Source organism: Ictalurus punctatus, chromosome 27 (assembly GCF_001660625.3).
Source record: "Ictalurus punctatus breed USDA103 chromosome 27, Coco_2.0, whole genome shotgun sequence".
Lineage (NCBI taxonomy): Eukaryota > Metazoa > Chordata > Actinopteri > Siluriformes > Ictaluridae > Ictalurus > Ictalurus punctatus.
The window spans coordinates 745,714-867,609 of NC_030442.2; the positions used below are offsets into that span (position 1 = coordinate 745,714).

Genomic DNA, 121,896 nt, shown 5'->3' on the forward strand with positions numbered 1-121,896 from the left:
GTGATCATGTTTTTGTGATCTAGAGAAAAACAGTGTGTGTTACTATTTCTGGGTGACTAGTGTTGCTGCGTTCTCTCGGTCTTAAAAATTCAATTCAAACAAGACATTATCGAAAGCAATCTTCAGAAAATTGTCATGGTCATTAATCCAAAGGGAATTAATGCCCATAAACCCCATAAATAATTTCTCTCACATCCACTTTGTTTTGATTGTGGGTACTTGTTTCAGAGTTGGCATAAAATAAGAGAACAAAGATGCTAACAAAACAAAAGATGTTAAATTTTCAGAGAAACTTTGAAACCCAGGGTTGAACGTATTGTGCTAATGTATGAGAGACAGACAAATTCATATCAAAGCGATGCTCTCGGATCTGAATGGCCTGAAGGACAAGTTGGCATGTAGGGCATGAAAACGGCCACAGAACATTAGAATATTGTGAGATAAATGTGAACTTACACAATTGAATTATTTGAAAGAGACCCCCCCTCCTTTTTTTTTTTTTTTTTTTTTCACCATGTATATCAAGGCCAATGTCATGTAAACAGACTTCACAGCCTTCTTTATCCCCTCCCCTACCAAACACACACACACACACACACACACACACACACACACACACACACACACACACACACACACACACACACACACACACACACACACTCACTCTCACTCACTGTTTTGTATCCAACTGAGCTTCTGTTCAAGGTCTTCAAGTCTGACAGGCAAGCATCTCTGGGAAATTAGAATTTTGCCTTTGATTATGTCTCTCAATGGTGTTCTGTAACACTGTGTGCATTCTTCTCTGGGTCATGTTCTCTGGGTGACTTGGAGACTCAACCTTGACGACCAAGGCTCATGTTGTCCTGTCCCTGCTCCCTCTGTAATTTAACTTAAATTGGAATTGACCTAACAACAGTCACACAAAACAGTATAGTATCACAGTCTAAGAATTTTAGCTAGAGTCTAAGGCCCTGTCCACAAACATACCGATATTGTTGATAGCCTCATGACATTCATGGGCCTAGAGAATGCAATCCACGGCATGTTCAAGCATTTCTGCAGCACATTTCTCTTCTCTACCATATTCTCACCATCATTTTATGATCTGTCATGCAACAGCATATTAATTGTTCACCTCATTACTCACTGTAACGTCTCCACCTCAACAAATCTCTACAGAGCCCCCCTGCTCACAACATACAAGCTCCCAGTAACTGCATGGAACATCACGATCATGAGGAGTTAAAGCGATGTCTGGCTGAAGATGTTTGAGAACCCCTGTCACTCTCAGCGATGGTGAACTTAGAACTTCTGAACAGCAGGCATTTCTTTAATTGAATATAATAGAGTTGTATGGGAATGTCTATAATTGACTAATACAGCCAGAATACATGTGCAGTGGTGCTTGGAAGTTTGTGATCCCTTTAGAATTGACGATATATCTACATAAATATGACCTAAAACATCAGATTTTTAACATGAGTTCTAAAAGTAGATAAAGAGAGCCCAATTATACAAATGAGATAAAAATATTATACTTGGTCATTTATTTATTGAGGAAAATATCTGTGAGTGGCAAAAGTATGTGCACCTCTAGGATTGGCAGTTTAATCTGAAGGTGAAATTAGAGTCAGGTGTTTTCAATCGATGGGATGATGATCAGGTGTGAGTGAGTGTCTCTTTTTTTTAAAGAACAGGGATCTATCAGAGTCTGATCTTCACAACACGTGTTTGTGGAAGTGTATCACGGCACGAACAAAGGAGATTTTTGAGGACCTCAGAAAAATAGTTGTAAGAGCTCATGTGGCTGGAAAATGTTAAATAAACATCTCTAAAGAGGTTGGACTCCACCGATCCACAGTCAGACAGACTGTGTACAAATGGAGGAAATTCAACACCATTGTTCCCCTCCTCAGGAGCGGAGACCAACAAAGATCTCTCCAAGAGCAAGACGTGTAATAGTCTACGAGGTCACAGAGGAATCCAGGGTAACTTCTAAACAACTAAAGCCCTCTCTCGCATTGTCTAATGTTGAAAACAACATCCCTGCCGCTCTGCAGTTTACTAAAGATCACGTGGACAAACCAGAAGGCTATTGGAACAATATTTTGTGGACGGATGAGACCAAATACAATTTTTAGTTTAAATGAGAAGGGTTATGTTTGGAGAAAACACTGCATTCCAGCATTAGAACCTTATCCCTTCTGCGACATGTCATATGCTGGTGGTAATATCATTATATCATTGTTTGGCCTGTTCTGCTGCATCTGGGCCTGCACAACTTGCCATCATTGATGGAACAACGAATTCTGAAGTATACCAGCAAATTCTAAAGGAAAATATCAGTCCATGAACTTAATATCCAGAGAAAGTGGGTCATGCAGCAAGAGAATGACCCAAAGCACACAAGTCATTCCACCAAAAATAGTTAAAGAAGAATAAAGTTGATGTTTTGGAATAGCTAAGTCAACGTCATGATTACAATTGTTCCATCAATGATGGAAAGCTATCTTGGGCCAGATGCAGTAAAACAGTCCCAAACTGTGATACTACTACCACCATGTTTCACACATGATTTTTCAAACATGCGTTTGATCAGACTCTGATAGATCCCTGTTCCTTAAATAACACAGGACGCTCACTCACACCTGACTGAGATCACATTGATTGAAAAAACCTGACTCTAATTTCATCTTCAAACTAACTGCTGATCCTCACACACACTTTTACCCCTCACAGATATGTAATATTAGATCATTTTCCTCAGTAAATAAATCACCAAGTATAATATTTTTGTCTCACTTGTTAAATTGGGTTTTATTTGTCTTGTTTTAGGACTCATCATGATGGTTTAGGTCATATTTATGGAGATATATAGACAACTCTAAAGGGTTCACAAACTTTCAAGCACCAGTGTAATATCAGTGATAATAAGCAAGCACTAAATCTTCTGTCAGCTGAGGCATTTGTTTATGGCTTATAGCTATGTGCAGACAGCCCGACCTGTCTTCTGCTTATATGGCGTAATTTCTTTTGTCGTAATTGAATAACAGCATTTGATGACAGAAACACTCTGAGATGAAAAACCCAAAAACAACAGTGAGTGACAGAAGAAGACTTTATTTGTCACATGCTGTATACATTAAAACACAGTGCATATCTCAGCTTGTTAGTAAGTTAGGGTGAGGTGGCATGGTCAGCTATGATAGAGCACCCCTGGAGCAGATAGGATTAAGGGCCTAAATGGGCAGCTTGGCAGTGCCAGTGCTTGAACCACCAACTTTCTGATCAGTAACCTGGAGCTGGAACCATTTTGTCACCTCTGCCTACCAACACGAACAACCTCCACAGGGCAGGTATCACAATCCACCGTTCAAAGAAGAATTCAAGTGAAGAAACATAGAGGTCATACCACACAATTCAAACATCAGCAGTAAGAATCAAAAGGCCAGATTGAAATTCACAAAGAAATACAGAGATGAGCCACAAAAGTTCTGGAACCAAGAATAACCTCTACTAAAGTGATGGAAATGCCAAAGTGTGGAGAAAGACAGGATCTGCTTATCTTGCTCAGGCATGGTGGAGGTAGTGTCATGGCTTGGGCGTGCATGCCTGCTTCTGGAATGGGCTCACTAATCTTTATTGATGATGGAACTCATGATGCTAACAGCAGAATTAATTCAGAAGTCTACAGAAACATCCTGTATGCCAATTTACAGAGAAGTGCATCCAATCTAAGAAGGAAGAAATTCATCATGCAGCAATACAATGACTCAAAACACACTGCAAACTCAACAAAGGACTTCATCAGGGGAAAATCACCCGATCTTAAAGCAATCGCGCATGCATTTCAGAGCATCAGTAAACAAAAACAGTTTGGTGATAATGGGTCACCGGCTTGAGCTTGGTACAGTTACTGCAAGCAAGAAATATGCAACCAAATATTAAGTGTTATTTACTTTATTTTAATATACTTTAAGACTTTAAGTTCCAATATTTTTGCTCACTAAAAATTTGGGGTTTCTGACACCAAAGGGGCTATGTTCAAAGTTGTTTAATACATCCATCCATCTTCTATACGGCTTTATCCTTTTCAGGGTCACGGGGGAACCTGGAGGCTATCCCAGGGAGCATCGGGCACAAGGCGGGGTACACCCTGGACAGGGTGCCAATTGTTTAATACATCTAGATGTAAAACTGAAAATCTGATTGTATCATATTTATTTTTGAGTTCTCTTCAGTGTATTGCAAAAAATGAAAGGATTGGCCTCTCTGTTTGAATATTTTTGGAGGGGATTGTATAAGCTTTATATACTGTGGCTCTGCCTCCTGCTCCTTTATATTTATGTATTAGTGATTTGTTTGCCTAGTGAAAATGTGTAGTGGTTTATAACACTTCTACCTACATTAGGAACTTACTGTATGTAATTACTACTCTGGAATAACAGGAAAGTGTACACGAGGCCCAGTACTTATTCTACCTCATAACAGATTCATTGTACATATAACGTGTTGCATAATATGGGCTATCAGAGACCAGGTACAATGCATATAGCAGTGGTCAGACTCAGACATGTTTTCACTGTAGGTCTATAGCCCTTCCCTTGCTCCGACACACTCAGACATGTCAGCCAGGTTGTCATGAGGTCATGAGAATAAAAAACTGGTGAACATGAACAGCAGCAACCTTGAAGATCTTAAAACATGTAAAGCAGTTGGTTTCATACACATAGAAATGAAGTTAAAACAAAACCAAGATTTTTCCCGAAATTTTCCTGAATTCCTCTAGTTCCCTGTTGTGTTATGAGTCCTGCTGTTACTATAGTAACTAGTTTGGTTTTCTCCTTGCATTCTTCTATAACTTTACCCATAAACCGAGGCGACCTTGTGGCTGAGAGACTTACAAATTGAAAAGTCCTCCTTTCAAGGGCTTCGGTCTTTCTGTCTATAACTCACAGAGCTTTGGGAGAGGAAATTCATTTGATTCTCGTGTTGTGTGTTTGGGGGGGGGGGGTGTCATGCGTGTCAAATTAGTCATTACTGAGAGAAGTACAGAGTTCATTGTAAGGAATCTCATAATTTAAAGTATTGTTTTCTTCTGGTGATTAAATTTTTTATGGATCTGGAGAAAGACGCCCTTATCCAGCCTGAAGTGGTAAAGTCTCTGTCGGAAATCATATCCCCACACCTGTATAAATATAATAATATTAATATTAATCATCATCATCATCATTAGTAGTAGTAATAATAGTAACTAAATGAAACTTTTTGGAGTAAAAGGAATGATAAAAAACCAATAGTTGCATAAGTGTACACACCCCTAAACTAATACTTTGTTGAAGCACCTTTTGATGTTTTTACACCACTCATTCTTTTTGGGTAAGAGTCCATCAGCGTGGCACATCTTGACATGGCAATATTTTCCCGTTCTTCCTTGCAAAACATTCTAGATCCTTTAAATTTCAAGGGCATCTCCTCTATACAGATTCAGCACAGAATCACCCCAAAGACTCAGGTCTGGGCTCTGGCTAGGTCATTCAAAAACATTGGTGTTCTTTTGGTGAAGTCATTCCTTTGTTGATTTGGGTGTATGTTTTGGGTCACTGTCATGCTGAAAGGTGAAATTCCTTTTCATCTTCAGTTTACTAGCAGACACCTGAAGGTTTTCACTAAACTTGACTGGTATGGTAGCTATTCATGATTATATATTATATTTAATAATTATCCCTTTCTGAATTGGTCACATCAGAACATTACATTTTTGCTACATGGTTTGGGGTGACTTATTTGGGCTTGGATGTTTTTTGTGAGTGTTTCCATCTTGCCACCCTACTCCACAGCCCAGGCCTGTGAAAAATATTAGAGATTGTTGTCAGATACAGAGAGGAATCAGTACTTCCTGCAGCTACTTTTAATGTTGCCATTGGTCTCTTGGCAGCCTCCCTGGTAAGTTTTTGTCTTGTCCTTTTATAAGTTATGGAGGGACGTCCTGTTCTTGGTGACGTTCGCGAGGGTTGAAGAACTAGCCAGTCTAGGTCTTGTGAGGCATTATACAACAAAGGCGTGAACACTAACAATAATTACCTTTAAAACACCTTATATCATCACTGGGTGTATAAATTGTGCACCTTATGTGGCCATGATTCAGACTCCAACAGGGTGTTGAGGGCCTTCTACACTGGGCTGTGGAGAGTACACAGGAAGCCTGGTTCAGAGGCACTACAGCCCAGGAATAAAAGGCCCTTTCCAGAGTGGTGAGGCAGTGGAGAAGGACTTCTCTCTACTGCATCACAAACATCTACATCCAGTGATGCAGGACCAGAGCCAGGAGAATTGTCAAAGATTTTCATCACCTCAGATACAGTCTCTTCTCAGCGCTTCCTTCAGGGATGTGCTGCCAGATCCTGAGAAGCAACACAGAGAGACCATCAGGAGTTTCTACCCTCCGGCAATCTGGCTACTGAACGAGGACACTTGAGATTCCTACCTCACACACAGACACTCGTGCAGGAAACAGTTTGCACTATACATTTGCACATTGCACTATTACATTTATAGTCTACTATATGATGTCTTATAAATTTGATTATTCTTTGTTTTAATTATGTGTCTTTGTCCTTATTTTGTTGTTGGTTCTGTTTGTTGTTGCACTGTGGAATGAGGAATTGTGTCAAACAAGGAACGGTGTATCCCACCTGTGTCCACCAACCCATAGTACTTTTCCTACTGTTGTAAGAGTTTATAGACCATCCATCCATTTTTGTACAATTTATCCTACACAGGGTCGCAGGGAGCCTGGAGCCTAGCCCGGGGACTCAGGACACAAGGCAGGAGACACCCTACACCCTGGACAGGCACAAGTACCTGGAGAAAAAGAACATGCAAACTTCCAAAACCTTGGAGGAGGCAAATGTGCGAACCACACATGCCCCAATTCTGACATGTGAAGCTCCCGTATAATACTTTAACCTCTGTCATTCTAGAAGTGGTGTCACGTTTAAGATCCCATTCACTAACAGTCTAATACTGCCAGGTGGACTACAAAATAATAAGAATTGAGACATACAATATGTTAGAATGGCCCTGTCAATGCTCATAATTAATTTGCTAAGAATTAATATTACAGCCAATATTTTTTAGGTTGTAGTAAAAAAAAAAATATATATATATATATATATATATATATATATATATATATATATATATATATATATATATATATAAATATATAGTGTTGTAGGCCGCAATTATAGTGACGTTTAATAATATGTTATGAGAAGTATGTTGGTTGTATACCATATATCTCTTTAGCGTACATCCTGTCCATTTCAAATAACATGTAACTTGAATGAGAGGCACAAATAAGTCTATTAATAACATTTTAAAATATAGTGCGCGTGTGCCTCTAACTAATGGAGGCCATCTGCAGGCCATCAACAGTCAGTGACCAGATAAGTGGCCATTAATCAGCAAAGCAACCAAGGGGCCACTCTGAAGAAGCTGGAGAGATCCAAATGCACTCCACTAAGCACTCCTTTTTTATAATCAGTGATCACGATCTAGCTTATATCGGTATTTGACGAAACTTCAAACACAACCCGGAGATTTCGGATTGCCCTCTGAGGGTGGACATTTAGATTTTTGGGTGGGGCTCCATCTGCTTCTTGTTCACCAACCCATTGTGTTTATATTCCTGGAGTCTTTTGAATCCTACTGGAGTGTTTTGAAGACTTTTCAATTCAATTCAGTGTTATTAGTACAGCGTGTTTAACAGTGGACATTGTCACAAAGCAGCTTTACAGAAATATATAAATTCAGGATAGAGATGTTAAATGTATGAATTTATCTCTAATGAGCAGCCAGAGGCGACGGTGGTGAGGAAAAACCCCTTGAGATGATATGAGGAAGAAACCCTGAGAGGAACCGGACTCAGAAGGGAACCCGTCCTCATCTGGGTGACCCCGGATAGTGCGATTATAAATAATTCCCTTCTATGAATGTGTACTACGTGGTCAAATAGTGCAGTTGTGTAACCAGGAAATTCATTACAAATTCATTGCCCTAGGCAACATGGAGGCTTCCATTCCGCTGTGCCTGGGGTGACAGTATTGCATGATTTCACGTGTTGTGGTCGGTACATGGTGTGATTAGTGGGGAGTGGAATTTGGTTTTGGTGTGCATCTCACAAAAGTGAGTAGATTACTCCTAGCATGTTGCCATTGCACTTGCTCAAGGGCCCAACAGTGGCAGCTTGGCAGTGCAGGGTTTAAACTCATGACCTTCTGATTGTGTTTTATTGTCATGTGTCTTGATATCAATATACTATCAAATGTATGTTGGATGTTTAATGAGTACTGTGCAATGTTTTCTGTGGCTTAAAAAAAAACTGCAAGTGTATACGTGTGTACTGACATTAACAAGTTTATCCTCGCCACTAAATTCAGTGCAAAGAACATTTCTTTGTCTTTTACTTGCATATGTTACTGACATGTTTGAATGATGCTGTAGTCATAAAGTATATACATGGAAGTTTTTTTTAAAAATGTAGGTGGTCAAGGCTTGGGGCTGCAGATATTCATAGTGTCAATTTGGGATCATTTGCCCAAAAAAGTTTGGGAACCTCTGATTAATGTTAAGTAGAGGTGCCACGTTTAAGGTTCCATCAACTACAAGTCTAATACTGCAACTTAGAACACAAAACTTTCAGTTTGAATTCTTCACTCCCGTATTACGCTCTATACACAGTTCCTCACTGTTCAAAGCTTCATGAGTGGATAAAACACCAGTATAATATTCCCTTTAAAATTTCCCCGAAAGGTTTGTTGGACAAACATTTGGAAAGGGGGTTCTAACAGCTTTTTGGCATTGGTATAAAGTGCTATATTTGGCAGATACCCAACACTCTTCCTCACCCTGAGGACATCGTCCCCACAGTGACACATGGTGGTGGTAGCATTATGCTGTGTGGATGCTTTTCGTTAGCCGGGACTGGGAAACTGGTCAGGGTTGAGGGTGATACGGATGGAGTGAAGTGCAGGGCAATCTTAAAATAAAAACAGTTTAATTTTACAAGAGTTTCACCATCCAACAGGACAAACTGTCTGTAGTACAGTGCTAGCATGCACCACATAGCTGATATGTTTACTGTTGCGTGTATGCCTTAATAAAAATGTTTATTTTTGGAAAAACTATAAGAATAGTTACGTATGTTAATTTCCGTAAACATGAAAGTGCGGCTGTAATACATTTATAAATGTAGAGAGAGAGAGGAGTGTACAGAGGAGCAGCGGAGATGCCTGGCTAGTTTCCTAAAGCTAAAATAATCCAATCTGATTAAAGCTCATGATGAAAAAGACCAGTAGCCGTGGGTTCGTGACCATGATGGGAAAGACCGGTAGCACGGTTCCTGGCCATGACCCTGCTGATAAACCCCACTGCATGTGCGTCTGTGAACTGAGCAGGCAACGAATAAGCAAAGACAAGAAACATTACTGCTGGTGAGATAATATTTTGTAAATGAGTTTACGATTAGCAAATTTGGGCCTTGGGGCAGAAATGCCTGTCTTAGGATGAAGTGAAATTACATTGTGGTTCACTTTGTTCTACCCTGAGTTAAATAAATATTTCCTCAGTTGCAATATTATACTACAGACTGAAAATCCTGTCAATGAATATGTTGTTTCTGATTACTTTCCTAATCTGGCTCTTTTTTAACCATTTCTTCACCATCTGTTGCTCGGTTTAAAAAAATAAATAAATAAATAAATAACCTAGAATTTCTCTGTACTTACTCTTGGTTGTTTTTTCTATGCACACACACAAACACACACACACACAAACACAGTTTCAGGGCCATGCAGCAACAGTGGTTGTCTGCCGCTTCAGCTCAGCTCAAGGCCAGCACGCAAGCACACAAACACAAGGTCAGCCCGTTCACAGCACATAAAGGAGTATATGCCAAACACACAGCAACTCCCCCCACCCCTCCACACACACACACACACACACACACACACACACAGAGGCAGTATTACAGCTTCTACTTACTTCTTCAATTGCTTGTGGGGTTTTGAAAGCAAATACATTAACACAAAATTGACGGTGTCTAATGAATGTTCTTTTATTGTGTAGTATAGTCTAATGCACTGCTGTTTAACACACCAGAAACCTTATAAATCACTGACTACTTTCTTCAGTTTAGTTTCTTGTTCTAACCTTGATTTCATTTTGTAAATTCAGTTTCTGGTAATATCTTGAGTCAGGCCTGTAATAACAGTAAAAACACTCGTGTGGGGCACAAACCACTGCATTGAACCGTCTCTGTAAAAGCCTGAGACTTTATCAAGCTGGATACGAGTGGATTTATCTGTAAATCATTATTTTACACAAGAAATCTACTAAATCCCTTAAATTTGGAAAAATGACTTCAAATCATATAATTAGCATGGATTTCTCCACTTTTATATCTTATATATATATATATATATATATATATATATATATATATATATGCATGTCCTGTTGAGTTTAAATGGCTTATTTTTATCGCATTTACAGACTCCAGCAGACGCCCTTATACAGAGCAACTTATAGAAGTGCTTTGGAGCTATTAAAAATAGAGAAACATCCTCATGTTAGTTCAGTAGTTCAGGGAATAAGAGTACCATTGAGACCATTTTGTGAAAAACAGTCATTTTATATTATTGGCATTAAATAAAGATTATGAAAAATAAAGAAAGTGAGCCAACATAAACCCATAAATTAAGACAAATCAAGCTAATTATTCGATTAGGAAAATGAACTGATGCTGTCAGTTGCAGAAGTCTTAACTCATGGCTATGTGAGGGAAAATGTAGCACTTGTGTTTTATGATTTATTATTATGCTTTGTTATATGATATTATATATTATTAAGTATTTCTATTGGCATAGTGGTGAGTGTCTGTGAAATTTATGAAGTTCTACATCCCCTGGCAGAAATGATGGAATCACCACACTTAGAGGATGCTCACACAGCTTTTTTACTTCATAGCAAATAAACAGATCACAGATATGTCAAAAAATAAATAAATAAATTACACATTTTTTGTTTAAAAGCTGAACGTTCTGACTTCGTGAAACACACCTCAAACTAATTTAATTAAACTGTTTTTATTAAAGGCATATTTTTTTCCAGATCAAGTAAAGCAATAAATTATGGAATCTTTCAATGTTGAGGAAAAAATTATGGAATCATCAACAACAACAACAACAACAACAACAACAACAACAGATGACAATTAGTACTTTGTTTCTCCTCTTCAGGCTTTTTTTTTAGTTTTTTCTAATGAAAACAATATTCTCCATCAAGCTGGTTCCAACTTTCGCAAACAGCGGTTGACATTCTGCGTTCTGGTATAATTCAAAATTAATTATTCCATCAACGATGGAAAGTCGTCCTGATCCAGGTGCATCAAAACAGGCCCAAACCATGATACTACCACCACCGTGTTTCACAGATGTTATAAGGTTCTTATGCTGGAATGCAGTGTTTTCCTTTCTCCAAATATAACTCTTCTTGTTTAAACCAAAAAATTCTATTTTATTCTCATCTGTCCACAAAACATTTTTCCATTAGCCTTCTCTCCTGTTCATGTGAGCAAACTGCAGAGGGGCAGCAGCAGTGTTCTTTTTGGAGAGCAGTGGCTTTCTCCTTGTAACCCTGCCATGTACACTGTTGTTGTTCAGTGTTCTCCTGATGGTGGACTCATGAACATTAACATTAAACAATGTGAGAGAGGACTTTAGTTGTTTAGAAGTTCCCCTGGGTTCCTCTGTGACCTCGTGGACTATTACACGTCTCGCTCTTGGAGTGATCTTGGTTTGTTGGTTTCCGCTCCTGAGGAGGGGAACACTGGTCTTGAATTTCCTCCATTTCTACACAATCTGTCTGACTGTGGATGGGTGGAATCCAAACTATTTAGAGATTTTTTTAAAAAAAAAACATTTTCCAGCCTGATGAGCATCAACAACTCTTTTTCTGAGGTCCTCAGAAATCTCCTTTGTTCGTGCCGTGATGCACTTCCACAAACACGTGTTGTGAAGATCAGACTCTGATAGATCCCTGTTCTTTAAATAAAACAGGACACTCACTCATTCACTCACACCTGATCATCATCCCACTGACTGAAAACCCCTGACTCTAATCTCACCTTCAGATTAACTGCTAATCCTAGAGGTGCACATACTTTTACCCCTCACAGATATCTAATACTGGATCATTTTCCTCAATAAATAAATGACCACATATAATATATTTATTTATTTGTTTAATTGTGTTCTCTTTGTCTACTTTTAGTGAAGACCTGATGGTGTTTTAGCTCATATTTATGCAGATATCTAGAAAATTCACAAACTTTCAAGCACCACTCATTTACGTAATCATACACATCATTTTATTTATACTATCCTCTATACTATGGTGGCAGAGATGAAGTGATTTTATCAGTGATTTTGAGTGACATAAAAATAAGAAAGAGTCATCACTGAGATGATGAAACTGCAGTAGATGCACGTCACATCTTCTCAATATTTACGGAACATTTAAAACTCCAAAATACAGCCAGTTTTTTTTTCAATATAGGGCCATTAATGGCACATCAGGGCTAGTACAGGGTTTGTGTGTGTGTGTGTGTGTGTGTGTGTGTGTGTGTGTGTGTGTGTGTGTGTGTGTGTGTGTGTGTGTGTGTGCCTGATGTTGCTGAGTTTATCATGGAAAATTTTGCGGTTTGCTTGTTCTCACAAGGCCCATGCTCTTCTCTGCCTTTTGTGCAGTTCTCTGAAAGGCTAGTCTGTGTGGACCCTCTCTATCTCAGCTTTGACTCACGTATGAGCCATGAATGCTTAGCCTTGGGTCTGTCCTTCTAGATGCAATGAAAAGATAAATCATTAGATGCACAGGAAAGCTAGTTTATAGACATTGCGTCACCTTCAACCAATCGCATATGAACAGAATTCAAACATACACCACATACACTCAGTCTAACCACTAAGACGCCACGGCCACCACCACTGCAGCAGAAAGCCGAATCATAAGCAAGAGCAGTTTAAGAGCTATTCAAGCCTTTGTGATATCCAGGTGAGATGATCTACTGCAGCAGGCAGGTCAATTACAAGCTCCATAGAAAATATGTAACAGATGCAACTGTAAGGTCTTATCACTTCTTAAAGCTGACTTCTAACAACCTCGGAGAATATTCTGACTGTTGGTGTCAAAAGCTGCAATGGATAATACAAGCAAACAGACACAGCTGTGGTCAGAACCCGGTAATGGGTCATTTGCAACTTTAACCAGCGCTGTCTCAGTACTGTTCTCAGATCGAAACCACTTCATGTATATCATTCCTATGTAACTTTGCTGGTGGACCTTTCTACAATCCTGGAGATAAAGGTGGAGGTTTGAAATTAGCCTATAATTTATCCATTCATATGCGTCAGGTGGGTTAGACTTCTTAATCAGTGGTTTGGGGGTACATATTTATGTTCATTACTGTTAACAGAGGTCCATTTGCTTCATTAGAGTGGAGAGATATGCTGATTACGCAGCAACAAGAGCCTTTCTTTAGCTGAAAGCACAATAGATTTAGAAGACTTCCAGTTTAGTTTGATGTCGTACATGTGTGAGTGGGCCATAAAGGTGAGTAGCTACAGTATGCAGTGTGATATACGGAAGTTCGGGGAGAAAATCAAAGCCGTTTCACGTAAAATAGACAGTACTCTTCTCATATATTAGCAGCTATGAAAGAAAGCAGACTCCCACACCTCCTAAATCCCAATTAACCCCCTAATTAAAAGTATCAAATGACACAAAGACCTATGTAAATGCAGATTGAATAAAATAATTCCTAATAATAATAAAAGTCTTGTTTATTTTCAAATCCCTGTGTGAATATTTATCATAGCATGCGATTATTGAAGGCATGTTTATTGCTCATTATATTCAATCATTCATCTTCATTAACCGCTTTATCCTGGTCAGGGTGGATCTGAAGCCAATCCCAGGAAAACTGGGTACAAGGAGGGAGAATTAACTTCGCTATCGCGAGGCACCGTGCCCACACATGTTCATAACCCATGGGAGAACCTGGAGGAAATCCATGCAAGCACAGCGGAACATGCAAAACTCCACACAGTAACACATGCTCCAGATTGAACCAGGGACCCTGTAGCTGTGAGGCAGCAATGCGAGCTGCTACGCCACTGTGATCCCATTAATCCTGATAATACAAGCTAATTTTAATTCATTGCTGTTGAGCTGTGTAACTCTAATATCCACTTCTTCTTGAAATGAAATGGCAAAAGGAAGAAGACAGCTTATATACCATTTTCCCTAGCATGCATACATAGTTATTTATCTTCTGGGTTCACTAACTTCTCTGTTCTTTCTCAGAAATGAGACTGTATCTTCAATTTCTGTACATAAAATTGCCTTTTGTCATACCTTGCTTCATTTAAAGCATTTTAACTCCTATCTATCTCTTTAAATCTCTCTCTCTTTTCCAACTACAGGTGAATCAGGTTAACCACAGTTCATCTCGTTCGCTCCCTCTCCATCATTCTGTTGCTTCCTCAGGTGGAGCATCTGTCAGCACCCCGGCCAAGATTGATGACGGTGGCCTTTACTGTGGTGGCTTCACCAGCATGCTCTGCCAATTTTACATATTAATTTATGGCCCACGGCGCTGTAATTGAGAGGGGAGGTGCCATCACTTTGAGAGAAGGATGAAAGCCACTCCATGGCTGATTTATGCTTCTTTCATCAACTTTTATAGTCTTTTTTATAGGTCAAGGAGGGCATGTATACATTGCCTTCACAGGTGAGTGCAAAGCTTTATATTTTGCATAAAGGCCAAAAATGATGGGTTTAACAGTGATGCCCAAGCAAGCGCAGCCAATGGGAAGCAAGAAAGGCAAACGAGACTGTGCAGGACGTGGCACTGAATGATGAATGTGACTTGTGGAATTGACATGGTAAGTACATACACGCTATGGTTATAGTTAAGACTATGGGTTAACAGCTTTATATACAGATATTGTTATGTGTCCACAGATTGCTGCACAGATTGCTATTTCTTAAGCACCGAAATGTTTACTGTAATAACAAATCAACTAATAAAAAATGACGTGAAATCAAAAATTTAACAAATCACTAGCTTGGGTGCCGAGCAGATTTAACAGTGTCTGAGCTGAGTATATACTGTAGGTTAGCAAAGCTGTCATATAACTATCCTGCTAACACAATACGCAGCAGGCATATACATCTGAGAGAAAATAAGGTTGCTCGCCAGACTTCATATTAGTTGTATTTGCTAGGCGAGGAGAGAACACGACATCTCATCGCTAAAACGTTCACCAATGACTAGGTAACGTTTTAATGAGATCGCAAATATGATTACATTAAAATCAGGAGAGTATAAGGACTATGGCTTCAACTGTTAGCTAATTAGGTTGCCATACTTTATTAAATTGTGATAGCTACTACGTTTTACCTTGATCAGTTAGATTTCCTACGAATGGAGTAAATGTGTAATTTCTCCACCACCAGAAAATGACAGAAAAACCAATAATTATATCTGTAACAACCTGATCTTGATCTGAGGCTTTTATCCAACAGCATCTGTTCACTACTGCTGTTGTTCTGAGATGTTCTACCAGCTCTTCTGACTTTCCTCATCATTAGCCAATTTCAAGCAAATTTTAAATGCCTCTGAAAGACTGAGCACTGCTCGCAAGACCCTCATTACCGCTGTATAATTAGCTGCAACCATGTTGCCTTGAGGATGATTTTTAGAAAGGTTTGATCTCTGACTCTGCCGTGTGCTGTCGCATCGTACTTGTCTGTGAATTTCCAGGTGATCCATGTCGGAAACATCCCCCCTGCAGTTTTGCTCAGAGCAGTCGTTGAAATGGAAAGTGAATGCTTTTTTCTCACAAGTCGGTTGGTGGGATGAGATGCAATGCACTTCACCTGATGTCATTACAAACAAGTGCCTTCCTCAAGGTTATCACAAAGCTTGAAGCCGAGAAGAAAATGACTGATTTAATGAAATGTCAGATGTCTTTGTGTGTGCATGTGCAAGATGTGTTTCTATTTAAATATGTATTTTATATATATATATATATATATATGGACTATTTGAAGTTTGTGAAGAAGCTTTTGTGAAACACCACTGAGAAGAGAATTACAATGATCAATATGGGATATGTCTAGTGCACGTACAAGGACAGCAGTACTATTAGTTGTAAGAGACGGTTGAAGACGATTAATATTTCGCCGATGATGAAATGCTGACCGTATAATGTTATTTACATGTGCCTCAAACGATAAAGTACTGTCAAGGACGACACCCAGACTCTTAACCTGAAGGGAAGAAGAGATCACAGAGTCGTCAATAGTCAGTGTAAACCTTTCACAATTTTTCAGTTTTGATTTAGTGCGTACTAATAGGATCTCAGTTTTCTCACTGTTAACCTTAAGAAAATGGCATGAATTTAATTTCAGATAAACAAGCCAAGAGAGAAGAAGGTGGTAGTGTTGAATTGGGCTTTGAAGACAAATAGAGCTGTATAACAATAACATAACAATGAAAATTTATACCGGGTTTATGGAAAATGTGACCTAAAGACAAAAGAGAAGACGGCCCAAAACCGAGCCCTGAGGCACGCCACTGGTAATCTGAGAGGTCTGTGATCTGAAACTTTTAATTCAAACAATGTCCGACCTGATAAATAGGATCTAAACCAGGCGATGAGAATGCCAGTGATTCCAATGGAAATCAGTCACTCCATGAAAATACATCAGTGTCAAAAGCTGCACTTTCAACAAGAAGAATGAGTATTGATAAAAATCCAGAATCTGCATCCATCAATAAATCATTCGTAACTTTAATAAGCGCAGCCTCCGTGCTGTGAAACAGTCGATAGCAGACTGAAATTGCTCAAACAAGTTATTCTATGTAAGACGGGCATATACCTGTCGAGCAACTGTCTTCCCAATCGTTTAGAAAGAAATTAGAGATGGGTGGAAGGTTTTCTGGGTTATTATGATCCAGGTTTCTTACGTAGAGGGGATGTGGCTGTTGCTTTAAGATGTGAAGGAATAGCAAGAGAGGAATGTATGATTTGAGTTATCAGCGCTAACAAAGAAGGTAGACAAGACTAAACCTGATGCGTAGGAATAGGATCTCATTGACACGTTGTAGACTTAGATTTCTGAACACACTCAATTAGTATTTCGTCAACCGTAGGCACAAAAAATAAATAAATAGACAAAGCTGTTAAGCAAGAATCTTCCTGAAAAGAAAAGCATGTACTACATGCCCCATCAGTGTGAGTTACCAACTTTTGATGAATATTTTCAGTTTTGTCCTTAAAATAAGTCATAAAAAGTTTCACACAGAACACTACAATGCAAATGTAATGAAACAGAAATCAGCTGGTCGCAGAGTACTATTCATTGTAGAGAACAATATTCTTGTATTCCCACCTGCAGAATTTAATATATTGGCATAAGAATTTGATTTAGCCATCGAAAGTGCTTCCTTATAGTGTCTGATGTGATCATCATACATTTACTTGTGTAGAATAAAAGAAAATATATATACACACACACACACACACACACACACACACACGTGTGTGTATATATATATATACATTCACATTCTGTGCTCCACAAATGGGTTTTATTACAGGTGACAGCATACAGATTTATTGTGGCAGAGAGAGAGAGAGACAGAGAGAGAGAAACAGAGAGCGCAACACACACACACACACACACACATATATATATATATATATATATATATATATATATATATATATATATATATATATATATATATATATATATATATGCGTGTGTGTGTGTGTGTGTGTGTGTGTGTGTGTGTGTGTGTGTTGCGCTCTGTTTCTTTATCTTCTCTCTCTCTCTCTCTCTCTGTCTCTCTCTCTCTCTGCCACAATAAATCTGTATGCTGTCACCTGTAATAAAACCCATTTGTGGAGCACAGGATGTGAATAAGGAAGGACAAGGTCAGGGTCAGTTGACTGGTGAAGGGGAGAGAGAGCAGGACAGCACTGTGCAAGACATCCATTTCGTATCTTCACACATACACACACACACACACACACACACACACACACACACACACACACACACACACACACACACACACACACAGTCTTCTCTTTCATGCATGCATAGACATAAAAACTGTATTGCGACAATAATCACAAGTAGACTTTTGATTACTGTCCCTGAAGAAATGCGCTTTCACAAAGACACAGCCTTGAGCATACAAGGCAGTGGACAGAACCATCACTCAGAATATTAACTGTAAAAAATATATACTTTCAAAGGTTTCAAATGTTTTCCAATTCAGCTGTGTGTAATCAAAGCACTCAATATGACAAAGTGAGAGAGAATGAAGTGAAGTGAGAGAGAGAGAGAGAGAGAGAGAGAGAGAGAGAGAGAGAGAGAGAGAGAGAGAGAGAGAGAGAGAGAGAGAGAGAACCGGAGCAGGATATGTGAGTGGATAGAAACATTCATGATTGAGGGGGAAAAGAAAAGGAAGAGAAAAAAAGTGGCCTTCATTTTGATTTGAGGTGTTCTGACCTTGCTCTTACCCAACCCTTGGATTAATGTCATTTTATGTCTTATGAAATTACTTTATGAAGCATTAAAAGACACATTTATTCCACAGTATCTCGTCTGTCATGCTGCACTCAAAGCATGAATTTGTTCCCACTGACTTGCTGCACTTCTCTTTGTGTGTCTGGTACAAGTAAATGTGTTAGCACAAAGGTCCAACCATGAGCCAACAGAACGACCTCAAAACTAGCGCTAAAGGAAACTGTTCAAAGGGAAATTTACAACTGTTGACTAAAAATATTTTGATTAATACTTCAATCAGCAATAAGGAGTGTGTGGTTTGGTTGTGGCATGGATTCCACAAGATATTGGAAATCTCTTGCGAATCTCCCGTTCTACCACATTCCAAAGGTGTTCTATTGGATTCAAACTGGGAAGGCCACTGAATAACACTGAACTCACTGTCATGTTTATGAAACCAGCTTTTGCTTTGTGACATGGTGCATTATCGTGCTGGAATTAGCCATTAGAAGACGGTAAATTGTGGCCATGAAGGAATGCACACGGTCAGCAACAATACTCAAATAGGCTGTGACACTCAAGCAATGACTGATTGGTGTTAACGGGCCAAGAAAACATTCCCCACACCATTACGCCACCTCCACCAGCCTGGACTATTGACACAAGACAGGTTGGGTCCATGGATTCATGCCATTGGTGCCAAATTCTGGCCCTACCGTCCATGTGCCTCAACAGAAATTGACATTCATCAGACCAGGCTACGTTTTCCAGGCTTCAACTGTCTTGTTTTGATGAGCCTGTACCCGCTGCAGCCTCGGATTTCTGCTCTTGACTGACAGGACTGGAACCTGACATGTCGTACTACTGTTGTACCCCAATCCACCTCAAGGTTTGGCATGTTGTGCATTCTGAGATGCATTTCTGCTCAACACAATTATACATGAGTGGTTATCAGAAGGTTATTAGCCTTTCTTTCAGCTCAGACCAGTCTGTCCATTGTCCTCTCTCATCACCAAGGCATTTCCATCTACAAAACTACTGCTCATTGGATGTTTTTTTTCTTTATTGCACCATTCTGACTAAACTCTAGAGTCTGTTGTGTGTGAAAATCCCAGGAGATTATCAGTTATAGAAATATTTAAACCTGGCACAAACAATCATGCCACTGTCAAAATCACTGATGTTCCGATGTTTGGTGTTAACATTCCCTGAAGCTGCTGGCCTGTATCTGCAGGATTTTATGCACTGCACTGCAGCCACATGATTGGCTGATTAGATAACTGCATAAATGAGTAAGTGTACAGTGCTCAGCATGTGTAAATTAAGAACCAGTTACCATTATGTGACCGAGATAAGAGAGTGGGGAGACCGCCCCTGAAGATAACAATGACACAGAGCCTCTTTTTGTAATGTGGCACAAGCTTGGACATCACTTGTGGTAGGATCTTTGACTCTCCTTCATGTACAACATTTTAAGCTCTTTTATATTTTAGACAGATAGATTTTTGTAAGCTCTTTCCCCCTTTTTGGAAGTATTCCAAGTTTGATTGCAGTTTTTCCACAATTCCAATTCTGTTCTCCATATGGCCCACTTCTCAGGTGTTGTTGTTTGCTTGTTTGGGTTTTTTTTTTTTTTTGGAGAACTTGTGCCCCTCCCACCATTTATTTACAGTATAAATATAAATATTTCTTGCCCTCCAATAATATTGGCACCCTTGGTAAATATGAGCAAAGATGGCTATGAAAAATTGATAAATAAAGATATTGTTTAATCTTTTTAATCGTTTGTTGAAATAAATCACAAAAATACTCTGCTCTCATGGATATCAAACAATTGTAAACACAACACAGGTTTATCCAAAAAAAATATCTGTTAAATTCAGGTGTGCCACAACTACTGGCACCCATATTAATCCATATGAGAAAAATATATTTGAAGTATATTCCCATTTATATTTTAAAAAATTTTTAGTTCACCTGGGTGACTAGGAACAGGAAATTGTTCAACCATGACTTCCTGTTTCACAGGGGTATAAATATGAGGTAACACACAGGCCAAATTCCCTTAGTCATTCATAACAATGGGTAAGAGGAAGGAATATCGCTGTGATGTGCAGCAAAAGGTTGTTGAGCTTCACACAACTACAATCTGAAATCACCTACATCACCACAAGTTGTTTGGAAGGGTTTCAAGAAAAAAGCCTCTACTCTCATCCAAAAACAAACTCGAGCGTCTTCAGTGTGCAGACAATACTGGAACTTCAAATGGGATCGGGTTCTACGGTCAGATGAAACCAGAATAGAGCTTTTTGGTAATAAACACAGAGGTGGTTTTGGAGCACACAGAGAGGTAGCCGTATGGAAAAGTACCTCATGTCCACGGTTAAATATGGAGGAGGATCTTTAATGTTTTGGGGCTGGTTTTCTGCCAGAGGATCTGGACATTTTGTTAGGACACATGGCATCATAGACTCTATCAAATATCAACAGATATTAAATGAAACCTGACTGCCTCTGCCAGAAAGATTCAAATGGGCCGTGGTTGGATCTTCCAGCAGGACAGTGATCCAAAACATCATCAGAATCAACACAGAAATGGTTTACTGACCACAAAATCAAGCTCCTGCCATGACCATCCCAGTCCCCTGACCTGAACCCCATAGAACACCTGTGGGGTGAACTGAAGAGGAGAGTCCACCAGCGTGGACCTGAAATGTGAAGGATTTGGAGAGGTTCTGTATGGAGGAACGCTCTCAGATCCCTCGCCATGTATTCTCCAACCTCATCAGCGTTATAGGAGAAGACTCAGAGCAGTTATCTTGGCAAAGGGAGGTAACACAAAGTACTGACTAAAATGGTGCCAGTAACTGTTGCACACCTATATTTAACAAAGATATATTTTAATAAACCTGTGTTGTGTTTGCAATTGTTTGATATCCATCTGAGCAGAGTATTTTTGTGAATTTTTCAACAATAGATCAAAAGATTAAACAATAAAGACAATTTTTTCACAGCCTTCTCTGCTCATATTTACCCAGGGTGCCAATATTAGTGGAGGACACTTTGACAGAAAGCAAAAGTCAAGTGCATCTTTCAAGCATCACGTGTCCCGTCCCTGGTATTAAAAATATGGAGAGAAGGAATTGCAGGGGCGGGGCACAGGGTGCTTGAAACATGCAGTAATGTAAATTAAACGCTTTGGCCTTTGGGGGATTTTGGAGCGACACGCTAGACAGTGCTCTCCACTACTACCATCAAAACACCAGCTGAGGGAATTCCTTTTGAATTGATGGTGCTCATCCCACCTGTACATGTCCAGAGACTTGCAGAATTTCCGCCAAGGCACAATGAAGCTGTTCAGGTGGTTTTTTGGTGTCCCAAATCTAAGGTGATGGCCCTCGAAACAGATGTTTTGTTTCTCCTTTTTGTAAAAACAGAAACACACAAGTTAGTGAAGGGTGGGGTGATCTCAGATTGGATTTTGTGGTCAGTCCACCATAAACAGAGGAAAGATTGTTTACACATTCATTCCTTGCTCTAATTAGATTATATTTGTGTGTAAGAAAGAGTCTGCTATAGGCACAAAAGCCTGAGCCCCAAGGCCTCCATGCAAATGAACAGAGGGACTGCTTTATATCATGAGACCTTGGGCCAACCAAACAAACCCCATGTGGACTGCATTTACAGACCACAGTTTTGTTTAATGATCTGCCATATGCTTCACATCTCCTTGAAATGTGATTTAAATCAGTCCAATTTCATTCCCATGTATGAATCATGGCTATCTAAGCATATGTATAGTAATGAGGTTTGGGATTTTGAGGTTATATCAGCTGAATTACTTTTAATGAGGAATTAATGTAACATCTGTTTGACACTATACGTAATATAGTATATTGCTATTTTGCCTGCAGTGCTGTGGTTGAAAGGCCTGTGTTGTAATCTGTAAGTTTGTATCTATTATTCTTTTGGGACTTTATAAGTACATGATGCAGATATGGCATTAAGTTTAGTATTTGTCCTGTATAAAATGTAAAAATGTTGCAGTGCTTATTTTAAAAAATGCATGATTACTGTGCATTTCTGTATTTATTACTAGAGTTTTATTCCTTTGTGTATCTGAACAATGTATATATATATATATATATATATATATATATATATATATATATATATATATATATATACACACACACACACACACACACCCTTTTTTGTGAGTGACAGTTGAGACAATCACTAAGAAAGTACAGGTAATAGAGTCATTATGTTCAAATAGAGTAAATATACTGTGTGTATTGCCTCACAGCTTCATCCATCATTTGTTGAATTACAATTTATACCAGACACACAGCCCCAGACATGTTTTGTGATTTTCAGAGGACATTAACACTTCTGGAGAATTTACTATTCAGTGTGAGTTTCAGCAGAAACATAAGCAAGGTGCCACATTTGAATCCGTTCTTTATTGCATGTAAAACTACATTATTATTATTATTATTATTATTATTATTATTATTATTATTATTATTATTATTATTATTATTATTTTCTGCAGTCACCTGCATTAAATGTGTTAAAATAAAAAGCAAAAATGAAAGAACCTTGTTTTTGTTTCTTGTTTTTGTACTGAAAAACAACATTTTGCTTTAATATTTAAAGCAAAATTGGTACAGCTCTTTAATTTGAGATTAGAGATAAAACACTGAAATCTAGAATGAAGTATAATTATTTTGCTTTGATGTTTCACATTTTCCTCACGGTTATGCTCACGCGCCCTCTAGTGGCCGATATCACTAGCACTGTGGTGGCCGCATGGATTCATGGGGCCTTATTAAATAATGAACAGATATCCTGTACATATGAAATACCAAAATGAGAATCAAATTTGATCTTTTTTTGTTAGTGTTTTTATAAGAACCAGAGAAATCTGTATTATATCACCGTGAGTGCGACTTAACTCACCACACGGTGAATTCGACCAGTTTGATTGTCTCTAATCAACAGTTTATATTTCATCAAAGCAGCAGAGATGTTATATGCACTGTCCATGTGAAAATATATTACCAGTGTTATTCAGATAGAGGATGGCTGGAAGCTAATACTTATTGTATGGTTTTATGTTATTACCAGGAAAGCAGTTTATTAGACAAATAATTACATTTTAAATGGTGAAAGTTTAACAAATTAATCTGTTTTCCAAATAATACAACCGGCTCTGCTACTAGAAGCACATGGACAGGGTGCCAATCCATCGCAGGGCACAATCACATACACACTCACACACCCATTCATACACTACGGACACTTTAGACACGCCAAACCGCCTACCATGCATGTGTTTGGACTGGGGGAGGAAACCGGAGTACCCGGAGGAAACCCCCGCAGCACGGGGAGAACACGCACACTCCACACACACAGGGCAGCAGCGGGAATCGAACCCCCGACCCTGGAGGTGTGAGACGAACGTGCTTTTACTTCACTCTCAATGGAGTCATTAACAAAAAAATATATTGAAGGATATATAAAATGGGATAGTTCTTCAGCCTTGAAGAAGAGAACTCTACCGATATAAAGATAAATCTCTTTCAAGGCGCTGTTTCAAATTGAATATATTCCCCGTTTTTTTTAAACAAAATAAATAAATAAATAAATAAACAAATCCTACCGGAGTGTCTGCCCGCAAGGTTTTTCATTATATGACCGATCAGGTATTTCACTGGATCCTTTACCAGAATATTTGTTTTCACATCAATGTCATCACAATCATGAACATACTGTTTAAAAAAAAAAAAATCGATTCAAACCTTAAAGAAAGCGTAAGAAAGCTGAATGTGTGATGAGAAACATGAAACTGTGCTGTGGGCTCTTTCACGTTTCTCTCTCCTCACTCTCCCAGCCTTGTGTTCTTTTGGGGACAATGATTCTCAAACAAGCAAAATAAAGCCGAACACACTTAAACATAACAAAAACTTCACTCAAACTTTCTCATTTAAAAGACATTTTTGTTCTATTTAAGTGTTTTCGCCTTAAAGAAATTGATCTATCAACTTATAAATTTTGAGGTAATTAGTTTCCTGGAATGTTCTGAGTTAAATGAACTGATCCGGTTTCGCAGTGTAGCACGAACAAATTAGTTCAAGAGCTTTTTTTTCCCCCCTTTTTTAATGAAGACAGATAAACAGTGGACAAACTTCAACATGCGTGACAAACAGATGTCACTGACTGTAAATTTAATAACTATGTGGATGGACTGAATAAAAGTGTATTGTTGACAGTAACCGTGTTGGGAACACTGACCTGTACGGTGACATACACATTCATTCATCATGTATTTCCAGTTTCTTTCCTTTCCCTCTCTTGTCCACTAGCACGAGGGACATTTTTAGTCTTTCATCACAGCATACAGAGTACAAGAGCAGGTTGTCTACTCTTATCCTCAGGGGAGAAATGCCCGGGTTAGTCGCTGTTTGTTGTTTAGTAGAAACTCGCGTCCCCTGGAGGATTAACAGCCGGTGAGACGTTGGAGAGCAACAGGAAATAAACGCCATCCTTGTGTCGAGATGGTGACGAGTAATATCAGGCTCATTCCGGATTGTGACAGAATCGTGCTGTTGTTATTCTTCTCCATCCTGTAGGATGGATGTCAGAAGGCTGGCTGTGATCTAACCAGCGCGTGTAGACACGTATTCTCTGTTGGTTACAGAAGCGGACACTCTGGTGTGGAGTGTGCTCGTGGTCTGACGCGAGATCACGCAGGACTGTGCCCCTTGAGTGGCTCTCTAATAGCTGAATGTGCTCCTGGTAACCCGTGCTCCATAACGAGCTTCCACAGAGCATCTGTGTGAAGTGGACATGTCCGTATGTTGCTTTGTTAATATACGACGGTGTAAAAGATAGAATATTACTTTTGTAGTAGGAATAAACTGAAGAGAAGAACAGAACACTTAGCTTGTTGTGTTTTTCTGTGTGTGAGTCAGTCAGGAGATGTAAAAGTTATGACCGTCAACACATTCAGCTTTTATACCCAACGTTATAGCAGGGCTATCAGAGGAACGGGACACCTGACACATGACTTTAAAGCCAAAGTGTTCTTCTTTACGGAACACAAGCACGAGTTCTCATCAAATCTGGGAATTTTGTGAGACATAAATTTCCCGTTAGTTTCCAGGTTTTTATTGAATTATTTGTTTGTTTATTTATTAATTTTTTTACAAATTGTAAATATGCGTGCCAGGCAGACTAACACTGATGTGCAGGTAGAAAAACAACACCTTTCACCTTCATGGGGTAGCTGACAAGTGACCGCTGGACCTGTAAGGACTTTCCCTGAAGCAGCGTAAACGGAAAAGTAAAACAAAAAGATTACAAAACCAATATTTTTGGAAAATCTAACCGAGTATAATAATCAAATTACAATATGGCGTAAAGCCCTGGATAAGCACATCCACACAAACATATAGACTGAATACAGAACTCATATGCCTTGGTAAAGGTTTCAGAAATGAAAAGCAAGTGAAAACAGAAGTGAAACGGATGTAGGAATATTATTAATGTGGCAAGAATTTAATCTCTGATGTCCAAACGTTTTGTTGCTCTTTTGTTTACTTGATATGGTGTACTGGTATGCTATTATCACGTGTAAATATTGAGGTACGCCTATATATGTATATATGCCAGGAAGCATCGGGCACAAGGCGGGGTACACCCTGGACAGGGTGCCAATCCATCACAGGGCACAATCACATACACACTCACACACACATTCATACACTACGGACACTTTGGACACGCCAATCCGCCTACCATGCATGTGTTTGGACTGGGGGAGGAAACCGGAGTACCCGGAGGAAACCCCCGCAGCACGGGGAGAACATGCACACTCCGCACACACAGGGCCACGGTGGGAATCGAACCCCCGACCCTGGAGGTGTGAGACAAACGTGCTAAGCCACCGTGCGCCTCTTAAATATTTTATATATATATCAAATTGCATAAAAACATGCATAAAATCATGCTGATACAGGTCAATGGCTTCAGTAAATGTACAAACGAAACATCAAAAATGGAGGGAAAATGCGATCTCAGACTCTTTGTGATTGTTGGTGTCAAGATGTTCTGGTTTAAAACATCAAATGAGTGACAATTCTATGGATGAAAAGTACTTAGAACCTTGAGATGAAAAATATCAGAGAGAGAGAGAGAGTGAGAGAGAGAGAGAGAGAGAGAGAGAGAGTGAGAGAGAGAGAGAATCAAGGGCGTAACTGCAATGTACTGAAGTATTGAAATAATAATAATAATAAATGTTTAATTACACAACTCTCTCTCAATTTCTTCCTCAGAGCAGTAATTAACTACAGTGTGTGTGTGTGTGTGTGTGTGTGTGTGTGTGTGTGTGTGTGTGTGTGTGTGTGTGTGAGTAAGAGCTGGAAGGAGGAGTTTGATTTGTTAATGAAGGGTCCATGTGAGTGAACTTGGCCTGAAAGTAAACCCATCCGCAGACTCCCTCCTTCAGCGCAGTGACAGCAGCAGCAGCAGCTACGTTCACATCAGACCCTCCAGAATGGTAAGAACACACTCACTGGGTTTCTAATTACGGAGTGAAAATACGTTGGTCAGTGTGTTGCCCTGCACTATACCACGATGACTATTGAAATGAATCATACAGTTTATATTTCACTTATTTAACATATGAATACTGGATCAGTTCTGATAAACCAGTTATTTATTTATATCAGGGTTTTTAGATCTGTGTGTCTGTGAAATGATTAATATCTCGTATAGTTAATGTGTGTGTGTGTGTGTGTGTGTGTGTGTGTGTGTGTGTGTGTGTGTGTGATATTCCATGGTCGTATTGCATCCCAATCCGAAGGTGGTACAATGGTACGCGTTCATGCACAATGAGTTATCGTGTTCTTTTGGCCTTCCGTATGTTCTCTGTCCTGACAGTACGGCTTCATTAACACGTGTTTGAGGACGTTAGTGGTCGAGAGGTTTGGAGAAGAGACGTGGGAGCAGCTCAGGTACGTGGGGAAAGACTTTATGAAAGCCGCTTTGGAGTGATTTGTTCTGCTCTTTCTGGCTAAAGTCATATTTCCTCAGGTTACTGGCAGAAGTCCAAGACACCTTTATGACGTATGAAATTTACGATGATATCATCACTATTCGTCTGGTGCAGGAGGCTTGCAAAATGCTGGGTGAGAGAAATTTTAATCATGTACCTAAGCTACTTAGCTTTTTGCAGCAAGGCTGGGGTTTACAATACGATGTAGTGAATGCTTTTCTGCTCTTATCAAAGTTTTGTTTCTTTTTCTCAACTCAAATTCACCTTCTTCCGCTCACCAACATCATGTGTTTCATAAGAGTGCTGAGTTCCTGTTTAGAAATGCTCTGTATGAGTCCAGGGTCACACGCAGCATTGATAAACTCAGACAGGGATAAAGATAATTTTTTTTTAAAAAAACAGGAAACATAAAGGTAGCCAAAGGTTTTCAGCTGTTTGTGGGCAGTCTCTGTATGTGCGCTGGCCTTGGAGACTGGTTTTAGAGACGGTGTTAACAATGTCCCCGTGAAGGCTGTCCGCTGAGACCAGCGTGTCACACAGGACGCCATTCGGGACGCGAGTCTTGTCCCTGGAAGCGTGTGGACAAGGACAGGTGTGAACCTTTGGAGAGGTCAAACTCCTGAGCTCCTGGAACTGATAGACAGTGTAACTGAAATGTTTTGTCCCTTGTGTTTCAACTTCTAGATGTTTCTTCCGAGGTGGTGTTGAAGTTGTTTGGAGAATATTTCTTCAGCTTTTGTAAGATGTCGGGCTATGACGCCATGCTGCGCACACTCGGTGGAAATTTGATTGAATTCATTGAAAACCTTGATGCCCTCCATAGTTACCTGGCGCTATCTTATCAGGTCTGATTTGGTGCTATTGCCTTCTGTTACCTGTCTTCTTCTTCTTCTCCTCCTTCTTCTTCTTCTCCTTCTTCTTCTTCTTCTTCTCCCCCTTCTTCTTCTTCTCCTACTCCTCCTTCTTCTTCTCCTCCTTCTTCTTCTCCTCCTTCTTCTTCTTCTTCTCCCCCTTCTTCTTCTTCTTCTCCTTCTTCTTCTTCTTCTCCCCCTTCTTCTTCTTCTTCTGTCCCTTCTTCTTCTTCTCCCCCTTCTTCTTCTTCTTCTTCTCCTCCTTCTTCTTCTTCTCCTCCTTCTTCTTCTTCTCCTCCTCCTCCTTCTTCTTCTCCTCCTCCTTCTCCTCCTCCTTCTTCTCCTCCTCCTCCTTCTCCTCCTCCTTCTTCTTCTCCTCCTCCTTCTCCTCCTCCTTCTTCTCCTCCTCCTCCTTCTTCTCCTCCTCCTCCTTCTTCTCCTCCTCCTTCTTCTTCTCCTCCTCCTTCTTCTTCTTCTCCTCCTCCTTCTTCTTTGTTTGTTTGTTTGTTCATAGCATGGAGGTGTTTAAACAGTATTCTAACACAACGCTGGTGAATTCTTGAACCCGATTGGACAGAAGGTGTTGATTCGTTTTCTAGAACAGCAGCTCTGATAATAGTGCAGGTTTATATTAACACACAGGTTCTAAAATGTTAGTGTTTCCATAGTAACCGCTAATTCACAGGGACAAGAGAGAAAAAATTTAAAGGATCTTTAAAGAACGACGAATATAACGGAAGTGATGACGTACTTATTTCACAGATGTTCTGAAATGTAAATGTAACTATAAACGGATAAAAAGTACAACATACTGTTATAGGAATGGATCGAGAGTATGAGTATGGCCAGCTGTGTGCTAATGCGTACATGAAACTTAAGAAGCTCCATCGTAGAGCGCTTTTACAGACTATTCTTCTTCCTCAGGAGATGAACGCTCCTTCTTTCCGTGTGGAGCGAACACATGACGGCAGGACTCTTCTCCACTATTATTCAGATAGGAAAGGACTGCACCACATAGTTCCTGGTACAGACCGCACAGACTAAATCAGAATTAATCACCACCAGTGTCTGAGATAACTGCTGTCTGACTTTCCCATTAACCATAGTGGCCAAGTCCAAAAAGCCAAAGAAACATTTATTCTTTCTCTTGGCTGTTTCCATGACTACACCACAGGCATAATTGAAGCAGTGGCGAAGGATTTCTTCGGCAGTAAAGTGACCATGAGCATCCTCGAGCAGCCGGAGGAGGCGGAGCGCACGGGAAAGAGGGAGCATGTCATTTTCCTCATGACACAAACCAGCGAGAGGATAAAGGATGAAACCCAAGCTAAAGAAGATGACGGTCGAGAGCAGAGAGAGGTCGTAGACATGGTTGAGTCAGGTAGGACTACCTGTCGGAGTAGTCAGGTGTGTCACACGGCACAATATTTCCACAACAATTTAAGAGTGAACATCTGACAGACAGTATTATAGCGCGTTACTCTAAATTCTAAACCTGCGCTGTCTTCCCAATATAAAATGATGCATTTTAGTGCCAAATTAAAATAAAGTTTCAAGTCCTGTACATTCTAAACATTGTATTATATTCTGGTTCTGAAGCACATAGAATGTGTGTGTGTGTGTGTGTGTGTGTGGGTGTCATAATTGCATGCATTTGTTTAAACACACCACGTAATACAGATCTTTTATCTTTCCATTCCAGAGAGCATCCTTCACGCGTTCTGCCCCAGCTACCCGAAGAGACTGTGGATTGATGAGAGATCCTTCTGCAATGCTTTCCCCTTTCATATCGTGTTTGACCAAGATGTAGGCCTTTCTTTTTTCTTTCTTTTTTTTTTTTGGTGAATACGCATCATGTCAACGAGTGGGATTTTTTTTTGTTTTTAGATTTCCTTACTAAGATCCACACAAGCACAAAGCGTCACAGACTATAGTTCTGAAATATTCTGACAGGCTGACCCCCCACCCCTGCAACCTCTGCAGCGATGCTGGCAGCACTCGTACGTCTATTTCCCAAACACAACCTCTGGATATGACGCTGAGCACGTGCACTCGACTTCTTTGGTGGACCATGGCGAGGCCTGTTCTGAGTGGAACCTGTCCTGTTAAACCTCTGTATGGTCTTGGCCATCGTGCTGCAGATCAGTGTCAGGGTCTTGGCGATCTTCTTATAGCCTAGGCCATCTTTATGTAGAGCAACAATTCTTTTTTTCAGATCCTCAGAGAGTTCTTTGCCATGAGGTGCCATGTTGAACTTCCAGTGACCAGTATGAGGGAGTGTGAGAGCGATGACACCAAATTTAACACACCTGCTCCCCATTCACACCTGAGACCTTGTAACACTAACAAGTCACATGACACCGGGGAGGGAAAATGGCTAATTGGGCCCAATTTCAACATTTTCACTTAGGGGTGTACTCACTTTTGTTGCCAGCGGTTTAGACATTAACGGCTGTGTGTTGAGTTATTTTGAGGGGACGGCAAATGTACACTGTTACACAAGCTGTACACTCACTACTTTACATTGTAGCACAGTGTCATTTCTTCAGTGTTGTCACATGAAAAGATATCATCATATATTTACACAAATGTGAGGGGTGCACCCACTTGTGTGAGATACTGTACTATATTATATACATATAATATATCAGTATACAGTTTATTAATGTGGAAAAAATAACTTTTAGCTAACACAACACAAGTATTGTAAACAACCTCTCCATAACTCTCAACAACAAATCAGTTCCTCAGGTCCATATGCAAATAGAGTGAAGAGCCACCATGCCATGACATTACTGCTACTGTGTGTGTGTGTGTGTGTGTGTGTGTGTGTGTGTGTGTGTGTGTGTGTGTGTGCAGCTGATTGTAAAACAGACTGGCGTGAACATACAGAAGTTCGTGCCAGGACTGCAACAGGCAGGGATCCGTCTGGACGAATGCTTCAGCGTGGTCCATCCTGAAGTAACACTCAACATCTACAGCATCAAGAAGTTCATCAACAGCCAGTTTGTACTGAAGACTAAAAAGGAGATGCTTCCACAACGAATCCAAAACCAGTCTATGCTCAAATTACGAGGTATTATTGACAAGTATTCATTCATTCATCCTGAGTAAACACTTTATCCAAGGCAGGGACGCATCCTGTATGAGACAGCGGTCGGTCACACTGCACCTCGCACACCTACAGTACATTCACACCCAGCTCAGCAAATCCAGCTATCTGGATGTTTTTGAGAGATACGAGGAAACCCGTACAGCTCTTTACGTTTCAGAGTTGTGTTCGAGAAAGGAAGTCAGTGAACCTCACAGCGTTGTTCCATCAGAGAGCAGGATCAATCTCTTTTGTAATGCATGTATTTGCTGATCATGTGCATTTCAGGTCAGATGGTATGGATGGAGTCTCTGCAGTGTATGGTATATCTCTGCTCTCCTAAGCTGCGCAGTCTGCAGGAACTGGAGGAGCGCGGCCTGCACTTGGCCGACATCGCTCAGCACGACACCACGCGTGACCTCATCCTGCTCAACCAGCAGCGGCTGGCCGAGATCGAGCTCTCCAACCAGCTCGAGCGTAAGAAGGAGGAGCTGCGCATTCTCTCCCGCCACCTGGAAATTGAGAAGAAGAAGACCGAGACACTGTTGTACGCCATGCTGCCACATCATGTCGCTATCCAGCTCAAAGAGGGCAAGAAGGTGGAGGCAGGTAAAGGACAACATTCCCCGTAGCCGTGAGATATACATATATAACTGTCTTGAGTAACTCGTGTATGCAGAACAGATCAGTTAGTGCTCTCCACTTTCACTCTAGTAGATTGGTGAAGTGCCACAGACAGCAGGTGGACGTTGGCTACTGCTAAACTGGGAAAAACTAACTGCATACCTTTAGCAATTACAACCCCGATTCCAAAAATGTTGGGACGCCGTGTGAAATGTAAATAAAAACAGAACGCAATGATTTGCAAATCTGATAAACCCGCGTGTTATTCTCAACAGACCATAGAAAACACATCAAATGTTTAAACTGAGGAAATGGGGCATTTTAAGAAAAAAATATGGTGATTTTGAATTTGATGGCCGCAACACGTCTCAAAAAGTTGAGACAGGGAAACAAAAGGCTGTGAAAGTAAGTGTTAGTAAAAAGAAACAACTGGAGCAACATTTTGCAACTAATTAGGTTATTTGGCAACAGGTCAGTAAGATGAAACGAGGATATTGGAGAGGCGGAGTCTTTCAGAAGTAAAGATGGGATGGATTCTGGATGGAAGCAGGTGTTGCTCTAAAACCTGTATAAACCTTTCAGCACTGATGGTGCCTTTCCAGATGTGCAAGCTCCCCATTCCATAGGCACTAATGCACCCCATACCATCAGAGACACAGGCTTTTGAACCGAGCGCTGATAAAAAGCCGGGCGGTCCCTCTCCTCTTCAGTCCTCTTTAGTTTAGAGGACGCGGCGTCCATGATTTCCAAAAAGAATTTCAGATTTGGATTCATCTGACCACAGAACAGTTTTCCACGTCGCCTCGGCCCATTTTAAATGAGCTTTGTCCCAGACAAGACGGCGGCGTTTCTGGATCATGTTCACATATGGCTTCTTCTTTGCATGATAGAGCTTTAACCAGCATTTGTGGACGGCACGGAGAACTGTGTTCACAGACGATGAGTTCTGGAGGTGTTTCTGAGCCCATGCAGTGATTTCCATTAAGGAATCAGGCCTGATTTTAATGCAGTGGCTCCTGAGGGCCTGAAGATCTGTAAAGATCTGTAAAATCAGTATTGATTTCTCCAGATTCTCGGAATCTTTTGATGACATTACGCGCTGTAGATGATGAGATATTCGTAGTCTTCACCATTTTACGTTGAGGAACATTATTCTGAAATCGTTCCACAAATTGTAGACGCAGTTTTTCTGTAGGAATCATGTAGACTTTAACAACAAAACCAAATCAAACTGATAAATTCATATGGTTTACAGTGCAGGAAGAAACACACTGAAATTTCATACCTAAACAACCTTCAAGATTTAGCACACAACAATGCACTGCCGTGGCAGCTCAGGCTAATTTAATTGCATTAATTACTGCATCTCTTCTTCCTCTGTGGTGTCTCATCAGGTGAGTTTGAGGTGTGCACTATTCTCTTCAGTGATGTGGTCACCTTCACGAACATCTGCGCAGCCTGTGAGCCCATCCAGATCGTCAACATGCTTAACGCCATGTACTCCAAGTTCGACCGCCTCACTAATGTCCACGATGTCTACAAGGTGAGAAGAAGACTCCACCATGTCCGCTGCTCATCCTTCACGCTCTTGCTGTTTAGGAGCAAACGTTATTGTATGTAATTTGAGTGCATTAAGGATCACATCAGAGAAATAGCTAGAAAAATCTTTCAGAACATTTCTTTTTTTCTCAAAGGACGTGTCCTGATCATGATGTGGAGTGATGCTTTTATTAATGTGATAATAATGAACCCCAGCGCACTTTAAAAACATGTACAGTGATTTCTTTCCGCTGATATCATGTGCTCCGTTGCAGGTGGAGACGATTGGCGATGCTTATATGGTGGTCGGTGGCGTGCCCATTCCCAAGGACACACACGCTGAGCGCGTGGCGAACTTCGCCTTGGGCATGAGGATTTCTGCCAGGGAGGTGAAGAACCCTATCACAGGACAGCCAATACAGGTGCTGGAGCTTATCTGTGTTCCACTGTGGTCATGGGGCAGATTTCGCAGCTGTGTTTATCAACGTGTTTTTCACGAATCCGCATGTGCTCTGTGTGTGTGTGTGTGTGTTTCAGATCAGGGTAGGTCTACACACTGGGCCTGTCCTTGCTGGTGTCGTTGGTGAAAAAATGCCTCGCTACTGTTTGTTCGGAGACACGGTCAATACCGCATCCCGAATGGAGAGTCATGGAGTCCCTGACCATATCCACCTGAGTCCTTTCACCTACAGGTACAGTACATGCCGAAATCCACGAGTCGGACATAAGCACTGCAAAATAATGCACAGGAACGTGTGACTATACTGTGACTAATAAGAAATGTACGAGGTCGCAAATTTGTCAGGAGTTAAAAAGGAATCACGTATTAGTGAGTTTATGGCTTTCTTTTTTTGTCCAGAAATATTGTAATAATCACCCAAAAAAAAAAAAAAAAAAAATTCTTACTGGAAAAAGTGACACTCTTTCACCCAAGGACTTGTTTGATTCACTACCTGAAGCACAGACTAATAATTCATTTATAAATTAAGAATTAATTATTTTTTAAATAATGCCTCAATAAACAAAATAGTTTTAGTAATAATAATAATAATAATAATAATAATTGGTATCATAATAATAATAATAATAATAATAATAATAATTAGTATCAGAATAATAATAATAATAATAATAATAATAATAATAATAATAATGTTTTCTTTTTTTTGTCCAGAGCTGAACGAAATTTGGATTCAGCTCTCTCTCTCTCTCTCTCTCTCTCTCACACACACACACACAGGATTTCCATCTAATGTCCTACAGTGTCTCACCTGTAATCTGGATGTGTTTTGTGTAAGTGTTCTGAAGGATAAGCAGTTTGACATTCGTGAAAGAGGTGAAATCCAGGTGAAGGGCAAAGGTCTGATGACCACCTACTTCCTGCTCCAGAACCTCGAGCTGTCTGAGGAGCAGATCATGGGCAAAGGGGAAGATACTTGTGTGTACAGAGATGACCATAAGGAGGTGACACAAGCCACAGACGGTATGTTTGTTTTTCTCTATGAATAGTTAGAGATGTTAAAAAAAATAAAAATAAAAAATTGTTCCAGCCCACGCGTAAAAGTGTGATCGCCTGACCTCGGCAACTACGAGACAAAACCACAAGACTAAACATACACAGTAAATATCTTTCCTGCTTACGGCCATACGACTCTGAGAACATCCGATCTGGTCTGATCTCAGAAGCTAAGCAGGGTCGGGCCTTTTAGTCACTGACCATACACATACATACAGTACGTTATTGTTATGATAAAATCTTCAAATATTACAGTGGTCTTATATTATAAATCTGGAATTATATATATATATATATATATATATATATATATAGGGTGGTCAAGGCTTGGGGTTGCAGAAAATTCAGGGGTCGTTTGGCCAAAAAACATTTTGGAATTCTCGTTCTCACCAGATCAAATAAGAGAAGTGGAAGAAGAGAGGAAATCTGCTACCAAAGAGCAAAACGGAAGCTCCTCCCCCTATCTTTCTTCTGATGACCCTTCACCACTTCCTGTCATGGATTCCTCTGCTGCAGACTCTCCTCATCATGACGTACTTCATTACGTGCCTGATTACTCAGAACCCGTAAAGACAGACCTTCCCGTCATCAACTCCCGTCTCTGCACACTCCTTTAAATGGCACGACACGCACGCCTTACACGTTTCCGTTAGTCACACAGCAGACACAAATCCCATCAACTATTTTATTCACTTTTTTAACACACTAGTATGAGATTGGTCAAATAATACAGTTCTGAAAAGGTTGATAGTACAGATTATTATGCTTTGTTGGGTTCTACGGATGCACGGACCTGATCAGGGCAGATATCTGCCTGAAATCCTCGAGTGACGAAGAACCTGCAGGGAAATTGCAGATTACTGAGAGCTGGTACCAAGAACCAGCGAGATCTTTGACCTTTGACGCTGGTATTGTATCAAAACGCGAGATCGGTCCACCTCTACTGCGTACATTTGCATCAATTATTTTTTATTTATTTAATGGTCTGTTAATGCAGCTTGTTTATAGGTCCAGGTGGCGTTAGCAGGCATCTGTTACTTTTCATAACCTAAATTATAAAGAATTTCTGTCATTTTTCTGCACTCAGATAACGTGTTCAAACCTGCAGAACACTAGACTGCATCATAAGATGACTGCATAGCTACTGTCAATGTTTCAGTCTTTCTTCTCTTTTGATCAAACACGTGCGTTCGCTAGGCCTGTCCTGATACCATTACAAGTGCAAAGAAGGTGAAATCATCATGACTATATAACAGAGATGAAGCCTTCGGTACATAGTGAGAAAAATTAACGAAGTCAGTAGTAGCGAGCTATGTAACATTATCACTGTTCATTTATTTATTAAAATAGACAAATGACCAACATTACACGCTAATTTTCTGCTACCATGGCAAATACGTCTGCTAGCAAAGTGCTAAATGTTGGCCAATGCTGACGGTCAAGAGGAAATCACACGCACGAAAATATTCTTGGGGATTGTGTTCTGTAATGTCTCTGTACCGGATCATCTCTCACTGAAAAGGAAAACAATTGGCTTTTGTGTGAGGAAAAAATAAACCCAGAACGTTCACGCCTACAAAATCTTGGTTCAACAGCAAAAGGGTCAGGAAAACTTTACTATTTACTACTTCAACAGCGCAGGGCGATACTAATTTATAAAAAATATCAGCCCCAAACCCAAAACAACCAATAGTGAACACGCCCAAAGCCAAGCAGATTCCCATTTTAACATAACGTTGTTGTATTTTCGACTAAAATGGCGATTTTTATAGTTAGTTTGGTCATTTGATGAACGAATACAGGCACATAAAAGCGTTATGTGTCTGCTGGGATATCTGTAAAAGCACAACTGTGTCCTGTAAAGACAGTTCTGCACTCTATTTAAAATCTTTGACGTTACACACAGTAAAGAGACTGTAATCTGCACCAAACTGGCGGTAAGATTCTGCAAATGCGTCTCGCAGGGTCAGTTTTCCTCCCGTGCTGTGGGTTCTCATCAGTGAGGTTTACTCTCGCCTGTTTTGTGTGCATTTTTTGATCTCTGACCTTCAACACGTGAACATCTATTCGTTATTCATTCGTGAGATATGACGAAGGGCGTTGGAGAGTTTTTAATCGATAGCTTGTGTCTCTGCGAGTGTGTCTGTACAAGCTGTTGCTCGTTTGATTTATAATTCACACGAGCACAAAATCTTTTGCCGTGCCATTGTTGGATTTCTGAACCATTTGGATGGAGGTAGAACTCAAGAATTCCCAGCTTGGCTACAGCAGCTCTGTGAGCACTGGATCTCCATCTGGGGAAGACACGAGCCCTACGGCCACGCTTCATTGGCACCTGTTTTCTCCCTCCGCGCGGCGCCGTGTGAAAACACAACCCAGCACATGGCACTAATCACTCTCCGGAGAAATCATCCACCTGCCCGAGAGTGTGTTTCTAATGAAAATCAGATGTGGCAAATACAGATGACAGAAGGTAAACATCAGCCAGGTTGGACAGTCATTAGCCTTGCTGTGCTCCAAACACACAGCTGGGACTTCACAGAGGAACGCTCAGATTTTTCAACTTTCATATTTTTGATGCTGATTTCGATGTATTCTAGTATAAGATAAGGTTATCTCTGTAAAAGCTGCCTTGGGCTACTGTGAAAAAAAGTTTTACATCGCAGTGCTGTTAAATCACAATTCTAGCTTCTGATTGGTCCGAAGGGGTCGATTTGATTTTCTATAACAGCGGCTCGGACAATAATTCCAGCTATACAGGTTTATATTACCACGCTCGTTCTAACACCTTATCGCTTCTATAGTATCCACTTACACAGGGACTTATATGGTGAACTCTCCAGATAAATGGTTATAAAAAATGCCTTTAATCATTGAAAAAGTGAAGAAGGGTGTTTATTTAACATTTCTGGACGGGGCCTCCGGTGTCAGAGTGACAGGAAGGTGAGTAAATGATTGTTTATAGCTGCTATAACGTCGGTAGTAACAGGAACGGACTTGCTTTGCAGATGTTCAACAACATTAAATGCATAAAAAGTAAGCTGATTAATGATTAATTAAAGAAAAAGTGCTGGCAAATTTCCCTGGGATAGACTCCAGGTTCCCGTGACCCTGAAAAGGAGTAAGCGGTAGAAGATGGATGGATGGATGGATGGATGGATGGTGCTGGCAAATTACTGTGATAAGAGCAATAAGAGGAATAAAACACTACGGATGTTACTGGAAAGTAAGCTTTATAACAGTAACACGATTTCTGACCATTTCCCACTTTCTGTTTTATTCTTTACTCATTTATCTGCTTTGTTTGACTCATTTTTACCACGTTAATCAGTTTATATATGAGAATGCTAAAAAAAAAAAAAAGAAAGAAAAGATGGAACGAATGGAAAAATCCCGAAATAGTACATTATGCTTCAAAACGACTTTATTCTCTTGAAGCTGTTGTAAGAGTGCTGTACTGGATATTACAAAATCATAAAATAAAGAGATGTTGGAGGAAGGAAGAGCACATCGGGTTGCAGTTTTCTGTTTCTGTTCTGCTTGAGCTGAGCATTACATAAAGTGGCTGATTCCGCTGAAAACAGATTCATTCTGTAATGTTCATTCTTGCAACTATCAACCAGAACTCCTTAAAAAAAAAAACAAAAAAAAAAACCCTCTTCTTTCTGCACCGTCATATAATCAGTTAGATTACAGTTTACCCACAACACCTTTTGGGGAAGCCAGAAATGATCAACCAATAAGTCAATTTGGTAGCAGACTATGTAAAGCAGGGTAATGATAGAGTTAAAGCTAGATTTCCCTATCTGTGGTAAACATGTGCAGGAAGAATGTTCAGCAGTAATGCCATGTACAAGATAGAGAAAAATATTAATAATAATAATTAAAAAAACCTGTATTTTTTCAATGTATTTTTTTTTCTACATGAAATATATTAACACATCAACTTCCTCCATACGAAGAATCGGGTTTAAGGCAAAAAATATATAGGGGAAATATATATATATATATATATATATATATATATATATATATATATATATATATATATATGAAAAAGGGAAAATGACTGGTAAAGTCTGGCAACTTAATAAATTAAAAAAAGTGTGTATTTGCATAATAACTGTGTAAACACTGGAGCATGCCGAGTGCACAATAAAACAAAAGTGAAGCATTAATGTAATGGGAAATTCCATTGATTTTTCAAAATGTCAGTATAATTTGCTCTGTTTTTGCTTAGTTAGGAACATTATCTTAAAATAACACTTATGACGGGGACTAAAGTGCAGTGAAAGCCATTTTGTTTGTAAAAATACACGTGTCATTCTATATGTTTAGATTCATTGTGGCAAATGTTACGAATGATTTCTTTCTTTATTTTTTTTCTCCATACTTTCTGCAGAATGTAATTTAGATATCTATACGCTACATAAACATGGTTTAGGTCTGACCAAAGATTAAACTCTTAGCGTAACTCTTATGTGTAACAGTTTAGAGGTTTTTAGTACATCAGTGTTAACCTCTCACTCAGCTAATTATACAGACATTTCGAAAATAATTTTTAAAAAAAACAAGAAGGTAGAATTACCCTTTACTGTCAGTACACTCACAGTATTGCCTCTCACTTGGCACTGTAACTAGAACCTTACTCATCAAGGTTCTCTTCACGAAAGGCTACATGTCACTTGTGAAATCCACAGTGGATTTCGATACTCTTCACCGAGGGGCTCGTGTATCACAAACCAAACAACATTTACCTGCAAAACAAAGCAAATTAAAATGCTAGGGAAAAAATAAAAATAAAATACGAACGTTCAAACTTTGTTTTCGGCCATTTTCTTATTAAAGTGCAACAGGATTCTTCACCGAGGGAAATAATACTTCCTAAACATCAGTAATGCGGCGCTGCAAACAGTAGCTGCACATCAGCATGTTTCCTCCTGCTCGAGTACCCCGGAAAATCTGTGCTCAAAGTGACAAGTCTGACTCCGGAGTGTCCGTCTCCATTATTAAACACGTCCCCGTGCCGATCTCTTCGGGAATTACCGGTGCGGTGTCACCGTTTACACTGGCTTTGGGCAACAGCACAGGACCTTCGGGGTGAGAAACAGAAATAAGGGAAATTTGGAAAAACACCCGTCTTGAATCTGAATGCATATGAATTATTAAAAACAACATTTACTGTTAGTTTTTAGGATACCCATAATGAAATGTTCTGTAAGCAGGTTTTAGGAAAGTGTACGTTTGCATTTATGGCATTTGGCGGACGCCCTTATCCAGAGCGACTTACAGAAGAGCTTTGAAGTTTCTAGCAATAAAAACATCCTGAGAGTTAATGGTTACCATATCATCTGAAAAAAACTGGCTGGTGAACATATTATATATTATAATATGGTTGTTATTATAAAGCGTTCCCAAAATAGTGATTGCAAATGAGTATGTATTTCCAGTGACATGCAGTTAGCAGTCTCTGTGGTTGTGTGTGTGTGTGTGTGTGTGTGTGTGTGTGTGTGTGTTCATGACTCACGCTCCATCTCCTCTGCACCACCGTCACTGAGAGCCTCTGTATCTGAGCATGTCCGTGTGCGTCTCTGTGATGATCTGTGTTCTATAAGCGCACTTGGCCTAGAAAAAAGGGACAGGATTTTGAGTGTCCAGGGACGTAGCCACACTGAGACACACAAAATAAACTTGTATTGTGTACAATACTGTTACCTGTCATAGCTATACGTGCCTGGATGGCTGATGGAGCGCTTCATCTACAAGATGAGTGGAAAAAACATGAACGTTTACAGTGATTATATAATGTACAGTCCCCTCCGAAAGTATTGGAACAACAAGGCCAATTCTAATGTTTTCGCTATACACTGAAGACAAGTGGATTTGCGATTAAAAGATGAACGCGAGACGATAGATCAGAATTTCAGCCTTCACTTCCTGATATTAACATCTTCCTGGTATTATACAGTCTCTGTAAACTGACAGACAGATTGTTTCTGTAAACTTCTGAATTCATTCTGCTGCTACCATCATGAGTTCCGTCATCAATAACGATTAGTGAGAATGTTCCAGAAGCAGCCATGCAAGTCCAAGCCATGACACTACCTCCACCATGTGTCACAGATGAGCTCGTATGTTTTGGATCATGAGCAGATGGAACGGTGGATTGTGATACCTTCACCCCTGCCCTGTAAAGATTGTTGGTGATGTCCTTGGCTGACCTCTTCCATGTCTGCTTGTTAGTATGCCAGAGGTTTCTTTCTTCTTCAGGACATTACAAATTATTGTATTGGCTGTGCCCAATGCTTGTGCAATGGCTCTATTAAATTTTCCCTCTTTTCTCACCTTCAAAATGGCTTGCTTTACTCCCATAGACAGCTCTCTGGCCGTCATGTTGGTTTATCCTTTTTAACAACAAATGCAGTCTTCACAGCTCAAAGCAGGAGTAGACATTCAGAGCTATTAATTCTTTAAACAATCAGTTTAACAGGGCACGCCTGGGCCGCAAGAAACCCCCGTCAGTCGCGTGTTCCAATATTTTTGATCACTTGAGAAAATGAGTGGGTTCAAAAAAAACATGCCATTTCCCAAGTTGTTTATCACATCTAGATGTAAATATGAGGAAATGAAAGCTGAAATGCGTCTCCATCATCTCACATTCATCTTCTGATATCAAACCCAAATGTCTTCAACGTATAGCGAGAACAATAGAATTGGCCGTGCTGTTCCAATACTTTTGGAGCAGACTGTAATTGCAATACATTGCATACAACTGTATAAAAAACAAATGCTGGTTGTGTTCATACAATGCTGTGAAAAAGTATTTGCCCCCATCCTGACCTCTCCTATTTTTGTGTATACCTCGTACTAAATTGTTCCAGAAAATAAAATAAAATCTAAGATAAAACAAAGGCAACCTGACTTTTTTAAATGATCATGTTATTTACTGAAGCAAAAAAAGTTATCTAATACCAACTGGGTCTGTGTGAAAATGTATTTGCCCCTGTAGTTACATATTAACCAAATCTAGAAAACTGCATTCATATCAACAGCATGAAGTGCCCAGTAACACACGATGCTGAAGTTGAAAGAAATTCCAGAAATGATGAGGAAGAAGGTGATTGAAGTACATCAGTCTGGGAAGGGTTACAAAGCTATTTCAAAGGCTCTGGGACTCCAAAGAACCACAGTGAGAACCATTATCTCCAAATGGAAAAACTCAGCACAGTAGTGAACCTTCCCAGAAGTGTCCGACTTTCTGAAATTCCTCCAAGAGCACAGCGGCGACTCATCCAGGAAGTCACAAAAGAGCCAAGGACAACATCAAACGAACTACAGGCCTCTCTTACATCAATAAAGGTCACTGTTCATGACTCCACTATCAGAAAGACACTGGGGAAATAAGGCATCCATGGAAGAGTGGTGAGATGAAAACCCCTACTAACCCAGAAGAACATTAAGGCTCGTCTGAATTTCACCAAAACACACCTTATTGATCCTCAAACCTTTTGGGAGAATGTTCTGTGGACTGATGAGTGGAAAGTGGAACGGTTTGGAAGACAGGAGTCCCGTTACATCTGGCGTAAACCAAACACAGAATTCCACAAAAGATCATCATACCTACGGTCAAGCATGGTGGAGGCAGTGTGATGGTGTGAGGATGCTCTGCTGCTTCAGGGGATCGGCAACTTGAGATAACCGAGTGAAACATGAGTTCTGCTCTCTAGCAGAAAATCCTGGATTATGCAGGAAGACAATGATCCAAAGCATAGGAGTAAGTCCTAGTTCTAGACGTAAGTGAAAGCCTGATCTCCAGTTATTGCTGCTAAAGGCGGCAACAAACAGATTTTAAGTTCAAGGAGGCAATTCGTTTTTCCACATGGGTGATAGGTGTTCAGGTGCTCACTTTTTTGCTTCAATGTAAAAATAAATAAATGAAAACTGTATTGTGTTTACTCAGATCACCTTTGTTTTATGTTGTATTTCATTTAAAGATCTAAAACTGTTTAGTATGAGGTATACACAAAAGCAGAAGGAATCAGAATAGCAAATACTTTTTCACAGCACTGTATGAACACAGCCAGCATTTTTTTTTTTTTTATAAAACGATGAGAATTATAATGTAATGTAATTACAGTCTCCTCCGAAAGTATTGAAACAGCACGGCCAAAAACACATTTAAGCACTTTACACACTACACACTGACACCTCTAAGCAGGTATTCAGTTTTGTTGTAGTTAATGTTTATAGCAGGTAAAATTAGATCCTCACTCTGGCCATTTGGATGGGAGACGGGGAGACAGGTGACATTAGCGGGTCTGAAGGACTCGACTGCAGCATGTCTGTCTGGAACTTCAAATTAGCAATCTTCATACATTCCTCCAGTGTCTGAATGAAGGTATTACACGTGGCACTCAACAAAGACGATGCCTCATTCCTCGTCTGAAAAAAAAAACAAACCAAATCAACAAGAACTTATAATCATAGCACTTATGAAACAAATTAATTCTGCGAGATTTCATACAGTCTAGTCCATAAGTATTTGGACAGTGACCTTGTTTTTTTTTTGTTGTTGTAATTTTGCCTCTGTACACCACCCCAAACGGATTTCAAATCAAGCAGTCAAGATGTGAGTAAAATGTAGAGTTTCAGCTTTAATTCAAGAGGTTCAACAAAAATATTGCATTAACAGCCCCCCCACCACCCCCAGAGTCCCTCCAATTTCACAGGCTCAAACATGATTGGACAATTGACTCAAAAGCAGTTTCATGGCATGGGCATGTATGGCTGCCAATGGAACTGGGTCACTGGTGTTTATTAATGATGTGACTGCTGATAGAAGTAACAGGATGATTTCTGAAGTGTATATTGCTATACTTTCTGCTCAGATTCATTCAAATCCCGCAAAACTGAAAGGACGGCGCTTCATAGAACAGATGGATAATGACCTAAAACATACCGTGAAGGCAACCCAAGAACTTCTTAAGGCAAACAAATGGAATGTTCTTAAGTGACCTGTCAGTCACCTGACCTCAACCCAACTGAGCATGCTTTTCACTTACTGAAGACAAAACCGAAAGCAGAAAGACCCACAAACTCGCAGCAACTGAAGGCGGCTGCAGTAAAGGTCTGGCAAAGCATCGCAAGGGAGGAAACGCAGCATTTGATGTCCATGGGTTCCGGATTTCAGGCAGTCATTGACTGCAAAGGATTTGCAGCCAAGTATTAAAAATAATCCTTATATGTATAAATTAGTCTGTCCATTTACTTTCCAGCCTGTGAAAATGGAGGGACTCTGTTCCTAAACAGTTAACGCAATATTTTTGTCAAACTCCTTGAATTAAAGCTGAAAGTCTACACTTCAATCCGATTTCAAATCCATCGTGGTGTTGTACGGAGGTAAAATTACGAATTATCCGGATACTTATGGACCCGAGTTTTTAAACAGCAGTATCACAAATATCAATTTTCCATTAAACAAATCAATAGAACGTTAATGTTAGCGTTCAGGTCTTGCTTTAAGTGAAATGCAACAGTATGGTGTGCAGTGACTGACCTCTGCATGGTCTCCCTCCTGCTCCACCGACTCCTGAATGGTGTGAACTTGCTGCATTAGTAAGTCACAGTACAGACGCAGTTCTGACATCTTGGTTTTCAAAGACTCGGTGGTCTCTGTTAATTCTGCAAGAGATGAGTATATACGTCTCGTTTTACAATCCACGCTGGTTTAACCTCATGCACGTAACGGCACCACAGAACAAGCTGAGGCAAATCATACAGAGATGGAGAAGAGCTGGCTTGGCCAGGTGAGAATCTCAGACCTCTCTCTTTTTTGGTTCTTGTGTCTGCAAGCCCAGCCTTCGAGCTTCCTAGAGCGACCAGCCATTTCTGTCTCTCAGCTGCGTTCACGGCCTTCACGTAGAAATGCTGCTCCCCGGGTATGATCAGCTCCAGTCTGGTATTATCAGTGGGGTGAACTGGTTTACAGGAATGAAGAAGTCAAATAAACACGCGAAGCAAAACAGCTTCCTGCTTAACAGGCTACACTTTTAAGATGAACGTAAACGGTTCGTTCTGGTAGGACAGAATAGTTATTAGCCAGAATTGATGAAGTGTCATACCTTTAATTTCACACACAGACATCTTGATGCTGCCCTTGCTGCCTTTGCACACATTATCTTGTGAGTCGTAATATGAAATGATTCCATTGTTCAACACAAACCAACGTGGCTGCCATCCTACAACACAGAATCAAACAACAACAACAACAACAACAATAATAACAATAATAATAATAATAATGCAGTTAAGTTGTGTAATGCAGTGTCGAACCCTGGTGTGTTTCCTCTATGTTTTGATAAGTCGAGGAAGTTGGGTTTTTTTTTTTTAGCTGTTTATAAATATTTGTTTATAAATACTCGAAATGGTATTGAGTGCAGCCCAGCACCTCCTCCACCTGCCATAATAATGAACTTACCTGTCATGTAATTAGTCCACTTGTACAGCACTCCTTCCATTATTGTTATGGCAGATAGATTATAAAATATATAATATATATATATATATTAGGAAGATTATAATGCATCCAAACGCCGTTCTAAAATGTTTAGGTGCTTCTCGTCTTGACAAAACAAGAAAAAAATGCCGTAGGAAATGATAAACGCTTCCATAGTGCTGTTAACCAAAATTAGATTTCTTCATGAAAAAGGTCCTCTTGGAGCCGAGGACGGAACACTAGTGCGTTTACCACAACGACACCGGAAGTGCATGTTTAAAAACGCTCAAATCCAAGAGGCGAACAATACACAACGAATATTATTATTATTATTATTATTAAATAAATATTATTACTACTACAACAACAACAACTAATAACAATAATACGCAGTTGGAATTTTACGGAGACGCAAGTAAACAGGAAATGATGTGACAGGCTTTTGTGAACCGGAAGTGAATTTTAATTTGCGCAACAGTGTAATAAGCTGATTACTGTAGAGATGGCTGGAGACACAGAGGATGAGATACCTGGTAGGTTTGTTTTAATATCGTTACAAATTAACTTGTTTTTTGTTTTGTTTTGTTTTGTTTTGTTTTGTTTTGTTTTGTTTTAGTGTTATTATTACATTACAGTTTCAGAATATCCAGCTAGCAACAGCAAAGTGCCAAAGCTATAAGTCTCTCCATTTTGTATTGGCAGAGTAACGTTAGATAACAAGAATAAGAATTTAGGTAAGAAGAGAATCTAATGGAAGAGGATAGAGAATAAAACGCAAATTATATCGCGAAAACACACATTATAATAACCCGTCCGTTCCAATGCTGTTATTTCAAAGCAGATGAAAAGTAGCTTCTATGCGTTGCTAGACAACCTAGCCACGCCCCCTTCCCAATATCTCTCTCTCTCTCTCTCTCTCTCTCTCTCTCTCTCTCTCTCTCTCTCTCTCTCTCTCTCTCTCTCTCATTGTTTTTAACGTAAAATATGTCAACTTAAAAAATTGTATTAAGGCCTTAACTAGTAAAACTAAATTTTACGCATTGCATTTATATTTAATTTGTATAGATCAATAATATACTGCTTAAAATACTGAACTTTTACACTGGAATAAAGTCAGTTTGAAGTTCGATATTCGCAGATAAACGGAAATTAAGGGACCGTCTCTAAAGTTACATACCACATTGTTAAACACGTTTCTAACTTCAATAGCATTTGAAGGGAATGACTTGCATATAACCAACTGTACACTGTTCATGTAGGTGTCAGCTATAATGCACACCTCGTAGATTTTTCATATTTTAAAAAAATCAATTCTTTAAAAAAAGTCAGGTGTCCACAAACTTTTGGCCATATCGTGTACATTTGTAGTACAGAATGCCATAATGGGAATGCACTATTGGTAATACAACTGTTTGTTTACTGCGTTACTTATGGCAGGGGTTCCCAAACTTTTCCAGGGCAAGGCCCCCCAAATGGCATTAACATTTGACCGAGGCCCCTCTTTTGCAAGATGTCTCTAAAACACATTAAACATACAGACTTCTGAATATATCCCCCTTTTTTATTATTAATAATTACATCTTGCATCTTTACATTACATTACATTAGGAATTGATTGTGTGTGTGTGTGTGTGTGTGTGTGTGTGTGTGTGTGTGGTTGTCTGAGAGTGAGAAAGAAAACCATGTATTTATTTATTTTTCACACCAAATTGTTGAGGCCCCCGGGCGCCCCCTGGCGGCCCCCACTTTGAAAACCACTGACTGATGGTATGTTTTTAGTGATTTAAACTTGAGGAATAGATACGTATCATAATTTCAGATAAAGGTCATTTTAGTGCATTTCTAATATACTACACGTGGATTTGTAATAATTATAAAATGTATTTTCATTTCAATCTATGTACATCATTAAAAGACATGTACTATAGTATAATTCGAGCATTCCAAAGATTCAGAGTAAAAGAGTGAACTTCACTTAAGCCTGATATGGTTTGCTAGAGAAATCACTTTTTTTTCTTTTTTTTGTGGCAGAAACGGGAGCTGTGTTCACTTTTGGCAAGAGTAAATTTGCAGACAATGTTCCCAGCAAGTTCTGGTTGAAGAACGACGTCCCTTTAAAGCTAGCATGTGGAGATGAACACACTGCACTAATTACAGGTATGATGAACATGCTGGGAATCTATTGTGCTCTTAATGGTGGTTTTCTTTCTTTCTTTTAATTGCCATTTATTATACAGGAAGTCCATTGTGTTCCATCCAGTGTCACTGTCTGTTAATCTGTGTTTTCCTGTCCTGATGTAGCGATTGGAAAGTTGTTCATGTTTGGCAGTAATAACTGGGGACAGCTCGGCCTGGGTGAAAAGATCAGTGTGAATAAACCTACTTGTGTTAAAGGTAAATTGCACTCTTTTCCTCTAGCATGAGGAGACAAAACAGTCTGTGTCTGCTAAATGCATTATCACCCACCCACACACAACACACACAATCCAGGCGATGAAGCTGATAACATGCTGTGTGATTACATCTTGAGAACCTACTCACTTGCTTCTGGTCTCACATGGATACTCAAAAGATTCGTATTTCACAAAAACTATTCATACATAACACTCACCTTTCAATGGATAATCTCGCCTGGATACTGTAGATTTGTGCCTAAGAACTAGAGGTTGACCAGTAGTGGCTTTTACCGATAACTACGATGGGCGGTACCTGCTGGTAACCGATTAATCAACCGAGAGTTGTTTTAAATTGATTCTGAATGAAAACACTCAGAGAGAAATATTGCTATTTTTGTAACTTCATTACAGAAATAAACAGTACTGACTGTACCATGAACCTGAGCTGTACTTTTTAAATAAAATAAATATAAAGGTATATTAACTATTAATAAATATTAAAGTAAATAAAAGATACACACCCAGCCTGAACCAAAAAGTAAGACTCCAAATAACAAATAAAAATAGAATGAAATGACTAATAAACAAATGGATAAAAAACACTTCAAATAACACAACAAAATGCATCGGTGATAATTTTATTGTACCTCTAGAGGCCGCTCTCATAATGCATAATGACAGCGGACCCTTCTAATCTCAATCTGAAGTCCTCCATGTTCATTTTAAATCTGAGCACTGCTGATTTTATGTGCTCTGAGTAGGGTTTCAGTCCATCTGAACAGGAGCAGCATATCTCTAAATCCTCTCTTCAGCGTTCTGGCAACTCACATGCACAGTCGTCGTCGTTGTTTTGTTTTGTTTTTTTTTTTCTTTCTCTCAGAATAGTTTTAATGTGCCTATTGAAACTAACATGAAACCGTATCTTTTTTTTCAAGCCTTGAAATCTGAAAAAGTCCAGCTCGTCGCGTGTGGAAGAACTCATACGCTTGTTTACACGTGTAAGTATTTTACACTTCATCCAGTTTAGTACATCAGTAAAGGAGCACATGTTTGTATTGATAAGGCCAAAAAGAAAAACCCCTTGTGTGAGCGCAGGGTCTGCAGGCTGAAACACCTTGTTGATGGGAGAGATCAGAGGAGAATGAGCAGACTGGTCTGAGCTGATGTGAATTCTGTAGTAACTCAAATAATGACTCTGTACATCCGTGGTGTGCAGAAAAGCATCTCAGCATGCACGACACATCAACCCTTGAGGTGGATGGACTTCAACAGCAGAAGACCACATCGGGTTCCACTCCCGTCAGTCAAGAACAGTTATCCGAAGCTCTCATGGGCACAGACTCACCCAAACAGTTTGAGCCCATGATAGCCTCTGATTCCTGTTCTTGACTGACAGGAGTCAAACCCAGCATGGTTTTTTGCTTTTCTTCTACCTCAAAGCATGTTGAGATGCTTTTCTGCTCACCACGGCTATAAAGAGTGATTATATGAGTTACTGTATCCTTCCTGGCAGTTCGATCTGGCCATTTTCCTCTGACAAGGTGTTTCCACCCACAGAACCGTCTCTCACTCAGTGTTTTTGGTTATTCGCACCATGCTGTGTAAAATCTAGAGATTGTTCGGTGAAAATCCCAGGAGATCAGCAGGTTCTGAAATACTTGAACCAGCCCGTAAGCACCAACAACCACGCCACGGATAAAGTCCAGGAGATCACACTTTTTCCCCCTCATCCTGATGTTTAATTAATTGAAGCACTTGACCTGTATCCGCATGATTTTACGCATTGTGCTGCTGCCACATGATTGGCTGATCGTATAACTGCATAAATGAGAAGTTGCATAGGGTTTCCTATTAAAGTGGATGCTGAGTGTATATGGGTCAGATCCTATGTACGTGTAAACAGGCAGGACAGAAAAAATCTCTTTTTTTTGTGTCACAATATCAAGGCCCACCATGTACTGTAAATGCAGCCTTTGTAAACAGATTGCCAAAAACCCTCCACATGTAGTATTATTTCAGACAGAGGGTGTGAGAGTAACCTGCTTTGTGTCTGCAGCATGCGGTAACCTGTACGCAGCAGGTGGGAATAACGAAGGCCAGCTCGGTCTTGGAGACTTTGTGGAAAGAACGTCGTTCCAGCTGGTGGAGTTCTTCACCAAACGCGGCCCAATCAAGATGCTCGCAGCTGGTTCCAACACGTCGGCTGCGATCCTGCGTAAGAAAGTCGACTCCTGAAGTCTCCTGACTCGTGTCGTTTATAACCCACGATATTGAAGTGCGGGGAAATCAAAGCTGTGACCACATTCATCTTTAATAAGTGTATTTCCTATATAAAGTGATACTCCGGTTATTTTCTATTCGAATCATTTAAAGCTTGTGAAATTCCTTCTTCAGTTTATCGAGTTCGGTTCTGTCTGCTTCTAGAAGACGGGAAGCTGTATGTGTGGGGTGATAACTCGGAAGGGCAGATCGGTTTGGGAAGGGAGGAAGGGACTCCCACGCCACGTGAGCTTTATGTAGGGAGACGGGTGACGTGGATTTCCTGTGGTTACTATCACTCTGCTTTCGTAACAGGTAAACTCACCTTAGTGTACTTGACGATGACTAACAAAAATGGATTTACATTTATTATATGCTTGATGCTTATAGAGATGCAGCAGTCAGTCTCCAGCAGTCTTGAACTATTATTTATTAAGAATTATACCACAGTGCTGCTGAATTCTCGAATCTAACTGGTCAGAAGGCATTGATTAATTTCCTGCGACAGCAGCTCTAACAGTAGTTCTAGCTGTAAGTCAAATCACCAGTTGCTCATTCTAATATCTTCTCGTTTCTATAGTAACGGCTCATTCACAGGGGCTCGCTGGATGTGTCACATAATTCAGAACTAATGAATTATGCATTAAAAATGTGTTGTATGACAAAGAAGTGGAAGTTTTCTGTAAGGAGATATTTATTTATGTAGCATTTATTGAAGCAGTCTCCACACCAGCTCTGTGTAACGGTCGCCACAGGAGCACGTTCAGGACCTTTTGAAATGTTGAAATGTATTACATACGGCAGAGTTTCTCATTCATTTAAAAAAAAGTGTAATTGTCAGTAAATTGCTGTGGGAACAATTCCCTAATCACCCAGTCACTGAATATTTTTCTATAAGCACACTGTGTTTTATTTCTTACTTTCACCATTATGTCTGTCTCTGGAACTCATGATCCATTACCACTAACATCATTTCACCGGCCTTCGGTGGCTTATGATGCGGAACATAATGCATCATTAACTTGAAAGAATGAAATGTACAGGTCATACTGCAGCTCGTTGCTAAGTAACAGATGTATTGTGCGTTCCAGAGGATGGGGCGTTATTCACCTTTGGAGAGAGAGACAGTGGGAAGCTGGGACTGTCCACAACACGGGTGCTCAATCACAGAGTGCCTCAGCAAGTAGAGGGCATCTGTGAGCGTGTGCTGCAGGTGGCGTGCGGTGGAGGCCACACGCTGGCACTCGCAGGTACTACAACTCTACTGACGCAAAACGTGTCACTGTGACGAAATGACAATTGCAAGCAGCACTTTTTCTAGAGTTGTGCCTTAAACGTGCTTGATTTCGAGATGTAGCGTGTGTAATCATCCCGAACAGACGGTACACAGATGTAACACTGGTACCTGGAAACCACTGCTGTATTTTAGTGAACGTCAGCCGTTAATAAGCACCTGTCTGACTCACTTTCCGTGTACCGTTATTCATTGTGTTCTGCACTTCTTTGCTGGTCCCTGATGTGTTTGTGTGTTTGTGATTGGACTCAGAGAAACACCTGTATTCCTTTGGCCTGGGACAGTTCGGCCAGCTGGGTCACGGCACCTTCGTCTTTGAGTCCAGTTTGCCGAGAGTGGTGGAACATTTCCGCAAGGGAAGAGTAAAGCACATAGCGTGCGGAGAAAATCACAGTGCCGTTCTCACAGGTACTGCGAAGACTCTGTCATCACACCAACGTACTGTATAACCTCTGCTTGTCTCTGAGCCATGTTCTGCTCTGTACTGTATATGCTACACATATTAGTATTTAGCAATTCTTTTAATTTAGTTTTGCCTTTAGTATTTTTGTGTTTTTACCTTTTTTTTTTTTTCTCAATTTTCTTTTACAACTTATGTCCACAGTGGTGTTGAATTCTTTAATTTGATTGGTTAGAAGGTGTTGATTTTTTTTTTTTTTTTTTTTATAACAGCAGCTCTGACAGTAATGCTGGCGGTATAAACATGTTTATATTAATGCATTCATTCCAATATGTTATTGTTTCTATAGTAACAACTTACACAGACTTACCGTGTCAAAGACTTATAAGACTTTAGTAGCGTCTCTCAGCAGTGTCTATATTTTAACCCTTAGTGGGGCTCTTATATTTACCACATGTGGGAAAGGGCAGGGGAGAGTGAGGAGGGGGTGAGTGCTGGCAGTGGGGGGGTCTTTCTTGAGGGGGGTCTTCAGCTCCTCACTGGCCCACTTTATGGTCAGGATTTTCATTCCATGGCGGCATAGCTCCGCTCTGTGGGTGTCAGACCCAGGCCCGAGTCTGAAGCGTCCACGTGCGTGGTGAAAGGGCAACCAAAGTCTGAGTTTCTTAGTACTGGTGAGCTTGTGAGCACTTGCTTTAGTGTCTGGAATGCTTGCTCTGATGCTTTGGTCCGAATATTCTGTAATACCCCACCAACCCCAAGAAGGCACATGTCTGTCACTTGGACGTGGGTCGTGGGTATTCTTTGACTGCCTTGATTTTCTTTTCCTGAGGTTTCAACAGCCCTCAGATGCGGTAGCCCAGGTACTGTGCCTCTGTCAGCCCCATATGGCACTTTAGTGGGTTCGCCATTAGTCCCACACTTCGGAGTTGGAATAAGTGGTTCGACCATGTGTATGAGTGGATTATGGATTAGTGGATTATGACATCATCCATGTATGGTGCTTTGAATTGTCATTGCCGCAGGACAATGTCCATGAATCTATGCAACGTCCGAGGTGCTCCGTGGAGCCCGAAAGGGAGACCCCGGTACTGTCAGTGGCCACTGCTGTATGTGCTGAATGTGGTTTTGGGCTTTGCTTCTGGGGTTCTTGGCTCTCCCCAGACGCTCCATGAAGTCGTCCGCTCAGGAAAGGGGGTGGCTTTCAAACTCCAATACTTCAGTTTTTGGAGGTCATTTCAGACCCTTAGGCATCCGTCTGGCTTTGGGAACCACTACGATGGGGTCGGAGCAGGGGCTGGCAGACTCTTCAATAATTCCATCCCGTAGTATCTTAGGCAACTTCGTCCTCAGTAGCCTGGCGGCAGGCCTCTGGGACTGTGTATGGCCTCTGCCGAATCACCACTCCAGGTGGGGTCTTGATGTCATGTTGTATCAGCTGTGTGCCCAAGCTCCTTTGAGAACTCGTCTGCAAACTGGTCCACTAGTTCCCCCAATTCTTTGCCTCTTTTGCCAGATCTAACAGTCCCCTTGTTGTCTTTCCAAACAGAAGTTCAAAAGGGGTGAACCCAGTGTAGGCCTGTGGTGTTTTGTATACTAAGAAAAGGACATAGGGCAGGAGGAGGTCCCAGGTCCTCTCGTCCTCATCTACCACCTGACGCAGCATTCTCTTCGATGTCTGGTTGAATCTTTTGACAAGGCCATCTGTCTGTACGTGGTAGACGGACATCCTGATTTGCCTCACCTGCAGCAGCCAACAGAGATCAGACATTAACTTTGAAACAAAGTGTATATACATGATAATATACTCATGTCCCTTGGCCAGTTTTGACAGTGGCCCCGCAAGGTCCATTCTTACCCTTTCAAAGGGCCAATGATGGAGAGTGGGATGAGGGGGGCAGGTACAGGCATCTTAGGGGAGGTGCGCTGACATTGGGGCAGGAATTCCACACTTCTGCGTACGTGCCCAGCCAGTGAAAGTGGTCTTGAAGCTTCTCAATAGTGTTGCAGAGCCCCAGGTGTCCTCCACGTAGGGGGGAGTGCCAATTTTAGACCTACTGTTTTTATAAAAGGAAATACAGTATGTTACTGTTGTAATGTGTCTGTATTTTTTACAGTGTAGGGACTACCAGAAGATCGCAAGCTTGTCCACGCCACTCGGTGTGGTAGTATAGCAGGCCATTTTTGATCAGGAAGTAGGTGGGGGGCTCCCCGCAACCCTGTGTAGGATAAGTGGCACAGAAAATTGATGGATGGATGGAAGTTCTAGGTCCTCTCATTCTCTGAGAGGTTAATTTCACTATTAGCATCTTGGAATTTTTGTAGATAAATAGTGAAGTAGAAGTTTGTTTAGATTTAAAAAATAAATAAATTGGGAAATAGATGTACATTTACCTTATTTCCTTTTAAAAACCATAGTTGCTGCACTATATATTCCTTAGTTGATGCTCTTTACAGTATTTGTAGGAATATAATTATGGAGTGAATAATCTTATTCTAATTGTAACGTGTTCATTTCAGAGAGCGGACTTCTCTACACGTTTGGCGATGGCCGTCACGGGAAATTGGCTCTAGGAGAGGAGTACTTTGCCAACCAGTTCAAACCAACATTGTGTCCACGATTCCTCAAATATAATGTGCAGGATGTGGGTCTCATTATCTATTCCTCTAAATCCTACAAGCTATTCGTAATACATCAAGCATGTCCACTGTACTTGTGTTTTTTTTCTCCGTAGGTTACTTGTGGTGGGTGTCACATGCTAGTGTTGGCTAAACCTCGGCTCAAAAGGTCTGAAGATATGATCGTAGAGGACGATGATGTGACTGAAGACCATCTGGAGAAGTTGCTCAGGGAGGCGGAGTCTCGATGCGGTCTGAACAGAAGTCTCTCAGCCCGGGAGAGACGCAGGGAGAGGGTGACTTAATTGTAGCATATCGAATTATAATGATTATGTTGAGAATTAGTGCTAGTTAGTAGAAGCAGTTAGCATAACCTCATAGAGTTTTCCATGGGAGGGTTGAGGAGTAGTTAGAGGGTGGATGTCAGATTTGAACCCAGACCGAAATATTATATGACTGTTCCAATGCTTATTTATGGATGGTTAACATAACACATATACAGAGCAATTATAATATACTGTCCACTTTATTAGGAACACCTGCACATTCATGCAATTATCTAATCAGCCAATCATGTGGCAGCAGTGCAATGCAAGAAATCATGTAGATACAGGTCAAGATGTTCAGGTGATGTTCACATCAAACATCAGAGTGAACCGGAATCTGAGGCTATCACAAGCACTGGCTCACCCCAAAGCACCAGGCTGGGAAAGGTCTACTCTTCAACTGTATAGTTTGGGTTAGCTGGTGCCCATGAGAGCTTCAGATTCTTGTTCTTGGCTGACAGGAGTGGAACCTGATGTAGTCTTCTGTTGTTGTAGCCCAAGCACCTCAAGGCTTGATGTTTGGTGCATGTGAAGATTATTTTCTGATCACTACGACTGGAAAGAGTGATTATATGAGTTACTGTATCCTTCCTGAGAACTTAAAGCACTCTGGCCATATTCCCCTGACCTCTCTCTTATCAACAAGGCATTTCCACCAACAGGTGGTTTACTGTACAGGGAGAAAAAGAAGATATAGATTTGGGGTGGAATTCTCATCAAGGTATTTTATTAAACTGTTTCAATTAGATGGCAAATATAATAAAGTATAAATATAATCAAATTAATCCTAACCAAAAATGCAATCATGCTTCTTTATGCGTAAACATTTCCAGTTCCAAGAAAATCTTTTCTAATTCCTATTCCAGTCTTCAATCACATGATCAAATTGAATTCTGGGTTGTTGTTGTTTTGGGTTTTGTTTTTTTATGCATCACCCGATTCCGATCCTGGGTGTCAGATAGGTGCCATCTCTATTGAACATCGTGTCTCCTCTTTTTTTTTTTTAGCAGCGCTCTCCAGAGCAGTTTGGGATGATGTTCCGGACTCTTCCACCTCTTAGTTCAGGTCACCTTAATGTGTCTCTACCTGCTTCTGGTCAGACTTTACCCTCACAACTAAACAAGAGAACCATGAACGGCTTCCAGAGGAATGGCCTTCTCAGCCGCACCGGTAACGAACACGTTAGAAAGTACCAATTACTTTAATTAATAGCGATGTGTTTGAAAGCTGTGTGCATTATATATGTATTTTCATAGGCAAGGTCACAGAAGAACATGAAGTAGAAGGGAAGACTCCTGATGAAAACTATGAGGATAATGAAAGTGTGAAAGATTTGGGTGAAACCTCTGATTTATTAAATTTAGTGAGTACAAAAAGGAACATTTTATCTTTATATCTAAAACATTTAAAACTATAGAATAATTTACAGTTGGTCATAATGCACTGTGATGAATATTTCTGCAGTGCATATATATCTATGATATGATGGACATGATTAAACATGACAAGTAGAGTTCAGTCTCTGATTCTCATGGGGTTTTTTTCTGCTTTACAAGACTCATGTAATGAAGATGGATCCTGGTGAGAAGACTATTACTTTATCTCCTGTTCAGAAGGTAAGCAGTGGACTGGATATATATATATATATATATAATACACAGTTTGGGAAATAAGTATTAAACACATGAACATTTTTAAAATATATTTATATTATTATTTACAAGTAAATATATTTCTAATGAGGCTATTCATATGAAATCTTCACCAGACTTTGGTATTAACTCAAGAAATCCACACATTGAAGTCCATAAATAAAGTTATGTGTAATATATTTAATATGTAAGGAACAATGATGCTTGTTCCAGACAGATGTTCTGCATGATGCCATTAAGCAACCCCTCATCACCATACAGTGCAAAAACTCCTCATTACAGAGACACATGCACATTTGCGAGTTCAGTGGTATAAAACCATGGGCATTGGTCTACAGAAATGGAGAAAAGTGATCTAATCAGATGAGTCATCCTTCATATTCTCCACAAGTGGGCGAGTCTGTGTGTAGCACACAACGAGAGAACGATACAGACTCTGAATGCTCGACTCCTACAGCTAGCACACAAACTAGCTTATTTTCACTTGAGCTCCATTGCTGTAGAGGTTTGGACAAAACAAACCCTTGTGTAAAAACAAAAAAAAAAAATAGCTTTGTTATTTCTACCTTCTTTTCTAGTACTGCTGTTGTTTACACTGCCAAGGAGAAGCCACTGCCAATTATTATGGGATGTGACATGGGCATACAGTTCTGTTGAGCTAGAAAATTAAATTTCATATCAATATAATTAAGCTGTAGTTAAGGCTATCAATCAATCTGTCTATCTCTCTAAACATCTAACTAGCATTAGCATTAGCATGTCTTTCTCTGTAACTAACTCTATGGCATTGTGCTTTTTTTATTGTTTATATGTTTTTCATCTTTGTGTTTATTCTGCACTCATTCTTCTTGCGCTGCATGTTCACTCAATTCTCACTCTTTCATTTTCCCTTCTGCTTCCGGGGGCTTGGATAGAAGAAGGTTAAAGCTGGGGGAAAACGCAGTAAGGAGGTGGAGCGACTTATACAAGACTCTGCCCCTGATAATGGGTGGGCGGGGCTTAGTTCAAGCAAGGCCCAGCCCACTGAGTTACTAAGAAGTGCCAGTGGCAAATCACAGTTTGGGGAACATCAACGTCCTAGCATTCCGTACCAAAGTTCCCAGAGCTGGGACAGTGATAAAGGGAATGCTATGAAGGAAAGTAGTCTTATAAGGCATACAGTTAGGAAACGTAGAGCTAAAACAGAGAGCCAGACAAAGTCTAAGTCTAAGCCTGACTCGCAAAGGCAATTAATTGGGTTTAAGCCTAAAGCTAGAGCCCAGCCAGGTCAAGAGGATGTGTGCAAGTCTGAGGTAAAAGCACATCCAAGTAACATAAAAGGAGAGAAGGAGTCAGAGGAAGAAGTTTATGAATCAGAAGAAAAAGCTAATCATTTTAGACAAGGGGATTTAGACAAATCAGGATCCGAAAAAAGGTCCGTGAACAAAAGACATGGACAAGCCATTAAGGAAAGAAGGCAGGAGCTGCCTGGAGAGTTTTCTGCTCAAATCACAGAGGTGAAACGCATACCTGCGGAGTCTGAAAGCAAGGCAGTGAAAGTGAAAAGCAAGCCAATAGTTGTGCAAAGCAAATTACTGGACAGTACCACCGAGCATGATGTAAAAACCTGGGATGGCTGCACTAGCAGTGAACAGTATAAACAAGAACATGTACCAACCAAGAAGACCCAGTCTGCCAAACCTGAGCCCAACATGGACTCACAAAAGAAAACTAATGGGGTTGTGCTGGATTTTAAAGCAGCAGCCAGTGCAACAGACAGCATAAGTTCACAATCGGAGCACACACTGCCTCGCTCTCTCATGGAGGTGTCATCACTAACAGAGGACTTGCCAGTTGAGAGTCCTGTGCGTCTTCTGAAAAAGGGAGCCTCCAGCCAGTTCCTGTCCCAAGCAGCATCTATCAACTCCTCACAATCTAGTGGGCAGAGTCCAAACACCCTGGACAAAGAGACTCTTTCAAATGCTGCGTCTATCAGTGAGGATCCAGAGAAGAATGTAAGCAAAAGGACGGCGGTTACCATTAATGTAATGCCTGTACTTGCAGCTTCAGATGAGGAACCTAAGAAGAGCATGTCTCAGTATCAGTCTGAGGAGAAAGTTGAAGATAAAGGAGGAGAGAGTGCGAGGGACGAGATCGGTCAGTTATCACAGGAAGAAGAAGAGGACAATGAGAGTAGAGGACTGACAGACAGTGAGAGACTGGCGAAAGGAAGGGACAAGAGCAGCAGTGTGGAATATGGCAAAGAAGGAAGTAAAAGTGTTGGGCAGGTAACAAATGATGATGGAGAAGCACAAGATGAGACAAATTGGAGCATGTCGAGTGAAGGAGAGGAGACCGGAGGAGAGGAGAAAGAGGAAAAAAGTAAAACCGCGTCAGAGCAAGGAAAGGATTGTGAGACAGAGCCTGAGGAAGAAACGAGCAGCCATGTGTTGGAGGAAGGAGTGGATGAAGAACTAAGTGAGGCTCAGAATGTGGAGCAAGAAGAGGAAGAAAGCAGAATGAGCTACAGGGAGGAAGAGAGCAGGAGAGAATCGGGTAGAGAGATGGAGAGCCGGGGCAGTGAGACAGAAGAGGAGGAAGGTGAGGAAGAGAGTAAAAGTTCTAAATCTGAAAGTGTCAGTGCTGCTAAGGAGGAACATGGTGAGGGGGACGAGAGTGAAGAGGAGGAAGAAGAGAATAGTTCTGAAGAGGAGAAGGGGTTTATAGGGAAAGAGAAAAATGAGGGAGAGGATGAAGAGGAAAGTGGAAATGAAAGTGAGGCAGAGGGGGACACGGTAGAGGGTGGGAGTGAGAAAGACCAACAGGAGAGTGGGACAGAAGAGCAGGAAAGTGAAGAAGGAGAGAAAGAGAGTGAAAAAGAAGAGGAGAGTGAAGCAGGAAAGGAAGAGCGTGAGGAAGAGCGTGAGGAGGAGAGTAAAGCAGGAAAGAATGAGATTGAGGAAGAGAGTGAAGTTGGAAAGGAGGAGAGTGAGGAAGAAGAGGAGGAGAGTGAGGCAGGAAAGGAAGAGAGTGAGGCGGAGGAGGAGGAAAGTGAGGCAGGAAAGGAAGAGAGTAAGGCAGAAGAAGAGGAGAGTGAGGCAGAAGAAGAGGAGAGTGAGGCAGAAGAAGAGGAGAGTGAGACAGGAAAGGAAGAGAGTGAGGCAGGAAAGGAAGAGAGTGAGGAAGAAGAAGAGGAGAGTGAGGCAGAAGAAGAGGAGAGTGAGGCAGGAAAGGAAGAGAGTGAGGCAGAAGAAGAGGAGAGTGAAGAAGAAGAAGAGGAGAGTGAGGCAGGAAAGGAAGAGAGTGAGGCAGAAGAAGAGGAGAGTGAGGCAGGAAAGGAAGAGAGTGAGGAAGAAGAAGAGGAGAGTGAGGAAGAAGAAGAGGAGAGTGAGGCAGGAAAGGAAGAGAGTGAGGAAGAAGAAGAGGAGAGTGAGGCAGGAAAGGAAGAGAGTGAGGCAGAAGAAGAGGAGAGTGAGGCAGAAGAAGAGGAGAGTGAGGCAGGAAAGGAAGAGAGTGAGGCAGGAGAGGAAGAGAGTGAGGCAGGAGAGGAAGAGAGTGAGGCAGAAGAAGAGGAGAGTGAGGCAGAAGAAGAGGAGAGTGAGGCAGAAGAAGAGGAGAGTGAGGCAGAAGAAGAGGAGAGTGAGGCAGGAAAGGAAGAGAGTGAGGCAGAAGAAGAGGAGAGTGAGGCAGGAAAGGAAGAGAGTGAGGCAGAAGAGGAGGAGAGTGAGGCAGGAAAGGAAGAGAGTGAGGCAGAAGAGGAGGGAATGGAAAGAGAAACAGAAAAAGAAGGGGAGGATAGTGAGGGAGAGGGAAAAGAGAGTGGTGATGGAGAGGAAGAAAGTGGAGAAGAAGAAGGAGGTGAGGATAATGAAGCAGAGGAAGATGTAGCAGAATCCGAGCAGAATGAAGATAACGAGAACGAAGCAGGGAAGTCAAAAGAAGAGAGTGAGGAGGAAAAAGAAGAGGAGGAAGGAGGTGAGCGATCAGGAGAGCACGAGGATAAAGAAGAAGGAGACCAGGAGGATAAAGATGAGGAGGAAAACGAACAGGAAGCGGTGGAGGAAGAAGAAAATAAGAAGAAACGAAAAGGAAATGAAAAACAATCTAAATTCCAGCACGGGAGAAAACGCTCCGAGTCTCAGGAGCCTCGACAGTTCTGGGATGATGTTCTCCCTCAGTACCTCAACTTAAAATAAATCCTCCGCCTCACTCTCACCTGCTTCCACGCTCTCAGTCTGAGGAGTGTTCTCCACACCGTTTCATCTTCCTCAGACATGCCACTCAGAAGCGTGTGTGTGTTTATACTGAGGTTCATGTCAGCACTTTCTCATGATGGGAATATCTCTAACGCCTTACAGATGATTGTGTACGTCATCTGCAGCCGCCGTTTACTCCAGTGTACTGTATACTCATTTCTCTGCTTCCTGGTCGGAGAGGACTTTACTTTATTCACGTAGTTATTCAAATTGTTAAATGTAAATTAAACTACTAATTTTCAGTTTTAGTAATTATTCGACATCTTTTGAATGTCCCTCTTTGGTTAGTCTGAGCTAATCTTTATTCACATGCTTGCATACTAATCATTTGCTTTATTTGCTGAGAATCTACTGTATATCCACGGGGGAGGGGGGGGGGGGGTCATGGTAACACTGCAATATTTTAAACAATGGAAATAATGAATAAATGCACTGAGGATGTGGGTGAGAGATGTGTGTATATATTATATATATATATGTGTATGTTTACCACGACGTACTGAAACTCCCGAATGTTCAGAAACGCGGAGTGAGGAAGTGGAATGAGGGGATTGCAATTTGAGGTGAGAATTTTCAACCCGTGGCAGTAAGCGTAGATCCTCATTCTCTGTCCCCTCGTGTGTTGTTTTTCTGTGTGAGGTGTGTGTGTGTGTGAGAGAGAGAGAGAGAGAGCGAGAGAGAGAAAAGGTGAGCTCTCTGTCATATATCGTGTGTTATGTAACGCTCCACGACATGCTAGCACATTTCCCAACGTCCCTTGCGTCCTTGCTTTGACCCCCGCCACTACTTTTCAACAATGTACTCGTTCATTGCAGTGCTTTAATCCGTAGTGTCTCGATCGTCTTCCTGTTCGGTCCTCTGCAGATCCACGACCACAAGACCGTAGAGTTCAGCGATGATGAGACAACTGGGGAGGAGGAGCAGACAGAAGATGAAGAGGACGATGATGACGATGATTTAGAAGAGGAGCACGATGACAAGAAGGAGCAAGAAGAAAACAAAGAGCCAGTGGAAAAAACAAAGCAGCAAGAGATCACTGTAATCCAGCCAATACCTCAGGTGATCTGAACCCTTAAATATAACCTACAGCGGATATAAAAAAGTTTACACACCCCAGTTAAAATGGCAGGTTTCTGTGATGTGTTAAAAAAACAAAAAAAAAACAATGAATCCAATTTAAACCATGTCTGAACCTTTTGTACCTTTATTGTCAAATTATAATCTTAATTAAAGTGAGAAACTATAAGAATAACCCGGTTGCATAAGTCTGCACGCCCTTTTATAATCGAGAATGTGGCCGTGTTGAGAATCAACCAATCAGGTTCAGTCTCGTGTTAAATAGTAATTAGTGTACACCTGCCATCCATTAAAGTGACTCATTACTCCCAAATTAAGTCCTGTAGGATTTTCCTGACATCTTCTTGGAGACATCCAACTGGAGATGCCCTGGGTCACAAAGAGCCGACAGCAACATTTAAAGAACTGCAGCAATTTCTGACAAGTGCTGCTTACAACCATTACAACTGTGACAGCAAGCTCCAGAATTCTTCATATCACCGGGTTGAGGGGTAGGATGGCAAGACGGAAGCCTTTTTTAACCAAATAAATAAATAAATAAATAAAAATACACCCAATCCCCCAAAACCATGTGGAGTAATGTCCAATAATCTGATGAGTGGAACTTTTTGGCCATAATACCAAGAGACATGTTTGGCACAAAACCCCCACTATCCCCGTGGTGAAGCACGGTGGCGGCAGCATCAGCCTCGGGGGCTGTTTTTCTTCAGCTGGGAACTGGGGGACAGTGAAGAGCTCCAAATCCCAGTCGGTTTTAGTGCAAAACCTTAAGGCTTCTGTTTAAACACTTCAGAGGAGTTTCACCTTTCAGCACGACGACGAGCCGAAGCAGACCTCCAGATCGACAAAGGAACGGCTTCACCAGAACAAGTCCGAGGTTCTGGAACGGCCCCGCCAGAGTCCAGACCTGAATCCAATCATAAACCTGCGGGGTGACCTGACGAGGGCTGTGTACAGGAGACGTCCCGCCCATCTGACAGAGTTAGAACGCCTTTGCAAGGAAGAATGGCAAAACACTGCTACGTCAAGACGTGATGAACTAACGACCTCTTACCCAAAAATGCCGAGATTCAGTCTAAAGCTGCTTCAGCTACGTATTCGTTTAGGGGTGTGCACACTTATGCAACCAGATTATTCTACTTATTAACCCTTTGTTATTTCCCCTAAAATGATGGATTTTTTTTTTTATCACTTTAATTAACAGGTTAAAATTTTACAATAAAGGTAGAAAAGGTTCTGACATGATTTATCTTGGTTTTATTTATTTTGTTTACATCACAAAAGCCTGCCATATTAACAGGGGTGTGTAGACTTTTTTATCTTCACTGTAGCTTCTATATATAAAAAAAAAAGTTTTTGTTTTGTCCCAAACGCAGCCCGTGCAGTAGTAGAATCCTCTGAGATCTCTGTGCTGTCGGATGACACGTACACACCTATGAAAGTGTAAACGTTTCCCTTGATTTGTAATAAGCATAAAAATTGTGGTGGCCAGTTCCTGTTTAAATGACTCCGTCGTTCAGGGTTTGGGTCATAACCTCATAAGCGCTTGGAAATAGTTTAAGATACAACACTAAATCAGTCAGTAGGTGTAAGTGCACATACAGCTTTTCAGTAGTTACTAAATCATAATGACTGGATCTGTTGGATGCAGGTAAAGAGCGCTGTAGAAGAGGCACCTGTACCTGATGGACCCGGTGAACCTGACAAAGGTAAGTATCAGGATTACAGTTTCGTGTCTTCTTTCTCATATTCTGTTTGGGTCAAAATGAGCTACGATGCCTGGGAATGGGTGTTGTGTGCCTGTTACCTTAAATAATGGCATACAGAAATGTCAGATGTATACTGGGTGGGGTGGAGCACAGTGGGCTAGCGGGAGCGTTGCAGGTTCGGGTTACTGTCTATGTTGTCCATATGTGCGTGTGGATTTTCTTCAGGTTCTCCCGTTCCCTCCCACCTCCCAAAATCATGCTCGTAGGTGGACTGGCTACTTGAAATTGCCCCTAGGTGTGAAGGAGTGTGTGAATGTGTGTGTGCCCTGTAGTAGACTGGCATCCCATCCAGGAGATATTACCTCCTCCAGATCCACCGCTTTATACACTGGTTTCACCTCCTACAGGTTTAGAAGCAATTTTCTTGCAGAACTTTTGTCTGTCCTGTTTCTCTGATATATTTTTGTAATGCACAGCTATTCTTCTTTTTCTCTCTACCTCTTATCAAGGCTGTCTGGGTTTTATCTTCAGACAGCAGCGTACCTAGGAGCAATTTTCTTGCATAACTTTTGTCCGAACTGTGCTGTTTCTCTGAAATCTTTTTGTAATATGCAGCAATTCTTTTTTTTTTTTTCTTCCCTCTACGTCTCACCAAGGCTGTCTGGGGTTTTAACTTCAGACAGCAGTGCACCTAAGAGAACTTATGCTGTGTGTTTTTTTTTTTAATTATTATTTGATTCTATTTTAAAAGCAAAGGCTAATTTGATTTCATTTTAGTTTTTTTATTTTTTAAAGAAAGTGGAAGATGTCTGTACTGTTTACCACTTCATATGCAAATGCGATACGTAAATAAACATTTAATTGAATTACGTTTGCTGGCCTGTATGTTTTATTTACTTCAGTGGGCCAGTATTCAACACGTGTCATTTGAATGTTTATAGATTCTGAAGATAAAGACACGTCTAGTCCACTTATCGAGGAGAAGCTAAACCAGAATGAAGCCAAGCAGGAGAGACCAAAGCGCTTATTTGGATCAAACAGCAAGGTATGGGAATCAGGTTAAACTACCCGATTGTGCCACTGTTGTATAGACAAAATATAATGTATTTTCTAAAATAACAGGAGTACGATGATGATGATGATGATGATGATAAGTAATAGTTTCAAGCTCCTGAGTGGCACAGTAGAAAAGCGTTTGTACTGCGAGTTCGAATCCCGTTGGTGCCACAGCCATCCGTGGCCCGAGTAGGATGGATGAAGTACTCTCTCCCCTGTCAATCACAGTGAAACTGGCCAATCGTGGGTGTCTGTGAGCTCATGTATGAGGAAGAGGATGGATCGCATAGAAATGTTGTAGCATCAACAGAAAAAAAAAAAAAAAAAACGCATTAAAGTCTTGTTCTTTCTTGCTGCTATTTTATGCCTTCAGATCTCCCTTTTCAAGCGGAGGTCTTCCAGCAAAAAGGAGAAATCAGAAGCCCCGGTGGAGGAGCGTAGCCCCGCTGAGAAAGCTTCTGGCTCAGACACTAGGGATGTAGAGCAGAGCAGCAGTATTGAAGCCTCTGACTCTCGGCCTCTCCGATCCCACTCAGCCACCTGCACTCTACTCTGACTCCATCCAAATCCAGCAGCTTCTAGTCCTGCTCCTGGAGGATATTCCTAGACGCATTACCCAGAAGTGTTTGCTCAGATCTGGAATGAGAACCTCGTAGAGTCTATCATCTGTATATGGTAGACGTCGAAGCTGGTCACGACACAATTAATAATAACAACAGCCATAACGTGCCTTGTAACGTGAACTCTACACAAACATTTCACTCAACAGATCTGGGACATTTTCCAAAGCACTATGGATAGCCATACGCATGTGGGGATCTGATGACCGTTTTATTGTGTTTACTGTGTTATTTGTGTCGTATGATTCGCATTTTGTGATATTGTGTGCTTCATAGTGGTGTAGCTGTGTGGGAAATATATCAGAAAATGTATTTTTTAAAAATTACAACGACTATTTATTTGTCTTGTTAATATTACCGCACGTTTGCACTTTTGACTGATTGTGAACATTTCACTGTCTTTGTTTGTTTTGTTTTTTTTCTTATTCTGACATATTGTATGAAATGTGTAATAAGTAAAAGGTATTCAGTAAATTCAGCCTGTTTTTCATTTTTATCATTTAAGCTCTGATGATTTCTGGATTTTTTCCCCCCTTCTGTTTAACCTTTAACAAGCAATGCTTCATTATGCTGTTAGTCATGGACACTTACATGTAACATACTGCGTTCTTTCACCCTGGTGTTTTCTGCTGCCATTTTTACAGGCTGGTTGACTGGATCATTGGATATATAGGGCAGCAATGGGTATGTCAACTGGCGAATCACATTCAGCATGCAGACCCGGCATAGCATTTCAGCAGATCAAACCTAACTCTGGAAAAACACTGAAGCAGAACGTTTCGTTCAATGTATGAAAAAACTGGCCGCCGTTCAGTGACTCTATATTTGAAATGAGCTGTCGCTGCTTGCTCTGTCGCTGCTTGTTGTAGCCAATTTTGTAAATTATTTAGCTGAAGGCAGCTCATCAAAAAAGGAGAGAGTTTTGGCAGATTTTCATAGAATTCGATCATTTTTAAAGTCCCCAGGTCCATCCATCCATCCATTTTCTATACCACTTATCCTACACATGGTCACAGGGCAGCTGAGGTCTACCTCATGGAACACCGTGGATGGGGTGCCAACCCATCACAGGGTACAATCACACATGCACTTAGACACTACGGACAGTTTAGAAAAGTCAATCAGCTGCAATGCATGTCTTTGGACTGGTGGAGGAAGCCGGAGGAAGCCGGAGGAAGCCGGAGGAGGCCCCCGAGCACGCACACATGCTCTGTGTACACAGGGCAAACATGCTAACCACTAATCCACCATGCCTCCCAGTCCCCAAGTCATAAATCACCGCTGACAGGTGAAGTGAATAACATTGATTATCACATTACACTGTCGAGGGGTGGGATATATTTATTAATCAGCAAGTGAACAGTCAGTTTTCAAAGTTGATGTGCTGGAAGCAGGAAAAATGGGCAAGCGTAAGGACCTGAGCGACTTTGACAAGGGCCAAATTGTGACGGCTAGACAACTGGGTCAGAGCGTCCCCAGAACGGTAGGTTTTGTAGGGTGTTTCCAGTATGCAGTGGTTAGAACCTACCAAAAGTAGTCCAAGGAAGGACAACCGGTGAACTGGTGAATGGTCACGGGAGCCCAAAGCTCATTGATATGCGTGGGGAGCGAGGTCTAGCTCCCACTGAGAAAGCTTAATGCTGGCTATGGTAGAAAGCTATCAGAACACAGTGCATTAGAGCTTGCTACCAACAGACTGGTCAGAGTGCCCATGCTGACCCCTGTCCACCGCCAAAAACACCTACAATGGGCATGCAAACATCAGAACCGGACCATGGAGCAATAATATGATGAATCGCATCTTCTTTTGCTTCATGTGGAGGCCGGGTGCATGTGCGTCACTTACCTGGGGAAGAGATGGCACCAGGATGCACTATGGGAAGAAGGCAAGCCGGCGGAGGAAACGTGATTTTCTGGACAATGTTCTGCTGGGAGACCTTGGGTTCTGGCATTCACGTGGATGTTACTTTGACACGTAAAACCTACCTAAACATTACTGCAGACCAAGTACACCTCTTCATGGCAGCAGTAATGTTGCGCTAATGTCACTGGCCTCTTCCAGCAGGATAACGCACTCTTCCACAAGAATAGTTGAATGAGGAACAAGTGGTCAAGGTGTTCACTTAGCCTCATGATTTCCCAGATCTCAATCCGATCGAGCGTCTGTGGGATGTGCTGGATAAACAAGTCCGGTCCATCAAGGCCCACCTCAGAACTTACAGTACTTAAAGGATCTGCTGTGAACGTCTTGGTGCCAGATACCACAGCACACCTTCAGAGGTCTTGTGGAGTTCATGCCTAGACGGGTCAGAGCGGGTAAAGCTGTTTTAGCGGCACATGGAGGACTTACACAATATTAGTCAGGTGGTTTTAACTTCTTTGGACCTTTAATACCAATCAAAATAGAGAATCAACAGCGCTGTGCTGTAGTTATGGATGACTGTCGCTAGATGTCGCTGCACCAAAACACTGGACCATACAGTGAAAAGTGACGGAGCTCTGCGCGTGCGCACTAGTTAACGCATGCGCGCTGCGACTGAATCCGGCAGTGACCAACCCTTCTGTTGTCTTCACACATTTTCACTTCTTTTCTACTTTTTTTATTTACAGGGAAATAATGGAGGAGTTCAATTCCGGAGATGAGGTAAACTCGCGTAAATATGATGGTTGATAGGCAGAATATAAGATATATTTGATATACAGATGACGTGACAGTTAAATCACTTAATTAATCAAATAACTCGAGGATTTATGTTTAAGGAGTTAAAATGCAGACATTATTGTAATCTTTAAATGAGCGAAACGGTTTATTGTGAACAGTTCCGGTGCAGTTATGTAGAATCGAGATTTCCGGGTGTGGCTGTATTACGTTTCTATGGAGAATGTTTGTTTGGGTGACTATCAACAAACCTGTCCGAAATAGTTCCTTATCCCCTCGCTCCCTTATCCCCTTATCCCCTCGCTCCCTTACTCCCTTATCCCCTCGCTCCCTTACTCCCTTATCCCCTCGCTCCCTTACTCCCTTATCCCCTCGCTCCCTTACTGCCTTATCCCCTCGCTCCCTTACTGCCTTATCCCCTCGCTCCCTTACTCCCTTATCCCCTCGCTCCCTTACTCCCTTATCCCCTCGCTCCCTTACTCCCTTATCCCCTCGCTCCCTTACTCCCTTATCCCCTCGCTCCCTTATCCCCTCGCTCCCTTATCCCCTCGCTCCCTTATCCCCTTATCCCCTCGCTCCCTTACTCCCTTACTCCCTCACCCCCTCGCTCCCTTACCCCCTCGCTCCCTTACTCCCTTATCCCCTTACTACTTGCCCCCTACACAGTGCATTTGGGGTGTTCAAGATTCCTAACCCGCTGGCTTTTGTTTTTAATCACTTTGCGGTAGTGGTGATGAATAAATCAATCGTATGTTGTTGTGGTTATTATTTGGTTATCATGGCTGTAAAATGGGTTCATCTAAAACAAAAAGAACCCAATTCTAATTAATAGGAACTTGAGTCTAGCTGCCAGAGTTGGGTGATATGACAAATATCATCATCTCGCGTTACCTGTGGACGTTTCTACGATGCGTGATGCGTGTCACGGTATATAATTTAGCTATCAAACTGTCTGCAAAACAGTAGTAAGATAAACACACGCACAGAAACAGCAACGTTAACCTGAGTTTGATGATACTTGTCTTTAATGCCTCCAAATTACGAAAATGACGCCAGATCATCCAGTCGGCGTCCGTTTAATTTGCACTTATTGAAAACGTCTTGTTTTAATTAAAAACTGCAGTGCTATACCAACAATATCTCAGAAAAGTGTATCACGTCTTCATCATGATCTCGATGTTTATCGATTTATCGCCCAGCCCTATTAACATCTCAATAACTCCGGGAAGCGCTGTTACGATGAGTGCGCTTCTGGATGAGTGGAAAGACGCTCTGATGATTCAACTGGATGGATATTTCTAAAATATGGCCGCTTCTAAAAATGTAAACGCTTATTAAGTTTGTGCCGTGATCGTAATTACAGGGATTTTCTTTCACTCGGGAAGTTTCCCTGCGTTTTTTGAACACGAATCTCCTGCATCGCCTCGCGTGCTTTCAGCTTCTCCGCTAAACGCTCAGACGCGGCTTATGAAACGAGCGAGCTAGATAACTAGTGCGTGATGTGGCGAATAGGGACGCGCTTCGAGTTTATCTGAAATATATTCAGGAAGCTCGGAGTCAAGATGCAGAAACGATCGTACGGGAACGTTTGATTGAGTCCGAAACGCGCAGGAGTGATTTCATGTCCTCCCTGTTCTCACTTTTCTTTTCTTTCCTTTGACGTAGGTTGGATTCAGTCCTGACGACGCGAGTAACGCGGTTAAAGAGGTAACTCGCATCAGCAACACAAAGAAAGCGCCATTATCCAGGATAGAAAAGTGTATAGAATGTGTAGCCGTTAGAAGTTGATTGCACCGATTCGTTCTCGGCTGCGTGGGGCCTGGTACCCGCTCTGAACGAACGGAAGAACTGAAGGATCAGCAGTTAGTTTTTAAAAGCGCGCTCTGTTTCCATGTTTGCGTGTGTTGGGCAGTGCATCGAGGGTGTAATCGGAGGTGTGGACTACAGCCAGAACAAGGTGAACCAGTGGACGGCGAGCATCGTCGAGCACTCTCTCACTCAGCTGGTTAAACAGGGGAAAGCTTTTAAATACATCGGTAATAACGTCATCTTTTGCTTACGGACTAAACATCATGTACAAAAATGTCCTGATGTATTGTAAACTGTGTGTGTGTGTGTGTGTGTGTGTGTGTGTGTGTGTGTGTGTGTGTGTGTGTGTCCTTTAGTTAACTGCGCTATCATGCAGAAGAGTGGCGCAGGACTCCACACAGCCAACTCCTGTTACTGGGACACCACCACTGACGGTAAGCCGTGGGGCGCGTGGGTACAGCTGAGCTCAAGTTTACATTCGCCTGGCAGGATCTGCAAAATAATAATAATAATAATAAGAGGGGTCATAAAATTGCATTTATTTATTTTTATTTATTAAGTACTTCCTTGAAGAATCTGTTTCACATAACAGATGTTTACATACAGTCCATAAGACACAATAATAGCTGAATTTACACAAAAGAACCCGTTCAAAAGTTTACACACGCGCTCGATTCGTAACACTGCGTGCCGGGACGCGGACGATCAAACACTGCTTTTATGTTTTAAAGCTGCCCACGGTTCTTCAGAAGCATTATTACTGTGTCTTGTGGACTGTGTGTAAACGTCCGTCATGTGAAAGAGTTTATTCACGGCAAAAGAAAGAAGGAAGTTTTTATAATCCCTGCTGTTTTTGGTCGAATTATTAACATTGCAGGTTCTGCCAGGCGTACGGAAACTTCTGACTGAGTTCTCTACCTTTTATACAATATCACGGTTATTGGTGTCTACAGACTTTTTTTTTAAAGCAGTGTAAGTTAATTGTCCATCAGCTTAACGTCAGTCAGACTGGCCCTAACTGGTTTGCCTGAATTAGTTTTTTAATAGGCTCATTAACAATTGCGAGAGGTGTATAAATATTCCACCGGGTGAATATCTGTTGGCGTGTGCATGGTGAATAAACTCTCGTTGTGTTGTGCTAGCGCGGGATTATCTCCCCGAACACTTTAATTACAGCGTAATGTAACTTGACCTATTATGTTGAAGCTGTGCACCCCCCCCCCCCCCCCCCCCACACACACACACACACATAAAGCAGTAATATTTTTCCATATAAAACGATAATGAAACAATCTCAGGAGTAAAATGTCCACCAATCACTGATGACCTTTTTTTAAATTTTTATTTTTTTTTACACCATTTAGAATACCACTTTGAAGTAATTGTGTTTTAAAACCGCGGCGTTGTTAAATTCTGGGGTCAGAAGTGGATGTTTAACTTTCTATAACAGCAGCCCCGACTGAAGTTCTGGATGCGAGACGAATCACGGGTTCATATGGACGCACTGCTTCGAAGACGTTATCGTTTCTATAGCAACAGCTCATGCACAGGGGCTTGTACGGCACATGTGCACCACATTAATCTTAGACTGTCTAAATTTAAAAAAAACAAAAAAAAAATGTACATCTTTATTTAATAAAGAAAATATGTAATCATTGATATGGTGACGCTTCAGTTAGTACATTTACATTTCCGGCGTTTGGCAGACGCACTTATCCAGAGCGACTTGCAGCTGAGCGGTTGAGGGTTGAGGGCCTCACTCAGGGGCCCAGCAGTGGCAGCTTGGTGGTGCTGGGGTTTGACCTCACGACCTTCTGATCAGAAGTCCAACCTCTTTGGCTATCACCACCATGTTTGTTTCACATTTATGGAAGGAGTCTCCAGTTTTATTTTGCAGCTATATATTATTTTTTTATTTGTTTAATTTGAACATCTAATTAACATCTGGAGGAGAGAAGAGAGGCTAGTGATGGAATAGCTGCTTTAACATGTCATTTAGTGTTTTTTGTTTTAGTTTTTTTTTTTATAGAAAGTAATTTGTTATTTTGGATGTGGCACACCGTTAAATGTAACTATAAACGGATAAAACAAACATGCTGTTTTATAATAAATGAATCTTTTTAATTGTTGAGTAAGTGCTGTGGGATTGTAGGGATAAAACCCTTTGGGACATTCTGCTACAGGAACGCGACCGGGTTCGGGTTAATAACAGTGCCTCTTGTGCTTTTCCTTTCTGTGTAGGAAGCTGCACGGTCAGATGGGAGAATCGCACCATGTACTGCGTCGTTAGTGTGTTTGCCGTTGCTTTGTGAATCAGAGCCGTGCTGAGGCATGCAGTGAGACCCACGCCTGTACACACACACACACACGCCTGTACACACACACACACATGCACATACACACACAGACACCAGGTGGCACCGTGAACTTATTCCAGCCTATTGAAGCAGAGTGTTATTAAAGGCCTGAGTTGCTGGGTTTAGGACCAGGCGGAGGAGTTCTCCTGCCTGCACTACCTTCATATTTTAACCGAACTGCTTGCTTGTGTTTGCCATTCATCTGTTTTTTTGTTTTTTTTTGTTTTTTAAATCCTAACTTCTTGTGTAGAAAGACTTTAAATGCATCATGTAGTTAGCAAATGTGTTTGTTTAAATCGAATTAAATTCAGTGTTGTATAACCCGAGGACGTGATGCTTCTTTACTTCCTTACACAATCCTTACACAGCGTTCAGTAATCTTTAAAAACACGGGAATAGAAATACACACAAGGAAATGACTCTCAAGTACCAACTGGTTTTTATTTTTGTCAAGTTTTGTTTCCATCAGTCCTTGTACAAGGTTTACAGAAAGTCCTAGATGATAATTGTTCAACAATACACCTTGATATTTCTGTTCTGTCAGGAAAGCATGGAGTCACTTCCTGTTCACAACCGTACAGTACGAGTAGCGTGCAGCTCTGATGATGTATTAATTTCTGCACAGATCGAGAATGAAGGTGATTTGTGGTGATTGTGTTTGCGAGGATGTCATGACTTGCTGTCTGTCAGCGTTGTTGAAGAGAAAACGAACGGGAACTTTGCGATTTGTCCACGTGAAGTTCGTTTCTCGTTACCGCAGAGTCGCTTCCTAATTGCCGCGATTCAAGAGGAAATCGACTTTTGCAAGTCCGGTTCATGTTGTGAACACTGAGCAGGTATTTCTTAAAAACACTCGCAACACAATCGTTTCGCAACGTGATTTCTCACCGCTAGAAGAGTTAAACTAGTCCGTCTAATCCGTTGCACGTCTTCTAGCAGGATGTCTGGTTCAGTCTAAACACAAAGATTGCTGGTATGATATAGTATGTAATGTAATGTAATGTAAAGCTTAGGGAAAGAAAGAAAAGCTTACTGAGTAATTCTGCAGCATAAAAAAAATGCGCATAGAAATGTGATCAGCAATTGCGAATTCGATCGCTAACAAAAATCAGTGCAAACAATTCTCTGAGCCGTTTCTATCAACATTGCAGCTTTTCATATACGTTCCCGTAGCAACGGCTTCACTACTGGCATTGCGCCATCCTTTAATCACACCTTTACAGGAATGCAGCCCCCCCCCCCCCCCCCCCCCCCTCCCCCAATAAAAGCTGTTTATAAATGTTGTGTTTTAAAAAAAAACTTGTTCCAGTGCGTCTGTAGTGTGTGTGATTACCACAGGCAGTAATTTCACCACACACAAAAAAAGAAAAGAAATCCGATTTACTCGAAACATACCAATTGGAAGTCTAATGTCGGACGCTGGGACACTGAATGAATGTTCTCTCTAACACCGTGTCGTTTAGTTTTCTGACTCCGGCTCGGACGGCTGGAGTATATACTGTGCTTGTTGTAAGCACGTGATCGATGCTGAGCTACACGGATCGTTAGTATGAAGATTCCTGAGAGGAGATGTTTATTTAGAAGGACGTTTTCCTTTCAGGATGAAGAGCTTTGCAGTTTCTCATCAACACGAAAAGCTGGGATTTGACTTCAGCCGATCGACCGAGCGGGAAAGGGTGGTGAAGGAACGGCTGTTTAAAGCTGTTATAAAGTAAGTGAGAGCAGGAACTAACGACAGTAAGTGTCATTATAAATGGATAAAGACGTAAGACGTGTCACTTTTGTAGATGTTTTGCGTTGCTGAATTGCTGTGGGGTAAGATGAATAAAAACGCTTCAGGAGAAAGATACAGACTCCGGGGTGTAGTAGTAAATCTGGTGTCGAGTGTGATCGTTACGCCGCGTCCTGTTCCGCGCACTCCTTCCTCAGACAGAACTACTGTTAGCGTGTTCGCGCTTACAGCTTCTAGTAAAGATGAACTTGTGCTGTTTTCCAAAATCTTCAGGAGAGTACACGAAGCCGGCGTTACTCATCGCTCCGGTGTTGGAATCCCGGATTTACTTTCCTCACGTATTTTAAACGTACTCATGGCACTGAAGTTCGGCAGACACCCATAAACTTCCATTATAAGTATGTTTTGAGTAAACATTTCTCTTTTTTTTCCTTCTCTGGTAATCACACACACACACACACACACACACACACACACACTACAGAGCAGAGATTAGATGATTTAAATTCTATCCATCTCTAGGATTAGAAGTTTTCCTTGTTGAAGATGAATTCGGCTCCCGCCTGCGACTGGTTCAGACATTGTTTTTCTAAGGCTTTCGCCAGAGGAGTCGGTCCACAGAGAAACACCCCGACTTTACACCTGTGGGAAGGAGATAAAGAGAGAAATTAGCGCTGTGGTATGTGTAAGTGCAGACAAATATATATATATATATATAGTTCATTAGAAGTTGTGCACAACGCAATACGCAGTGTTGTAGTGACTAGAACAGTTTCCAGTGCAGGTTTATTCAACTACAATTAGGCTATATAAAACTGATTACAAATCCAGATAAGTGATTAGTTCACCTTCCGATCAGCTATAAGTGTATTTAATGTGTTTATTACTCTGATTGACTGAAACAAGCAGCAACAGACGATCTGCTACAGCACCTGCGGTGGTTCAGATTGAAAAACCCAGTGTGTTTTTTCCCGTGTTGATCAGCTTTGCTACCGTTTTCCCACGGCTCGCTTCGATTCTACAGAAATCCTTCACTAGCACTCCGGTTCAGCGTCGACCGAACCCCGTTTAATCCCCTGGGGAATCATTTAACACTAATGTTATTAGTCAGGGACTGATGCAGTCTATCACATACCCTGGGTGAGTGGTGGCGATGCTGTTAAACTCGTTTTCCCAGTTGGGTTTTCCGTACAGAGTTTTCTGCTTCAGGCCGGTGATGGGGTCGTTTTCTGCCTCATGGTGAACTCTGAAGTGAGCAGCCTTCACAAACATCATTATTAAAAGGTTAAAACCAATGCAATGCGTTTAACCTGCAAAGCCATTAGCGTTTATATGAAATGTGAAATATTACACCTATAACACCTTTAAGACGCCGCCAAAGTCAAACGCTCAATCCTACAAATACTGGCAGTGAACAAACCCTCTGCAAGAACACATGTTTTCTAATTCCAGTCTAAAAGATCCATTTTAGGGTTACTTCCTTGGTCCAGTTTGTTTTTGTACTGTGGTGGAAGTGGATCTCACCTCGGTCTCCTTCCAGCGAGTGAGGTAGATGTTGTAATTGAGGAAGCCACTCATGCTTTTCTCGCCCATCTGGCGCTCCAGGGACTGCAGCAGGTCTGCAAACCACTCAAACGCCTGTGTCTCTGGACACAGCCAATAGAAGTAGATCTGCCAGGGTCAAAAGTTCAGAGAAACATTTACTGTATAAAGTTAAAGCTAGTAGGCCTTTACATATGGACAGGGACGTCACACTGAGAGAGTGAAGCATTATACAGTTGAGTATTTTCCCTGATCTACCCGTTTACTCGTCAATGTAATTCAATTCATACTGCAGCTTTACAGAGATCTGGATGTACATGTAGATACCTAATAAGCAAGGGTGAGGCGTGAGCGTCGCAAACCCCCCTGAGGAAAAACACCCTAGGGGGAGAAATTCCCTGAGATGACCTGAGGAAAAAACCTGACGAGGAACCGGACTCAACGGGGAACTCGTCCTCTGAAGAGTGACACCTTATAAATCATCACTCTCACAACTGTATACTATAAATCAAATGGAACGCCAAGTGTGTTGAAATAGTCTTTTTTTTTTTTTTGCATTTCCAGAGCATGAGCAATGAAAGCATATTCTTATTTACTTATTTACATCGATACGCATTTTCTAGAAGCAGGAAACCGTACCAAACTGCCACGGTTTTGTAATTCAGTGCAACCGAGGAAGCCTCACCTTCTTGGTGAACACATTGGTGTTTTGCTGGACGGTTTTGTACCACACAGACTTAAGGATGGATGCAAAGGGGGTGACACCGATTCCTGCACCCACCAGCATGACCACCTCGTAGCGGAACACATCCTCACTGGCCGTGCCGAAGGGGCCATCCACTGCCACCCTGCACACACAGACACACACTCTGGCTCAGCTGTCTGATCGTGCAACACACGAATCTTACAATTAAATCTAATAATAATAATAATAAGTGTTCTTTATCGTGTCATGGTGGATCTGGAGATCTGGGGACACTTTGAGATGGGAAGCCAGTCAGTTGCAGGGCACCACACACACACACACACACACACACACACACACACACACACACGCACGCTCCTTTTCTCAAGGGGCGATTTAAAGTAGCTAATCCATGTCCTGGCATGCTTTAGGGAGGTAGGAGGAACCCAGAGGACACCCATATGCACACAGACAGTACCCAAACATACTACACGACCTTTCTGAAGATTTTGTTGTCTGCATGTTGTTGTTTGCATGTCAAAACAGAACATCATTTCTTAAAAGAGGTAGCGGCAAAAGTTTGTGATGATGAAATCAACTGTCCCATGCTCTTACTAAAATCATTGCAAAAGTCTGCGTTAATCTGCTCACTTCTTCTTTCCAACCGTGCCTGCTAACGCCACATCCCCTTTTCACAAGAACGTAGTTTCCCCATCAATTACTGTTCCTGGCTTTAGTGCACACACAGAGACCTACAGATGCATTAATAATCTTATATAAATATAAAGAGCTTTAATTTAGTTGTACTTGCATTAACCCTGACGGTAAAAACAGGACACTCACGAAACAGAGAAACACACCGGCTTCAAGAACCGTTCACATGTCTACATGACCCTCCATCCATCCATCCATCCTTCTTCTATACCGCGTTATCCTTTTCAGGGTCACGGGGGTGTCTACATGTCACGTGTGTATTATTTGATTGTACACGCAGTTTGAGCTTCCATGTGTGAAAAGCTTCTCTCTAAAATAATAATCTTCTTCTTTATAATGGTTAGATTTGCAGTTTGCAGACTGACATTTAGTGTCCAAAGTAACACCATCTTTCTTCGTTTTAGATTCTATTTGCAGATATCCGACTGATGATTTATAGCTTAAAGAATTCTTTTCCGTATTTGTTTTCCTCCAGGTGCTTTCTGGTGCTTTGAGAGGAATTTTAGCTCGTTTTATCGGTCATCTGAACTGTTTTTTTTTAATTCACAGAAAAGTCCTTCAGTGAAATATTCATTCTTACCTGGGAAGTTCCCAGGCATCCTGACCTTCGGTTTTGTCCCCACCGCATGCCTTGTACAGGGCATCCGTCCAGTCTCCAACGATACGGACGTGGATACTGAAGTGGTCTTCCTCGGGAGCAGAGGTCAGGGTGAAAGGATGCCACTCCAGCTGCGAGATGGACGGACACTTCATGAAGACGTACTGACCCACCTCCATCTTAAAGCCTTTCTTCTTCAACTGAAGCTCCAGGGTCTTTGACGGATGCATCACTACCTGATGAGCAAGAAACAAGGGCTAGATCTCAAAACAAAGTTCTTTATTGGCTAAGCAAAGTGGCTTCTACAGAGACGTCAGTCTCAGACATTTTCCTCAGTACGCATTACTAACAATGAAACCAAATGTTTCTGTTGCGGTTCTTGTGCCGAGTCTCATTTCCACTGACCTTGGTGATAACCACCTTCTGCTGCGAGCGGTAGAATCGCACAAGCATCTCAAACACATACAGGATCATCGGCGCAAGGACCCACTTCCACGTCTGTGAATAAAGCATTAGAGTATGCAGTGTTGGACCTAACATAATGCTCACGGTAAAACGACACCACGACCATACAGGGACAATACAAATACAAGGAATGGATTTATATTTATTTTTAAACATGAAAATAATTCTCGTTTTTACATACAGTACAGCTCACAACTTAGTGTAAAGTAAAACTCAGTTAGTTTCCAGTGTCAGAAAAAAAACCTTATTAAAGCCATGTGGTGTGTCACGTGCTCAAAAGGAAGGGGGGGGGGTGTTCTTCAAGAGGAATATAAACTACTGTAGAAAGCAATCACTGGTTATATAGGAATGAAACGTAGAGGATTATTGATCGGGCGGGTCAATCACCAGACGTGGACACGTGTGCGTTTGACTTCCTGAAGTCGAGATCCGAAAGTGAATAAGCCTGAAACGAGCAGGAACTGAAAGTAGAACTGTTTTAGGCCTGGTATTGCAAGTTCAGGGATAATATCTGGTAAAGTTTAGCAAGTTTAAAGCATCTGGTAATGTTTAGAACTTTAGCTAAGCATTAATACTGACATCGTCTACTGGTATTATTATAATTATTATTATTTTAATCTTAATGCGCTGTAATGCAAACTTTGTGCGACAGTACTGATCATTATACAGTCTTTATGTGTGTGTTTCGCTGAATGTTATTGGGGGTGTTTATATGAGGAGGCTTGTGTAATAACTGAAAGTTGGTTTACCGCTGGAGGATTTCCTGCAAAATCCGGTGTAGGGCAATCCGGCACCGTGCCCCAGCTCTCAAACCGACTGCTACAGTTTATCGGGTTATGCTTCTTTAGATTGTCAAAGGTCTGGCCTCGTACAATACGACTGACAAGTGACAACACACACACACACACACACACACACACACACACACACACACACACACACACACACACACACACACACACACACACACACACACACACACACACACACACATACAGAGGAAGGTTACGTGTTTACCAAATCACTGTGTTGCAAATATCAGTGTGATACAAGAATCCAGTTGCTTCATTCCTTTGTTGCTCAACACACGGCTCTGTAGACTTTAACCACTTAACCTCTAGGCTTTTTATTCAGTTCTGTCTATTAACACATATTGTTCAAGTAAGCGCAGTTAAATGAATAAGAAGGAGAATAAAAACCGTAGTGAGAAGAATAAGAAATGTAAGTCTGGAGCTGCTGATCGCTCGTGAGAGTTTAAGGAGTTAAAACATTACGTTTGGTTCAAAATGTCCGACTGTAAAAAAAATTTTGACTCGAAGTTCAGCAAAACTCATGTTTATACATGACATGCAAAGTTTGATGTGTTTGCTTGACTTTCTCCTCTAAATATGCCAATATAAAAATAAATAAATAAATAAATAAATAAATAAATAAATAAATAAATAAATAAATAAAAGGTACATTTGTATGTACTAGGAATTAGATTTGGTATAACACAGATACAAATAATAATACAAAATACACTATATATATATATATATATATATATATATTGTGTATAAAGTAAGTAAAAATGTATTGTTTTATTCCCTGATACACGACTTTAAAGCTATTGTTGCAGAATCTTTCATTATTATTAGAAATTAGTGGGAAAAACATGTTTACTGAGTCAGAATGCAACAATTTCTCATTAATGCAGTTACCCTGAGCTGCTGTGAGTTGCTCTGACAATCCCGTAATAGGAACTCATAATTACTGCAGCTCTGTGTCAGGGGTGTTGGATTTGGTGAGAAATGACATCACATGTCAGCTCGGATGCATCAAATCATCACGGCCCAATTTTAGGCGTAAAAGAAGTCTGACTACTTGGTGACAGGCAACCGATCAGGAGACAGACTGTGAGAACGTCCAGTATAATCAATAAGAGGCAACGAATTCAGGCGTGATTAATGTTTTTAGGTTGTTTTTTTTTTCTTTCTCCGTGTTGACATTTATTTGTTTTCGAATTTGGAAAGCTAGTGAAATAGTGGAATTTGTATTGTTCCCCAGATGCGAAGGAGTTAGAAATAATGCACACAGCTTTAGAGAAATTCACTACGTTCACAGAAAATCGCCCGGTAAAACATCGTAATTACACCAGTAAAACAGAAGAAACTAGAACGGTGCTGAATTCTGAAACGTTTCAAGTATAATTAGCTTCTTACCCAACCCCGTGCAGCACCAGTCCGATGAAGAAGATGATGAAGAGGTGATGCGTGAACCAGAACACTTCAAAATAGGACCTGCGAATGACTTCCATGGAGGAGGTAATGATGAGGATGAGGGAGAGGGTGATGACCACACCCGTCAGTCCTGCGATCGTGGTGAACATCACAATGGTCTGGCTCTGTGGCACGGCAAAGAAAATGGAAGAAGACACATGATTATCAAAACGAAGATTACATTGTTCGTTCATTTTGTTTACCTGAAACTCTGTTAGAGTTAACCGCATGTCCATTTTGTAGGACATATATTAGCTTTGGCTGAATTAGCTTTGGTTTAAATAAATAAATAAATAAATAAATAACCTTGCTGGTTAATCTAATTCCAAATGTAAAAGTACTTCTTTAGTATTAAAGCTGCGATATTTAAAGGTGTTTCTATTCCTGTAATAATCATAAAATTTCAAAGATACCTTAGAAAAATGGATTTGAATATATAATAATAATAATAATAATAATAATAATAATAATAATAATAATTCCTTCAAAATATTATCTCTGGACCCCTTCAGGTCAGTATAAGGTCATAAGGCCAACGTGTACTTTTTTAACACATGGTCACAGTGAAACAACACAGCATGACTGAGTGTGTGTGTGTGTGTGTGTGTGTGTGTGTGTGTGTTTATGAGAGCAGGACCTGAACCTTTGCTTCATCATTGTGACCAGTTCTAACAGAAGTTTCCCTGACCCCAAAGAGGAAATTTCACCCACAGTGTGACCACGTGAAGGACAACCAAACTACTGGGATCACTACACACACTCACGTAATCAACCCTGACGTCCAAACACTCATAACGTGTCTTAATATAGCACAAGATGTACCAAAAGGGCACGTATCAAATACTTTAGAATTCAAGTAAATACTTAAAAGATTCAACTTTTCCCTCAGGATGTTGTCAGTAATGTAATTTGTATTGTATTATATTAGATACACAGTTAACTCCACATTCTTAGCCTGTACTAGAAGTGTTCCCATATCTACAAGAATTTCTCTTTACGATCGCATATGGCATTCACAGAATTTTCTGTATCTCTGCATAAATCTGACCTAAAACATCAACAACTTATCAAAAGTCCTAAAAGTATACAAACTAGAACTTAATTAAACAAACGACATGAAAATATTACACTCGGTCATTTACTTATTGAGGGAAATGATCCAGTATTAGATATCTGTGAGGGGTAAAAGTATGTACACCTCTAGGATTAGCAGTTAATCTGAAGGTGAGATTAGAGTCAGGGGTTTTCAATCGATGGGATGATGATCAGGTTACAACGGCAAAGTCACTGCTCTTCAAAAATAGCATCGATGCTCATCTGCAGTTGGCTAAGGATCACATGGACAAGCCAGAAGGCTATTGGGAAAGGTTTTGTGGACAGATGAGCGCAAAATAGAACTTCTTGGTTCATATTTGGAAGTGTTATATTTGGAGAAAGGAAAACACTGCATTCCAGCATAAGAACCTTATAACATCTGTGAAACATGGTGGTGGTAGTGTCAGGGTTTGGACCCGTTTTGCTGCATCGGGACCAGGACGACTCGCCATCACTGATGGAACAATGAGTTCTGAATGATAGCAGCGAACTCTAAAGGAAAATATCAGGACATCTGTCCATGAACTGAATCTGAAGAGAAAGTGGGTCATGCAGCAAGACAACGATCCTAATCACACGAGTCGTTCTACCAAAGAACGCTTAAAGAAGAATAAAGTGAATGTTCTGGAACGGCCGAGTCAAAGTCCCGACCTTAATCCAGTAGAAATGTTGTGGAAGAACCTGAAGCGAGCAGTTCATGTGAGGAAACCCACCAACATCCCAGAGCTGAAGCTGTTCTGTACTGAGGAACGTCTAAAACTCCTCCGAGCCGATGTGCAGATGATCAACACTTACCCCAAACGCTTATCTGCAGTGATTACTGCACAAGCAGCTCACACCACATACTGAAAGCAAAGGTGCACATACTTTTACCCCTCACACTGTAGGTATGTAATATTGGATCATTTCCCTCAATAAATAAATGACCAAGTATAATATATATATATATATATATATATATATATAATTTGATTTGTTTAATTGGGATCTCTTTGCCTAACTTTAAGACTTTTAGGATGCTTTAGGTCATATTTATGCAAATTCTAAAGTGTTCACAGACTGTACATGTGGGTCACATAAGGGACAGAACTCAGTCATATATATTCCATGTAAGATGTGTGTGTGTGTGTGTGTGTGTGTGTGTGTGTGTGTGTGTGTGTGTGTGTGTGTGTAGTGTTATACCCACCGTCTCAGGGGACCGGATCGGGTTGAGGTAAGACTCATTGTCCTTGTTGCCAATCAAAGACAGAATGTGGGGCAGTGATTTGTTGTTGTCCTCCCGCTGAGCAGACTCAAAGCGCTCGAAATTAAACAGATGAGCGATGGTGTGCACCGCTGAGAGAAACACGAGAGAGACGGTCATAACTCTTTCAGAAAGCAGTTCAGGGTTTAGCTCTGATGTAGGATATAAGCAGATTTAAGTCTGAATGGTACCTGTGTGGAAGGCAATCATGTAGGCCACCAGTTTGTGGAACGTGATGTTTTTGTCTAGTTGACGGGCAGCCGTACGGCTACAGCACTACCCAGACATGCAAACATACAGTGTTACAGTGTTACAGTGCTACAGTGCTACCATGTTACAGTGTTACAGTGCTACAGTGCTACAGTGCTACCATGTTACAGTGTTACAGTGTTACAGTGCTACAGTGCTACAGTGTTACAGTGCTACAGTGCTACAGTGCTACCATGTTACAGTGTTACAGTGTTACAGTGTCACAGTGCTACAGTGTTACAGTGTTACAGTGCTACAGTGCTACCATGTTACAGTGTTACAGTGTTACAGTGCTACAGTGTTACAGTGCTACAGTGTTACAGTTTTCCTTTTTGTATCTGTACTGCTCATGATTCATTCACTGTGACTGAGTTTCAGTCCTGAGGCTCTGTCTGACCTGTATGGAGCCTCGGAGGAAGGACAGAAGGTTGCGGCAGACCGGCAGGAGGATCAACATGCAGTTAAAGTTCAGACATGCAGCTGGAGCTCTCGCCCAGGGCAGAGCATGCTACAGAGACCCACATGGGAAATGAGAATGAGAAGGCCGTGTTGTAAAATTCAGTACGTCTAAAGAAATAGTAACTGAAATAGAGAAGTGATACATTTCGCTATATCTACGTTAAGCTGTACAAAGTGCTTCAGGGCGTATTCTGCGTTCTGTACCGCATGAAAAAAACCCCCAAAACTGATGCCATTTTTATCTTACAGTAAGGTGTGATATTATGAATTAAAAAGCACAGTAATATTGTGATGCATTCTGGGATGTGTTCTACATTCCCAGCTGTTTAGTTTTTCTTGAAGAACTGTGGAATTAAATTGAGAACATTTTGTGAGCTGAAGTATATATATATATATATATATATATATATATATATATATATATATATATATATATATATATATATATATATATATATATATAGACTATAATAGTGGCTTTCCAATACTTTATTTGTAATTAGTGTGTACCTCCCTTAGCGGGGTTGCCAGGTCCAAGTATTTGGGCTACTTGTTGCCAAGGTTTTTTTTTTTGTCTGTTGGTTAAGGTTGGGGGTTTTGCATACATTGGATTAATAATATCAGCATTTTAAAAGCCAAATAAGTAAGCTGGTAGTTATTTTAAGCAAACAGTAAATATTTGGCAAGGGTAGTAATGAGTTTGTCCTTTCTGAATAAATTCAAACTTATTAAACTCATAAATTTGAATTTACTAGTTTAACTGATTCCTATTAAGAGGCATACTAATCTTTTCATTTTTTTCAGTCTACATATAATTTAAAAATGGGAACATTATCAGGATTACAATTTTTTTCATTTAAACCCAAAGAAATGAATCATTTTAGCGTAACACAGTATAGCAGCTGCGTGATTATAGTTCTGATTCCCTCTTGCCAGTCGTAGCTCACACGAGCATCTCCTGGTGCATACGCGAATACATTTTGGTAGAAATGAACACAAAATTTCCCTGAAATGCTTTTGTTAGAGTGACCACACGTCCGCTTTTTCCCCAGACACGTCTGCTTTTTCAGAGCTCAAAAAAGCGCGGGGATTTCTAAATTTGAGAAAATTTCATTTCGTTTCATTTGTGCACGTAGTTGCATCGCTTTAACCCCTCTCTGTAATTCCCGCCTTCTGCCACACTGATTGGTCGATTCTAAAAGACTTGCAGCAACTATTGACCAAATTCCTGCCTCTCAACCGTTATCCTCCTCTCAGTGAACGCGTGGATGTGAAGCGCTGGCGTGTACGGTGTTAAACAGTTGCTTGACAACAGCAGCCAATGACAGCCGTCCTGAGTGGAAACGACGCGACGATGCCCATGTCTGTACACGATCATTTTTAATTTCATCTTATCGCACTGTTTCGTATTACACGGCCATTCAAATGTGTCCATGATGGCAGAAGGTTCACTCATGGCATCTGATATTTTATTTCATTCCATGGACATTGAAAAGAATGTAGAATTTATTTATTTATTTATTCATTTAAAACAGATCCAAACATTGAACATGTTTTTAAGCTCTAAATACAAGTATTTTAGATCATTTTGCTTTTCTCTTGACTTTATTTACATACGTGACCTCGAACTAATCCGAAAACAATCCGATCACATTGCTCTCACATCGTCAGCCTCGGATTACGTTACTGATTATTATCTTCTATGAAGTCATTTGTAACTGTGACGGAATACATTTTTAAAGTAACCCTCCCGACCCTGTCACCTCCTGAATATTTAGGCATTCCGTTAACATCTCTGCTCAGTGAGTGGATATTGTACTGTTCACACTTTAAGCACGAGTTCTCCGCCTTACCCCGAGGATTTCCCTGCTGTAGTAGAACCGATCCACCAGAAACACCATGTAGAAATGGACAAAGAGGTAAGCATTGATCCCAAGCCATACCAGCTAAAGAGAAAACAGCATTACAACACGTTTACAACTCTGAGAGTTCAATAAAACAGAAATCAAATATTAAAACATGTAAACAAACTGTAACATACAATAATAACTATATAACTGTAATATATATAACTATATAAATAACAGGAGTCGTATTCAGAAACAAAAGACTCACAATAACAAAGATGGATAGTCCTTCATTCGCTGCAAAGTTGCCCATGCTGAAAGAACAAATGAATCTGTGTGTGTGTGTGTGTGTGTGTGTGTGTGTGTGTGTGTGTGTGTGTCTGCAGATATAAAAAAGTCAGAGTGAGGTACAGAAGTGAAAGGCGTTGGTATTTAAGGCAGTGAGTCATGGAGGAAGTTGAACAGGCCTGACAATATCAGCCCTACAGAACAGATGAAGCACAGTTCCTCAATCTAAAGTGTGTGTGTGTGTGTGTGTGTGTGTGCGTGTCTTCTGATGTGTAACACTTGAGAATAATTAAGAGATAGAAACAGATAAAAAAAAAACTGCAGTTGTTTTGAATTTTTACTCATTTCTACAAAATATCTAATAATAACCCAAATAATGGCTTCACAGGGACACCTACACTCTGTGTTTCTATGGAGACAAAGACACACAAAGTTCTCTGGTCTTTACATTTTTTTATTCTTGTTATTTTCTCAGACTCCACGTACAGAAGAAAGCTGTGACAAGCAGTCGTTCGTAGATCACATTTTAAAATGACTTTGCCCAGCTGAAAAGTTACCTTCATTTACCCGAACACCAGAGGGCGCCAAAAGCTTAAATACAATCATCCTGCCTGCGTAAAGCCATTTCATTTTCCTCTACAGTGTGCAAACGTGGTCCCTTTCCATTTGTAAAGCAAGAGAACCGCAGAATATACGTGCGGATAATTAAATAGTTAAATGACAGAGTAAATCATACATTAAAAAAAAAAAAGAAAAAAGAAATAGAACACACAGACCTTTTAAAGTATCTTCCCAAAATCTTCCCTTACTCGGCTTTATGATTAAAACCTGTACGATAGAAACACACCATCACAGACGTCATACACTATCCTTCTGAAAGACGGATGCTGGTAAATGATCAATAAACATAATAAGACGAGATAATCGAGGTATAAACCTGAGAAGCTTGTAAATAAAACGGAAACTCTTCGGAACACAGGGGATGAACCAATTATCAAGGACACCAAACGGCATTTCGATATGATTAGAGCTTAACTAACGCCAGTGTAAGCATTTCCATTGGTGTACGCATGAATCATTTGTTTTACATCCATGTGAAATCAGTTAAAACCGTAAATGCGTGTATAGTTAAAGCCAAGAAAAAGGAAAAGTGGAACGCTGACTATCTGGAAATAATGTATCAGTTAAGGTGATAAAACGGTGTTAATACGTGGCAGTGATGAGTGCGTGATTAAGGCTCTAACAGACCCTTAACTGCTTGGACTGTATCTACTGTAATGGTAAGTTGCTTGTCAAAGGAATAAATGTGCATGGAATGTAAAGGTTGCGTTCAGGAGTCTTTTATACGCATACGCTTATATTCTATTTTTTGTCAACGTTAAACAGCAAATGCATTCAGTAATAGAACTTAAATAACCCAAGCCTCAACCATGCGGACTGGCTTGTCTTAAACAAATAAAGACTTTTCACACAATCCACATAACATACATGAAGTTATCATTGGCTAATCAAGCTTCTGGTCCATAAAGGGCACTTTAAAAAAAAAAAAAAAATCCATCTCAGGAAAGTGTCATGATTGGCTGGTCACAGTTTGACAGCTCCATTTGTCCTCAGTTTGTGCCTGAATCACAATGTTTCACACTAATTCTCAGCTAAAGCATCTCAGCTGAATCCAAGTGATTTGCCACCTACGCCATTTTTCCATCTATACTGTGGCTCTTTAGCGCTTCACTAGGGACTCAGCACAGACACTGGTTGATGTCTCCGTTAGTGCTGGAAATCGGTTCATGGTCCACGGCTTGCTCAGGGTTCTCTAATGACTCTTTTCTCTGTGTGCATCCAGGTGGGGAACATGACACAGACGGTATCCTTAGTGAGCCACAGCACTCCCATAGTCCTTGCACTGGGCTGGAGGAGAACAGGTGCCTGCAGGGGTGGCAGCACTGGTAGAAGAGGAGCATGAAGAACACAGCAAGGGCGTAGCTAAGCAGCAGCAGCAGCTCCAGGACTGGTGCGTCTACTTGTCGATAAAATTCGGTGCGATGGGTGAACCAGAGAGATGTGAGTGCTATGTTCTCGACGAAGCGTATAGAATAGTAAGCGGTTGCTCGCCTCCAGCCGTAATTTTTGTCAATCAGATCAGGGTCGTCAAGCTTGAGCTGCACGGCCGACCAGCAGAAAACGTTGATGCCGGCGTACAGAAAAGTGAGCATGGCGAGCGCGGTGGCCGTGCCCACGCGTGTCAGTGTCTTCTCGATGCTCTCGGGGAACGGTGAGCCGCTGCGCCAGAATTCCACCCATGGCTGCAGGAAGAAGGCGAAGAAGCTGAGCAGGACTACCGGCAGCAGCCAGGCCTTCAGCACGGAGCCGAAAAGCACAAGCACAGCGACGCGTGCTGCGATCTCGAAGCTACGCCACAGCAGCACGCACACGTACGCCGCAGGATGCACTGACACTGCGTAGTCGTCGTAACGGATCTTGATGGCCAGGATGTTGCAGCGAAGCGCACCGTACACGATAGAGAGCAGAGAGATGACCATCAGGGTGCCTGAGAAAGAGAAAAAGAGAGCGTTAGAGAGATGCAGACATTTGGGAAGACAGGGAAGTGTACTCTGTGATGGACTGGCACCCTGTCCAGGGTGTACCCCGCCTTGTGCCCCATGCTCCCTGGGATAGACTCCAGGTTCCCTGTGACCCTGAAAAGGAATAAGCGGTAGAAGATGGATGGATGGATGGATGGAAGTGTACTGTATATCATGAGGCAGAAAGAATGAAAGAGTTGGTGGAATGAAAAGGAATTTGAAGAGGGAAAAAAACTAAATATGAATAAATCTGGGAAATATCTCTACTCTGTTTTCCTCACCCAGCTCCAGGTGTAAGTTTCGCTAATCGTTCCTCACGACTTCTCGGAGTTTTCTCTGAGGAGATGTTTATTGAACATTTACGGAAGGAGTCTCCCGCGTCAGTGCTGTGTAACACTCGGGTTTCCTGCCATGGAAAAGTCTTTGGGAGGCTGGTGAGGGGATGACATTCCACTATATGAGATGTGAAGAACGTATGAAGTATATGTTTCATTTTTTAAAAATTATATAAAAAAAAACATGTTATGTAATAATTTGAATAGTTGCTGTGGAATAAGAAAAAAAATGAAACACTTAAGCGTAAGTTGTTAGAAAATAATCACCCAGTGGGTGACATTGCATTGTTGATTATCTTCCTATAACAGCACACGGGTTTGTTGTTTATTTATATACGAGAGACGGGAAAACGTCTCAGACATGCATTTGTTGAATCGTTTAAGGAATTATAGTCACGCCCCTTGTTTTTCCGAGTTCCCCAGTGACTGGTACTAACTCTAGCCAGGTCTCTAGTCTTTCCTAGTTTTAATCTCAGTTCAATAACTGATATACCTGATATGGACTTTAACTATGATTTGTCTACCATATCTTAAATATCAGCTCTGAAATGACATCCACCTGCTTGTAGCGCTCATGTAAGGCAATCCAGCAAGAGCAAGTGGAAACACAGTGCAATGCTGAGATCATTAGTTAGATGCAGTGGCAGCTTCAGTTATTTGCCACATTTAGGCCTGTGCTAGTAATCAATACATCATGCTCTCCTACTGCCTCTGCTGCTTCTTAATATATGTCTTATTCTGCTACATTCATTCCTCATGACTTACCGCTTTTGCTGAGTTAGGATGAGGTTCCTTGGGGCTGGCAATGAATTTCTCTGCCAGTGAAACCTATATATTACGCATATGGTTACAACACCATCTCCTGACTTTACCACCTATCAACAGGGTAGTGGAGCAGCACGTCCTCAGACCCCTTAGCCTGCTGTCCAGGTTTGAGCCAACAGGGAAGCCACTGAAGCTCCCCCAATCCGCAGCTGGAGTCTCTGCCAACCTCCAAGTCCAAAATCCCTCGTATCCTTCCTGAAGTCCCTCAACAGTGTCCCTCTGAGGAACACTCTCCTCTGGTACTAATCAAAGAGCCTGATTTCACTACAGAATCCTGGGAATACCTTCAAATTCACTACAGAGGTCAAACCCCTGTTATAAAGGATATCATTCCCTGTCCCTAATTCTGGTCAGTCCCAAGCACTGCTGACTCTCTAGTTCTGTTCCAGTTTCTGAACTAGTCACAGTTCTTGATCTAGTTCCTGCTCCTTCCTCAGTACCTGATGTGCACTATATAATATAACATATAATTGCTGCGTTAGTCCTGGAATCGCTCAACCAGACAACCAGATCCGCAACAACCCTGCAAACACATGGCCTCTTTCAGTGAATTCCTCTCCACATCACTAATCCTTACCTACTGCATTATTTGCCAAGAGTTCCCAAATGATATGCCACATGCAGTGATCCTCCATCTGGAGGAAGGTTTATATTCCTGCATGCTCATTTGAGGCCCTGTTACACAGCGCTGGGTCAGCAAATCACCGCTCGGCAGAAAATACAACAAGCTGTGTAGGTACTGTCATGAAATAGAACGGAGTATGAGGTGCAAACATTTCCTTTATATGCTACACATGATCTCAAGGAACTGAATATTGCTTTCTTTTCATTGTAACAGAGTAAACTTGACAATAATATTTCAAGAAGTGGTACAAGATCCACATTCTGGGCTAGTCTTTAGAGCTAGTATTCTGATTAGGTGTAAATAATTCTGTTTCGGTTCTATCACTGATACTATTGTAAAACAGTGCAACCATACATCCATTTTCTATACCGCTTATCCTACAGGGTCGCGGGGAACCTGGAGCGTATCCCAGGGACAAGGTGGCGTACACCCTGGCGGGGTGCCAATCCATCACACACACATTCATACATTACGGACACTCTGGACACGCCAATCTCATGCCAATACATTCTGTAAATGTGCTAAAACTACATGCTCAGATAGTGCAGTTGTGTAACCTGGGAAATTCATTACAGTTTCTACATGAAGTCTGTTGGGTTGAACTTCTCCACTGTTCACTGATGACTAACGCTATAATAACGATTATAGTCCTAGCCATCATAGCATAACTGTTCTCATGAATTGAGGTCGAAAGCAGCTTTATGCTTTTTAAGTGGTACCATCCTCACCCCGCCTTGTGCCCCATGCTCCCTGGGATAGGCTCCATGTTCCCCGTGACCCTGAAGGAAGGATAAGCGGTATAGAAGATGGATGGATGGATGCACCATCCTCAGCGATCTCAATCATCTTTAGGCCGCACCATTTTTAAACACATTTTTAGAAGGATTTTTTTTTAAAGACATATATTCAGCAATAAAAGAGTATAACTGTAAAATTCCAGTAGTGGTTTTTACAGTAAAACTGTAAAATACAGTTTTAAAATACTATGTTTAAAGATACAGTGCGGTGCTATTAATGTAAACAAACATTACAATATCCATCCATCCATTTTCTATAGCGCTTATCCTTTTCAGGGTCACGGGGGAACCTGGAGCCTATCCCAGGGAGCATCGGGCACAAGGCGGGGTACACCCTGGACAGGGTGCCGATACATTATAATATGTAGGTTATAAATAATAAGGACAGTAAGCTCCTGCCAACTCTGTTTCCAGTTTCCAGCGTGTAGTGTACTATGCAATTAATGGTGTCTCGGCTCTAGCGTGCTCTCTCCGAGAATAGAGCACGATTTTAATAGAATCTGTAAGAAGCTCAGGCTCAATTACAACATACAAAGTGAGATTAAGTGCCCACATGACAGCGTTTATAACAAGCAGCTGAAGCAGGAACGATATATTTACCTTTTGTTCTTTTAGTTTATTATCTCAGTTTTGATTCGCATCGTTTGATTTTCTCGTTCTGTAAACAGTATCCAAGTGGTGCTTTTTCTCTTTTACGGTCTCGTTTTTGCTCCAGACTATTGCTTATGCTGTCCCTATGTCATGTTTTCTTTGTGTCTATGCACTGCCTCGTGTGTGTGTGTGTGTTTTAGTTCATAATTCTACCGTTATTCCTTTCTGAAGCTGCTTTGAGATTTTTAAATGGTGAAATGTGCCGTATAAATAAATTACGTGTCAGCACCACCCGCATGCATGCTTTTGGCTTTTCATTCATTTGGGTTGCTGGATATGAGCAGCACTTATCTCATTTATAAACAGAAGGAAACTGCCGCAACAACACTGGCTCCTTTGACCTTTATCTACATACACATATCCTTCAAATTCCTGCGTGCATCCTCGAGATAAAGCTCAAGGAAGCAGTTCGCTTGTTGTGGTGTGAAGTGTTTCACTGCCATGTGGCAAAGCCGTAGAACGTAGCATCGACGTGGAGTTTGACACGAAAAGCAATTAGTAAACGTGCGCCGCGTGTGCGTTTAGAGACCGAACTCTGAAATGATTCATTGACACTATCGAACAACACTCGGACGGTGATCTCGGCTGTGGGTTGTGTCAGTACGTTTTGCACTAGCTTAGAAGAACGCACCAGCAAAATATTATACAAACCTGTTTTTTAATAAAGTCATGTCTCTAACATTTAATGCAACAAAAGAACCAACTGGTCGTAGTTCAGCAACTCAAGCTGTCCATCGTGGCCTCTGTAGCAGGTCCTCTGTACATTTTGAACAATATCGACCAGACAGGAAAGTAAGGTTTGTTTAAGGTTTGAGATTTTATATCAGGTATTCCTTCCTGCAACAATGTGTGTTCATAAATAATACCAGAAAAGGTGTGCCTTTCCTGAATCAGTTCAGGAACACACACACACACACACACACACACACACACACACACACACACACAGCAAGTAAGACCCGGATAAGTTGAAGAGACAGGATCCTAAATCAACACATCCAGTTATGAAAGGAAGTTGAAGAAGAGTGCGTGTGTGTAACGCTGTAGCATAACACGTAGCATTAAAGAAATCATTCGCGTGCCGGGGCTGTCGATGAGCACATTCTCCACGAGAGTAATAACAATACAATCGGATTATAAATACCATCCAGCTCCAGCATTTCCAGCATGTGTATGTCTATGACCTTTCCCTCACCTCTCCCAATGGAAACATCTCTCTGCAGCACGCAGATGTAGAGCTGCAGTGTGAGCTGAGGGGCGGAGCCCAGAAAGGCCTGAATGACGGAGGTCCGTGCGAAGGCTGCTCGGTGAGCGACCAACTTGCCCTCGGCCTGCCCGACTTCATGTTCCACCTCCTCAGCCCGGCCACACTGAGGCATTTGTTTCTTCCTAGTGATGGTGACATACGGCTCCTCCATCTTTCCCGAGCTTCCATAGATACAAAAGGCATCCAAACACCTGAAAAGCAGCAGGATTAGGGAAGGGATTAGGTATCACATGATCTACATTTTCATCAAACCATTCAGCCCAGGTTTCAATGTTTTTTTCAGGGCATTGCATAACCACCTACTCTGTTTTGCTGATCAACACTTAACTGGAAAGTTACTTTATTCGGTATATCATTAGGTACACCCTCAAATGTCATCATCATATCTTTCTGTTCATGTAAAAGCGTAGATGAATAGACAACTTACAGAAAGACAGTCTGTGTAAATATACAGTTATTTTTCTGATCTACAGTGATGTCTTGTCAGGACGTACGCTACATGCCAATATCGGAGAGATTACTTTTGATACTAGCATGTCTAGGTAAAATAAACCCGTCAAATATTGGCTAACATTCAGATGTACTAGTTATGACACTGCTATTAAGACTATTTCCGACTAGCTACATGAAATATTCGGGTCTACTGAAAATAAAAAGGTTCGAATTTAGCAACATGCACAGAATACCTTCGTATCACGCATTTCACACGGTAAATGTTTTTACGGGTCTCCGTGAAATCCTGTACGGACCGACGGACTGGCTAACACACCGAGCGATACGTAAGATATTCCGTATGTGTTGTCGGCTCTTTTCGGTAGGTAAAATTCATCCTCTGTGAGGAGTTTAAGGAAAATAAAGATTGGCTCTGAGACAGGAAGTTAGCTCGACGTTCACCACACTTGTAAACGTACTCATACGTAGTCACATATTATATCGCCGATTATATGATGCAACCTGTGCGTGACACAAAGCTATGCTACAATTAGCCTAGATTTCCCAGCGAGCACAAAATCTCGATATCTTTTCACTTTATAGGGATATATTTGCGCTGGCTGGGATACTGCAACACCACGATAGAACAGAGGAAGTGAAAAGCTTCAAACGTGCTCCGGTAATAGTCTTCGAAGCTGATCGATTAACCCCAGAGACGTGAGAAGGCAAGATTTACTGCAGCGAGTCACACGTTCGTAGTGTAGAATTGCTGTGCAACAATTCCATCTCACACCGAGGCGAAAACTATCCGGATGCCTTTTCAGAACTCATGAGATCTGTTATCTCGATTAAAAACGGCACCATCCCGAGGGACAGAAGACACACAGCAGCGCGCTCACATCCTGTTAATTTCCTTCTATAGTAAGAGACACGGCCACAAATACACTGTCCTCGAACGATCGTTTCTATTTAAGGGCACGCTCTCTAGCAGACTAACACACTCGTCATAATACATCCTTATGCAGTGTGTTTTAAGCACAGCACATCGCATTAAATTGTGCTATTAGCAATCAATCCAGTGCTTCATTAGCACAGAGACTAGATAAATACTGCCTGGGGGAGCGCACTTGAAAGCTCCACTGGACCGTTTCCCTGTCTAACATTTCAAATGCAAAGGGCTGCTCTTCCACTGCACAGTACAGACATGAAAACATTTTTTTTTTAAACTGACATTTTAGCCTTCGTAGTATTTTGATCACAGCATTGTGCTAAAAAAAAAACCCCTACATAATGGCCTCTAAAACACCGATTAGGGGACGGTATCTGAATGATCTCTACAAGTCATTGTGAGAAAGGCTATTACAATGAGCGTATTAATTATTGATGAGCTGCAGACTGCCCTGAAACACCAACCAGCGCTATCTGATTAGGACAGCACAGGCCACACGGCTGAACCCTACTGGAACAGAAGGCAATGTCAATGTATCAATTATACACACTCCATATGAGGCGGAGGAACAGCTGGACAGCTGCTGCAATATCGACTGCTTTACAGCATCCCAGTGACACACTGACACACTATTCCTGATGTCATCAGGACACACACTTCTATTCAGTTCATCCCTAATGAAACACTTAACGAGACGGCATACACGGAATGAACCCTTCTGTCCGAGCTTACATACACAGTCCCCTCCAAAACTATTGGAACGGCAAGGCCGCTCCGCTATACTCCGAAGACATTCCGAGAGGGGTTGAGATCAAAAGATGGATCTGAGACGAGGGAATTCGTAAGCTCTCTTTTCATATTCATCGTTTTGTTCTGTTTTTTTTTTTATTTTTTTTTTATCTCAAACCCCAAATGTCTCCAGTCTACAGCAACAAAAATATAATAAATAACCTGAATTGGGCTTGCCATTCCAATCTGTTCAGAGTGGACTGCATGCAAACTATCATTTTTAAATCAGAAGAATGGGTTCTTTACAGTGATATAAAACAGACGGCGGTATTATATAGCCTACTTTAAATTGTTATTGTCAAATAAAGAAGAGGAAAAACCCGTCTCCTGGCTGCGATCAGCATGAATAAGGAAAATAAACCAAATCTGGTTTATTGTGTAAGTGTGCTCATGAGCTACATCTAATATCTGATTAATAACTCTGCATCTATCTATAATGCACAATATGTCTGACAGTCATCCTGTTTATTTATTATTTATTCAGCCTGATATGTTAATAAAACATTTCCTACAGTTATTGTGTAAGCCTGTTACAGCCGGACAGCAGGAGCAGCAGACGCCTCGGTGATGCATGTGTGCAGAAGGTGCGAGGTCCAGTTACCTGATGACAGGTCCGAGCTGAAGAAGATGCAGCAGAAGGATGAGCGGCCTGTCTCTGCTCAGGTCTCGGTGGATGAAGATTAGGGTGAGCTGCACCAGCACGCACGGCACCAGCGTGAAGAGCAGCGTGAAGCCCTGCCAGATCCGATCTCCTGCCGAGCGGTACGTGGAGCTCAGGTACAGCGCTGCCGTGGTTTCGGCCGTGAACAGAGACACCGACACCAGGACGGAGCTGGGCAGTCTCATCCTCTCACCCCTCACTCCGCCATCCTGATCCGCTCCTCTGCGCTGACACACACACACACACACACACACACACACACACACACACACACACACACACACACACACACACACACACACAGACAGAGTGGGGTCCGGGTTGCCATGTTGTATTGTGTTTACTATTCCAACCCCCCCCACACACGCTTATCTCACACATGCATATGCAAACAAATGATATAGTCTATAGACTATTACATCTTCTCGCGACAGCAGTTTCCCAGTCCTGTGTTCTTAACTCTTTAAACGCAGACTTCATACACACACAGAGAAGTAGCCTTTTGGTACTCACAGTATAGCCTATCCAGATGGTTGCCAAATTATATCGTTCCCTCCTGTTCATCAGGTTCTCTCTATATTTAATATAAATCCCAAATTAATTAATATATCTTAAGTGGAAGGTAAAATGCTCAATCTGGCAACACTAATCAGGCTGAACTGAGCGCAGTTTGCTCCGTCAATAAAAACTGTGTTTTTCATTTCGGTGTTCTTAAGAGTGACTCAAAAGCATTTAAAAAACACATTCAAGCGTCTGGAAGATGATTTGGCAACACAGAGGTCCACGCTCGCTGCAGCCTTCGGTCATGTCAGCTTTCTTCCTACAGGGGGCGACATAAGAACAGGTCAGTTGTTTACTTCCACTAACCAGCGCGCACGTGACTTCTGTTTTTCGGTTAGACCACTCGATTAATAGTGAAGATATTTTCAGTCATTATTTGGCGTAATGGCTCTTTAAATCAATTAACAAATATCATGCTAAAGGAGTAGATGCGATCTAATCTGGCCGAACATATCTCCGTGCCATGCTCACGGCAATGTGCACTCTTAAATGGACAAAAATGCAAAGCACTGCTTAAGCACATTTTTCTGAATCTTAAGATCCTTGTGCCATACTCGCTATAGAATAGATGTACTGTTCAAGTCTTAATGACTTTGGGCAGCTGAGACAGAAAATGACCAACCTTGAATACATCTACACTGCTGAAAAACAAAACAAAAAACAATAACAAACAAACAAACAAACAAACAAAAAACCCCAATAGAAACCATCACAGAAATTCTAATGTTTTCCACTACAAATACCATTACAAACCATCAGCTAACCAAACCACTACCATTACTGGTCCTTAATGGTATCCACTAGCAGGGTTGGGAGGGTTACTTTAAAAAATGTATTCTGTTACAGTTATTACTTCATAAAAATGTCATCAGCAACGCAATCCAAGTATCACAATATGAAAGTAATGTAATCTGATTATTTATGGATTACTTCAAGGTCACATATTTAAATAAAGTCAAGAGAAAAGCAATATGATCTAAAATACTTTTATTTAGAGCTTATTTTAGAGCTTAAAAACATGTTCAATGGGGGGCAATAAAATTGGTTTCACTCTGCCCATGTTTGACATTTTTCCCTACATTCTTTTGCATGTCCTTTGTTATGTAGCTACCTGTCTAGGGTTGGGGAGCCAGTAACAAAGTAAAGACAAAAGCTAACCTTACCTAGCTTCTTCCTCCAAAGTATTTTGGATCTAATGAAAAAAATTATTTCAAATACTTACTCTACATTGTTCGTGTTTACTTATAAGTTGCTTTGGATAAAAGCGTCTGCTAAAGGAATAAATGTAAACGAATAAATGTAAATGTACTACACTCACTACTGTATTTCCTTCTCAATCACCGCTGATGATGTGTCAGTGAAGTGTCTTAATAAATTATCCCCAGTGGACAGCAAATCTAGGGGGCGTTTCACTCTGTGTTATCACCTGATCACCTGATATTACTTGCTACGGGACTCTACACTCAGGGCTAGAAAGAAGTCAGCCCTGGTCTCAACTTGAGACATGTACTTTTTTCTTCCAACCACTGGTGGTGCTGTTGTTCCAAAAAGTAAAAGAAAAAAAAAAACATTTAAGCAAAATAAATGATGCAGATGGCAAAAACTGGGCCTGTATGTATGTATGTATTTATTATTTATTATTTGTTTTGTTTTTTAAGTGAGTGAGGGCTAAGCCTTGCTAACTCATTCATCCCAGCCATCCCTTCCCATCTCATGATTAGGTATAAGATACAGAGCATGGGATCAGAATTTGCTTGGGACCGCTTAATATTCACGATTCTTAACAACTGTTAACCTATGCTATCATATTTTACTGAAATTTCATGGCTTCCTTCTAACATAATAATACATGACTGCATTACATCTATGAATGAAATTTCTGTCATGATGCACTAGGTGTCAGTCTTGTTCTGTTTTTTGCTTTTGTTTGTTTGTTTGTTTGTTTTAAGCATGACGTATTTGAAAACGTCCTCTCTAGACTTGGCGTCTGTATGTGTTGGATTAATGATTGGTAATTCAAGGTTTGTTTGTAGTTTGTAAACTCAAGTTATCGGTTAATTCACTGGAGGGCAAGTATAGGCAGGGAATCAGTTAATCTTTATTATTGTTAAGTTGTATTGTAAGTTATGTTGTCAATCAAGGTGAATAGGATAAGGCATTTAAGACTTAATATATAATTCATACAGCACTTCATGACGCCGTATGTGATGATGGGGCGTGCTGTTATAGGAAAATAATCAATGATGTGGTAATGTGATATAACCTGGCGCAAAACTGTTACCACCAAGAAGCTGATTATTTTCCAATAACTGCACATTCTGAAGTGCTCCATTCCTCTCATACCACAATTTGTCAACACTAACAGTTTTTATTTATTAAGGAATATCACATCATGTCTTTTATACGTATATAGTTACACTGAATGTTGTCGAACATCTGCAAAACAAATTATTATTATCATTTTATTTATTTATTTATTTTTAGTTTAACCATGAGCCATGTCCTATACACTGTGACTGCTTCAGTCCCCTTTGAGAATGTTTGCCCCAGACAGTGTTATATTAGTCAATATAAGTATTTATATAAAAAGACATTACTTTGTATTATATGTTTTTTTATATGATTGCACTGCACATACTGGGTTTTGTCCTTCACTCCACCATCCTTCTCTAAACGTACCTAAACCTGTTTCATTTTGTGTGTGATGCCTTTTCAGCAACCTATCTATTATGGAGAGGTCAGCTGAAGTGATGTTTGAATAGATGCTGCCAGCTACAGTCAGATTGTCTGTCAACAGAGGAAGAAGTATTACAGCCTTACAGATTTCTTCCTCTTGCTAACATATGAAAACTGGTTTCTCCCACCAGTGTTGGAAAGCTGTTCAAACTTTTAAACAAATAAAAAAAGAGAAATAACCTCTCTGACCCTCTACCACCCTTATTGACGTCTTCACACCACTTAGTCTCAACGTCTTGCTCTCGTAAGTGCAAGATGTTGATCCCGATAGTGCACTGCTCACCTGTAATATAAAGATGAGAGCGTATTTGGTTGCTCTTAAATGCACGAAATTTCCTTATCAAGAGAATCTCAGGTTTCTTTTTACCGCTTTAAAAGCGCAGCAGTCGATTTCTTACTAATGCAAACAACCTGGAAAATATGTAGGACATTATTAAAGAATATATCGTTTAAGCGTTTGCATCAGTGTATATTTCAGTTAAGAAAACCCATTTGGAAGATTGCGTGCGCTGCTTGTCTGTGGTTCATGTATGGGATGTATGTTGGTTCTCCTGTCAAGTATCTTGAGCATAATTCCAGCTAAGAATTGCTCTACATGGGAGGTAATGTTATCCTATCCTATCTCCAATGCCGTGCAACAAACGTTAAGTACTTTCCTAATCTATTTCTAAATAACAAAGTAAATAATACCCTTCATAAACAACGTGCCACACTGCTTACAAGAGATGCCATGACAATCCTTAGTAATATTAACACTAAATTTAATTAAAAAATTCAGATTCAGCAGCACATGGCTTTGTGCACATGGGTGGGAATGGATGGTGAATTCCTGGAACAAGACAATTCTTTTTCCGATGTTATACAGTACTTCACCAACTAATTTTGACTAATGCAACTTTATTTATTTTATTTTTTTTGTGCCATATAAATTATCCTTATATAGTCTATATATTATCATGAGAATGTATTTTGATGGTACTATTTTGCATGTAAGGATTTACACAATGACCATTGTTAAATCAGGAGATTTAAATAGCGTTGGTGTGTTCTCTCCCTCTCTCACTCTCTCGCCCCATGTTTCACCTTCACAGATCACCCGGTGTTAATTGGATGTTCTGACGTTGTGCATGGGGACTGGAGAGGAGAAGATTGTGTGTCTTTTAAAGGAAAGAAGGATGTTATGTTGGAAGACGAATGTGTGGTGTGTCTGTGATCGACTGAGTAATGAATCTTTTTGGTGCTTGAGTGAACTGGCAGATTGTTTATACTGTACGAGTAACTGAAGTGTTTCCTATTGTTTCCTATTATTGAAGTGTTTGGGTAGGGTATTGGGAAGGTTAGGGTAGGATATTGTGTTGTCCCATTCCCCTGTCCTGCCTTATACGTCGTGGCTGACTGTACACCTTATTTGTATATATTGCAACCTATTGAACCTATTTCTTTTCTTGCTATCATGAAAGCTGTAGGGTGCCATTTATTTCGAGTCAGTCTTTTGTTGTTTGTTTTGAAGAGATTTCGCTTTCTGAGGCATTCTGTTTGTTTTGGGATTATTTCCTTCTTGCCACCATTAAACTGGCAAAGAGATCAAAGAGTTGAAGGAAACGTGTGCCGACCTCATTATTATGATCAGTATTATGTTATTATTTTGCACGTTACACCTCGACCCTAGACCGAGGTCGTAACAACCATAATGATGAAAATTCCTGCAAGCATAATAACTTTGAGTTGAAAATGAGAGTAGAATTTCATGAACGAGCCAGTCATTTCAGCAACCATGCCTTAATAGAGACTTTTCTTAGGCTTTCTTTTGCTATTTTCCCCATCTTCCCAGAAATGAATAATTAACTCTGCAGAGTCTTAGTCAGCCTTCAAGCTAGTAAACATGCCCTCCCTCTGATTCTCACTCCCTTTCTTTTTTTTTTCTTTTCAACTGAACTATATGACATAACCATCTCTCACCAATTAAATACACATCACTGTGTACACCGAATCACACCTGAATTCACAGGGGATGGACGAAATAAAGGGGAAAGGAAAGAATATATCAACGTCACCCGTGCCTTTAGAACAGCATTAATCATCAGCATTGGCATTATCGTCTTGGAATGTTGAGAAATCATCAGGAAAGTGTGTGAGCACGACAGGTTGCACCAGGTCCGGTAAAATTTCCCCATGTTTGTTGCCAGTTATGCAACCATACAAAGCAACCACTGAACCCATTGATGTCCATATGATAGTTGCACATACCCATCATCGTTATCAACTAGAAACAGCATGTTCGTCTCACACCTCCAGGGTCGGGGGTTCGATTCCCGCCGGTGCTCTGTGTGTGTGTGGAGTTTGCATGCTCTCTCCGCGCTGTACGGGTTTCCTCCAGGTACTCTGGTTTCCCCCTAATTCCAAAGAAATGCATGGTAGGCTGATTGGCGTGTCCAAATTGTCCGCAGTGCATGAATGTGTGTGTGTGATTGTGCCCTGTGATGGATTATCACCCTGTCCAGGGTGTACCCCGCCTTGTGCCCGATGCTCCCTGGGATAGACTCCAGGTTCCCCGTGACCCTGAATGATAAGCGGTATAGTTAATGGATGGATGGATGGATACAACTTTTTCATTGCTCAGTGGTTCAGGTTTTGTGCTGTTTACAGCAAGTTATTGATCTTCGCACATTGTGCTTTGATACAAAAAAAGGTTTTTTGAATGGCAGACAGCTTTGTGAAGTGCTCATTCAATTCTGTTCTCATTTTTGTGGCCTCCATTCCTGTTATTCAGCATCGATGTCCATCCACTGTTCCTCGTTGATAATGTTTTTCATGTTTCACATAGCCTGCTCCTGAGATCTATCTGCCTTGAAACATTAAATCATTTTCCAGATTTTGTGACTGATGCACCCGCAATTGAGGCGCACACACTTTTGCCGCTTTGAAATTCTTACTCGTTGCTCGTCTCATGTTGGTTTAAAATCTCACATATCAAGGTGCTAACTGTCAATCGTGCGTTTATCGCTGATACATGTACCAATACAGCTGTCTAATACAACTCACATGTGTATCTGTGTTTGTAATTGTGATTTAGTGACTACAAAGTCATGGTCCTTTTATCCCCCCCCTTTATATGCTTATGCAAGATATGTATACAGCTCCTCACATCCCAGACACCGCAAAAATCCCGCTCTGTATTCATAGCTAATGAGATTGAAGCACATTGTCAGGAATAATGAATGACCGTGATAACTACAGTACTGCGCACCCTATTTAAAAAAAATTAATTCTACAAGCCTTGTTATATTTGATTTTTATTTCATGACTTCTACATTATCGACATTTTTTTTTTTTGAAAAAGCAAGAAAGCGGCAAACTACATAAGTGACCACTTTTCAGACAGAAGAACATTTTGCTGCAAAAATAAGAAGCAAGTGCGACAATAAAAATAAAAAAAAGTCTCCATCAGGACCGTGTCTGGTTCAGCAAGATCTGCACGCTCATTTCCTTGTAAAACTGCACAAACTGGACCTGAGACTACTAATTGTTTTTCGTTGTTGTTTTTTTCTTTTTTTTTTTTTTAAAGCAAAAGGTCATCACACTAAATATAGACTTTGTTTCATTTATTACTGTTTACTGCTCTTTATAGTATCTGAAGGTATCTTTACTTTACAGCGTGTGCCTCTTTGCACAGTACTACATATGAGACTGTTCCTGTGTTGTAGTTCAGGGAGAAAGTGTTTGTCTGTCATCATGACTCGGATAAAAACCAGACAAAACCTTCTCAGTAATTAATGCAGGAATCAAGAGAGTCGTATTCGGTACAGTGTTGTAAATGTCAACAGAAAGTAAAAAGATGTATTGCTCTAACCTGCTCGTTTGGTTCATTCATGTAGTCACGTGAAAGTTCCTGAAAGCTTGCCGTATTTAATTACGTGTAGAGTTTAATGATTAGTCTTGGCTAGCTTGACTGGAATTGACTTAAGACTGCTGATGAGTAGCGCATCTAAACCTCCACAAGAATTTCCAACCACACGGTCTAAACAGTTTATTAGCAGAGAAACACATAATGCAGTTTGGCCGTAATCCTGTTTGCTTGATGAGATTAAAATGAGCGAAACACAGTTAGGACTGATCAGTGTGCGTTTCCTCTGCTCTGAGCTACATTTAGGACCCACAGGATGCCTGGATGGGAGTAAATATCTGCTCGGGTGTGTGTCAGGGAGCAGTGCCACAGCACTCCTGAGGGATCTGCTGAAGCCTACTTATCAGCTTCAGTGCAACTGTTCACAGCTTGAACTTATCTAAGCCAGAAGATTTAAGGACACTCACACAAGCATGAGCGTGGACGCCTAGATGACTCTTAGACTAGCAATGAATGACAACCAGTCCCTCTTCCTAGAGTGAGCCAAAATGAGTAAATGTTGACGGACTCTAATCAAGGAAGTCACCAGAAATGCATGGGTCACTCTGATAGAACTTCATAGGTCCTGTGTAAAAGATGGAAGAACCTTTTATAAGGACGACCCTCTCAACAGCACTGTCGGGTAGTGAAATGGAAGCTATGTCACAGTAAAAGACACATGAATACTTGTTTGCCAAAAGGGTACCTAAAGGACACCCAGGCCATGAAAAATGAGATGACATGGTCTGATGAGACCAATGCCATGTCATTAATGAAAGAGCATGTAATTAATGAAACGCAAAAAAAGACTGTGGAGAAAAGAATGAAAGGCAGTGAGTGAATGAATGTGTGAGTGAGTGAGTGAGTGTGTGTGTGTGTGTGTGTGAGAGAGAGAATGACAGAAAGGGGGACAGGAAGCATGTGAGTGGCTTGTGTGAATTACTCAGACTCTAAGCCATTTAATATTTCAAGTCATTCAACACAGCACAAAATGTAATCTCCAGTGACCTTTCTGATGGAAGCATAAGTGGCACTTAATTTGAAGCCAATTTGTCTCCATCGATTTTGTTTACATACGTCTTCTGCAAAATGATTAGTTGAAATGCCTTCTCAGCTCATGACAATATTTCTCTAATGCAGCTTGTCAAAATATTTTTAAAAAAGCATGTTGTATTTAGAAAAAAAAGGCAAAAACAAAATGATTAGCACTGACATGGTGTGACACATATGCGTAGTTATTGATATGAAAAGGTCTCAGGCAGATATATTACCCAGAAAGGTCATGATAGTCTTCTCTAGGTCCGTTGCACCTTTTTCTCAAATTCCAGAGTATTCAAACCTATCACAGATATGAGCTTAGTAATGAAGGGCCTTGCAAGACCCTCTTACAAATGCCAAAAAAAAAACCCATTAACATATACTGTTTCATGCTTCCGTACCCCCAGTTCATTATTTGAAAATGTCTTCGCATACACACCTTTGACACTAGAGGGAAGAAAGAATGGCGGATATTCTGTCTGCTTTTCATGCTCAGTGATTCCGAATTCTTATCTTCCTGCGAGACGATACAATTGCTACCAAAAACGCAGTGCAAAGATTTTCAGACTGTGATTCAGAGAGCTGCGGTAGACGTCGGGATGTAGATAGTTTAGAGACGTGGCATTTAACTTGCCTGGCATTTAGGTAAACCAATAAAGCTGTCAGACTGAAGAGACATTTTATTATAAGTTACTGTAAGGGACACAACACCAGACCAAAAGGAGGTAGTACACTGCATTCATGGCTACAATTAAGCATCATTATTTGTCAAAAATCAATGGTTATTTTTTCATTCAAAGTATACAAATTGTTCTATGTTCCTGTGCTTATACTGTAAGTTCAAAAGTGTCACAAGTGTGAAAAAGACAAAAAGCACAGTCTTTCTATTCCACACAGCTCTGCATGCACCCCACGACTAAGTCTATACTAATAGCCTGGCCTTACAAAACAGTAAATAAATAAATAATTAAATAAAACGCACCTCTGGTCTTCCGTGTTCTTTCTTTTCAGGACGTATTCACTGTACTGCTTTACTTTGGGTGGATGTTTTCTCTGTAATAAGAATACACTTCAACTGTCACATTGATCATCAGTGATAAAAACTAACTGTATTTGCTTGTATTGATGAAAAAAAAAACCCAAAACAACATGATTACAGAGATATAAAACTGATGTTTTGTATAAAAAAAAAAAAGTTACTTGCCATAATAAAGTATAATTCCAGAGAAAAACTACTCAATTACAGTAACAAGAGTATTTTTTATTTATACCTTTTCACCCCTGGACAAAGGTTAAATGTAATTATGGGTAAATGGTACAGTATTATATTGAGCTAACTAAAAATAAACAGTGGTTCAGCCTCTCAGTGCCAGTAATATCTCTAGTAAATGAGGAATTCTGTTTTTCATTCTCCTGAAAGTGATTAATGGAAAACCTGGAACTTACATCACACAAAAATATGTAATGGGCTCCTGGTGCTGCGTAACATCTAATTGGAAATGTAATTGGTTTAGGCAACGCAAGGGATCTGCTCTCCTCTACTCCTGGATATCCATCACTGAGTAATCTAACACAAATATCACCCAGTTATATCTCTCCTATAAAATTATAAGCTTGTGAAATAAAATGACAAGTAGATGTATAATATATGTACTCATATACAAGTATAATCTGTTTACTCTCAAGCTTCTGTAACTGTTTAGTTCCTGTGAAGTCTTTTCACGGAATGGAACCTCCTATTTTAAAAGTGCGGTTACAAAACACACAACTGCCATGACGATTAATGTGGTATCAGACAGTGAGCATCTCATATACACACAGAGCCACGCAGTGACAAGTGTGAATTACAGGCGTGTTACAGGAGGTCCAGGAGCAAATCATTAGTCAGAGTAGATCTCTAACTAACCCCTCTTTGACTGACTCTCTCTCTCATTTATGTCCATCACGCTAGATCGTCTTGCCTTCTTGAGATAGTGTACCACTTTCATTCGACAGTTAACAGCAGGTGGAAAGTATTCATATTCTGGGGCATTATTTCTATCTCCGGGTTGTTCTTTTCCCAGCGCATCACGGAGCTCACAGACTCACGACTTTGTTTCTGTCAACTGAATCTTGTACATGGGAGAAGCAGTCGTGGAATGAGGGAATCCCTGCAAATTAATCACAAATCACAAATGAATCATTCATTCATTCATGTATTTGTAGCAGTAATCGTTAGGTCTTATGTATCTCCTGCAAAACCACAAGGTTTTTTTTTTATAATAATTACTGATAATTACTGATCAAACTGAACAAACGTTAACATTAGCACACCGAACAGGACCAAAGGGAGTTGGGTTTTAGAGCCTTGCGGATCTGGGCTGGCCGCTGCTGAGCGGCCAGTCGGCTCAGGTCCTGGGGATCTCGTATGGATCTGGAAGAGGAGTCGGAGCCGGAGATCTCTTGCTCTGTCTTCTGGATCCAGTGCTTCACTGGATTTTGGAGCTCGTGTTGCGACTCCTCCTTCCGCTATGGAAAGCCAAAAATTTTATTCAAAATTCCTCTGTGACTCCAAGGAGCCAGAAGGGTGTGCCGAAAATGGTGCGCAGCTCTCGGGCATATAAAGAGCTGCTTGAAGGTTTTTTCTTCCAAGTGAAAATAAATCTCCTTCACACTGCAGAAAACTCCCCTTTTTTTTACAGAAGCGCATGACGAAATATCACGGTGCTGGGGAAAACCATACATAAGCCATATTTATAACCCCGCAATGTCGGATTATTCAACCATTGTGGGGAAAACTCCATTGCACACATCGGCAAATAAGTTCAAAGCAGATCATCTGGAAGGACTAAATTTGGTGCTAATGAAATAGACTGGACTCCACTCTGAGAACCATGGAACAGCAAAAAGGAACAAATGAAATGAGAGCAGCTGAATTCTAAATAACACATACTCTCGTTATCAGTAGAGTTAACTGGTCTAGGTTCCTAAACCATTCAAATCTATACTATTGTGTAGTGAATACATGTTACATGTATTTTACATGTCCTTCAGCTTCTTTACTATTGCTAGTACAATATTATACTCTAAGACGTGAAAAGGTATAGGCCTTAACAGCAACATGGAATAATCATAAGTTTCACGTTCAGTCAGTCAACTCAGTTTTAAATGACTTGAAAAACAAGATGAACAATTATTCAAACAATTATTCAATTACTCTAAACGTATACAGTCCTCTAGGGCTCAAACAGTACTCAATCATTCGAATCTAAACTGCCAAGACTCATACTGACCTCAGAAAACCTCTAAACCTTAAAACAAGGGACAGAAAACACCTAAAGGACAAACATAGGATCCTACAGTTGAACAATTGCACAGCGTTCAGCTTATTGCACGATGGATCTTGCGATTTTACTGGCTGATTTCACAAAGTCCAACTTTTATTGTTTACCTGCCAATAACGTAGAGTCTAGCATGAGCAAAATCTCAGTGGAACCAGTCTCAGCAAACAAAGTATGGTCTCATCTCTTACCTCAATACATGGATTGTGTATTCCCCATTGAGTTCTCCCTGGTGGATCTACCTTCCATTTGTTGATGAGGAATTTCCCAGATCCCAGAGTCTCTGTTTAGCACGCCTCAGACACTAGGGATCACTGTGGATTCCCAGTGGCAAAGGTAACCAATCCACTATTCAATTCAATTCAGTTTTATTTGTATAGTGCTTTTAAATATGGACATTGTCCCAAAGAAGCTTTACAGATATAAATATATATATATATATATATATAAATTCAGGATATAGATTTTAAATGTATTCATTTCTCCCTAAACAGCTTGCTCCCACTTCTTCTATGAGCACTTGGAACCAGCCTGTCCTTGCCTCACCTGAGAAATCCAGTTGGTGATCCTACAAAATGCCACGGTTTCCGACTGCAGTGCTCCTTGTATTTCTCTGCCCAAGAGTCCACTTCAGAAAACAAGATTGCACAGTTAATTTCCCTGCTCACAGACAAAGCTTTCACCTGACTACTGCAATATAGTCTCACAAAGGGTCATAACCACCACAGAGTATGCCCGGAGGAATGCACCAAGCAGCAGGTGGAATGAGTCTGTTTTCATGGAGTTTTTTTTTTTTTCATGGAAGTCACCTATTCTCTATCTTGTGGCTTTATTTTCCCAAAAACTCACACATGATGACTGGGAATAGAGAATTCTTAGTAGTAAAACTGGCATTTGAAGAATGGCACGAGGCACGACGAAGCCAAACGCCCATTTACCATCTTCACTAATCACTGCCGTGTAGAATACATTAAAACTGCCAAACTCATCCCCAGACAAACCAGTTGGGCTCTAATCTTACCCAGGCTCCAAAGCACCATTTAGACCAAAACAAAGAATTTACTGATCACCACACCTGTGTTTGAACTAGGTTTGAAAGGGTGTAGGTCTCGTCAACCTCGATGGCAACTTGCATGCACATTCAAGGAGATCCATGATTCAGGATGATAAAGAGGAATATCTCACAGGATACCACATGGGATTCTGGGGCCCAGCTTATATTCTAGACCTTTTGCTCATCAGAGAATTTCATGCATGTTGTCCACACTGTCCTGCTCCACACCCCAGAGACAGACCTCACAAACACTCCTATTCAGCTTGTAATCCTGTGAGTACAATCTAATCAACGTAATGTACAATTTAATCACATGATAAAATAACATGAAATGAGTGGAATGTGCCGTCAGAGTGGAGATCGGACTCCTCCAAAAGATCAGAACTGCCGTCTGTTGAGCACCGCACCGTGCAATGCTAAAACAAAGTCATTTTTAACTGTAATTAAAATGCTTAACAGAATGTTGACTGCACCGCGCACATTGTCATTAATCATAACAATTAGAGTGGGCCTGCTTTCCTTTTCATCAGCTGAAAGGGTTTTGCTGTAGGCTAGTTTGTGTGTGAATGAAAAGATTTAATACAAATCTGATGAGGTAATGGACCATTCTGGCTATTTATTCTGTTAAAAGACTCACTTAAATAGAATTATTTTAAACATCATTCCAACCAGAGATTAATCTGACAGACTGTTATAATGCTTCACCTAATATGTTAAAAAGAAATCTTAGCTAAAACATGTGATTTGTCAGTTTTTTTCTGAAGCAGTGTTTTTTTCATTAGTCTGATGTTCCCTCACAATTTAACATCATAAACCTTTATAGCTCACACGATTCTTTGTGATTTCATTTTTTTTTTCTTTTTCCAAATAAACTTTTAAGTTTGAACACTTTTTGTGTTTATGTTAAGCATATACAGTTAAGGCCAAAAGTTTACATACACCTAAAGATCTTCAATTTAGTTTTTCACCCAGAATTCCAGTGGGTCAAGTATTTACATTGACCAAGTTGAAGTCTCTTCAAACACTTCCAGAGATTATAATGTTTAGAAGCTTCTGATTGGCCTACGGTCAACATTAGGAGTTAATCGTGAGTGCGTGTGGTTGTAAAAAGGCCTACCTTTAGAGAGAGTGATACTATGTAGAAAGACTCTAAAACGACCAGGTACCAAAGTATGTACATCCATCATTAAGAGAGTTCTATATCGTCAAAGGATTCAAAGAAGCCTCTCCTCCAAGACCAGCATGAAATAGCCAGCATCTTGTTGTGGGAGTGTTTTACTGGAAAAGGGACTGGCACCTTTCAGGGTTGTTGTTGTTGTTGTTTTTCAGTTAACTGAAGCAAATTCTCAAGACATCAGCCATAAGGTTAAAACTTCATCACAACTGGGTTTTCCAGCAGGACAATGATCCTAAGCACATTCTAAGAAAATTGCTCAAAGACAAAGTGAGAACATTGGAGTAGCCATCTCAAAGCCCTGGCCTGAATCCCAAATCTGTATTCTAGCTTGTTTTGAAATTACGTCTAATGGAAAGAACGTATATACCCTAACTGACTTAACACAGGAAATGTACAGTGCATTCAGAAACGTTATCAAACCCCTTCATTTTTTATGATAAAACACTTTAAATGATTAATTCTCACATTCATCTTCACTCCATACTCCTTAATGACAAAGCAAAAACCAGCTTTGTGAGAACTTTGTACATCTATTAAAAATACACACACAATAAAACCCCCGAAATATCACGTTGATGATCCAATCAAACTGAAGAAACATCTCAAGGATGATCCAGAGAAATGGGATGCACCTGAGCTGAACGTCAAGTGTCATAGCGAAGGGTGTGAATACTTATGTTTATGTGATATTTCAGTTTGATCTTTTTAAGAAATCTGCATAGTTATCACAAATCTGGTTTTGCTTTGTTATTATTGGGTATAGAGATAGACGTGATAACATTTTTTAAGCATGTTAGCATAAGCCTGCAACATAACAAAATGTGAAATAAAATGAAGGCGTCTGAAAACTTCCTGAATGCACCGTGTGGTGATATTGTGTAAAACTGAGTGTGAATGCCTTTAGCCTTGGTGCCTGTAAATATTTGCCCTCAGCTTTAGACTGGCAAAGTTCCTGAAATATCTCTTTTTTATCTGTTGTAACTATGGAAACGTGTGTGTGTGGGCATGCTACAGTAAACAACTGGGATTTGTGATGACAATACTGTGCATACTGTGTGCTGTGAACTGGAGTGAATTACGCCACAGTTAGGCTTACCGAGCTGGCAAAAGAGCAAACCTCTTGAGTGACAACCTTTCAATTTGTTGTCCTCTTTATGTCATCGTTCATGTTCTTTGAAGTAACTGCTGGCATTTGAGGTTTCTTTTAAAGCCCTTGTCCACCGTGTTTGACCCTGGCCAACAGGTAATTCCAGAACTTTATATAGAATGAAATCATATAGAATGAGATTCCTCAACTTCAAAATCTGAAAGGTTTACCCAGGCCGCCACACACTGAAAAACATAAATTTACTCAAGAAAAGTGTGTTACACAGAACAATATTGGACAATTTAACGAACAATATTTTAAGTAAGCATTATAGCTAAACTCCCCCAGTCCAAAGACACGCATGGTAGTCTGATTGGCGTGTCTAAACTGTCCGTAGTATATGAATGGGTGTGTGAGTGTGTGTGTGATTGTGCCCTGTGATGGACTCGCACCCTGTCCAGGGTGTACCCCGCCTTGTGCCCCATGCTCCCTGGGATAGACTCCAGGTTCCCCGTGACCCTGAAAAGGAGTAAGCGGTATAGAAGATGGATGGATGGATGGAAATATCCTGGCATAAGCATATGGATGTTTTTTTGTTGTTGTTATTTGTTTTTGTTTATTTTTATTGCCAGTAGTCAGAGTAGGCTATGTTTGCAGAGTTCCAAGAGGTAAAAATAATAATAATAATAATAATAATAATAATAATAATAATAATAATAATAAAAATAAAAAAAAACCTGGACAGCGGTTGTCGGGGATAGGTGATGCGCATGCGCACAAGCCTCACATATCCAAACACAAGCGCTCCACGGAGACGCGCTCTGGACACGCACCTGAACTAAAGTGCTCTGTGCTCTACCATCCACCTGCGGAGTCTGCGAGTCTGAAAGTACCTCGGAGAGCTGGTAAAATGCGCAAAGTAAAGTAGATATGAACAACAAAAGGAACTAAAACAAATCACCAAGAGGATTAAATAGTAAAACAGTACCCGGAAGTTCTACCATGTCTTTAGAGGAAATGTTGACCTCCATCGCAGAGGAAAAGACCGCGTCCAATGAGTCGTGGGAGAACCGGAGCTCACCGGACGCGCGCGAGGAGTTGTTTTGGCACGCTGGAGTCGCGATCGCAACCGCGTACGCGCTGATCATCGTAGTGGGTCTTATAGGCAACCTGACGCTCATCCGCACATTCTGCGCCGTCAAGTCCATGCGCAACGTCCCCAACTTGTTCCTGTGCAGCCTTGCGTTCGGCGATGTGCTGCTGCTTGTTACGTGCGCGCCCGTGGACGCCAGCCGGTACCTGTCCGACGAATGGCTCTTCGGTAGAACAGGATGCAAACTGATCCCGTTTATCCAGCTCACGTCCGTCGGTGTGTCAGTATTCACCCTCACCACTCTGGCAGCCGACAGGTAAGGACTTAGGGGCTTGATTTAGAATACATCCATGTTCAGTTCTTCAAACAAGTCCAGAGCGTCACGCACTGCGATGTCTGAAATAAATGATCCTCAAATAAATGTACTAAATATACTCAAATAAATGTCACCTGGATTATGCATCAGTTTATAACGAGCATGAACTTTATTAAATTTACATAATGTACATTATAACCAGGTGTCCTGAAAGTAACAAGGTAAAATAAAGATTTAAAAAGACAGGTGATTGTGGTCATTCCCAGTCCAGGGTGTCCCGAGTCCCCTAGGATAGGCTCCAGGCTCCATAGAATAAGCAGTACAGAAAATGTATGAATGGATAGATTATTAATTTTAGTCATTTACTTAGTCATATCATCCTAATCTGCACTTCTCCAATCAAGCGTGTGAACGATTTGTTTATTTCAATAAATAGTGTCCATTTCACTACAAATATTTTACACTACACCTAATTCCACAACGCATGAAACCGAACAGAAATAATATACAAAAGACAATTAGTGACATATAGAAATGCTGTCCCTAGAGTCTATTCCTTGGAGAAAACACTAACTGTCTTCCATAATGTTTAGTTTTGTGAACTGGGACTACAGATGTTCAGTAGTGGTCAAATCCAGAAACTGAGATCATCGCTGTAAAACCGTGTCCCTTTTAAGCATTTCTCTGTGCGTGTGAATGTATATTTGGGCAATTCTTTTAAAATGTGATAGAATTATAACGATCTAGCACAAACGTCCGGTCATTTGGCCGAAATATCTTGGTACTCAATGGAATTCATGATGTCTTCACAAGAGCCTTTTTTTTTTTTTTTACAGGTTGGTATATCTTGCTTGTCAACCTGCACACATTGCAAAAAGAAGTCATTAATAGTCTGCCGTCAGTGTTTGTTAATTAATGGGCACCATTCTGTGAGCAATATGTATACATATCCGCTTATGTTTATACACTGGAAAATTGTCGTCTGAGTTAGTCCAAACCATGTGTGTGGTCCCTGTCTTCTGGAACAGAATGAACCCCCCCGACTTGATGGAATTAAGGAGACTAATGTCATGCTTGGCTTCAGCATGAGAAGTGATATTTAGTCGTGTGCTTACAGATGCCCGCTTTGTAAAGCACTGTCTGATTGCATTGGATTGAACTGGATTGTATCGTATTGTGTTGTATGCTATGAGTCATTCCTTTTTTTTTCTTTCTTCATATTTAAAAAAAAAAAAAAAGTTTATTTATGAGCCAAACTACAGATATATTTGGTTAAAACAGCCACACAGTGATCTATATCGACATTTTATAATCTCCCGTATATGACAGATCCCTTCCTGTAAAACAAAACAAACAAAAAGGATTAGGTAATAATTTCACAGCATGACGGCACTGATGCAAATTCTGTTGATTGTAAGTGCTCTAACGATCACCCTACATGGAGAGATGATTTGATGCTGGGTTTCAAGGAAACACAGCTGTTTTTGAGCACAGGTGATGGATTGCGATTAACGCTAAGATGTTTTACAGCTGATCATCATTACGAGAGCTTTAATACTAACTACTTACAATACATTAGCACATATTCAGTATTCCTGGAGTACTGTAGTATAATCATCACTGGCAGTTTGGCACAAAATCACTTGCTACCTCTTGTGTTCCCTTTATGTCAGTGCCTGAAAGCCTAATAAATCAAGTGTAAAATGTTCCATTATTGGAGCAGCCTTGTGATGTAGCAGCGGCCATCAGCGTAGCAGTTCTTACAATAAAAGGTAAAAGCCTTCACACTCAAAGGAAGCTATCAGAGGAAGCATTTATACCTCATCCAAACCAATTTCTCTTAGAAATGCTTGTAATTAAGAGATTTTGAAGCAGCGGAGTTGGTCTTAATTATAATATTAATAATAATACTAATAGAAAAGACAGGTCTGTTCTGCCATGCCACGATGTGAAATGAACACTTAGATACGCATTATTCGATGCTACTGAGTAGTGTTTCTTTGTGATGCTTGGAATAGATTAAAGTAGTAATAGTAGTAATAATAATAATCACATTCTCATGTAGATGCTCACACAGTCAGAGTTATTGCTTCGGAATACCATATGATCTATTTTAAAAATCCATATAAATTCCCGTATACCAAACATTTTATTTATTACATGTACGGTATCATTTACGTAGCATTCCTATAATATATGCATTATTTCTTTATTACTTTCTTGTAACAGTACTGTAAAATTCTCCTTCTGTTTCAGATATAAAGCCATTGTGAAACCCATGGATATCCCAACGTCCCACGCCACAGCTAAGATCTGTTTGAAAGCTTCTGCTATTTGGCTCTTGTCCATGGTTCTGGCCATCCCCGAAGCCATTTTCTCTGACCTGCATACCTTTCACCTCACACAGACCAATGAAACCTTTAAAACATGCGCCCCATATCCCCACGCAGGAGACCTGCACCCCAAAATCCACTCCATGGCGTCTTTTCTTATATTCTATGTAATCCCCCTTTTCATCATTTCTGTGTACTACTTCTTCATCGCTAGGAGCCTGATTAGGAGCACAATTAACTTGCCAGTCGAGGGGAAGATGCCCATTAGGAGACAGGTGAGAAGCTACAAACACATCACGTAATTAAATGAATCATTTCGCGACAGCAATTTCTTAGAAACCTGAAACACCCGAGCACATGAAACAGTCTTGAATAAAACTCTCACTGTATACACATCACATATTTCACATCGCATCACCAAGGTTTAAAAGCCCACTTCAAAGACCATTACATTTAGTGCCAGTAGAGCAAGTGCATATATTTGTGCAATACCAAAATGCTTTTAATAATTAATTATCACAAATAAATACATTAATACATACTGGAATAGTAAAATAATCAGTTATGCATTTTAATTGATTAACTCTTTATACCAGAGCCCAAAAAATGGAATTTCCATCTGTTTTGGGGGTGCCCATGACCAGTATTGAATTAGTTTGTGATGTCACACTCCATAGTAGTAGTTAATGGCTCATATGAAAGTAGACACTCAGGCCTTTAAGAATTTGCATTTTTCATAAAGATTTCTTTTTTTTTTTTCTTTTCTTTTTTTATTTTTACCTAGCCCACTACGTTTAAAAATTAACATTCTCTTGTGGCAGTTGTGTACAGTCTTTTACTATCAAAAAAAAAAAGCTCTTCGCTGGTTTACAGTTACATTGAACAGGTTAGTTCCTGTTGTTTCTTGCCTCATAGCAGCTATACATAGTCATTCCTTCACCAGCCTCTCTTTTTTTATTTGCTCTTGAGACTGATAATAGAGCCTGTTATGTTGCTGCAGAACGTCCTCTGTTCTGAAGATTCTCCCCTGGTGGAAAACTTACTGAGTGTTACAAAGTGCTGGCACCCGAGACTCCTTCCGTAAATGATAAATGAACATTTAACATCTCCTTACAGAAAACTTGTCAACCAGGATATGTTTTTCTCTGTTGAATAACAGAACGTTTTTAGAATCTGTTTATTAGTCTTACATTATGTGGAGTGAGTGAAATGCCTTGCTGTTGCACTATTGTCAGAAGTGCTGATAGATAAAAAATAAATAATTATCAACATCTTCCAACTAGTTGGAAGTGAGAATTGGACATTGCTGCAGTATTACATTTAATTAGAACCACATGGTCAATTTAAATTGTATTTGTGTAGCGCTTTTACTAATGGACATTGTCTCAAAGCAGCTTTACAGAAGCATATAAACACAGGATGGAGATTTTAAGTGTGTGAATTTATCCCTATTGAGCGAGACGGTGGTGACGGTGGTGAGGGAAAACTCCCTGAGATGATCTGAGGAAGAAACCTTGAGAGGAACCGGACTCAGAAGGAACCCGTCCTCATCTGGGGAACGACGGATAGTGTGAGAGTAAAAGAAAGTTCATTATGGTTTAATATGAAGTCTGTTTGTTGAACTAGTCCACTGTTCACTAAAGGAGACCTGAGTGCAGAACTGCATGTGGTAATTGCAGTCCCAAGGCAGTCCCAATAGTAGCAACTGTCCCAACTAGTCCCAGCAACCACAGTGAGGAGGTCCATGTGGAATTGAGGTCTAAAACCATTTCCATGGTACTTCAAGCGGTACCGTCCTCAGCGATCTCCAGGCTGTAGCCTCCAGTTGATGAGAGCTCCATCCAGATGTAGGGCATCAGTATGGATCAGGCAGGTCCGGAGAGCAGAAAGGGTCAGGATCACTGGCATCTCCATAATATCAAGTTTGGCTCAACAGAAGGAGAGAGGGAGCATATAGTAAAAAGCATAAAGTAAAAAGCAGTGGGCCTAAAACAGAACCTTGTGGAACACCAAATTTAACCTTGGTATGCGTGGAGAAGTCTCCATTTACATCTACGACCTGATAACGATCGGTCAGATAAGACCTGAGCCAGGAGAGGACTGTTCCCTTAATGCAACAACATTTTCTAATCTATCAAGGAGAATAGTGTGATCTATAGTATCACAAGCTGCACTAAGGTCGAGTAACACAAGCAGCGAGACACAACCCTGATCAGAGGTCAGTAGAAGGTCATTTACTACTTTAACTAACGCTGTCTCTGTGCTATGATGAGGTCTAAATCCTGACTGATACATTTCATGAATGTTGTACGAGCAGAGCTGCCGTGCTACAACCTTTTCTAATATAGAAATAACTTCAAAAGAGTAGAATTTATGACTAGGTTTTTGTTTGAGGCCTAGATTATGTTCTAGATTTATATAATAATCTAGAACTAGACCTAGATTATTAGGTCTAGTTTAAAATCTTTGACTATATTCCAAAAACTCCCCGTGCCACATTAATGAGCAGCCTTCAACCCTTGATCACTTCAGTTATGTTGAAACAAATAGACAATCACAAAATTTATTAGCTATTCATATTATATTTTATATATATATATATATATATATATATATATATATATATATATATATATATATATATATATATATATATATATATATATATATATATATATATATATATATATAAATGATTAATAATGATTAATATTGCAACGTATAGAAGATGTTCTTGTATAATACGTATTACGACATCACAACAATTAACACTGTGTGTTAACATCGTTTAAAAAAATTAACTGGAGTAAAAAAAAAGGCAAGTGTAAAATGTTATAATTACAAATTAGCTGAGACATATTTATTATATTAAATGATTCAGTTATGTTTAAAAGGTGAAAAGGTTTCCAAAGCGAACATTGTTATGTAAAAGAGAGATCAGATTCTACTTACCATGCTACTGATGTGCTTGTAATTAATAGAAATATTTTATTAACATTCAGCATGGTGCATGTATTAATATTTTAACCTTTGTGTACACTGTGGATTTAAATACACCCCGATGACTAGCATGAAAAGATCTACAGTACAGTCGATTTAAATAACCTTTCATACCTTCTATATCTATGTCTGAAAAGACAAGTAATTGGTTCTCATGACTAATACTTTGTGAAGTAATAATGAGCATGCATGGTACACTGAAAAATAGATCATGAAATGTCAAATGACTCATTTTAACATGAAGCAAAGGGCATGGAATATTATGAGATGGACAGTTTGCTGTATTTATTAGAGATAAATCTGACCATAATACTTATTCGAGGTTTGTCCATAAATGTTTAATAGTGTGGTGAGTGAAAATTCAGTGAAGGTACCCTCTGCATCAGAAATCCAGGCATCACGCGAGAATTGTGTGTCTGTATCTGGGTCATGTAGTACAATACTAGTAGACCATACCCACTAAAATGTAATAATATAGCAGTAATGTCCGTGTCCACTCAAGGTCATTTTCTTATGGAATGTATTCCATGGTCTCCTTTGGTTATTTCCATTTATTTCACTGAATTAGCATTTCATTTACATACATAATCTGAAATTCCTCATTTCAGTTTTCTTTAGTGCATTAAACAAACACTATTCCTTTCACAAATTGAAATGTATCTTTTCAGTTGCACTGAACTGGAGCTTAGTCTTAAATAACGGTGTTGCGACGTAGCTAAGATAGTACAGTAAATTGGATAAGACTTTCATTATATCACTAATACAGCAATAATGTGGCACCATGGATCGGATGACTAGTTCATCATTTCCAACAGCATCTGTTCGCGTCAGCAAATCTTTTTTTTTTTTTTTTTTTTTACAACGAAATAATAAGGTACCATATTGTCTTTTTTAAAAAATTTTTTTTTTATATCAGTCATGGATGACAGCCAGATGCTTGACTTTAGGGACATTTTACAAATACATTTCCTTTGGCAAAGCAACTTACAACTGATCTGAGCAGGTACAGGTTAACTCCTAATCTTCCAATCAACAGCCCAGAGTGTTTACCTCTGATACCATTTTGGTATCATAATTGTAATATGATTTGTTTAGCACGGGATTTCATAAACAGTTTGAGAAATTTTATAACGCTCCTTATAAAAAAAAAAAATGAGCATGCATCTAGTAACTAGATTTTGGATTTGAAAGTTTTTGTCCGTTACATTTTCAAGGTGATTCTTGTGGTTTATAAAGGAGAAATACTTTCCCCTGTCTATTTCAGATGGAGTCGAGGAAGCGGCTGGCTAAGATGGTGTTGGTGTTCGTGGGCCTGTTTGCTATCTGCTGGCTCCCCAGCCACGTCATTTACCTGTACCGCTCCTACCACTACTCTGAAGTGGACACCTCCATGTTGCACTTTGTCACCAGTGTGGCTGCCCGCATCCTGGCGTTCACCAACTCGTGCGTCAACCCATTCGCCCTCTACCTGCTGAGCAAGAGTTTCCAGAAACAGTTCAACAAACATATCTGCTGCTGCTGCCCTCCACTGCCACTGCACCTTCACAGTGTGGTGCGCAGCAACACACGCATGAGCTCACTCAAAAGCACTCAGAATCACACCGTCGCCAGCTTCAGTCTCATTAATGCCAATCATGGCTGTCACGAGGGTTCTGTGTGACGGTGCTTTCTAAAGAGCGTCAGTCATTTTTCTTGTTATTCAGTGTTCATGAATGGTCAGTGTTCTTGTTGGTTGCTACTGTATTGTATTATTGTCTTGAATAAATATTATGCTTTACATTCTACACTGGTCAAAAAAACCAGCGAGCAAGTCAGTGCACTGAAAGCAGGAAAGCTTTTCAGCCCGTATTTCCACAACACAGGGTTTTTGCACATAGTTTTCCTGAATGCTGTTATACGAGTCCACGCTGCTCAATGATGGACTTTCTTCACATGAACTTCACGCAGTTGGTAGAATGTTACCCATCTGTGCTCCTGTAGTAGATGCTAAATAACAGTGGAAGTGTTTACATTCAGTGTTTTCGTAATGTTTAAAATGTTTTGGATTTAGATGCTGATATTGGTGTCTTGGTGTGTTAATACATTATGTTAATGAACTTATATACGCCTGTTTTTTTGGTTGCCGATAGAATTTAATGCTGTAAATGATTCTGTACGGTAAAACTGTGTATATGTGCGCTACGACAAAATGCTCAAACAGGTAGTCATCTTTATTTGAGAGGCATATTCATTTGTACATACTTCAATTTAAGCTTAGGTGACAAGCAGCACTCGGAGTATAATCTGATAAAGGTGTAGCTACCTGCTTCTTTCAATTTCAGCGGTCATCGGTCACAGCATCGGTGCCTGAGCCGTATCTGCTCCTGTGTCCATTAATGTTTTAGTGCATGATTGTTTATTCTGTGTGCGCAGACCAGACACAGCCATTTTGCTCAAAAAAGGACAAAAGTCATTTAAAAGAAATATGCAGCTAAAACCACGTATGCTGTCCTTCATGGTACTGTGACCAGTGTACGAAATAATGGTTTGGAAATGTGAATAAAGGAAATGAAAGTCTTTGTGTGCGTTATGTATCCACCATGAAAGATTTACATAGAAATCTTTATATAATTAACATTTGATTTCCAAGTGTACAAGATTTATTTTGGAATCTGCTTTTTCAGTTTACAAAAAAAACCAAGAAATTAGCACCAGAATTGAAGCACTTGAGAAATATTTCAATATATACATGTCATGTATCAGTGTGTGTGTGTCAACATTCCTAAAAGATTGCCAGCCTCTGTCTGATGCCGGTTCATCATGAAGCGAAAGCTAGAGAATGAGTCCTCGCTTTCTTGTGGATATCAGACACATGCACCAAACAGCACAGATGGAACTGGGATTCTGGACTACACAAGCATGCTTTTAGCCAACGCATGCTTGGAGTTCTGGAAAATGTCTGATTTTGTTTTTGTTAGCTGTCCCCTGTCAGTTCTTTTTTGGTCTCTGATGAAACAAATCAATTATTTTAGTTACTGTTCTTTGTTTCTCTTTTGCCATGTTTATGGCCTGTGTTCTGTCCTCATTTGTACCATTAGGGGATTTGCCACATATGAAGACTTTGAAGTTTACAGTTTGCCATCAATCAGACTTGAAAAAAAGGATGGAACGATCCTTAATACAGCCTTGCTATATCTGCTCATACTGTTATTATAACTACACTGAAATACATTTTCTTCATTTGAAATACATGTTCAATATGTCTCCAGGTTTTTATACTTTTCTCCTGGCTTCTCCAATCTATACTGTTAAAGATGACGTCTGTTTATATATGAAATGGATTGAGTGGTTTATACTCGACGGGTTTTTTTTGGAGTATAAATAGGACAACTGCAGATGAAGATTATTCTCCATTTGTGACAGGTATCTTAATAGCAGATCCGGGTTTAAACTCTCGAAGGGCTGCTGTTATTCGTCAGGTTAGTGCTGTACCATGCCACAATTCAGACGGCGTCAGCTTCAGAGGAATTCTAAGAAGTCACATTGGCTCTGCCTGTTTTCTGTGTTTCTTATGTGTAGCATAGGATTAATTATCTTTATTTATTATCTATGATAGTAGTATAAATAATATTAATAGTATCACACCTTTAAAGTGTATTAAACGTTTTGTTGTTGTTGTTGGGTTTTTTCTGCACAGACGGCATCAGAAGAAACCGTTATGGATAAAATTATGAATAAATGTAAAGGGACCTGTAACAGTAGCAGATTGGTCAGCTTATCCTTCAAACTGTCGATTTAGGATCTGGTGGCTTCATTCATTTGTGTGCACAAGTAACTGTGGGAGAATGATTTTTTAAAAAAAATTTCCAGCTTAAAAGGCAAGTGCTTGAGTTTAAATTCACTGGTCAAGACACTACTGAAAAACATTGTCTAGGATGCTTCTACTCAAGAAATACAGTGCTGCCAGAAAGTATTCGCCATCAAATGATTACTTCTCTTTTTGCTGCATTGCATCAAATTCAAGCATAGCAGAATGGGATTTTTGCTGCTCCTTTTGAAGTGACACTCTACAGAAATGTCCTCAGATTTATTTAAATAAATAAATAAATAAATAAATAAAAGCCTTAATTGAAAAGTATTCACCCTCCCAGTGTGACTTGTCATTTTGTAGCAATTATGATTTGAGTTGACTCAGAGGTGTGCTTTGCATATTTTAACTTGGTCATTTTCTTCCATTCCTCAATGCCAACTTTCTCCACATCTCCAAATTAGATGAAGAATGTTGGTGAACAGCTGTTTCCAGGTCATGGCACTGATTTAAATTGGATTTAAATCTGGGCTTTTCAAAACACAAACCTTCGTTTTTTTTCCAAGCCATTCCTTTGTAGATTTTGCTCTGTGCTTTTAACCTTAATGACAGCAGGACTGACCTGACATTTTAGCTGTGAGACCTGCCAAAGTCAGATATATTTACAGTTGTACAAAGGTGGATTTGAAATGAACACAGGTGTACCCTGTTTAACATATTTAGTGTGAGCTCTTACACATTAAATACTATTAAATACCTAATTAAATACTTAATTTAGATTGTTAAATGAAAGGGTGTTATATATAGGGACAAGGGGACCCAAATGCAGAACAAAGATACAGGAGTTCAGGGTTAAACGGGTTTTATTTAAGGATTGAGGACGCTGGAATGTGTGGGAAAGGAGTGTGGTAATGTGTAGTCGAGGTCGGGATTCAGACTCAGATCCGCAAGCCACGGGGAAGGTGAGGAATGGCTGGGCATAGACGGAAGAGAGCCAGAAGTGAGCAGACAGGCAGCATGAGCAGTGAACATGGAACAAGAGGAGAAAACACAGAGTAAGTAACAGGATAACACGACGGGAAAAACACTGACGACAACAACATGGAAAGAAAATGCGA

The 121,896-nt window shown here is 40.6% G+C and overlaps 7 protein-coding genes across 11 annotated transcripts; 4 read left to right on the top strand and 3 right to left on the bottom strand.

Moving 5' to 3' along the window:
* The first annotated feature begins 27,093 nt into the window (after positions 1–27,093).
* On the top strand, positions 27,094–36,486 carry gucy1b2 (guanylate cyclase 1, soluble, beta 2). 3 transcript variants are annotated; one of them, XM_017458729.2, is made up of 14 exons: positions 27,094–27,220; positions 27,527–27,677; positions 27,757–27,851; positions 28,403–28,563; positions 29,494–29,593; positions 29,744–29,950; positions 30,272–30,375; positions 31,429–31,645; positions 31,949–32,269; positions 33,679–33,827; positions 34,099–34,245; positions 34,361–34,515; positions 35,122–35,306; positions 35,733–36,486. In XM_017458729.2, exons 3-14 carry the CDS (start codon positions 27,785–27,787, stop codon positions 35,954–35,956), a joined length of 2,037 nt encoding a protein of 678 aa, XP_017314218.1. In that variant the 5' UTR covers positions 27,094–27,220; positions 27,527–27,677; positions 27,757–27,784; the 3' UTR covers positions 35,957–36,486. The 3 variants fall into 3 exon arrangements, with proteins under 3 accessions (XP_017314218.1, XP_047007459.1, XP_017314217.1); XM_017458728.3 differs by having other exon boundaries at positions 27,140–27,220; positions 27,604–27,677; XM_047151503.1 differs by lacking the exon at positions 28,403–28,563.
* Positions 36,487–38,741: 2,255 nt separating this feature from the next.
* On the bottom strand, positions 38,742–46,267 carry plekha3 (pleckstrin homology domain containing, family A (phosphoinositide binding specific) member 3). The gene is made up of 8 exons (XM_017458731.3): positions 45,817–46,267; positions 45,461–45,577; positions 45,161–45,316; positions 44,896–45,020; positions 43,611–43,781; positions 41,055–41,098; positions 40,867–40,964; positions 38,742–40,432 (listed from the first exon to the last, which is right to left on the bottom strand). The coding sequence occupies exons 1-8, from the start codon at positions 45,854–45,856 to the stop codon at positions 40,308–40,310; spliced, it is 876 nt and encodes a 291-aa protein (XP_017314220.1). The 5' UTR covers positions 45,857–46,267; the 3' UTR covers positions 38,742–40,307.
* Positions 46,268–46,277: 10 nt separating this feature from the next.
* Positions 46,278–61,687, top strand: rpgrb (retinitis pigmentosa GTPase regulator b). Of its 3 annotated transcripts, none has more exons than XM_053676426.1 (14): positions 46,278–46,367; positions 47,866–47,991; positions 48,136–48,228; positions 49,166–49,228; positions 50,287–50,445; positions 50,655–50,804; positions 51,581–51,739; positions 52,036–52,191; positions 54,704–54,828; positions 54,919–55,098; positions 56,136–56,298; positions 56,385–56,491; positions 56,685–56,744; positions 57,695–61,687. In XM_053676426.1, the coding sequence occupies exons 1-14, from the start codon at positions 46,337–46,339 to the stop codon at positions 60,953–60,955; spliced, it is 4,833 nt and encodes a 1,610-aa protein (XP_053532401.1). In that variant the 5' UTR covers positions 46,278–46,336; the 3' UTR covers positions 60,956–61,687. The 3 variants fall into 3 exon arrangements, with proteins under 3 accessions (XP_053532401.1, XP_053532402.1, XP_053532403.1); XM_053676427.1 differs by having other exon boundaries at positions 56,139–56,298; XM_053676428.1 differs by lacking the exons at positions 46,278–46,367; positions 47,866–47,991; positions 48,136–48,228; ... (3 more) ...; positions 51,581–51,739; positions 52,036–52,191 and adding an exon at positions 52,720–54,472.
* A 6,319-nt stretch (positions 61,688–68,006) lies between these two features.
* dynlt3 (dynein light chain Tctex-type 3) lies at positions 68,007–72,623 on the top strand. Its single transcript, NM_001201262.1, is given in 5 exon segments — positions 68,007–68,121; positions 69,802–69,843; positions 70,049–70,172; positions 70,302–70,379; positions 72,187–72,623. Coding segments are annotated over 5 exon segments (342 nt in total). The 5' UTR covers positions 68,007–68,094; the 3' UTR covers positions 72,258–72,623.
* A 101-nt stretch (positions 72,624–72,724) lies between these two features.
* On the bottom strand, positions 72,725–85,608 carry LOC108259374 (cytochrome b-245 heavy chain). The gene is made up of 13 exons (XM_017458811.3): positions 85,461–85,608; positions 85,199–85,291; positions 83,284–83,394; positions 82,829–82,913; positions 82,581–82,729; positions 80,243–80,424; positions 78,788–78,917; positions 77,979–78,071; positions 77,556–77,809; positions 76,262–76,424; positions 75,559–75,705; positions 75,170–75,294; positions 72,725–74,676 (listed from the first exon to the last, which is right to left on the bottom strand). The coding sequence occupies exons 1-13, from the start codon at positions 85,503–85,505 to the stop codon at positions 74,559–74,561; spliced, it is 1,695 nt and encodes a 564-aa protein (XP_017314300.1). The 5' UTR covers positions 85,506–85,608; the 3' UTR covers positions 72,725–74,558.
* A 305-nt stretch (positions 85,609–85,913) lies between these two features.
* Positions 85,914–96,629, bottom strand: xk (X-linked Kx blood group (McLeod syndrome)). Its single transcript, XM_047151550.2, has 3 exons — positions 95,334–96,629; positions 92,491–92,753; positions 85,914–88,028 (listed from the first exon to the last, which is right to left on the bottom strand). The coding sequence occupies exons 1-3, from the start codon at positions 95,576–95,578 to the stop codon at positions 87,220–87,222; spliced, it is 1,317 nt and encodes a 438-aa protein (XP_047007506.2). The 5' UTR covers positions 95,579–96,629; the 3' UTR covers positions 85,914–87,219.
* Positions 96,630–111,087: 14,458 nt separating this feature from the next.
* On the top strand, positions 111,088–119,500 carry grpr (gastrin-releasing peptide receptor). Its single transcript, XM_017458409.3, has 3 exons — positions 111,088–111,658; positions 113,915–114,266; positions 118,256–119,500. Exons 1-3 carry the CDS (start codon positions 111,252–111,254, stop codon positions 118,649–118,651), a joined length of 1,155 nt encoding a protein of 384 aa, XP_017313898.1. The 5' UTR covers positions 111,088–111,251; the 3' UTR covers positions 118,652–119,500.
* Positions 119,501–121,896: the final 2,396 nt, after the last annotated feature.

What these genes read in the sequence shown, in the direction of transcription:
- gucy1b2 (XM_017458728.3), top strand. An exon ending in ATATCGTGTTTGACCAAGAT is followed by an intron (nt 30,376 to 31,428) that starts GTAGGCCTTTCT and finishes GTGTGTGTGCAG; the next exon opens with CTGATTGTAAAACAGACTGG. An exon ending in GTCTATGCTCAAATTACGAG is followed by an intron (nt 31,646 to 31,948) that starts GTATTATTGACA and finishes TGTGCATTTCAG; the next exon opens with GTCAGATGGTATGGATGGAG.
- plekha3 (XM_017458731.3), bottom strand. Translation starts at nt 45,856, where the DNA reads ATGGAAGGAGTGCTGTACAAGTGGACTAATTACATGACAG. An exon ending in AAGAACCAAAAAAGAGAGAG is followed by an intron (nt 45,021 to 45,160) that starts GTCTGAGATTCT and finishes CATCTCTTGCAG; the next exon opens with AATTAACAGAGACCACCGAG. An exon ending in GGCACGTATAGCTATGACAG is followed by an intron (nt 40,965 to 41,054) that starts GTAACAGTATTG and finishes CCTTTTTTCTAG; the next exon opens with GCCAAGTGCGCTTATAGAAC.
- rpgrb (XM_053676426.1), top strand. Translation starts at nt 46,337, where the DNA reads ATGGCTGGAGACACAGAGGATGAGATACCTG. An exon ending in CACGTCGGCTGCGATCCTGC is followed by an intron (nt 50,446 to 50,654) that starts GTAAGAAAGTCG and finishes GTCTGCTTCTAG; the next exon opens with AAGACGGGAAGCTGTATGTG. An exon ending in TCAAATATAATGTGCAGGAT is followed by an intron (nt 54,829 to 54,918) that starts GTGGGTCTCATT and finishes TTTTCTCCGTAG; the next exon opens with GTTACTTGTGGTGGGTGTCA.
- LOC108259374 (XM_017458811.3), bottom strand. Translation starts at nt 85,505, where the DNA reads ATGGGCAACTTTGCAGCGAATGAAGGACTATCCATCTTTGTTATT. An exon ending in AGAAGGTGGTTATCACCAAG is followed by an intron (nt 77,810 to 77,978) that starts GTCAGTGGAAAT and finishes CTTGCTCATCAG; the next exon opens with GTAGTGATGCATCCGTCAAA. An exon ending in GATGCCTGGGAACTTCCCAG is followed by an intron (nt 76,425 to 77,555) that starts GTAAGAATGAAT and finishes CTGTGTGTGCAG; the next exon opens with GGTGGCAGTGGATGGCCCCT.
- xk (XM_047151550.2), bottom strand. Translation starts at nt 95,578, where the DNA reads ATGAGACTGCCCAGCTCCGTCCTGGTGTCGGTGTCTCTGTTCACGGCC. An exon ending in CAGCTCGGACCTGTCATCAG is followed by an intron (nt 92,754 to 95,333) that starts GTAACTGGACCT and finishes GCTGCTTTTCAG; the next exon opens with GTGTTTGGATGCCTTTTGTA. An exon ending in AGATGTTTCCATTGGGAGAG is followed by an intron (nt 88,029 to 92,490) that starts GTGAGGGAAAGG and finishes TCTCTTTCTCAG; the next exon opens with GCACCCTGATGGTCATCTCT.
- grpr (XM_017458409.3), top strand. Translation starts at nt 111,252, where the DNA reads ATGTCTTTAGAGGAAATGTTGACCTCCATCGCAGAGGAAAAGACCGCG. An exon ending in ACCACTCTGGCAGCCGACAG is followed by an intron (nt 111,659 to 113,914) that starts GTAAGGACTTAG and finishes CTTCTGTTTCAG; the next exon opens with ATATAAAGCCATTGTGAAAC. An exon ending in AGATGCCCATTAGGAGACAG is followed by an intron (nt 114,267 to 118,255) that starts GTGAGAAGCTAC and finishes TGTCTATTTCAG; the next exon opens with ATGGAGTCGAGGAAGCGGCT.